The following is a 109523-nucleotide window of genomic DNA, read 5'->3' as shown; positions in this document are numbered from 1 at the left end:
CAACCTCTGCCTCCCCAGCTCAAGTGATTCTCCTGCCTCAGCCTCCTGAGTAGCTGGAATTACAGGCACGTGCCATCACACCTGGCTAATGTTTGTATTTTTAGTAGAGACGGGGTCTCACCATGTTGTTCAGGCTGGTCTCGAACTCCTGACCTCGTGATCCACCTGCCTTGGCATCCCAAAGTGCTGGAATTACAGGTGAGAGCCACCATGAGTTTTTAACATGTTAGAGAAGCCAGGCGGAGAGGATGGTGAGAAAGCAGAGCTCTCCACCCCAGGTCTTCCTTTGGCCACTGTAGTCAGGGCCATGTGCTCTCCGCGAGGCAGAGAGAAGAGGAGGCTTCAATGGAGCTGCACCACCTCTCGACTTGGAGGAAGCTTAGGTCACCAGCTGTGACGGTATGGGTGACGAAGTTCAGGTCACAACAGACCCAGTTCCTTCCTCTCTTGGCAAGATCACTAGGCTGGCAGATGAGACAAATGTCATCCCAGAGAGCTGAGAGAGTGCTGGCCTGCCATCAGTGATGTTCGAGGGGTGGTAGATGAAGGGATAGACTTCTAAAAGCAGTGTGGCCTGCAGAGAAAAACCCAGGAGAGGAAAGCAGCAAAGAAAAGAGGAGTGCAGCGTCTTTTTTACCTCCCAGCCTCCGTCTCCAAGGTACTGGGGGCCAGGGCCTGAGCCGGTTCACTGGGGAAAGTCCCGAGGACATGTTTATCTGGGGAGAAGGTAGGGGTGACTTGCCTCTTGCAGATAGGGGAAGTAATGTTCCAAAAGCAGATGTGACTATCACCCAAGGCACAAGTCACAACACTGATGACCAGCTGGAGAGCAGAATCTTAGAACTGAGGAGCCCAGAGCTGGTGGGCCGTGGCCATAACCTGCAGACCTATGTGGCTTGGCTCTGATGGAGTTTAATCACATGATGTTGAGTTTTTGTTGTAGCCTTTGTTATTGCTTCTCTTTTCTCTCTTTTTTTTTTTTTTTTTTTTTTTTGAGTTGGAGTCTCACTCTGTCACCCAGACTGGAGGCTGGAGTGTAGTGGCATGACCTGGGCTCACTGTAACCTCCGCATCTGGGGTTCAAGCAATTATCACGCCTCAGCCTCCTGAATAGCTGGGACTGCAGGTGCCTGCCACCATGCCGAGCTAATTTTTGTATTTTTAGTAGAAACAAGTTTCGCCATGGTGGCCAGGCTGGTCTCAAACTCCTGACCTCAGGTCATCCACCTACCTCGGCCTCCCAGAGTGCTGGGATTGCAGGAATTAGCCATATTGTTTTTTAATTTGTCAAGCCTGTAATCCCAGCACTTTGGGAGGCCGAGGCGGGTGGATCACGAGGTCAAGAGATCGAGACCATCCTGGTCAACATGGCGAAACCCCGTCTCTACTAAAAATACAAAAAATTAGCTGGGCATGGTGGCGTGTGCCTGTAATCCCAGTGACTCAGGAGGCTGGGGCAGGAGAATTGCCTGAACCCAGGAGGCGGAGGTTGCGGTGAGCCGAGATCGCGCCATTGCCCTCCAGCCTGGGTAACAAGAGCAAAACTCCGTCTCAAAAAAAAAAAAAAAAAAAAAACATTTTTGAAGTTTTAATTATCACCTTAAAAATTCAGAAATATTAGCTGGGCACAGTGGCTCATGCCTGTAATCCCAGCACTTTAGGAGGCCGAGGCAGGCAGATCACCTGAGGTGGGGAGTTCAAGACCAACCTGACCAAGATGGAGAAACCCCCTCTCTACTAAAAACACAAAATTAGCTGGGCATGGTGGCACATGCCTGTAATCCCAGCTCCTTGGGAAGCTGAGGCAGGAGAATTGCTTGAACCTAGAAGGCGGAGGTTGTGGTAAGCCAAGATCCTGCCATTGTACTCCAACCTGGGCAACAAGAGCAAAACTCTGTCTCAAAAAAAAAAAAAAAAAATCAGAAGTATTGGCATGAAGATCCAGACTTTTGTCTGCTCCTGAAATTGCAGAAGGTCTTGCATCTCTGGGGCTGCATGCCCACAGAGAGCCAAGGGGCAGCAGCGCCGTCTGGTGTGGTGGCATGCTGAAGTGTCCCTGCAGATGCCTTGGTTGGAGGCTGGTGAAAACGGGCCTTTTTACCTTTGCCTCTAACGCAGCTACTGTTGAGTGTGGGAAGCACAGAGGCTGCATCGTCAGCAAGCGTTCTTAGAGAGATCACGATGAGGATGTTAGGTGAAGTGGCTTCTCGAGCCTCCTAGTTTCTCCTGATGGCACTCTGCCAGGGCAGGGCGAGAGATGTCAGGTTTTAGGAAGTTCAGATGTACGACTTGACTAACCCGTTAGGTCCCCAGCTCCACCTTCTAAAACCCAGCACAATTACTTTATGTGGTTGAAAAAAACGAAGCAATGAAACCTTGGTCTAACTTTCAGTTTACAGATACAATTTCATAGTAATGCCCTGCCACTATCCTGCTACATTGCCCACAGGTTTTATAGTCACAGGTGGGCATCAAATACACGCAGCCTCATCACGCCTCCATAAGGAGGACTGGGAGGTGGTCCCTGCAGCTGGGGCAAGGTTATCTCCCAGATCCAGCCAAGGTCAGCCTCACACATGCAGAACAATTTGGATTTCTCTTGCACCTGGCCAACCTACTCTCTACCCCTATAGGGTAATCCTGGCCTTGACAATAGGTGGAAATCAAAAAATTGAGCCACCTGGATGAAAGCGTAATAGCCACAGAATGAGGAGAGGCAAAGCAGAGGGAAGGACAGTGACAGTCTCGGGGAATTTTTAGACTGCTGTGCAGGCATTCCTCCACGCAGCTTCTCATGCTGGAGTGGCCGATCCCAGCATCCTGCTCACGCCAGGGTGGTCCGTCCCAGCATGCCTTGGTGTGTAGCAGGTGCACCAGGAATTGCAGGTAACCTGCAGCTGAATTGTCCACACAGCATTCTCATTCCTGCTGGAGGCAGGTGGCTGCCTGTGGAATATCATTTACTTGTGGTGTGGCAGGACAAGGTTGAGAACTGCTGTTTGACTCCATCCCCATGACTACCAGGACAGCCAGGTGACTTTAAAGGAGTAGGACAGAGCAGACACCTTTCCAAGCCTATGGGGCCAGAATGAGTCAGCAGGACATTCCCAGGGCCACAGCTGAGAATGAGACACAGACTGTGGGCTGGCCTGTGGAAGGCCACGGCCCCTAGCGGGGAGGATGACAGTAGAGGATGCATCCTCACATTGTCTTCCCTGTCCCCTCGCACCAAGGAGGAGTGAGGCCATCCACAGACTGGGGTCTGGAATGGGAGGCAACATTTTACCAAAGATAGTTTTTTCTTATTATATCATTTTATTAAGTGTTCATTCTCACTGACCTTTTAGAAAACGGATTGCTGCCATGCCTGCCCCCTGTTGCAGATATCCCCAAGGGTCCTGCCCCTACGTTCCATTGATGCTGCCTGGCAACTCTCTTTTGTGTCCACCCATCTCTCTGTCACCCCCTAACACTGCCCCTGTTTGGGCAGCCAGCATTCCCTGCCTGGGCCACTGTAGTAGCACCTTTTGGTTCACGTTCAGCGCTGCAGCCTTGAAGCCCTACAAGGACCCCCTCCTGGTTCTGGATTCTCCAGAACAAACTCCCAACTTCTTTGTTCCACTTTGCAGGTCCTCCAGGATTAACCCCTTCCGGACCAACTCCCAAGCTCATCTCTTATCTCTTTCTCTCTACGTCTCCTGCTCCCACCCTGCCTCCAGCCACAGTCCGCTTCCAGCTCTTTCTCATCTGGAACGTGGCACATGCTGCTCCTCCAGCCTAGAACTCTCCATGACTCATGAATATTGATCCCTTGGGACTTGACCCAGATGTCACCTCTTCTGAGTGGTCTCCCCTGTTTTCTCAATCTGTTCTTCCATGGCCATCAAGAAGTACCTGAGGTAGAAAAGAGGTGCCAGGTGCCGTGTCTCATGCTTGTGATCCCAACACTTTGGGAGGCAAAGGCAGGTAGATCACGAGGTCAGAAGTTCAAGACCAGCTTGACCAAGATGGTAAAACCCCGTCTCTACTAAAATTACAAAAACTAGCTGGGCGTGGTAGTGGACACCTGTAATCCTAGCTACTCAGGAGGCCAAGGAAGGAGTACTGCTTGAACCCACTGGTGGATGTTGCAGTGAGCCGAGATTGTGCCACTGAACTCTAGCCTGGCCGACAGAGCAATTGGCACCATTGGCACTTTGGAGTAGGCACTTCTTTGCCATGGGGAGCTGTCCTGTGCGCTGTAGGGTGTTTACCAGCGTTCCTGGCCTCTATTCACAGGATGCTCGTTGCACGCCATTCCCCACAGTCTTGACAACCAAAAAATGTCTTACACATTACCAAATGTCCCCTGGGGGCAAAATTATTCCTGGCTGAAAACTGCTGCCGCGAATCAAGGTCTGCTGCATGGTGCCTCCCCCACAAAAGTATATGTCCACATCCTAATCCCTGGAACCTGTGGATATTACTTCATAGGGTGAAATATTTGCTGAAACTAAAGATCTTGAAGAGGGGAGCTTATTCTCAATTATTGGATGGGCCCTAACAGCCTCCAGAAGTACCCTATGAAGTGACACAAGAGCTTTGGGAAAAAATTAAAATAATAAGTGCCCGAACAAGAGAAAGGCAGAGGGAGATTGGATAGACCCTCACAGAAGAGAGGCCACAAGCCAAGGGATGGCAAGGAATGCCCGCTGCCACCAGGAGGTAGAAGAGGCCTGGAACAGATTCTCCCCTAGCAACTCCTGAGGAAGGCAGCCCTGCCAGCACCTTCATTTCAGACTTCCAGCCTCCAGAACTGTTAGAGAATACATTTCTGATGGTTTAAACCACCATGTTTGTAGTAATTTGTTACAGCAGCCTAGAAAACAAATACAGAAGGGATACACCATCAGTACCGGTGGTTTCACCATCAAAAGTTATAATACAAGATTCAAATTCCCATGGGGTGTAGGAGGGCACCAAGGGGAAACTTCCCTTTTGCCCTTTGAAGGTTCACTGAAAAATCACGGGCAAGAGGCAGATAAATAGGAGAAAAGGCATACAGATGTATTTAACGTGTGTACACGGGAGCCCTCAGAGTGAAGACCCAAAGATCTGAGGGAACTCATTCACTTTTACGCTTAGGTTCAACAAAGTATGGAGAGCCATGTAGATATAGAATTGAACAGGCTGAGCTCAGTAGCTCACACTTGTAATCCTAGCACTTTGGGAGGCCAAGGCGGGTGAATCACCTGAGATCAAGAGTTCGAGACCCGCCTGGCCAACATGGCGAAATCCTGTCTCTACTCAAAATATTTTTAAAAATTACCCAGATGTGGTGGCATGCACCTGTAGTCCCAGCTACTCAGGAGGTTGAGGCATGAGAATTGCTTAAGCCCAGGAGGTGGAGGTTGCAGTGAGCCAAGATCGAGTCATTGCACTCCAGCCTGGGTGATAAGAGCGGGACTCTGTCTCAGAAAAAAAAAAAAAAAGAATTGAACAAAAAGGATATGATCTAATGCTAACAGACTGAGAAACCCAGCAAGGCCTATCTGTCTAGATTCTTCTTGGCCTCTCTGTGCTGCATTCCTTCCTTCTGGGGATAGGATGGGCCTCTCTTTGGAATGGGAGTCTTACAACCTATATACAGTCAAAGCCAAACAAAGATAATTTCTTTATGGCCAGTTTTTATACAGAAAGGTGGACGGAAACTTAGAGAAATATAATTAGGTTTTATGGCTGACTTTGGGGGAAAGGGGTTCTGCTTCTATGGCCTGCCTTAGGGAGGAGGGATTCCAGTTTCTATGGCTAATCTTGGAGGGAAACGGTACTGAGAGATAGGAGAAAAACATTTGAGGATGAATGCAGTGTATCACACCTGTAATCCAAGCAGTTTGGGAGGCCTAGGCAGGCAGATCACCTGAGATCAGGAGTTCGAGACCAGCCTGGCCAGCCCCGTCTCTACTAAAAATACACACACAAAAATTACCCGGGCTTGGTGGCAGACGCCTGTTATCCCAGTTACTCAGGAGGCTGAGGCAGGAGAATTGCTTGAACACAGGAGGCAGAGGTTGTAGTGTGCCAAGATTGTGCCATTGCACTCCAACCTGGGCAGAGAGAGAAACTGCATCTCAAAAAAAAAAAAAAAAAAAAAGAAGAAGAAAAGAGGAAAAAGAAAAACGTTTGCTTCTGAGGCTACTGTGGAGGACTTTATTTGGGGTATTGTTTTCTAAGCCCCAACAGGGAATTTAGGAAAGAGCCACTGACATGGATGCCTTCTGTGTGCAGATCACAGGAAGCTGGAAGGGTTAGACCATTCGGCCAATGGATTATGGACCATTGACAGGGCAGCTGTATATGAATGGAGTGGACAGATGTGAATATCAGGTCCCCCTCCTGGGAACCTAAGACCTGACTGGAAAAGGCCAGAATGATGTGACTTAGCAGCATCAAGACAAAAACAATAGCCTTGGGATTTTTTTCAACAACAGTAACTTCAAGATGGGTTGACCTTTGGGCCACCCTAGGCTACAGCATGGCAGTGGTTGTCAAGCTAATGTGATGATAGGTGACTTTTTTCTTTTCCTTATTTTCCAGAGTCCCTCTAATGTAGTTCTGAGACTTTGATTTTTGTATAAAGGTTAAATTTGGGATCAGGGGACATCACTCTGCTAGACCCCAGGCTGATTAGTTCCTTCATGGAGCGTTCAGATCAGTGAACACCACACCTCAGTTGAAACTGATCAGGCACCTTAGAATCCTATACATAAGGGAGAATGGACAGCTGGGCTTGCCCCTTGAAAATGGCTTACGTGTCTCAGGCAATGCTTAGGAGAAGAACTAGCTCAGATATTCAAGATGCTAAGTTTCAGCTCTGAGCACCATGTTTCTTCTCTCCCTTCTTAAAGGGAGGTTCATGGCCCTCTAAGGATTCCTGAGACCCTTTCAATGGTCCACGAGGTCAAAATTATTTGCATATCAACATAAAGATACAATTTGCCTTTTTCATTGACATAATTTGCCTGGAGCAAAAGCAATGTTGAGTAAAACTGCTTGTGCCTTCACATGAATCAAGGCTGTGGCACCAGGCCAGGGGCGGTGGCTCACGCCTGTAATTCCAGCAGTGTGGAAGCTGTGACAGGCAAATCACTTGAAGCCAGGGGTTCAAGATCAGTCTGGCCAACACGGCTAAACCCTATCTCTACTACAAATACAAAAATTATCCAGGCATGGTGGCACATGCCTGTAGTCCCAGCTTCTCGGGAGGCTGAGGCAGGATAATCATTTAAACCTGGGAGGTGAAGGTTTCAGTGAGCCAAGATCGTGCCACTGCACTCCAGACTGGGCTAGAGTGAGACCTTGCCTCAAAAAAAAAAGCAGTGGCGTCAAGCTGCAGTAGGAGCTGTTGGATTTTTCATCCTCATGCATTCAGAAGATGCATTCTGTTACTTAAGAATGTCCTAAGTGAAGCAGTTAAATTGTTAATATTCCTTTTTTTTTTTTTTAAGACAGAGTCTCGCTCTTGTCACCCAGGCTGCAGTGCAATGGCGCCATCTCCACTTACTGCAACCACTGCCCTCTGGGTTCAAGCGATTCTCCTGCCTCATCCTCCCGAGTAGTTGGGATTACAGGCGCTCCCCACCATGCCCAGCTATTTTATTTTTGTTTACTTAGTAGAGACAGGGTTTCACCATGTTGACCAGGCTGGTCTCGAACTCCTGGCCTCAAGTGAGCCGCCCGCCTCGGCCTCCCAAAGTGCTGGGATTATAAGCGTGAGCCACCATGCCCAAACAAATTATTAATATTCTTAAAGCACAATATTTATTCTATGTGACAAATGAGAAGTAAGCACAAAGACTCCTGCCGAATACTACAGTATGAAGGTTGCTCTGGGAAGAACACTTGTGCTATTTTTGGATTGCCAGCTGAACTAGATTTTTCCCCCATGGAACACCATTTTTACTTGAAGCTGTGGTTATTCAGACTTCAAAATTTGGCAGACAGCTCTTTGAAAATGAACAAAACGAGCCTGTCACTTGAAAGAATACGACAGTATTTGTTGCCAATGAGGAAATTAGAGCTAAGTAAAAATTCAAATGTTAGAAAACCCGTGTCATGATCTTGACATCTTCCTGATACTTAAGGTTTTCTGATGGGATCAGAGATGATATCAACGAATGTGATTTTCGATGTTGTGTAACGAAATATGTCAGCATTTGGAAGATCCGTGTAACTTCCGCATCTGTGAACCAGTATGTTCAACAGTGACAGAGCCATGTTTTCACAAAATCATGCCTGGATAAGAGATCCATTCAAAGTACAAGATAGAACAATGGACTTTAAAAATATGTAAAAGGTCATTGATATGATTTCACATTTCATATCGGAACTAACCTTTAGAAACTATCACTTGCCAACTTTTGTCATGGTATCAGAGAAGAATATCTACAATTACTTTTAAAAGCCTCTTAAAATACTCCTCCTTTTATCTACTCCATATTGTGATGCCAGATTTTTTCCCCTATACTTCAACCTAAATAACATATCTCCACAACTTAAATGAAGCAGATATGAGACTCCAGGTGGCTTCTACAAAGCTGGATGTTCAAGACATTTTCAAAAATATAAAATAATATTGCAATAATTTTTTTTTTTGAGATGCAGTGTCACTCTGTCACCCAGGCTGGAGTGCACTGGTGCCATCTCGGCTCACTGCAACCTCTGCTGCCTGGGTTCAAGCAATTCTCCTGCCTCAGCCTCCCGAGTTGCTGGGATTACAAGCACCTGCCACCATACCTGGCTAGTTTTTGTGTTTTTAGTAGAGACAGGGTTTCATCATGTTAGCCAGGCTGGTCTTGAACTCCTGACCTCAGACGATAGGCTTGCCTTGATCTCCCAAAATGTTGGGAATGCAGGTGTGAGCCACTATGCCCGGCCCCCAATAATTTTGTGAGGTTTGGGATATATAGTAATTTTTCACAGAAAATGTTATCTATATTGACGTATAATGAGTTTGTGGTTGGTATTTTAAAATTAATTAAGTAAATATTTAAAATATCTCAGTTTTCTATTTAAACTCTTTTTTTTTTAATTTTTGTGGGTACATAGTAGGTATATATATGTGTGTGTATATGTATGTATATTTCTGGAGTACTTTTTTTTTTTTTTTTTTTGAGACAGTCTGTCACCAGGCTGGAGTACAGTGGTGCTATCTTGGCTCACTGCAACCTCCGCCTCCTAGGTTCAAGTGATTCTTCTGCCTCAACCTCCTGAGTAGCTGGAATTACAGGAACACAACACCACGCCTGGGTAATATTTTTGTATTTTTAGTAGAGGTAGGGTTTCGCCTTGTTGGTCAGGCTAGTCTCAAACTCCTGAGCTCAGGCAATCCACCTGTCTCGGCCTCCCAAAGTGCTGGCATTACAGGCGTGAGCCACCGCACCTGGCTCACCTGAGGTATTTTGATGCAGGTACAATGTGTCATAATCACATAGGGTAAATGGGGTGTCCATCACCTCAAGCGTTTATCTTTTCTTTGTGTGACAGACAATTCAATTACATGCTTTTAGTTATGTTTAAATGTACAATAAATTATTATAGACTGTAGTTACAGTGTTGTGCTATCAAATATTAGTTCTTATTCATTCTATATAGCTCTATTTTTGTACCCATTAACCATCCCCACTCCCCCACCCCCACTACTCTTCCCAACCTCTAATTTTTTTTTTTGAGACAGAGTCTTATTCTGTTGCCCAGTGCAGTGGCACAATCTCAGTTCACTGCAACCTCCACCTCCCAGGTTCAAGGGATTCTCCTGCCTCAGCCTCCCAAGTAGCTGGGACTACAGGTGAGTGCCACCGCGCCTGGCTATTTTTTTTTTTTGTATTTTTAATAGAGATGGGGTTTTATCACGTTAGTGAGGATGGTTTCGATCTCCTAACCTTGCGATCTGCTCACCTCCCAAAGTGCTGGGATTACAGGCATAAGCCATCTCGCCTGACCAGTTTTAATTTTTAATATGATAAATATCAGTAGATAAGACCCACATGAACAAAAGTTCTTTGGGGTTCCTCTATAAGTTTTAAGACTATAAAGGGGTCTTCTGATAAAAAAAAAATGTGAGAACTGCTGCCCTCTGTATGCTAAAAGGGGAGAAATAAGCTCCATAAGGATCTTGGTGGCTGCCATATTGGGAAAGATTTGAAGCGTCCCAAGGTCTGGGGCATGTTGAGACATTATCTGTAGGGTAAAAACAAGCTTTTGTACCTCGCATCCCCCACCACTAAGAACGAGACACAGCACAGGGTAGGTCCTTCTAGGTTTTAAAGCGTCCTGGGGAATTCTGTCGGACCATTTATCACGTGACTTGGGGGGCTGCCAGTGCTGAGTAGGACCCAGCACAAGAGAAAGCTCCGTGGCAGGTCCAGGCAGTGGTGCAAGCTGCTATGCCGCCCTAGTACAATCGTGTCTGGTCACATCTGAGATACCCACATGGATAAGGGCGCCATATGGACTCTCTGGAAGGCTTCAAAAAAGAGGATTTTGCAGCACAAATCTCTAGGGTGCCAAACCAAAGCCATGGCTCCTGCAGCAGAGAAATGCTTGTCATTTTAAAACGACATCCTGGGGTGCTGCTGGGCCCTGATAGAGGCTTGTGCCTGACGATGGGTCACCAACAACTAGGGGACCACAAGACCCCATCACAAGCTGGGTATTGCCATACACACCAGGTTATAAGATCTGAGGAGAAGGGCAGCAGCTGTCCAATTGCTTCAAACACAAGCAGAACCAGAAGGCACAAGCAAGTTACATGAACAGATGGCACCTGCCTCTTTGCATCCATATTTCTCTTTTGACTCACATCTATGGCCTTGAGAGAGCTCCTTTTGATAGAAGAGGGAAACTTCAGACCTGGTTCACAAATGGGGCAGCACAAGAGGTTGTTACTAACCAGAAATGGACAGAAGCTGCACTGCAGCCTCACTCAGAGGTGGCTCTGAAGGACAGTGGTAAAGGGAAATACTGGCAGTGGGCAGAGATGGGAGAGTACCTTTGGCCATTCACTGTATATGGAAGGACAAGTGGGTTGATGTGTGGATATACATGGGCTCCTGGGCAGTGGGTTGGAAGGAACAAGACTGGAAAACCAGAGATAAGGATATCTGGGGTAGAGGCATGTGGATGGATACAATGTGTGTTAATGCCCAGCAAAGAAGCTCTACCACAGGGAGGCCTACGGCTATCAACAGGACATTAGGCTGGGTGTTGTGGCTCATGCCTGTAATCCCAGCACTTTGAGAGGCTGAGGTGAACGGATCGCAAGTTCAGGAGATCGAGACCATCCTGGCTAACAGGATGAAACCCTGTCTCTACTAAATACACACACACACAAAAAAAAAAAAAAAAAAGAAAAGGAAAAGAAACAAACCAGCCAGGCGTGGTGGCACACACCTATAGTCCCAGCTACTTGGGAGGCTGAGGCAGGAGAATAGCTTGAACCCAGGAGGTGGAGGTTGCAGTGAGCCAAGATCGTGTTGCTGTGCCCCAGCCTGGGCAACAGAGCAAGACTCTGTCTCAAAACACAAAAAAGGACATTGGCAGCTTTTCTCCATGGCCACATCAGTGCTGGTGCAATGGGACCACACATGGGGCAGACAGTCACGAGAACCATTTCGGAAGTCTAAGATCGAGTACCAGTTGTACGTAGTGTGACCAACTCAACAATGCATCCTTTTATTGACTTTCCTCCTTTTCCTATTTCTTTCTCTTTGTTCCTCAACCCATTCCCTTGGATCACATTCCCATATCACCTGTCGCAAACAAGCCCTTGTTCCAGGCTCTGTTTGAGGGGGAAGAGGCTAAGCTAAGACACCATGCATGTACAATTGTAACCCCTGTTCAGCACTCCCAGCCTCTCTTACACGGCTCTGCCTTTTTTTTTTTTAATATAATCTATTTATTATGTCTATTATTTATATGTTTCTCTCCCACTAAAATGTAAGCTCTGTAAAAACAGGGATATTTCTCTGTTTTGGCCCGTGTAGTGTCCCAGCACCTAGAACACATGATAAAGTTGTGTTGAATGAATGACTATGTGATTAGCGCTAATGTATATACAATTAGATGTTAAATATTTAGAACATGGTAGAAAATTCCGGGCCTCAGGAAAGACAAGGTTTGACTGTGGCTGATTTGGAGACTGTGGTCAGGATAGAGGAATTTCAGGATTCAAGAGACTAAGGAGTGTGCGTGGCTTGGCCCAGGAGCAGGGCTGGTCCAAAATTCAGAGTCTGATAGAACCAAACCTTTTCCTACCCATGGTGCCATGTTTCAGCCAAAGCCCATATACTTGTACCACAATCTCCCCAGCCCTCCCCATAAAGGCTGAATTCCGTGTGGTTAAAAGCCCAGGGTCTTCATCCAAACAGACCTGAGTTCAAAGCCTAGCCCTACTAGTTCTTAGTTGTGGGATCTTTTTTTTTTGAGATGGACTTCCACTCTTGTCGCCCAAGCTGGAGTGCAATGGTGCCGTCTCAGCTCACTGCAACCTCTGCCTCCCAGGTTCAAGCAATTCTCCTGCTTCAGCCTCCCAAGTAGCTGAAATTACGTTTGCTCACCACCAGGCCTGCCTAATTTTTTTGTATTCTTTAGTAGAGACGGGGTTTCATTATGTTGGCCAGGCTGGTCTCAAACTCCTGACCTCATGATCTGCCCGCCTCAGCCTCCCAAAGTGCTGGGATTACAGGCATGAGCCACCGCACCCGGCCAGTTGTGGGATCTTGAGCAAACTACCTATCTAACTTCAGTGCCCTTGTCTGCAAAGCTGTGCTAAGGACACAGTCTATTTGGTTGAGTTGCAGTCAGAATTGAGGGTTAAGATTCCATGTAAAGTATTTGGCACGATAGGAAGTGCTCACTGAGTATCCGTCAGCATTAAACTCCCCTGTGCCACATGGTGGGGGTGGCGGCCTTTCGGTTCTAGGTCCTCTCTTCCTTCTGGTGGGAGAGTCAGGCTTCCCTCAATAATGTTGTTTATTCCATTTTGCTGGGTCAAGGTCAGGAGGGAGATACAGTCTGGATGAAAAACTCCTGAGTCCTCTACAGGATGCAGAGCCACTGGGTGTCCCTTGCAAACTGAGTTCAGAAGGTCCTGCTCCAAGAGCTTTAAATAAAAATGAGCTCACTGATTTGGACACCCAGCTGGGTACACCTTTCAGCTTCTGTTTTGAAGCTTCATGTCTGTGAAACATGGGCTGCTTGAGTTGTTTCATGTCAATCTAGCTGGAACAAGACTCACATTGTGCTGTCTTGCCTCTACTTACCCTGTGTCCTTCCAGGACCCCCTCCCACCACCCAACACCGGAGCTACCTGCTGAAACCTACCAATCCTTCAGTTTGTCCTGTTCTCCCTATTTCATTTCTTTCTTTTCCTTTCCCGCCTCTTTGGCTTTACAGCAGGCTTCTCTCGCCCAACAGGTTCCATTTTATTGTTCAACTAGTTTAACATGCATGTTTAATTGAACAAGGTCAAACGGTAGTCAATATTTTGCCCTCCCACCAAATAATAGAACTTTCCCACTCTGTCATTCCTCACCAATTTGTTATTGTTTTATGGTTTCTTTAGTTTTATCTCATTTTTTTCTTTTTCTTTTTCTTTTCTTTTTTTTTTTTTGAAACTGAGTCTCACTCTGTTGCCCAGGCTGGAGTGCACTAGTGCAATCTTGGTTCACTACAAGCTCTGCCTCTCAGATTCAAGCAATTCTCCTGCCTCCGCCTCCTGAGTAGCTGAAATTACAGGCACACCTGGCTGATTTTTGTATTTTTAGTAGAGACAAGGTTTAGCCACGTTGGCCAGGCTGGTCTCAAACTCCTGACCTCAAGTGATCCACCCACCTCAGTCTCCCAAAATGCTACGATTACAGGCATGAGCCACCAAGCCCAGCCTATCTCATTTTTTCCTAACCCCATGAATTGGTCATTTTTGTCATTGTTTTATGCTATCAATGCTGATTCAATCCACTTCTGTGTTGACACATTTCTTTGCTCACCATTCTTACTTGAATCTTAGCCTTGTTTTCTGAGATTGCCTTTTTTACTCTTGAAGAACATCCTTTAGAATTCCCTTAGGTGAGAGTCTATTAGTTATAAATGCTCTCAATTTTCATCTGAAAATGTGTCTTTTAAACCTTATACTTGAAAGAAAAGCAAAATTGACAGCTATTTTTCATCAGTACTTCGAGACGTTGTTCCATTGTCTCGGGGCTGTAATAGTTGATGTTGAGATGTTAGCTGCCCATCTTCCTCATCATCACTCCATCTTATGTCTAGTGATCAGCAGTTTTGCTACCGGAAAGTTTGACGTAGATTTGTTTCTATTTATCATGCTTGGGTTGGGGAAGCTTCCAGAATCTGAGGATTGTGTCGTTCATCAATTCTAGAAATTTTTCATTTCCTTCTAGAACTCTTAGTAGACATATTTAAATCCTTGTTCCTTGTCTATGTCTCTTAACCTCGTTCAGATTTTCCATCACTTTGTCCTCCTCTGCTCCATTCTGGGTAAGTTCTTCAGATCTGTTGTTCAGCTCACTAGTTGTCTCTTCAGCCATATTCATCTGCTGTTTATTTTTATTTATTTATTTATTTTTTGAGACAGATTCTCACTCTCTCAGCCAGACTGGAGTGCAGTGGCGCAGTCTTGGCTCACTGTCACCTCCATCTCCTGGGTTCAAGCAATTCTCATGCCTCAGCCTCCCATGTAGCTGAGATTACAGGCATGCGTCACCATAGCTGGCTAAGTTTTGTATTTTTAGTAGAGACAGGGTTTCACTGTGTTGGCCAGGTTGGTCTTGAACTCCTGGCCTCAAGCCATCAGCCTGCCTCAGCCTCCCAAAGTGCCGGGCCTTAATCTACTGTTTAATCTGTACATTGGGCTTCTATTTTCAAAAATTATGTTTTTACATAATTGCTTGCTTCTTTTTCCTAAATCTTTCTGGTCATTTGTAGTAGTCTCTTGTTCCTTATCAATACTTTCAGTTAACAGCTTTTAATTCTTTAAGCATATGAAACATCCTGATTTCACATTCTGTATACCATAATCCAACATCTAAGATGTGTTTGAAGGTCTACATGTTTAGTTTATTACTTTGTGCCACCTCGTGTCCCGTGTTTTATGATTTTTCTTTTTTACAGCCATGTGAACTCATGTTCCATGAAACTTTTTCTGTGGGATTTCTTTGCGTCATGAATATAGGGTGAGTTACTCCAGAGAGGATTTTCTGCCACGTGCTTAGGGAGCTATTGTTTACCTTACTTTAAATGCTTATATTACCTTTTGTTTGGTTGGTTGGTTGTTTTGTGGTTGTTTTTGCCATACAGGTACCGTGAGTTCCACCTCCAGGGCTGTTAGTCAGTAGACTTGTGGTGAGGGGCATTCAGGGTTGACGTTTATTTTTCTCCCACTCAGAGTCCATGCAGAGTTGGGCAAGCTCTGTGTCAGCTCCCTATAAGGAATTTTTCTCTCCAAGTTCTCCGCTGTGGATGTTATATTTTAGTGCTGTTTGTTTAAGGTAGAGATTTCACATTTTGTTTTTCACTTTGATTTTGTGTTTCAGCTTTAACTTTTGTCCATGTTTGTAAGACTGAAGTTCTTGGTCAACTGGATCAACAGATAATTCGCTGGCTGTGATCTCTCTGGATTTTTGTTTTGTTATCTTTAAATATTAATATATACAGGGTCTCATTATGTCCCCCAGGCTGTAGTGCAGTGGCACAATCTTGGCTCACTGCAGCCTCGACCGCCTGGGTTCAAGCAATCCTCCCACATCAGCCTCCCTAGCAGCTGAGACCACAGGTGTACAACACCACGCCTGGCTAATTTTTGCACCTTTTGCAGAGATAGGGTTTCACCATGTTGCCCAGGTTTGTCATTTTTGACCTCGGATAATTTTCTTCATTTCTTGCCGCCTCAGGTACACGTTTGAAAACATGGTTTACAATATTTTTGTGGTGTTTTGTATTAGGGGAGTTTTTCATCATATGCTGTCTTCCATATTGTCAGAAATGGAGTCTAGCCATCCTTCCTGGCCCATTTCAAACGGGTTTCTCTTAGGATCAGGAGACCTCACATGATGTGTGTCCTACCCTGGCCTGTGGTTTGGTCACTTGTGTGTGAAATCCATGCTCCTTGAAGTCAGGAATATAGTTTCCTCTTTTTCCGTTCCACAGAGTCCAGTCCAGAGTTCTGCACACCAAGTCTTTGTAAATGAATGGAATTGCATATGGGAGCTCAGGCACCCATGCAAATCTGTACTGCCACCAGAGGGCAGCAGCAGCAGGTGTCAGCACTGGGACAGGACTGGGTGGGGTCTCAATCTGGTGGGCGGGGGGGTGGGGAGTTGGCTGGCTCCATGTGGCTCCAATACCTGCCACATCAAATGCCTACACCCACCTTTAAGACCAAATCCAATGGAGGAATACTCCTCCCCATTCCACATGTGGGGGAAATGAAGACAGGCAAGGATGCAGGAAGTGGGAGGCCAGGGGAGCTGGACCCGGGATGGGGTCAACTGGGGCAGGGCCAGGATTTGGAACCAAACCCCTTCTGGACTTGACCGATTTCAGGGTCCTGCTTGGACAACCAAATTATCTATTCCTGTGTTCATTCAAGAACATTATTCAGCGCCTACCGTATGCTCCACAGGGAGGACCGTGGTTAATTAAGCACACTTGGTCCCTGCCTTCTTCACATCGCGTCAGTCTGCTGCAATGCAATGGGACAACTCAGGGTTTCTCAGGCAGCCCTGGGCTTCCTTCCTTCAGCCCCTCGCTCCTGCTGTTCCTCCTGGCCCAGAGGCCTCCCATCACTGCTGCTTGTCGAAATCCTGCTCAGCCTTGTAGACCCAGCTCCCATGCCTGACTCCCGTAGAGGCACGCCCATTCTGGTACCTGGAGATGGCAGTGCTGGCCCCACTGTGCCATCTCAGGGGCGGCTCCCACAGGGCCTTGGCTCCCTTCTCTGTAGAAGGACTTGTGGGATGGTCGTCTCTCAGGCCTTTCCCAATTATGTTTCTCAGAGGAGAGACTTAGGGCATCGAGACTACACCTTCCTTTGCAGCCACCATTGCACCTAAGGTTAAGGTAAAACTCGGATTTAATCCATGCGAGCCAAATTCCGTGGACTGGGACAGGCCATGGGTCATTCACTCCGTCTTCCAATATGTATTGATTGATCAGCTACTACGTTATCAGTTCTTCCTTTTGGGCCACCAGAAATGAGGCATGGCCCTCCACTTCCCTTCTTAGAAGACCCTCGGGGAAGTGTGTTTGTGTGGAGGTATGTGCATGCATGTGTCTGGCTCTGTGACTCTTGGGGTGCAGCCTGGATGGGTGGGCTCTCAGCACAGGCAGCTGGGGCTCTCCCCACCAGCCCCTGTGACAGCAGCCCAGCTTCCTGCAGACCAAAACCACAAGCAGAACAGGGAGGCGTGAGAGACACTCACAGGCTGGGTTTGGTCGCATGCGTGTCAGAGCAGAGAGAGTAGAGAGACACAGGAACAGGAACAGCAAAGGGCAGAGCAGACCTGTGCCAGGGACGCACAGAGACCGTGTCCGCCTCCCGGGCCCACGATGGTGCTTCCCACGGGCAGCCACGAGTAGCCGCCAGAGACAGCTCCAGACATGTGGCTCTTCGTCAGGATCACTGGATTGCTGATGGCCGCCCTCTCAGGTAGTCCCCCTTCCCTCGTCTCCTGCCACTCGTGCTGGAGGAGCTGGGTCCTGCCCTCTCGTTCCCCTTTCTGGTTGTTTCCTTGTGGTCTTTTAGGCTAAAAGACCTTTCTGGGGTCTTTTAGCCAAGGCTATACTCAGGTACCAGGGAGCTCCAGTTTCTGGGGCTTGGAGAGGACAGAGGAGCCCTCGAAGGCCCAGGGCTGTGCCCAGACAAGGCTCCCTTTCTGAGACGCCTCCTGGAGTGAGAGAATTCGGGAAGCATGCTTTGTGCCTTACCAGCGGGTCCCCAGGGTGTGAGGTGGGACGTGCCTCTCCCACCCTTAAACTCAGGAACTCCCCCATTTCCTATTTCTTGCCAACTCTTAGGAAGGAACACTTCACCTTCCAGAGAGGCAGGACCATCGATGGTGGTACTTTCAATGCTGAAGCTGAGGCTTGGGGTCCATCAGGCTTTTGCCAATCACGGGAGAGCACCGCCCAAAGCAGGACTCAGGGAAGCCAAGGGGAGTTGTGGACAGCCAGGCGCCAATGGCTTTGGCACAACCAGATAGGGTAGCCTAGGGCATAAGCGAGCAGGAAGGCCACCCCCACGTCTCAAGATTCCCCCACAAATGACAAGGCACCCTGGCCACCTGGGCCAGGGAATCAGATGGCCAGAAGATTTGGGGCACTGGGCTGTGCTCCCCAGATACTTGCTGGCCCCTGTTGAGTGCAAGGTCCAAGCTGGCAGGACCTGGGCAGGGGCCTGGAGATGCAAGAGAGCCTGACCCCATTGAGCTCTCACATTTAGGGGGTTGGGGAGACTGGTATGGAAACAGAATTCTGGGCCAGGGGAGTCTGGGCCCACCCTGCAGCCAGGGAGCCAAGTGCTTTCATTTTGTGGTGGGGGAGACCCAGGAAGACCCTGTCGGGAGGGGCTGTCGAGCTGGCTTGGAGAATGGGTACATGTCAGGAGACTCTGGGCAGGGGGTGCTCTCCTCTTTGCCCTGATCCGCAGGTGTGTGTTCCAAGCCCGTGGCCTCATACTGGTTCGGGGAAAGCCATTTGGCTCTGGGAGCAGGCGCTTGTGTGCCTTCAGCCCTGCGCATGTGGCTTTACCCCACTAACTCTACCAGGAGTTCCCAGAGCAGCCGCTCTGGGAGTCCGGCTGCCATCTGCCCCTGAGCTGAGACAGACTGTCCAAGAGCGGCCCCCTTTCCTCTTCCCCACGAAGCCCAGCCACAGGCTTAGGAGCAAGTGAGATCCAAAAGATCTTCAGACCAGCTCCTTCTCAGCTTTCCAGCAGGAATGAGAGCCAGGGGCTGAGCAAGGCACCGGGTGCCCTTGGCGTCCGAGCCATGGCAGCTGGCTCAGCAGCCAACTGGGAGAACTGGCTTTGCATGGTGCCCACAGGAGAGGCGGGAACCCAGGGGACTGGGCAGAGCTCAGGGAGGTCGAACAAAGTAGCCCTGGAGCCTCCGAGCTCCCTCGCTTCAGTCTGCCCCACCCCCCGCAGCTCCTGCCGGACCTGCTCCTTCTCAGGACTGTCATCCACTTTGTGCTCTTGAAACTGTGTTGATATTTACGTGACTCACTTGTTGTTATCAATGCAAGCTCCGTTTTGAAAGGAAACTTGACATCTCTTTTGTAAGTGGAAAATCAGTATCATTTGCCATAAGTAAAGGGTAAAGGGAAGCATAAAAGTAAATGGTGGTAAAACCCAATTTGTATTATGCTTTAGCAAAAAGTGAAAAGATGGTGAAGACCCAGAGCTCGTCCTCTGAAAGGCGAGACGAGGGAGGGGAGAGGAGATGACCTCTGGCTCCAGTAGCCATTGTCTTCTTGACTTTGCAGAAGGACTGAACACACCGTGGGCAGGGAATAATTTTCTCACTCTGCCATCTCAGAGCATTAAACACGGCTTCCATAAACTTTCCCGAGGGTTGCCAGGGGTGTGTGTCTTATGAAAAATATGGCCTCTCTGGGCAGAAGGAAGACTGCACCTTCAAGCCACCCCCTGCCCCTCTCCAGGGCTGATGCAAGGGACACAGAGCTGCTGCACCCCAAGTCTGGCTGAGCTTTTCTTCCTCTGTGTCCGGCTCAGCAGGTGCAAACCCTACAGAACCTGACCCTCGGAGGGCAAGGTTGACCCACATCTACTTGTGGGGAGCTTGTGTTGGGCCGACCATACTGGGGAAAGGAGACTAGGGCCTCCAGGGAGAAAAAGAAGGGGAAAGAAAAATGACAGCAAAGAGGGAGAAAAGGGAACTGGGAGAATGAAGTGCCTTTGGAAGTTCCAGGCCTTCACCCCAAGAACTATGTCGGGGTGAGGCTGCCTGGCTCTGCCCTGGGACCACAGGCAGGTGGAATCCTGCCCTCCTCTGCCCTGGCAGACCTGGCCAAAGCCTCGCAGTGCTTGGGCAAACCTCCCCTCTCCTTTCCTTTCTAACCCCAGCACGTGGTCTATCTCCTCTGCCCGGGCAGCCTGGGTTCTGGGCCTGGACTTGGTTTGTGTTGTTGGTTTCTGTTGCTTAGAGATTCAAGCCTCTGGTTCTCTGCCTCGGTCTCCTAATCAGCCAACTGAGGATGAATGAACAGAGAGAATGAGTTAGAAGCCCTTGACGGGGAGGGTGGGATGGCATCATGAGACCCCAGGTTCTGCCCTGGTCCCGCCTCTATTCATCGTGTGGCTGTGCGTCTTTTCTTCTCCAGCCCTGTTTTCTCGTCAGTGGAATGGGGGTGCTTTGTTCAGACAATCTATAAGAAAGGTTTTGTCCAGGCTGAGCGCAGTGGCTCACGCCTGTAATCCCAGCACTTTGGGAGGCCAAGGCGGGCGGATCATGAGGTCAGGAGTTCCAGATCAGCCTGGCCAACATAGTGAAACCCCGTCTCTACTAAAAAACAAAAAACAAAAATTAGCCGGGTGTGGTGGCACACGCCTGTAGTCCCAACTACTCAGGAGGCTGAGGTGGGAGAATCGGTTGAACCCAGGAGGCAAAGGTTGCAGTGAGCCGAGACTGCGCCGCTGCACTCCAGGCTGGGTGACAGAGTGAGACTCCATCTCAAAAAAATAATAATAATAATAACATAAAAGAAAGATTTTGTCCAGGCCTGACACTATGATGCAGTAACAAAGACCCAGGCCTTTCCCACCAGGGCAGTGCTGAGTCCCATGGCTGTAACAGGCCTCTCCCGCCAGGGCAGTGCTGAGCTCCGTGGCTCTAATTCCAACCGGGCTGCTTTTGTGTATGAGAAGGCTGTTTGTGATTACTTTTAAAAAAATAGTAATTCTTTAAGTAACAATTTTTTAATTCGTCTTTTCCTTGATTTGTGAGTTCAACATATTAATCATATTTTATTTATAAGTCCTGTAATTTTGATCAATGATTTTTGATGGGCCTTTGATTAATATTTGAGCAAATGACGTTGAACAGAGGAAGCTTCCTTAAATAATAAATACCCTTACAAATGTAGCTAATCAAACTCCTTTAGTTCTGTGCTGTTCAGTAGGTAGTCACTACAATCATGCATTTAAAATGTGATAGTCTGAATTGAGATATGTAAAGTGTAAAATATACGACAGATTTTGAAAATGAGTTTAAAGAAAGAATGTACAATATCTCAATAAATTTTATGTGATTTATGTCGAAATGATAATTTTGATAGGATGAGCTAAATGAATTTTATTATCACAATTAAGTTCATATATTCCTTTTTACTTTTTAAAAATGGGGTTCTTGGTCTGGTGTGGTCGTGTACGCCGGTAACCCCAGCACTTTGGGAGCCCAAAGCAGGAGAATCACTTGAACTCAGGAGTTCAAGACCAACCTGGACAACATGGCGAAACCCGATCCCTCCAAAAAAAATTCAAGAATTAGCCTGGAGTGGTGGTGTGAACCTGTAGTCCCAGCTACCCGGGAGGCCGAGGTGGGAGGATGGTTTGAGCCCAAGGGTCTGAGGCTGCAATGAGCCGTTATTGCGTCACTGCACTCCAGTCTGGGCGGCAGAGGAGACCCTGTCCCAATAAAAAGTAGGGGGAGGGGGGCCCTGGAATATTTAAAATTACATACGTAACTTGCATTATATTTATATTGGATAGCACTGCCTTTGATACACTAAACCACATTTACAAATATAATGAATTCCACATTTTATAGAGTAAGAAACAAAATGTTCCCAAGAATTTCAAAGAATGCTTTCAGAACTAAAAAACTAGCATAAGCGAGGTGAGTATTAAGTTATTTTAAAAATTGTTTACAGATATAGGTGGTAGAAGAGCAGTTTTCTTACGTGGATATATTACGCAGTGGTGAGGTCTGGCTTGTAGCGTACCCAGCACTGAAATACTGACCCTTGTACCCAAGAAGTAATTTTCATTCCTCACTCCCCTCCTGTCTTCCCACCTTTTGGAGTCTCTGATGTCTCCTACTCCATTCTGTAGGTCTGTGTGGACATGCTGTTTGGCCCCTAAGTGAGAATGTGGTGTTTGACTTTCTCTTTCTGAGTTATTTAAAGTAAATATTACGTTCTCTTAAATATTCTAATGTTACAGACATTGTCAAATTCTCTTACATTTTCTACTTCAAAATTGAAGTCAATATCCTGCTCATATTCATGAGGAACTCAATAGCCAAATGTTTTTAAATATCACGAATATAGGACTTTATACACCAACCCACGGAACTTGACCCATCCCCTGGGCTGCTGATGGACGCATGTGTGCCCTTGTTGATAGCCCGTGCCCTCCAGTTGGGCTGGCTCCTTTACCTATGACCTCTGAATCCAAGTTATACGAACCTAATCCCCTACATCTGCTCTTCATCTGGCCTTACTGCTTGATTGGACTGAATTAAACACACGTGTTGGCTTTTCTATTCTGACCTCTTTTCACATTCTTCCTGCCTGGCAAGACTTCATCTCATAGATGCATAAATCATGTATGACAGGCTTCTGCATCCTTCTTCTGGCTTGGCTTGGCTCTCTGGCCGCAGGTCAATGACTGATGAGGACAGTTAGTGTGGTCTTCACTGTTTTTTGGCCATGGAAAGGGGTAGCTCCTAGGGCACTGGAGCTCGAACTTTACAGAGGGATCTAGAAGGAGTGAGAAACACTGCCCACGGCCCTTCTCGTTCAGACCTTATTTATTTATTTATTTATTTATTTTATTTATTTTTGAGACGGAGTTTCGATTTTGTTGCCCAGGCTGGAGTGCAGTGGCGCGACTCACCACAACCTCTGCCTCCTGGGTTCAAGTGATTCTTCAGCCTCCGGAGTTAGCTGGGATTACAGGCGTGCACCACCACACCCGGCTAATTTTTTTGTGTTCTTAATAGAGATGGGGTTTCTCCATGTTGGTCAGGCTGGTCTTGAACTCCTGATCTCAGGTGACCAGCGCCACCTCGGCCTCCCAAAGTACTGGGATTATAGGCGTGAGCCACCGTGTCTGGCCCAGACCACATTTATTAAGGCCTTATTTATTATTTGTATAGAACACTCAAGAATTAAATTCAGCCCCCAGCTGTTAGATTCTGAGCTAAGGAATCAGCCTTCTTCCTGGGGCAAGGAAGAATAAATAGGTGTCCCCAGTTGTCCTTGGGCCTGGAACTTGGAGGGTAGACTTCCCAGGTACGTGGCCACCCTCTCCCTGCCTGGACCACAGGTGGGACACCACGAACGTTAACATCCATGCCATGTGCTCAGGCCTGCCCTGAGCAGACCCTGGTGAGGCTGGGATCCCCAGGTCACATCTACTTCCTCAGCCACTGTGGCCTCCAGGCCCTCCGTCCTCTGCTCAGCACTGGCCCCTCTCCAGACTCAGGGCATGGTAAGTTTTCCAGAGTAGATCTTCCCAGGGAAATTTTATTCCAGTTCACCTTCCTGGTGTTGGCCAAAGTGTCATCCATCTGGCAATTTCCTTAATGTGATTTCCCTCCCTTTCTTCCTTCTTTTCTATTTTTTTTCCTTTTCTTTTTTTGAAACCCGGTTTCACTCTTGTTGCCCAGACTGGAGTGCAGTGGTGCGATCTCTGCTCACTGCAACCTCTGCCTCCCAGGTTCAAGCTATTCTCCTGCCTCAGCCTCCCGAGTAACTGGGATTATAGGCATGTACCACCAAGCCTGGCTAATTTTATATTTTTAATAGAGATGAGATTTCTCCATGTTGGCCAGGCTGGTCTCGAACTCCTGACCTCAAATGATCTGACCACCTTGACCTCCCAAAGTGCTGGGATTACAGGCGTAAGCCACCATGCCCAGCTGTCCTTTTCTTTTCTTTTTATCTTTTCTTTTATTTTCCTTTCCTGTCTCGCCTTGTCTTGTCTCTTTCTTTCTTTTCAACAGTCTCACTCTGTTGCCGAGGGTGGCACACAGTGGCACGACCATAGCTCACTGCAGCCTCAAACTCCTGGGCTCCAGGCATCCCCCCCACCTCAGCCTCCCAAGTAGCTGGGATTACAGGCGCCTTATACCATGCCTGGCTACTCTTTCTTAATTGATGCTTTAAAATGTAAATACATCTATTTTGAGAAGAAACTTTATATCACTCCCTTAAAGGGAAAGCCATTATAAATCACCATCATGATTATAATGGTGAAAATAAGCACAATGGAAATAAAACAATGTCATTACATTCTAGCCAGATGCATTTGCTGCTTTCCGTTTCCTCAAAAGGGAAGGTTGTAGATGTCAGAGCGATATTAAAGGCTAACCCCATGGGAGGGTTTCTCCTCCAAATCTGTAATCAGAAAGCCTGAAAGGGAAATAAAGGGCGAGCATAACTTCCTCACCATGTAATACAGTGGTATATAATGCCAAGTCAATGACCACTTAAATCATTATGCATAGTTTTGGGTATGTGTCCTTTGGAAATACTGATCCAGAGAAAGGACAAAAGGGGTGGGCACTGTGTCCCCCGACAACACGGAGCCTGGGGACACTGACTGCTCAGCTGCCTGGGGTGACATCCTGGACATGAGACCCCTATTTCAGGTGCTCCCAAGCACCCTGGGAAGTCCCTGAATTTTCCCAGTGAGTCTTGAGGTTGGGGGGCACCCAAGCTCATGTCCCCTGATTCAGCTCTCGGAAATGGCCCCTGCAGTCTGGGGAGGAGAAGGAACCCTGAGGAGGGGTGAGGTGGGTGGGGACTTTTACAACTAGCTCTGGTCCTAACTTGCTGGGGGATCTTGGGCAAGTTCCTTCTATCTCTGGCCCTAGTTTCTTTCTTTCCGGGAAAAAATGGGTAAATTGAACACTGAGGACCCAGCCCAAACATACTTGTACTTTGTGTATGTTCCTTGAGGCTTTAAAGGTTATGGAGTAGGGCATCTGGCTGTATAGAGCAGAGATCCGGCCACTAGACATTTAGTGTCATAACCCCAGCCGCCACCCTGCCGTATAGAATCGTGGACCCTGGCATGAGGCAGATGTGGGTTCTGAATTCCATCTCTGCGTGGCCCCAGGGTTGTTTCTCTGCCTGATGCTAGAGATAAAACAGCTCACCAAAGTAGGCAAGTTAATTTAGGTGATGTATCTGAAAACAGCCGAACAAAACGCAGTGCTCAAAGCTGTTAGCTTATAAATCCTATGCAGCGAGACCAAAGATAACCCCTTGTGTATGTGGTGGTTAACGTAGTGCTGTTTGCACAGTGAGCTCCGTTACCCACATAGCAACCTCATTTTATAGATGAGGAAACTGAGGTTTAGCGAGGCTAAGAGGCTTGTCCAACATTTGTAGCTAGTAAGTGTGAGGACTTGAGCTTGGGTCTCCCAGCCAGCAGGCTGGTGCTTTTTCCGTTGAGTAGGAGTTGCCTGGCTTGTTTGTAGCTGGCCGCCCTATGGGCTGTATCCTAGTATAGGGTTTCTCCCCAGACACCATCCCCTAGCCTTGCAGTCTCACCCCTGAGTCTAGGGACAGCCCTGAGGGGCCTCTGAGGTCCTGGGCCCCCGGAAGTCTTCTTAGCAACAGATGGGATCACGTGTGGCTGCCTCCCTCATCATGGCATGCCCTCATGGGGTTTGCCTGGGGGCTGCCATGCACCTTGGAGCCAGGAGGGAAGGCAAAATTAAAGAGGTACCATGAGCTGGGGAGAGCCTGCTGGGCTGGAGGCTCTCACTCTACATCTTTTTTAGATGGAATCTTGTTCTGTTGCCCAGACTATAGTGCAGTGGCACAATCTGGGCTCATTGCAACCTCTACCTCCCAGGTTCAAGTGATTCTGCTGCATCAGGCTCCTAAGTAGCTGAAACCACAGGTGCACACCACCATGCCCAGCAAATTTTTTAAATTTTTAGTAGAGATGGGGTTTCACCATGTTGGCGAATTTGGTCTTGAACTGACCTCAGGTGATCCTCCCGCCCACCTCAGTCTCCCAAAGTTCTGGGATTACAGGCGTGAGCCATGGCCCTGGGCCTAGGCTCCATATTTTCATATTCATTCAGTGCCTACTGTGTGCCAGGCCCTGTGCTGGCACTGCCATGGGGCATGAAGGTTTTCCCTTGAACACTTTATAAAGTGTCATGGTAAGACACACCAGCACCAGTCTGGGATAGGCGTGGCAGCAGGTGCAACCCAGTGACATCTGCAACCACCACCCGCTGCTGGGGGCTTAATATTCTCTGAGCACCAGCTATACGTATGCTGTTTCACCCTGACAACGTGGGGACAATCACCCCTTTTTTATAGGTGGGGAAACTGAGGCTCAGAAAGTTATGTACTTTGTCCCAGGCTGGTAGCTATTGCCAAATTTAAATCTATGTCATGATATGTCACCACTGGGGGAAGCTGGCTGATGGGGACACAGGATTGCTCTGCGCTATTTTGGCAACTTCTTGTGAGTCTATAATTTGAAAATAAGAAGTTAAGGGGAGAAAATGGATTTCGGCCTGTTCTGGTGGCACATGCCTGTAATCTCAGCACGTTGGGAGGCCAGTGTGGGAGGATCGCTTGAGTCCAGGAGTTCCAGACCAGCCTAGGCAACACAGTGAGACCCCATCTTTATAAAAAATTAAAAAGTTAGCCGGATATGAGGTGCATGCCTATAGTTCCAGCTACTCAGGAGGCTGAAGCAGAGAATCACTTGAACCCAGGAAGTTGAGGCTGCAGTGAGCCATGATCTCACCACTGCACTCCAGCCTGAACAGAGCAAGACCTTGTCTCAAAAAAAAAAAAAAATTTCAGAAAGAAGGACCCATTCCAAGGCTGGGCACAGTGGCTCACGCCTATAAACCCGACACCTTGGGAGGTTAAAGCGGGCGGATGACTTGAGGTCAGGAGTCTGAGACCAGCCTGGTCAACACTGATCTCACTTGTAGTGTAAAGAAATACAAAAATTATCCAGGTGTGTGTGGGGGGTTCGCCTGTAACCCCAGCTACACGGGAGGCCGAGGCAAGAGAATCATTTGAACCCCATTGCAGTGAGCTGAGATCGCACCACTGCACTTCAGTCTGGGCAACAGAGTGAGACTCTGTTTCAAATTAAGTAAGTAATTAATTAAATCAAAAGAAAGAAGGACCCATTTGAGCAGAAACCTGGAGGTGGGACAGCCCACGAGGAGCCAGCAGAGGGGAGGTGCTGACCAGCCAGTCCTGCTGCTCCCATTGGTCATGCTGGGTGGGCAAGACTGAAATTCCCACAGGAGCTGAGGTCCAGGCTCTTTTCTGCCTTCTGACCCAGACTGGTGTGCCATGAAGATCGATGAATGCCAAGCACAGGGAGTGGCCCAGGGAAGGTGCGCCACAAAACGTACATTTACAAGTGTTAGGCAGGCAGTCCCAGGATCACGTGCAGCGCTCTGCAAATCCGTGAACCTGCCTTCCCCTCCTCACAGCCCTGGGAGGCATGCGCTACTGCTGATACTTTCATTTTACTGAGTAAGTGACAGGCTCCGAGAGATAAAGTGACTTTTCCTAGATCCCACCACTAATAGATGACAGATATTTGGTTTGACCTCATGACTCCAAATGCGATGCTTTTTCCCAGCCCGGGAATTGGGTAGGGTTTGGGCAGGGGACCCCTCCCCACCTCAAGACTCCTACAGGAAAGGTCCGCCCTTCCTCCAGGGACTTTTCACTTCACCACCATCAGCTGGGCTGTCAGGGAACGACGTGGAGCCTGAGTTCTCCCACTTCGGGCTGAGTGGCTTTGCCCAGCCTTTGTTTCCCCAGGTGTAAAGCAGGGCCCATGAGAGCTCAGGGCTGCGTGGGGCTCCCTAGATGTTGGCTGTGGCATGCTTGGGGAAAGGCCGGGCTCCTTGGGGTATTGGGAGAGACCACTGGCCACAGCTGCTGCTTGGACTGGGGCCGGGCAGGTGCTCCCGGGGACAACAGAGGGAGACAGAGGTTCCACCCTCCATTTTGTGTGCTCCTGCAGCCCGACCGCCTTCTGCCTGAAAATGGCAGCTAAGAGAGGCCAAGAGGCAGGAGGCAGGGCTGACGGGCTGAGGAGGAAGCTTCGGGGCTGGGGCTCTGGTCCCGGGGAGATGCTGGGAGATCGGGAGATGGCCCCCTCATAGGAATGTGGTCCCCTGTTTTCCCTCGCATGGGAGGGTGGGTGCCCCTGGGTCTCCACCATGTGTTAGGGGTGGGAGCACATACAAAGCTTTAGCTAATCAGTGTCCAGTCCACCCCCAATCTCCATCAGGGCCCTGAGCTGGGCTGGGGTCTCCAGGAGGTGCCAGCAGATATGGGGGTAGGAGTCTGTGCATGGGCTGGGGACTAGAGTCACGTGGGGACACAGGCTGTAAGAGTGAGGAGGGGTCTCAGGGCTAGGGGCTTCTTGGGGTATCTTGGGGTTCCATCTGAGCACCCCACTTCTGATTTGGAGTCATCTACTGAGCCCTGTGGCAGGGAGGATGCAGAGATGACACTGTGTCCTCAGAGCCAGATGTAAAACCAAGCCTGGCTCTGTTCATTTTACAGAAGGACAGACTGATGGCCAGAGAGCCTAAGTAATGCCACCAGTGACTGGCAGGGCTGGGAGCAGAGGCACTTCTGGTCACTGGGGTTTGGAGGGAGGATTTTTATCTGCACTTCAGAGCCCCTTTTGCTCGGGTGTTCGCCTCTTTCAAGAGGGGTGCCTGGGAGCAGTGGGGGCAGGGACAGGGCTAAGGAAGCCCCCCAGGCCTGGAGGAGGCCCATCCCCCATGCAGTTTGGTGTGCTCTGATTTTCCCTCCCTCCCTCCTTCCTTCAGCCAAACTAAAGGACCCACAGTCACCAAATGGATTCTGCTCTTGGAGAAATGTGTTGCTTTGCCAGGATGGGATTCTAGAAATATCACGACAGTGTCTGAGCTGGAAGAAACCCCAGCGAGCTGCCAGCCTTCTCCTCCTGTCAGAGGAGGGAAGCGAGGTGCAAAGCGGGGAACGCCGTTCACAGGGTGTTGGAGCCAGCCTGAGGGGCCCGGCCTGCAGGCCCTCTTCCTAGCAGGGCATGGCGGGGCCTGTGGGAACCAGGCACAGGCTTCACCCCCCAACCCCGGGGAGAGATTGCAGGGGACGGCTGTGGCCCAGTGTGGCCTGACGTGGTCTGACATGAACGCAGGCGACCCCAGGCAGTGACGTGCTGGCTTCGTGCAGCTGCTTTGCCCAGCCCCTCCCATGGCTCCTCCAGACCTCAGGCTCTGCCTCCTCTTTGTTTTTATTATTATTATTATTATTATTATTATTTTTAAAACAGAGTCCTGCTCTTGTTGCCCAGGCTGGAGTGCAATGGCGTGATCTCAGCTCACTGCAACCTCTGCATCCCGGGTTCAAATGATTCTCATGCCTCAGTTCCCTGAGTAGCTGGGACTACAGGCTGGTGCCACCACGCCTGGTAGAGTTTCATCATGTTGGTCAGGCTGGTCTTCAACTCCTGACCTCAAGCGATCCTCCCACCTCAGCCTCCAAAAGTGCTGGGATTCAGACGTGAGCCACCAAGCCCGGCTTGGTTTTTCACTTAACTTTCAATTTCAGCCTAATTTCAGACTTACCAAGAAGTTGCAAGAATAATACAAAGAATTTCCACGTGCTCTTCCCCCAGACTCTCCAAATGTGCACAATTTTCCACAATTGCTTTATTATTTTCTCTCAATGTGTCTATTTTTCTATTACTTTCCCCTGGAATTGTGAGAGTGGGTTGTAATGTCCCTTCCTCCTAAATACTCCAATGTGTGTGTGTGTGTCTTTTTTAATAAAGACTTTTTTTTTTTTTTTTTTTTTTTAAGACAGGGTTTCACCATGATGGCCAGGCTGGTCTTGAACTCCTGACCTCAGGCGATCCACCCACCTCGGCCTCCCAAAGTGCTATGATTACAGGTGTGAGCCACTGCACCCGGCTCTTTTTTTAAAATATATATATATTTTATTGCATTTTAGGTTCTGGAATACATGTAAAGAACATGCAGGATTGTTGCATATATGTACATTGCCATATATGTACGTTTGCTGCCTCCATCCCCATCACTTATATCTGGCATTTCTCCCCATGTTATCCCTCCCCAACTCCCTCCCCTAGTCCCCCACCACAGATCTCAGTGTGTGATGCTCCCCTCCCCGTGTCCATGTGTTCTCATTGTTCAACACCTGCCTATGAGTGAGAACGTGCGGTGTTTTATTTTCTGTTCTGTGTCAGTTTGCTGAGAATGATGGTTTCCAGGTTAATTCATGTCCCTGCAAAGGACACAGACTCATCGTTTTTTATGGCTGCATAGTATTCCATGGTCTATATATACCACATTTTCCCTGTCCAGTCTATCATCTTTGGGCATTTGGGTTGGTTCCAAGTCTTTGCTACTGTAAACAGTGCTGCAATGAACCTATGTGTGCATGTGTCCTTATAATACAGCAATTTATAATCCTTTGGATATATACTCAGTAATGGGATTGCTGGGTCAAATGGAATTTCTATTTCTAGGTCCTTGAGGAATTGCCACACTGTCTTCCACAATGGTTGAACTAATTTACACTCCCACCAACAGTGTAAAAGTGTTCCTATTTCTCCACATCCTCTCCAGCATCTGTTGTCTCCAGATTTTTTAATGATCACCATTCTAACTGGTGTGAGATGGTATCTCAATGTAGTTTTGATTTGCATTTCTCTAATGACCAGTGATGATGAGCATTTTTTCATGTTTGTTGGCCTCATATACGTCTTCTTTTGAAAAGTGTCTGTTCATATCCTTTGCCCACTTTTGAATGGGTTTCTTTGTTTTTTTCCTATAAATCTGTTTTAATTCTTTGTAGATTTTGGATGTAAGTCAGATGGGTAGATTGCAAAATTTTTTTCCCGTTCTGTTGGTTGCCAGTTCACTCTAATGATTGTTTCTTTTGCTGTACAGAAGCTCTGGAGTTTAATTAGGTCCCATTTGTCTATTTTGGCTTTTATTGCCAATGCTTTTGGTGTTTTAGTCATGAAGTCCTTGCCGGTGCCTATGTCCTGAATGGTTTTGCCTAGGTTTTCTTCTAAGGTTTTTATGGTGTTTGGTCTTATGTTTAAGTCTTTAATCCATCTGGAGTTAATTTTAGTGTAAGGTTTCAGGAAGGGGTCCAGTTTCTGATTTCTGCACATGGCTAGCCAGTTTTTCCAACACCATTTATTAAACAGGGAATCATTTCCCAAGTACTTGCTTTGTCAGGTTTGTCAAAGACCAGATGGTTGTAGACGTGTGGCGTTGCCTCCAGGGCCTCTGTTCTGTTCCGTTGGTCTATATCTCTATTTTGGCACCAGTACCATGCTGTTTTGATTACTGTAGCCTTATAGTATAGTTTGAAGTCAGACAGCATGATGCCTCCAGCTTTGTTCTTTTTGCTTAGAATTGCCTTGGCTATGCAGGCTCTCTTTTGGTTCCATATGAAGTTTAGGTGTTTTTTTCCAGTTCTGTGAAGAAGGTCATTGGTAGCTTGATGGGGATAGCACTGAATCTATAAATTACTTTGGGCAGTAGGGTCATTTTCACAATATTGATTCTTCCTAACCATGAGCATGGAATGTTTTTCCATCTGTTTGTGTCCTCTCTTATTTTGTTGAGCAGTACTTTGTAATTCTCCTTGAAGAGGTCCTTTACATCCTTTGTTAGTTGTATTCCTGGGTATTTTATTGTCTTTGGAGCAATTGTGAATGGCAGTTCATTCTTGATTTGGCTCTCTTTACGTCTGTTATTGGTGTATAGGAATGCTTGTGATTTTTGCACGTTGATTTTGTATCCTGAGACTTTGCTGAAATTGCTTATCAGTTTAAGGAGATTTTGGGCTGAAGCAATAGGGCCTTCTAAATATACAATCATGTCGTCTGCAAATAGAGACAATTTGACTTCCTCTTTTCCTAATTGAATACCCTTTATTTCTTTTTCTTGCCTGATTGCTCTGGCTAGAACTGCCAATACTATATTGAATAGGAGTGGTGAGAGAGGGCATCCTTGTCTAGTGCCAGATTTCAAAGGGAATGCTTCCAGTTTTTGCCCATTCAGTATAATATTGGCTGTGGGTTTGTCATAAATAGCTTTTATTATTTTGAGATACATTCCATCAATACCTAATTTATCGAGAGTTTTTAGCATAAAGGGCTGTTGATTTTGTTGAAGGCCTTCTCTGCATCTATTGAGATAATCGTGGTTTTTGTCTTTGGTTCTGTTTATGTAGTGGATTACATTTATAGACTTGTGTATGTTGAACCAGCCTTGCATCCCCGGGATGAAGCCCACTTGATTGTGATGGATAAGCTTTTTGATGTTCTGTTGCCATCGGTTTGCCAGTATTTTATTGAAGATTTTTGCATCTATGTTCATCATGAATATTGGCCTGAAGTTTTCTTTTCTTGTTGAGTCTCTCCCGGGTTTTGTTATCAGGATGGTTTGTCTCATAAAATGATTTGGGGAGGATTCCCTCTTTCTGGATTGTTTGGAATAGTTTCAGAAGGAGTGGTACCAGCTCCTCTTTGTATGTAATAAAGACATTTTCTTACATAACCCCAGTTCACTTATTATTAATTGTATCAATTGATATTGATACAATTCTATTGGATAATCAACAGAATTTATTCAGATTTTGCAAATGGTTCCAATAATACCTTCTAAGGCAAAAGACAATTTCATTCAATAGGCTGCATTTAATTCTTGTCTCTTTATTCTCCTTGAATCTGGAATGGTTTCTCAGGTTTTCTTTCTCCTTCCTGACATTGATCTTTTTGAAGCATAGAAGCAGTTATGGTGTAAAATGTCCTTCATCTGGGTCATCTGATGGTTCTTCATGATTCGATTAAGTCATGCCTCTTTGGCAGGAATATCACAGAAGCAACTTTTGGCCTTCCCAGTGAATCACATCAGGAGGCAAATGGGCTCAGCCTGTCCCCTCTCCGGTAGTCTAACTGGCTTGGCTAAGGTGTTGTCTGCTAGATTTCTCTGCTCTAAAGATAATTTCCTCCTTTGTAATTAACATGTATCTTGTGAGAAGATTCTTTGAGAATATGTAAATATCTTGCTCTTCCTCAAACCTTTGCCCACTAGTTGTAACATTGTTGATTCTTACCGGAATCAGTTATTAAAAGGATGATTGCCGGGGGGTGATTATAATTTCATCATTCCTTTTGCATTTATATCTGCTGACTCGGCTCTCCTTGCTGCCTCGGTGAGACGCAGGTGGCTCAGTACATGGCAGGCTGGTACTAACGAGGCCAAGGATTGAGCTCACCTTCCACTGAGCCTCTGGTGGCTGCTGTCTTTCATTCACCCTGCCTCAAATACTGGGGGTCAGCAGCTCTCCACACCAGGGCCAGTTCTGCCTCCATCTTTACCATTTTGCCGTTCATTTGTTGAGCTACTGTTATGTGTTGGGCACTTTTTTCAGCCACTGAGGATATGGGACAAAGTCCCAGTCTTCAAGGCGCTTCTATTGTAATGGAGAAAATAGACCAAAAAAGTAAACCCATTTTTAAAATAATATTTCAGGGCTGGGCGCAGTGGCTTACGCCTGTAATCCCAGCATGTTGGGGAGCCGAGGCGGGTGGATCACGAGGCCAGGAGATCGAGACCAGCCTGGCCAACAGGGTGAAACCCTCGTCTCTACTAAAAGCACAAAAAATATCCAGGCGTGGTGGTGTATGCCTGTAATCCCAGCTACTCGGGAGGCAGAGGCAGGAGAATCACTTCAACCCGAGAGGCAGATGTTGCAGTGAGTGGAGATCTCGCCACTGCACTCCACCCTGGGCAGCAGAGCGAGACTCCATCTCAAAAAAAATATATGTATAGTATCATTTCAGAGAGCGATATATGCACCAAGGAAAATCAGGCCAAGTAAGGGGACTGACAGCAGTTGCAACAAAGACCCAGGCAGAGCCTCCAAGGGGATTTGAGCAGAGCCCTGAGTGATGAGATGAGCTGGGAGTGCTGAGATCACGGAGGGGACATTCCAGGCAGAGGGAGGAGCAAGGACCGAGTCCCTGAGGCAGGAATGAGATTGATTTCAGACGGTTGGGGGAGTGAAGGAGATGGAGTTGGAGAGGGTGGCAGGGCTTGAGGGCATAGATGATAGGTTTGGAATTAATCCAAGGAAAATGGGGGCTCATCAGAGAGTTTTAGGTATAGAAGGATGTGATTTAATTTGCCCCTTATGTATAAACAATTACTTAACAATTTTTTACATCAACTCCTCTTTTAATTCTTTTTTGAAACAAAAGTAATGGAATGCTTCATGAATTCACGTGTCACGCTTGTACAGAGGTCGTGCTAATCTTCTCAGAATCATTCCAGTTTTTGTATATGTGCTGCTGAAGCTTGCATCCAATCCATTTTTTTCTTTTTTTTTTTTTTTTGAGACTGAGTTTCACTCTTGTCGCCCAGGCTGGAGTGCAATGGCATCATCTTGGCTCACGGCAACCTCAGCCACCCAGGTTCAAGTGATTCTCCTGCCTTAGCCTCCAGAGTAGCTGGGATTACAGGCATGTACCTCCACGCCCGGCTAATTTTTGTGTTTTTAGTAGAGACAGGGTTTCGCCATGTTACTCAGGCTGGTCTCAAACTCCTGACCTCAGGTGATCCACACCCCCTCGGCCTCCCAAAGTGCTGGGATTACAGGCATGAACCACTGCACCCAGCCACCCACTCCTTTTTTAAACCGAAGTTTATTTGAACTTAGAAATCTTCTATCACTACCACGTATCTCAAAGCAATACTACTTTAGTAAATAGAATACATCCATATAAACAAATAAAACAGCAAAAACAAAAATGTCATTACATAGCCTGCTGTCCAAGCCTGAACTGGCTCTCTCTTCATTAGAAAGCGTTAGGTGGCCAGGCACGGTGGCTGATGCCTGTCATGCCAGCACTTTGGGAGGCCAGGGCAGGCAAGTTGCTTGAGTCCAGGAGTTCAAGAGCAGCACTGCAAGTCCCCATCTCTGCAAAAATGAAATGTTTTATGAAGTGTTAGGTGTTAAAGACTGGGTGGCACCACAATGAGACTTTCTCCTTAATGCAGTCAAGAGTGAAACATTGGAAAAGGAATAATTTGTTTACTGCGTTATTCAATTCCATTTAATTTCATATCTTAAATTGTCTTTGTCTCAGACCTGATTTGAGAAGCATTTTGCTAACTGGTGGAAAGATTCGATGGGCCCAGCCCACCCATTTAACCATGGAGAAACTGAGGCCTTGGAACAGGATAAGGACTTACCCAAGGTCATGACAATTTCCTCCTTTGTAATTGATCTCCATTCTACTCACTCTGTGTCCCTCCCACCCAATGCTAGCTGAAAATTCAGATGTGATGTAAACATTAGTCATCCCTATTATAAAAAACGTTCCAACAACCACATTAGAAGGAATGCAGAGAGAGAAAAGAAGTCTCAGCCAGCGCCTTCACACAACACGGCTGTTGGTTCTTGAAGGAGGAAGTTTTTGAGTCTGCGGCACATCTCGGGCCTTCAGTCTCACCCGCAGGAAGGTGGGTGTGCTGATGGGCGCCGGGCTGGCGTTGACCCACGCTTGTCAGGTGGCTCTGAGACCAGCCTCGACTCCAGGCTCCGCCATGCCCGCCGTGACCCTGGACGGGTTCCCAGACCTCTCTGAGGTAAAATGGGTGCGGCCACATGTCACTTTTCAGCTTTTGCACTCTAGGTAGATGCTAAAGGCTTCCCTGAAGATCGCTGTGGAACTTTTAGTCATCTGCGTCTGGGGGGGCTGCCTCAGCCCTAGCCATGTCAACATAACCTTGAAATTCAGTTCCAAGAAGCAATTGTGGGCTTGTAGACTCCGTGGCATCTCGAAGTGAAAGAGGAACCCATCTCTGCCTCTTGTGGGCTCCTTACCCCCTAATCCAGAATGCCCTAGAAGCTCTTCTCAATTTCCGCACCTGTGGTTTAGTTTACTAGAATTGCTGCAACACACTCAGTGGCATGGACAACAGAAAAGTATGGCCTCCACTGGGCGCAGTGGCTCACGCCTGTCATCCCAGCACTTTGGGAGGCCGAGGTGGGCGGATCACGTGAGGTCAGGAGTTTGAGACCAGCCTGGCCAAGATGGTGAAACCCCGTCTCTACTAAAAATACAGAAATTAGCCACGTGTGGTGGTGGGTGCCTGAAATCTCAGCTACTTGGGAGGGTGAGGCAAGAGAATCGCTTGAACCCGGGCGGAGGAGGTTGCCGTGAGCCGAGATGACACCACTGCACACCAACCTTCTCGACAGAGCAAGATGCCATCTCAAAAAAAAACAAATGTATTGTCTTAAAGCTCTGGAGGCTCAAAGTCCAAGGTCCAGGAGTGAGTGGCGCCTGCTCCCTCTGAGGGCTGGGTGGGGGAAGTGCTCTCTCCTGAGCTTCTGGTGGCAATCTTGAGCATTTCTTGACTTGTAGAAACATTGTCCCAGGCTCCGCCTTATCTTAAAATGGCGTTCTCTTTATGTAGATGTGCCTGTGTTCAAATTTCCCCCTTCTGTGAAGACAACAGTCATATTGAATTGGGGCCTGCCCTAATGACCTCATGTTAACTTGATTGCCTTGAGAGAGACCCTATTTCCAAATAAGGTCACATTCTGGGGTACTGGAAATGAGGACTGTTTTAAGAGGAGGGGAACAATTCAACAACTCATAGCAGTGTGTGTGGTGTGTGTATGGTGTCTGTGTGTGTGTGTACAGGTATGTATGTGTGTGGTGTGTGTACCTATATGCATGTGTGTGGTGTGTGTGTGTGTGTGTGTGTGTGTGTACAGGTAGGTATGTGTGTGGTGTGTGTACCTATATGCATGTGTGGTGTGTGTGTGTGTGTGTGTGTACAGGTATGTATGTGTGTGTACCTATATGCATGTGTGTGTGGTGTGTGTATGGTGTGGGTGTGTGTGTACAGGTATGTATGTGTGTGGTGTATGTGTGTACCTGTATGCATGTGTGTGTGTGGTGTGTGTGTGTGTGTGTGTACAGGTATGTATGTGTGTGGTGTATGTGCGTACCTGTATGCATGTGTGTGTGGTGTGTGTATGGTGGGGAGGAGTGGTGGGGAGGGATGGAGAAAGAGGTGGGTCACTGCCTTACTTAACCTCTTCTTCCAGCCCACTCATCCTCTGGAGAGGTGCCAGTGTGATCTCTCAGGTCGTTTGGCAAAGACCTGGAAAGAGGTATCTTTCCATTGATTTCTTACTCCTGAGAACTCCTACTCATCCTCTAAAACCCTTCCCAGTTGTCCCCTGTTCTTTGGAGTCAGTTATTCCCTCCTAACTCTGTTTTTTCCAGAGTACTTTGTTCCAAGCCTGAGGACAGCACTGATATCTGAGCATAATCAACTACGAATTGTTGCCGCAAACTCAGTGGCTCAGGCCTCTGTATCCTCCACCAGGGAATGCGACCTGGCCCAGAGCTTAGCTGAGAGAATGGAATGAAAGAGTAGCATCTCCCTGACTAGGGGTGAAGATAGATGGGAGTTCGAAAGGACGTTGAGACTCAGAAGCATCATATGTGTGACTTGTGGAGTGGAGTAGGGGACAGTCGTACGGGCTGATAGCTGAGAGTATAGGTCAGACATAGAGAGGCTGGAAGCCTGGCTCCACCTCTCAGTAACTGTGGCTTTGGGCAAGTCATTTCATGCTGCGGAGCCTCCGTTTTCTCATCTGGAAAACAGAGCTTTCACAGGCTCCTCTCGGAGATGAAGAAGACAGCATGTGCTGTGTACATAAAGCTGGCAAAGGCAGCGGGCGTTCAGATGTTACCTCCCTTCCAGGGAACCCACATTTATTTCCTGAATTTGAATTCCTGAATCCAGTGGGACTCTGAGCCACATGGGTCCCTGTGGCCACTGCCAGCCCCCAGCCGTTAAGGACACAAGGTAGCCACAAAGCATCAGTCTGAACTTCCCCGGTGGCTCCCCCAGCTTCTCTTTCAACCTGGATTTATTTAAAGAGAGGAGATGAGGGGTAGATGACGAGGGGCCGTTGTTAGGATGGGCACAGGACATGTGTCTGGTGAGCCTGGCTGCCAGGGCCGGTCCCTGATGCCCCAAGGAGATTTTCTGGTCCCAGCCCAGCCTACACTCCCACCTGCTCGGGGGAGGGTGTGTTTCCTTCCAAGGATGGATGCTGATGGTGTCTGATGGCTTCTGGATATGTGATCTCAAGGGGTCCTTATCTTAGGGGGCTTTAGGCCATCCCGGAAAGATCTCAGCGTCAGCCCCTAGAGCGGGGAGGATTTTCACCCCTTGCCCACACACAACCTTTATTCACCCTAAAACTGGTGCTGCTGCAGCTCTGGAGACCTAGAACCAGGGCCCCTCCTGAGAGCCAGTGGGTGGGGACAGGCCCCCTGGAAAATCACTCACAGCTCAGCAGTTTCAGCCTTCACTCCTCCTCCTCCCAGCCTGCAGAAACCTAGCCCTGCTTTTGCACAGAGGGCCATGCTCTGGGGGATTCTGTTCTTGAATTTCCTATCTTGAACGTGTAGCCTGGCCCACCAGTTTCTGGCGCACCTCCAGGTGCACCCTGGATTGCCTTCTTACCTCTTTCCATTTGTTGAGGGTGCCTGAAGAGTAGAAAGAGTGAATCTGGGGAACAAATTCAAATCTGGATTTGAATTCTGGCTCTGTCAATGCCAGGCTATGTGACCCTGGGCTAGGAACTTAATTTCTCCGAGCCTCTTTGTCTGTAAAATGAGTTTCATAATGGCACCTCTTCACAAGGCAGTCATGAGGCAATGTCTGCAAAGCACTTGGCACAGGGAAAGTCCTCCAGAATGTGGATCTGTCCCCCTTGCCCCAGCAAAATGCTCCTTGACCTTCGAGTCCTGGCCCAAAGGGCGCCTCCGCTGCAATATACCTTCCAGGACGCACTCACCAGCCCCCCGCTCCACTTACAGAGCAGCCCTCTCCCTCCTCCAGGTTCCTCAAGCAAGTTTCATGCCTCTGCACCTACCTCAGAGAGATGATTAGAGTCAGCTCTTTTTTTCTTTTTTCTTTTTTTTTTGAAATGGAGCTTTTTGCTCTTGTTGCCCAGGCTGGAGTGCAGTGGTGCGATCTCAGCTCACCACAACCTCCGCCTCCGGGTTCAAGAGATTCTCCTGCTTCAGCCTGTGGAGTAGCTGGAATTACAGGCGCCCACCACCATGCCCAGCTAACTTTTATATTTTTAGTAGAGACGGGGTTTCACCATGTTGGCCAGGGTGGTCTTGAACTCCTGACCGTGTGATTCACCCGCCTCGACATCCCTAAATGCTGGGATTACAGGTGTGAGCCATGGCACCCGGCGTCGAGCCAGCTCTTAACGCCTGGTCTCCAGGCTGGGCCATGAACTCTATCTACTACCTTTACTTTCCATGGCAGAGTCCAGCGTGGGCCTGGCCCTGGGCATGGCACAAAGAATGCTGGGGGAGGTAAAGTGAGCTATAGGGACTTCCATTGATAATAAAAATAACTAGAATTTGTTGAGCATTTGCTGCACACCCTCGGGAGTTTATCAGAGCCCAGGACACCCTCTTTCTGGGTTCAGAGCCCTGCCCTGTTTCTTAGGGGCTCTATAGTCCCAGAAAGTTCCCTGTTCCCCCACCTGCACAGTGGTGATGATAACAGTGCCTACTTCTGAGCATTGTTAAGGAGATTCAAGGATTTAAAACTATAAAAACCTATGTCTTTCTCACCCAGAGAAGAGCACAAGAATCATTGGCAGGGTGCATTGATCTGACTCGGACAATTTACAGAGGTTTTTCATATATGCTTTTTTTTTTTTTTTTTATGCTTTTTTAAAAAAAATTATTTTGTTTTTATTTTGTTTTGTTTTATTTTATTTTACTAAAATTGTATTTAGTAAAAATAGCACAGAATTTAGAAAATACAAAAAGAAGAAAATTTCTAAAATTTACCCATAGCTACCTTCAAAAGTAACTGTTGTTACTAGCCTCTTGTAGAATATTCTAGACAGTTTATTAGAGAGAACTATTGCAAACACACAGAAATGCTCTGAGAATGGGATTTGTTTGTTTGTTTTTGAGATGGAGTCTTGTTCTGTCATCCAGGCTGGAGTACAGTGGTGCGATCTTTTTTTTTTTTTTTTTTTTTTTTTAGCAGAATTTTCTTTTTTTTTCCAGGTTGGAGTGCAGTGGCATGATGTCGGCTCACGGCAACCTCCATCTCCCAGGTTCAAGTGATTCTCCTGCCTCAGCCTCCCAAAGTGCTGGGATTACAGATGTGGGCCACCGCACCTGGCTAGTGGTGCAATCTCAGCTCACTGCAACCTCCATCTCCTGTCAAGTGGCCTCAGCCTCCTGGGTAGCTGGGATTACAGGCGCCCGCCACCACACCCGGCTAATTCTTGTATTTTCAGTAGAGATGGGATTTCACCATGTTGGCCAGGCCGGTCCTGAACTCCTGACCTCAAGTGATCAGCCCACCTCGACCTCCCAAAGTGTTGAGATTACAGGCGTGAGCCACTGCTCCTGGCCTGAGAACATTTTAATGAACCCAATGCGTCCTCACCACCCAGACTTAGAAAATGTTTATACTTTTGCCATAATTGCTCAGACCTATATTAATAAGAAAGAAAACTGGCCGAAAGAAAGAAGACGCATTCCCGTGTGGTGTGTGTACCCTTTTCTTCCACGTTTTTATGCTTTTATTACACAAAAAATGCCACCATACACAATGGATGGTGTTGAGACATGTACTATAGTTTATATAAATTGTACCCTACTGGACATATTGTTCTACAACTTATTATACTTTTCTCATTGTTTTCAAAATCTAACCAGTGGATAGATATGCATCTAGTTCATTCCTTCAACTGACCAATCCAGTCGCTGAGACAATACAGTCTGTTTATTTCCAGATGATGAACTGTTAGATTGCTTCTAATTTTCTTCTGTTACAAACAGTTCTGCAGTCAATATCCCTGCATATGTCTGCATGTGAACATTTTTTTCCATAATCTGTACATAAGGATATAGCTTTCAGATCAAGGTGTGAGCCTCTTGAAATCCGTGTCATATCATCGGCCATTTTTCTATGCTCTATATTATAAGGCTATGATCATCCTGAAAGTGTTGTTTGTACTCTGTTTTCTCCATCTACGATACATATATGCACACATATTCATCTTTCACATATTTGCCTGTGTAGTCATCGATTCTACAAGGTCTTTGGTATTTGCTGTGGGTCAGGCATTGGGGTTTTTTGTGTGTGTGATCTTAGCTTAGCCCTGTGAGGTTTTTGTTTCGTTTTGTTTTGGTTTTGGAGATAGAATCTCACCCTGCTGCCCAGACTGGAGCGGAGTGAAGATCATAGCTCACTGCAACCTCAAACTCCTGGGCTCAAGTGATCCTCTGGGCTCAGCCTCCCCAGTAGCTAGGACTATAAGCATGTACCATGATGCCTGGCTAATTTATTTATTTATTTATTTATTGCTATTTATTTATTCAAACACACACACACACACACACACACACACACACACATATATAGCAAGCGAGAGAGAGAGAGAGAGAGAGAGACAGGATCTCACTCTGTTGCCCAGGCTGGAGTGCAGTGGCATAATCTTGGCTCACGGCAGCCTCAACCTCCTTGGCCCAAGTGATCCTCCAACCTCAGCCTCTCGAGTATCTGGGACCACAGGTGCGCACCACCATGCCCAGCTAATTTTTTGCAGTTTTGGTAGAGACGGGATTTTGCCATGTTGCCCAAGGTGGTCCCAAACTCCTGTGCTCAAGCAATCCACCCACGTTGGCCTCCCAAAGTGCTGGGATTACAGGCATGAGGCACTGCACCCAACCTCATTTTTTAATTTTTAAATTTATTTTGTAGAGACAAGGTCTCACTATGTTGCCTAGGCTGGTCTCAAACTCCTGGCCTCAAGCGATCCTCCTGTCCCAGCCATTGAAAGTGCTGGGATTACAGGCGTGAACCACTGTGCCCAGCTTGTGAGCCTTTTTTGATAACTGAGGTAAGGGAGGCAAATTGGGAATAGGAAGAGAGTCATCAAGGTGACACTATAGTAAGGAGGAAGCCAGGTTTCTAACACAGGCAGGTTTAATTTCAATCCAGTGCCCTTTCTGGTGCCTCTGATGTGGTAGATATTTTTTTTCCAACCAAGACCTACTGAACAGGAATTCTAAAAGAGGGACTGGAGGGTGGGGCGCCGTGGCTCACACCTGTAATCTCAGCACTTTGGGAGGCCAAGTTAGGCAGATCACCTGAGGTCAGGAGTTCAAGACCAGCCTGGCCGACATGGCAAAATCCCATGTCCGCTAAAAATACAAGAATTAGCTGGGCATGGTGGCATGGGTGCCTGTAATCCCAGCTACTAGGGAGGCTGAGGCAAGAGAATCACTTGAATCTGAGAGACAGAGGTTGCAGTGAGCCGAGATCTTGCCTCTGCACTCCAGCCTGGACAACAGAGTGAGACTCCATCTCAAAAACAAACAAATTAAATTAAAATAAATAAATAAATAAAAGAGGGTCTGAACATTCTCTCCTCCTCTCAGTGGTCTACAGTCTGGCGGGGGAGCAAGAAGCTGGGGCTGGTGAAATGCCAGTGTTTCTGGCCTGCTGTGCTCTCCTGGAGCCAAATCCCTACTCTTATCCTGTGGGATTTCACGGAGCTGCCCGCAACCCTCCATGAGACCTTCTCATCTTACCGTCTGGTAGCTGGAAAGAAGGCACCCTCTGGCATGGGAGCCTGAGCAAGCCTTGGAGCCAGGACCCCAGGAGCCTTTTCTGTTAGAGGAACTCCTGTTACCACAGCAACCGCAGCCCACATCGCCTCTCTAGAAACACTGGATGTTTTGCAGAGCCAGGGAAGGAAGCAGCCAAGTTGTGAGTCTGCAGCAGCTCTGATAAGGTTCACAAGAAAGGCGAGGAGTGAGGAGAGAGTGCAGCCTTCAGAGAGCCAGAATCACCCCTTGCAGAAAAGAAGGCTAAGAAGCTGTCAGAGTCACCTTTCAGCCTGGGATGCAATGTAGAATCAATAGCCAGCTGCCGTCCCAGAGCCACCAACGACTAAACAAGAGAAAGGGGATGAAAGCCTCAGGTTGGGGGATAACAGCAGCTGCCGTAGACCTCGTCCCGAGCGTTTTACGTAGCTCACCCATCCGTGCACTCTTGGGGTCTGGCTCATTTATCATGCCCAGTGCCGGGTTAAAGACGAAACCTAGCTGGGCTCAGTGACTTTCCCTGAGTCACACAGCCAGTGATCCACAGAGATGGGTTTAGATCACTGTTCTGTCTGTCCCCAGAGTCGCTGTCTAAATCATGAAGGATGAGTTTCCCAAGAATGGAGGCTGTTATGTGGAGGAGTTGGTGCCTGGGATCGCCTGCTCCCTCCATCACCCCGCTCACACTCACCGCCCCCGTATCACACCTGCTGCTGCTCCAGAGTGCGCAGCCAGGTCAGCACATGTTAATGGAATTGAACGCAGGCCGGCAAGAGACTCATTTCTCAGCTTTCAGGAGAATGTGGTTCACACGCTCTCGCTTTCTTGGGAGAGAAAGAAGGGGAGTCTCAGCAACTGAACATACCCCAAAGCCTATTAAGCTGTGCTGACCTTATCTTTAAGCTTCCTGACAGAGGAGAGTATGAAATGTTGTCCTTTACCTCCCCTTGGATTTGGAGACAGAGAGGAGGGGAAATGAAATCTGGGCATGCGTGGAAGGACCCACGCAGGTGAACATCCTCTATTTTGTGACATGGGGGGACAAAAGAAAGGTAAAAAGGCTGAATTTCTTTGACCTGAGTGACTGCAGTCCTCTGGGGCTGGGACTCTCTGAGCCTTTACTGCTACCTCTCTCTGTCAGCTGGGCAAATTGCTTTCTTTGTGTCCCCAAGACCTGCTTAGGTATAACCGGGGAGTGTGAAAACCAACCAAAATCCTGTAACATAATACCAAATAATACCCTCTTTCTCTCTCCCCCAAGGAAGTGACAGGCATGAGCCACGTTCTCCTGAAAGCTGAGAAATGAATTTATTACCGGTCTATGTTCCGTTTCATTAACATTTGCTGAACTGGTTCCACGTGCTAGGAACTGGGACAGGTATTCCGGAGCTAAGTGTACGTGTAAAATAAAAGCAAAGCACCAAACTGCCGACTTTCCTCTGGGCACCAGGGGAGAGAAGTCGCCCTAGCCTTCCTGGCCTTGGAGAGCCAAGTGGGTATAAGTTGGTCGAGTCACTGCAGTCAGTCACCTGAGGAGGCTAGGATGGCACTGTGTGACTGACCCCGTGGTAGCTTCAGTTTCTTGACAAAGGAAACTCAGCCCAGCTGGGTGCCACAACCTCTCCAAGTCTTCTCAAAGGTCAAACATAATTATGCCCTCCCAATTGAATTATGTTACTTGTATGAGCCAGCGCACCCGTCTTTTTTTTTTTTTTTTTTTTCGTGATGGAGTCTTGCTCTGTCACCCAGGCTGGAGTGGCAGTGGTGCAATCTCAGCTCACTGCAACCTCCGCCTCCCAGATTCAAGCGATTCTCCTGTCTCAGCCTCCCAAGTGGCTGGGATTACAGGCCACCATGCTCAGCTCAGTTTTGTATTTTTAGTAGAGACTGGATTTCACTACGTTGGCCAGGCTGGTCTCGAACTCCTGACCTCAGGTAGTCTAACCACCTCAGCCTCCCAAAGTGCTGGGATTACAAGTGTGAGCCACCCTGCCTGGCAGGCCTCTTTCTAATTTTAATGGAATTACAGGCATCCTTCTTTCTAGTTGTTTTATTGATTGCTCACCATTAACAATATCGAGAGCATTTTTAAAAAGAAAATAGTCCGACAGTTCCGGCACCCTCCCCCTCAGAGCTTCCTCCCCTGAATTTATCAGCCTTCCTCTTCCAATTGGCTGGTGTGTCCTCAGGCCCTAGAGGGTGCTGGAGCAAGTCCCATATTTGAGAGCAAATGAGGAAGGGGTGGGGACAGTGCGAGGCGAGACTACCAAGTCTCATCTTGTCCCTGCTGTGAGGGCTGTGGGATGATAGATGCCACCAGGACCCTGTGCCCTGGAGAAGGAAGGTCTGCTCATTGCTGCTTGTCTTTGGGGAAAGGAGTCTCTGGGTCTTGCCTTCTGCTTTGTGTCACCATTGCAAGGGAAGTGTGGGTTATCATTTCTAAACTCAGGGCTTTTGCAGAGGAGAAAGGAGTTTGGAAAGCCTCCAGGGTTGTCAGAACTTCCTGCCTCTTGCCCTTGGCATGGTCACCAAAGTAGAAATCAGGATGTTGGATTCCAACCCTGGGCAGTGGCGTGGTTAAGGATGTGGTCTCTGCAAGCAGACAGCCTGGGTTCAAATCCCAGCTTGGCCATTTGCTAGCTGTGTAATCTTAGGCAAATTACTAAACCTCTCTGTGCCTCTGTTTCCGCATCTCGTGGTCTTGCTGCGAGAATTAAATCATACTGAATAAATGTCAGCCATTACTGCTGAGCTGTGCCAGATTTGTGATGGGTGCTCGCCAAGCCTTGGGGCCTCCCCTTTCCCTGTCAGAGCAGTGGAAAGCATCACAGCATTCTTCCCTTATCTCCCTGCACGCTGGACCCCAGTTGCCCGAGATGGGTAACTGCTCCCGTCAGTGTCAGTTGGGAGTAGAAAACGAGGAGTCCATCTGGCTGCTTCTCAGATATCCCCCTGCAAACCAGGAACACCAGTCCAGCTGCCCGGCCACTGGGCCAGGGGCAGGTGAGTGTTTCTGGATAGCTCTCAGAACCGGTCCTGCTCCACTTGAATACCTGGAATCTGAGCCAGGGCCTCGGGAGATATGTGTACGTGTAAAATAATCCAGCCAGGGTTCACGTAGCATTTGCTGTCACTGCTCACGACACAGAAGGCCAGTCTTCACACACAAGGTGCATGGTGGTCTGCAGGTCAGCAGGACACGTGCCTCTCCCAAGGTTCAGGGTCACTAGTCACAGGGGCCTGGTGCCAGTCTTGCAGGGGGACACCCCGTGCCCTGTCCTGGCAGTGCTCCAGAGCAGTAGCGGGGCTAAACGGAGATCACTGCACTGCACTGGGAGTCTGAACTCCCCACCCATGGGCCTTGGTGATACACTTCCCTTGGGCCTCAGATTTTGCAATAATTCAGCCAAATCATTGGCCTGGGCAGTGGTAATAACCACATATGCATAATCCCAACAGCTGGCAAAATACTTGCAGACAAAAACCCTTCTGAGAGAAGCATTTTTAACTCAAGTTTATGATGACAGTCTAAGGCTCAGACTGGCAAAGTGACTGGCCCAAGGTCACTTCGTTAATAAGGAACAGAGCTGGACGCCAGCCCAAGCCTTCAGATGCAAAGCCCATGTTCTTCCCCCGTCAGCGCGGTCTGATGTCAATATGTGAGCCACATTTATCATTTTAAATTTTTGGCTGGGCGAGGTGGCTCACGCCTATAATCTCAGCACTTTGAGAGGCCAAGGCAGGTGGATCACCTGAGGTCAGGAGCTCAAGACTAGCCTGGCCAACATGGTGAAACCCCATCTCTACTAAAAATATTTTAAAAACTAACCAGGCATGGTGATACATGCTTGTAATCCCAGCTGCTCAGGGGGCTGGGTCAGGAGAATCACTTGAACCCAAGAGGCAGAGGTTGCAGTGAGCCCAAGACGGCACCACTGCCCTCCAGCCTGGGCGGTACAGTGAGGCTGTGTCTAAAAATAAATAAATAAAATAAAAGATAAATAAATTTTTTAGCAGCTGCATTTTTTCAAAAAAGTAAAGAGAAACAGATGGATTTACTTAAATAATATATGTATTTAACCGAATATATCCAAAATATCATTTCTACACGACGTCAATAAAAAAAATATATTACCAGGCAAGGTGGCTCACGCTTGTCATCCCAGCACTTTGGGAGGCCGAGGTAGGCGGATCATGAGATCAGGAGGTCAAGACCATCTGACCAACATGGTGAAATTCTGTCTCTACTGAAATACAAAAACAGCCAGGTGTGGTGGCATGTGCCTATAGTCCCAGCTACTCGGGAGGCTGAGGCAGGGGAATCACTTGAACCTGGGCGGCAGAGGATACAGTGAGCCAAGATCATGCCACTGTGCTACAGCCTGGGCAACAGAGCAAGACTCCGTCTCAAAAAAAAAAAAATTATTAATCAGATGCTTTACATTCTTTCTTCTTACTAAGTCGTCCAAACACAACCTGTGATCCACACTTAAAGCACGTCTCAATTTGAACACTCAAGTTCCATCAGAAATATTCAATCTGTATTTAGATTTCATACTAGTTACGATTGAAAAAGGAGAATCTAACTTGCTCCAACCATCTAAAAAGTTTTTCCCATGATTGAATTAAGACTGCCTTTAAAATTAAATGGAAAACATTTTGTAAATCAAATAGAAATGAATTGAATTAAATGAAATGAAATTTTGAGTTTCTCATTGGCACGAACCCTATTTCAAGTGCCCGGCAGCTACACGTGGCTGGTGGCTCTTGCATTGGAAGGCACAGCAGCATGTGATTCTCTGAGTTGCACTGAGTGATCTCTAAGCCCTTCAAATGTACGCTCCTCCCCTGCGTTTATACATGTGAGTGCTTTGTGTGCCGTGGACCCACTTCTGTGATGATAAATGGAGTAGGTAGGACAGATTCCCGTCTATACTGACAGCATAAAAACAGCACACTGTGGTACTTAAAAGGGTGATGTCTAGAGCCAGACTGTCCAGGTTCAAATCTTGCTTTGATTACTGACCAGCTGAGTGACCTTGGGTGATTCACCTAAGCTCTCTGTGTCCCAGCTTTCTCAGCGATGACACCGGGATGATGATGTTCATAATATGTACCTCACAGGTAGTCGTAAGGATTTGATACTACATGTAAAGTACAGATAATAGCTATCATCTATGGGGCATACAGAATGTGCTCAATAGATGTTGTCTTTCATTACACATTTTATCTAATTATAATCAAAGAATGTAAGGACTGGCCGAGATCAAAATCTCATCAATCTGTCCTTATCCAAGTGAGAAAACAGGGCCAGGAAAGGAAAGAACTCTCTAAAGTCACGTAGCAAGTTAATGATAGAAATCAACCCTCATCTCCTGATGCCCAGCCCAGTGACCCCTCCCCCTCCACTGTGCCCCCAACAATGCTGACATTTTTCCAGAAGAAACACCCCAACCTGCCAGACACATGAGCTCTTTATTTCTTCCCAGGGAATGAGTATGGCTTTAGCTGACGTGGCCACGCTGTCTGCCCCGGGGCTCTCTGCAGGCTCCGTGGAGCGGGGGGATGGGTAGTCAGTATGAAAGCTCACTGTGTTAGTACTTCAAGCTAGCCCCCATGTTCCCCCAGGAAAAAAACCCTGTGTATTCATTTGGGGACCTTTGCTTTTTGTTTGATATAGAACATTTGAAAAAATTAGAACAAAACAAAGCAGAAGAAAACAGGAAAATAGGCTGGGCGTGGTGGCTCACGCCTATAATCCCAGCACTTTGGGAGGCCTAGGTGGGTAGATCACTTGAGGTCAGGAGTTTGAGAGCAGCCTGGCCAACATGGTGAAACCCCATCTCTATTAAATATATATATAAAATAAATTTATATTAGATATATATAAATTAGGCAGGCATGGTGGTGCATGCCTATTGTCCCAGCGACTCGGGAGGCTGAGGCAGAAGAATTGCTTGAAACTGGGAGGCAGAGGTTGCAGTGAGCCAAGATTGTGCCACTGCACTCCAGGCTGGGAGAAAGGGCCAGACAGAAAGAAAGGAAAGAAAGAAAGAGAGAGGAAAAAAAAGAAAGAAAGGAAACGAAGGAAGGGAGGGAGGGAGGGATAAAAACCTATTAATACCATGTGGGCATGTATATTTTTTACCTATGATCTTTTTTTCTGTAGTAGAGGTTAAATTTTATTGATTGATATTCTTTTAGCATCTCTTCTGGGCAAGGCGCTGAGCAAGATACCAGATATATGGGGGTGAAAATAGATTCAGTTCCTGCCCATGAGATGCTTAGAATCTAGTGGGCCAATGGTCTTCAAACAGTTCATGACCAGAACTGCTATGTAATTAAATGTGGCTGGGCCCACAAGAAGATAAATCTCAGGACGCAGTGAGAGGACAGAATGGGGCCTTGAACTCGGGCTCCCTCTGGGTCCTGGAAGACCTCCAGAAGCTTAAAACCTGGCTGGGGATGAGGACAGGGGCTGGGTGGGAGAGCACAACCATTTTTCTAGCATAAGTCGGTATTCTGCTTCTGCCACTTAACATTGCGGCATAAACTTACCCCCACATCATTAAATACTCCCTATAAATTTCTTTTGGCAAATATTTCTAATGTGCTATATTTTTCTAACGAACCCTCCAATCACCTGTAGACAACCCAGTTGTCTCCAGTTTGAATTTTGGGTGTGTGTGGGTTTTTATTTGTTTGTTTTTATTATACTATCAGAAACAGCGCAGGGTTGGGCACAGTGGCTTACACTTGCAATCCCAACACTTTGGGAGGCTGCAGTGGGCGGATCACCCGAAGCCAGGAGTTCGAGATCAGCCTGGCCAATGTGGTGAAACCCCATCTCTACTAAAAATACAAAGAAAAAAAATAGCCAGGCTTGGTGATGGGTGCCTGTAACCCCAGCTACTCGGGAGCTGAGGCACGAGAATCACTTGAACCTGGAAGTGAGCAGACACTGCACCACTACATTCCAGCCTGGACAAAAGAGCCAGAGTGAGACTCTATCTCAAAAAAAAAAAAAAAAAAAAAAGAAAAAGAAAAAGACACAGCATTCTGGGGCTCAAAGGGGTGGAAAAAGGAACCTAGAACCATCTGGTTCCAAAGCATGACTTTAATCTCCATGGAGTCTGGTACTTGAGATAGTTTTCTTTAGGATAGCTTCCCAGATATGGAATTACTGGATTGAAAGGGCTTGGTTTGTTGTCGTTGTTCAGGCTGTTGACATCTGTGTTTGCAGACACTTTCTGCTGTTTTTTTTAAACTGTACTTCTAGCAGGTGACACACGCGCCGAGCCACACTGTTTGTAGATTCCGCCTCCACGTTTCCATCGTCCCTTTCCACCCTGCCCCCGGCTCTGTACGGCATCTCTCCATCCATATCCCACTGAGCTAGCGTTCAGGATGCAACCACGTTTCCTCAGCACATCTGACAGAGCCGGAGGGCAGAGAGAACCCTCAGCTGTCACTGGTGTTCCCCTGACACTGGTCACTGGACACAGCCAGGGCAGTATTTGGGAAGTTCCTTGTTGTTCCTGGAAGTTTCCCCATCAGGCTTGCTCTGACACTGGGCCAGCCAGTGGGAGGCTCAGCTCTCCTTCCATGTCTATGCCTCCTTTCTCCTCAAGTCCCTCACCTCTCAGATACCCGTGGGACACCCCAAGGGCCTGGGTGACACAAAGGAGTATCAGTGTCACTGTCCCATTTTCTCAGATTCCAGGCAAGGAGGCTCTTTGGTGCCTTCATTCTTCCTGGGCTTACAGGGTCCTTCGCAGCCCGTCCCGCTGGAGTCTTGTTCGGATTACCTGAGCCGAGGCCCTGTCCCTCTCCTGGGCTTCTGCTTGGGACTGGCCTGAAAAAGCTGCCTCCTTCCTGGACTGGGATCTGTGCCCCCAACCTCTGTCTTCTCCTATTCTGAAACCAACCACTCCCCTCCATCCCTTCCTGGTCTTGTTCCATCACTTTCCAGAATTTGAGGCACAACTAGAGATGATTTTCAGGGGCACACAGTGTAACTTCAGGTGGCGAATGAACTTAGCATTAAATCACACCAAATCGCATGGCAATACAAGTTGAAATAACTGTTATTTTTCAATGTTCTGTCATTCCTTCTGATTCTATCAGATAGTCTGATGATGATGTGTCTTTTAGCATCTTTGATGTGGCTTTATTTTTAGTATGCTTATTTTTACAATTACCTTCTATTTTAGGCAAGCCATATAAATTGTCCCTTTAGGTTTTAATGTCTTCTAATTTTTTTCATGTCAACATACATACCTAATTTTACATATGTAGAATCATATCATACATGGTTTTTTTTTTTTTTGAGACAGAGTCTCACTCTGTCACCCAGAGCGGAGTGCAGTGATGCGATCTCGGTTCACTGCAACCTCCGCCTCCAGGGTTCAGGCAACTTTCCTGCCTCAGCCTCCTGAGTAGCTGGGACTACAGGTGCGCCCCACCATGCCCGGCTAATTTTTTTGTATTTTTAGTAAAGACAGGGTTTCACCATGTTGGTCAGTCTGGTCTCCCGACCTCAGGTGATCCGCCCTCCTCGGCCTCCCAAAGTGCTGGGATTACAGACGTGAGCCACCGTGCTCGGCCACATGATTTAAGCATAGCCTTTTACTTTCTTTGCTTGCCTTTCCTCCCCCACATCTTCCATGGCTGTGACTGTGTCCCACGACCAGCTGCGTAATTTTCGGGGACCGGTGCAAAATGAAGATGCAGGGTCTTTGGTTCAACAAATTATGAGGAATTTCAAGACGGCAACAGCAGAGCATTTGAGCAAGCGCGGGTCCTTCTAAGCATAGGGCCCCGCACGCAGTCCACTGCCCATGGAGCTGGCCCTGCTCGACCCCTTCCCCGAAGCCCACCCATTTAATTTTTCCATTGTGATCATCTGCTGTGTGTTCATTCACACTTATCTTCACATTCCTGTAATCATACCAGTTCACAGAGGGGTCTTTTGTCTTTGTTTTACAAAAATTGTATCATATTACATTTTCTTCTCTGCATCTTGCTTTTCCTACTCAACACAGCTTGGAAATCCTGCCAACCCATCTGGGCCTATTTCATTCTTTATAAAGGCTGCATAAGATGCCACGCTGTAAGTGGAACACAATTGATTCAGCAGTTTCCCCTGTGAATGGGCATTCACCCTGTTTCTGAGTTTTTGCCATTCAAAAATCTGTAATCAGCCAGGCTTGGTGGCTCACGCCTGTAATCCCAGCACTTTGGGAGGCTGAAGTGGGCAGATTGCTTGAGCTCAGGAATTTGAGACCAGCCTGGGCAACATGGTAAAACCCCGTCTTTACAAAAAATATACAAAAATTAGCTGGCACTGTGGCGAGCGCCTGTAGTCTTAGCTGCTTGGGAGACGGAGGTTTAAGAATCGCTTGAACCCAGGAGGTGGAGGCTGCAGTGAGCTGAGATGACGCCACTGCACTCCACTGCACTCCAGCCTGGGCGACAGAGCGAGACTGTCTCAAAAAAAAAAAAAAAAAGTGATTATGATATCTGAGAAACACTGATCGTGCATTCAGCCCTTTGTGAAACGAGGCCTGGATGGAAAGACAATTCGAGGTAATTTCTGCTCTCGTTGCTGCAGCACAGAAGTCAGAGAACACAGAAGCCAGGTTCCCTTCTAGGGATAGGGGATGGGTGAATGCTTGACACAAAAATAAAGCCCTCGAGTATATCTGCTTTTGACAAACTGCCTTGGAGCTGGCAGCTGTTGCTCACTCTTTCATTCAGTCAGTCAATAAACACTCCCTTGGACACTGTGGGGGACACAGGGCTGACCCAGCCTTGGGCCCTGCCTTCTAGGGTTTTCTGATCTAGGAGAACACATTTGTGTCTTTATGCATGAGAAAGTGATTTTCCAGTCCCAGAGAGAGAGATAAACTGAGCTAAAGCCCCCCTCCAACACACACACACACACACACACCACACACACACGGTCATAATCATACATGCACACAGTCACTCACACATACATGCACACACCTCACAATTATACACACTGCAGCCATCCTTCAATCCCCCCTCCCCCACCCCACGTAGCAACATTGAAAACTATGCTGGAGCACTGGGGCTGTTGCTGTGGGAACCGGGATTCTGAAATCCTAACCTGTGGGCATCAAAGCTGCAGAGTCTGTGCTCTGAATCTGGAGGCATTTCCCCTTCAGGGGGTCAGGCTGGGCAGACAGCCAGGGAGTTAGCAAGGATGGCAATTAGAGGGCTGATGACTTTCTGCCTGATGGTGGAGAGACGCTCACTGTTTCCTGGAGAGGGCTGTGTCTGCCAGGGTGTGCACACACACACACACGTGCTCAGGTGCAGGAGGTGAGTCCGTGGAATCTGCTCTGGTGAAGCTCCAGGAATGTGTAGCGGTCACATCCGAGTCTTCAGCCTCTGCATCGATCAGGCCAGGCTAGGCAAGGCTGTAGCAACAAGGACACCCCAAAATCTTCATGGTTTAACATGATAAAGGCTTACTTCTTACTCACATAAAATCCAAGCTGGGTCAACAGCCCCTTTCCTCTTGCAGTTCCTCCACAACCCGGAGCTTCTAATATCCTTCAACAGGGAAGATGTAAATGGAAAAGGCTCACTGCCTCTTACCTGCCTTGTCTCAAAAGTGAGCACAGGCCGGGCGCAGTTGCTCACGCCTGTAATCCCAGCACTTTGGGAGGCCGAGGCAGGCAGATCACAAAGTTAGGAGATTGAGACCATTCTGACCAACATGGTGCAACCCCGCCTCTACTAAAATATAAAAAAATTGGCTGGGCATGGTGGTGGGCACCTGTAGTGCCCGCTACTTGGGAGTCTGAGGCAGGAGAATCGCTTGAACCCGGGAGGCGGAGATTGTCATGAGCCGAGATCACTGCATTCCAGCCTGGTGACAGAACAAGACTCTGTCAAAAAAAAAAAAAAAAAAAAAATGAGCACACGTCTTCTGCCCAGACTTCAACCTGCCCAACCTCAGTGCAAGAGAAACCAGGAAATGCAGAGGAGTTCATAAGCAAGCGCAACAGACCCTGCCCCAGAGCCTCCCTCTGTGCTTTGTAAGCTCAGCATCCCAGCCCAGATGGGAGCCAAGTCCTTGGAGACAGTTTAAATCCTGTCTCGGCAGCTTGCTCACTGGGTGGCCTCAGGCCTCAGGTGGCATCAGTCAGGGTCCCACCAGGAAACAGATGGCACACCTAGAATATGAATTTCAAGGGGATGCATTTACAGAAGAACTATTTACAAAAGGCAACGCAGTAAGTAGAATCTAGGAGCATCTTTTGGCTGAAGGAGACACAACTAGGGAGTGATCGGTGGGTCCCAGTAGGAGACAGTCAGTGAGAGGTCACCTTGAATAAACAATGTCCTTCACAGGAGGGACACAGCCTGCCCGAGGGGCCTCACAGGGAGGGGCCAGAGGAATCAGCATCACGTCTTCGCTTGCTGCTTCCTATGTCTGCTAGGGCTCCCCATTGGCTAAATCCGACAGAAACCATAACACCCAGGAAGACACTGGTTAATCTAAACAGGTCAGCCTCCCAGGGCAGAATGTGGAACAAATGGACACTATTTGGCAGGGACAAGTGACTTTTGTTACGGGAGCCTCCTTTTCCTAATCTGTAAAATAAGAATGCTAATACCTGCCTCATTGCATCTTTGAAAGTAAACAGAATAATATATGAAATACCTGGCATAGAATAGCCCTTAGTGAATGCTAGTTTCTCAGTGTCTGAAAGCACTTTGCAGTCCAGTGGCTCCCAGCCCAGGATGTACCAACTATTCTAAAGTCTGGTATGAAATTCTCAACAAATTCTGCAAAGAAATTATTTTTTTCTAAATCACTCCCACTTTTGAGCTTTCTCTGTATGTCAAGTATTTCATACCTTGTCTTATTTCAGCCTCATGATATTTTCCTAAGTGTCATGGCTAACAGATTGGAACCGGCACAGAAAGATTAAGTCACCCATTCATGGTCACGAAGCCAGTTTGCGGGTCTGGCCCCAATGCCCACTGCTAGTCCTTCCTGTTCTACTCTGATTTCTGAAGATGTGTGTGCGATGAGTAAAGCAGAGGATCCTGAAACGGCAGTGTTTGAGAACTTTCCCTACCAGGAAGGGAGGCAAATGCAAATGCACCCAAAGCTGAGGACCACGTCTTTCCAAAGGCCTCATATAGTCACCACAGGCTCCAGGAAGTGCCCCCTACTCATCAGGGTGCCTCTGTGGCCTCCACACCTGAACTCACCCACTGTGCTGCTGCTGGTTAATTTCAGGTCATCCATCTCCAGCTCCATCTGACCGGCTCAACACCAGCAGCGCAGAGCGTGAGCTCTGGGAGCCAGGTAAGCAAACATTCTCTCTGGGGGTCCACGGTCAGCTTTCTGTAGGTGGTCCCTCAGGATAATAAAGAAGGGCAATGGACATTTAGGGTATGAGGGAAGCTCCCTGACTCCAGACAACACTTCTTCCTGACTCATCACCTGAGGTTCGACTATTAATTCACTTTGAGATCTTAAAACTACCATTTTTGAGAGCCTACTGATAAGTCACATACAGATGGTCAGGTATGGCTGGAGCATTTTTTTAAAATTCAGCCCCCGTAGCGACTGCCAAAAATTGCCACTGCTGACTATATGTCAAGTCGTCATGGTGGAGTATTGGGGAAAGTGTTCAATTAGCAATAATCACACCTCAGGTAAACCTCATTGGCTATGATACTGCCACTGCGCAAAGCTGGGCTGGAGCATTTTAAGGGGATTTGTTGAGAACAAGCTAAAGAGCTCCTGGTGTGGGTGGCAGGGATCCACCAGACGGGTCCTGGATTTACTCAACAGACATTTGTTAAGGACCTACTCTGTGCAAAGCTGTATGCTAGCACTGGGGGTGCAATCCTGGGCCAAAAGGGGCCGGTGGTTCCCAAAGAAAGGGGTCTGGGGAAGTGAGAACCACCATCAGCTGAAGCAACCCATCATGAACCCCACAGCCAGCCGCTTGCCAATCCTCCAGGGTTCCCTGGTCACTGTGACAGCTGCGGCGACAGTACCCTCAGAGGAAGAGAGGGAGAAGGAGGAGGAGGGGGAGGGGAGGGGAGGGAGAGGAAGGAGGAGGGAGAGGGGAGTGGGGGGGGGAGTGGGGGGGGAGGGGAGGGGAGGGGCAGGGGTGGGGGGAGGGGGAGGGGAGGGGGGTGTGAGGGGGGGGGGGAAGGGGGAGAAGGAGAGGGAGAGGGAAGCATGCACCCACAGGACCAGGGCCCCTGAACCCAGAACTCTCCCTTTCTTTCACAAAAAGGTGCCTCTGGAGACAGGAGCAAGTGAGAAGAATTTGTGGGGACTGGACCCCTGGTTGTCTGTCACCCATCTTAACCTCTAGAGTCACTCCTGAGCCCCACCTGCTCCTGACTCTAAGGAGAACCACAGGGTCGGTCCCAGGTGTGGGGCTAGGGACCAAGTGTAGGGGTGGAGTCTAGAGGCCAGATCCAGACCAAGGCGGGCTCAGGATGAGCCACCCCAGCTCCATTTTGCAGATTGGAAAGCTGAGACCCAGAGCCAGGCAGGGCCTTGTCAAAGATCACGCGCAGAGTCAGTGCCAGAGCCTGGGCAACCGCGCGCCCGGGCCCCACCGCTCTCAGTTCTCTCGTCTGACACTTCCAGGGGAGAGGATCCGGGTCCGTCTGACGAACGGGAGCAGCGGCTGCAGCGGGACGGTGGAGGTCCGGCTCGAGGCGTCCTGGGAGCCCGCGTGCGGGGCTCTGTGGGACCGCCGCGCCGCCGAGGCCGTGTGCCGCGCGCTGGGCTGCGGCGGGGCGGAGGCCGCCTCCCTGCTCGCCCCGCCGACCCCCGAGCCGCCGCCCCCGCCCGCAGCCGGGAACACCAGCGCCGACGCGAACGCCACCCTGGCTGGGGCGCCAGCCCTCCTGTGCAGCGGCGCCGAGTGGCAGCTCTGCGAGGTGGTGGAGCACGCGTGCCGCAGCGACGGGAGGCCGGCCCGGGTCACCTGTGAAGGTGCGAGCGCACCCCCTACCCGGGCCCCCACCTGCCCCACTGCCCAGGCCTTCAGCCCCTGCCCCTGGCTCCAGCCCCTGGACCCAAGCCTCGCCCTCCTGACCTCCAGCCCCACCGCCTACCAGCGCAAACGCACCGGGCTCCCATACCCGACGACGGTCTCCAGTCATTTCCAGACCTGAGCGTTTCCTCGGGTCTGGCCTCCAGACTCCACCCCTACACTTGGTCCCCAGCCCCACCCCTGGGTTCCCAATGCTAACCCGATCTCTAACCCCACTTACTGGGCCCGCTGCTTCCCTCCCCACTCCCGTTCCGGGCCTCTATCTCCTCCCCTTTCCCCCTATACATAAACTTGCCAGGTTCACAAGTCCCTTAGTGGCTCCCAGGTCCCCAGACCTGCCCTCGAGGCCCCGCCCACCAGGTCTCTGGCCCCTCCCACCAGCCTGCATCTCTGCGTACCCCATCTGTAGCCCTGGGGGGATTCCCAGTCTCGCCCACCAGGCTACAGCCCTCTCACTGGGCCCACAACCCGCTCAAAATTCTCCTGCCAGTCCAGCCATCACCCCAACCCTCCATCCCTCGCCGGGTGCCCCATCGTCCACCACCCCCTCCCACCCCTAGAGAACCGTGCGCTGCGCTTGGTGGACGGTGGCAGCCCCTGCGCCGGCCGCGTGGAGATGCTGGAGCGTGGCGAGTGGGGATCGGTATGCGATGACACTTGGGACCTGGAGGACGCCCATGTGGTGTGCAGGCAACTGGGCTGCGGCTGGGCGATCCAGGCCCTGCCGGGCTTGCACTTCTCGCCCGGCCGCGGGCCCATCCACCGGGACCAGGTGAACTGCTCCGGGACGGAAGTCTACCTGTGGGACTGCCCGGGGCTGCCGGGACAGCGCTACTGCGGCCACAAAGAGGACGCGGGCGTGGTGTGCTCAGGTCAGTGGGCGGAGTCGCTGAACCGTGGTCACCACCGACACTCACCACAGGTCTACCGGCGCCAAGCCTGGAGTTAGTGCGGCAGAGATGTTTCCTGCCCTTGATCTGGAGTTCAGGAAGGGAGATGAGACTGAGACAAACATAACTCAGGAGAGAAAGTGGTAAATGTCCCCAAGAAAGGCCAGGTGGAGTCTAGAGGCAGCAGGCAGTGCCGAGCTGGAAGCTAAGGTGGGCCACCTCCTGGAAGAGGTGACATTAAAAGTGGGACTCACTTTGGGAGGCCAAGGTGGCTGGATCATAAGGTCAGGAGATCGAGATCATCCCAGCTAACATGGTGAAATCCTGTCTCTACTAAAAAAAACTACAGGCCGGGCGCGGTGGCTCAAGCCTGTAATCCCAGAACTTTGGGAGGCCGAGGCGGGTGGATCACAAGGTCAAGAGATCGAGACCATCGTGGTCAACATGGTGAAACCCCGTCTCTACTAAAAATACAAAAAATTAGCTGGGCATGGTGGTGTGTGCCTGTAATCTCAGCTACTCAGGAGGCTGAGGCAGGAGAATTGCCTAAATCCAGGAGGCGGAGGTTGCAGTGAGCCGAGATCGCACCATTGCACGCCAGCCTGGGTAGCATGAGTGAAACTCCGTCTCAAAAAAAAAAAAAAACCTACAAAAAATTAGCTGTGCGTGGTGGCACGCACCTGTAGTCCCATCTACTTGGGAGGCTGAGGCAGGAGAATCACTTGAACCTGGGAGGTGGAGGTTGCAATGAGCTGAGATCGCACCACTGCACTCCAGCCTGGGCGACAGAGGGAGAAAAAAAAAAGTGGGACTCTTACCGAGTGGGAGTTGGCCACCTGCATTCAAGCAGCAAGGGGAGACGAGGCAGGGAGGCCTTTAAGGAGGCTGTTGGTCTGTCCAGGTGAGGCCAGAACGTTCTGGACCAGCCAGTGCCTCTATTTGATATGCAGGAGATGGGGGAGGTGGGTGTGTTAAAATATAGTTCTGATTTAGTAGGTCTGGCACAGGGCTGGAGAGTCTGCGTTTCTAACGAGATCCCAGGCAATGCTGCTGCTGCTGCACAGACCACACTTAGAGTAGCAAGGGTCTAGAGATCCCATCAGGGCTGGCTAGAGCAGATGGGGCAGGTGTGGGGGACACAGACACAGGAGGGAGAACACACAAGATCTGGAGACCAAATGGCTGCACTGGTGCCTGCACTGCTGGGTCTGGGCTGGCAGGAATTTCAGCCCAAAGGATCCTGACCTGACTCTGCCTCCTGCCCCTTCCTTCCAGAGCACCAGTCCTGGCGCCTGACTGGGGGTGCTGACGCCTGCGAGGGGCAGGTGGAGGTCCACTTCCGAGGGGTCTGGAACACAGTGTGTGACAGTGAGTGGTACACGTCGGAGGCCAAGGTCCTCTGCCAGACCCTGGGCTGTGGCACTGTGGTGGAGAGACCCAAGGGGCTGCCCCACTCCTTGGCCGGCAGGATGTACTACTCCTGTAATGGGGAGGAGCCCACTCTCTCCAACTGCTCCTGGCGGTTCAACAACTCCAACCTCTGTAGCCAGTCGCTGGCAGCCAGGGTCCTCTGCTCAGGTAATCCATCCCACTTCACTCTCCCCAGCTTTGAGCCAGAATTCTACCTGAATCCATGTCCTAAAAACTTACGGTCCAAGGACCACAATAGGCACGAGATCAGCAATAGCACATGAGGCGTAAGAATGACCATTGTCCTTACTGTGCCCAGGGGGACAGTGCTAATCAATCAAGGCATTTTCAGGTGCTCCACTCAGCCCCAGAATGATGAATCATATATGAAGACATTAGGTGCTAAGCAATGGTTCCTATGGACTGGGATTGACTCAAGAGTTGAAACGAATTTGCCATCCCAGGCCTGGTGATCACAGTAAAAATAATATTGCAGGCCCTACTAATAATACTGGCGACAGCTTCTGGAACCCTGATTATGTGCTGGGCATTGCTGAGCACTCAGTAGCTCTTATCTCAGCTAAGCCTCTTACCCACTCTAAGCTGGGTTCCACCATACTTCACCAAATCTAAGATGGCGTTGTTAATAAGTCGCACCATTATTATTTTATGTACCATAAAGAACAAACACTGCCAAAATAAACCGCCCAGCATAATGATCAAGGCCACGATCCCAATTTCAGACGTGTTAAAGTTGGAAAAAATGAGTGTTCTACCTGAAGAAGCACGATATTTGCATTCTTACGGCATTCAGACACCTGGTTACAAATTCGGGCTCTGCCATTCACAAGCAAGGAGGCTTCTGACAGTGTGGATGCTGAGACAGCTGGGAAACCCGATTCTATCTGCCGAGGGACTTTTAAGCTCCTTTCTTTGTGAGCATACCTACCCAACGGGAATGCCGATTACAATAATGAAGATCATGTCAGCTCTTCATCTTCCTAGGCTGCTTAAGAACAAACTGAAGCTGATGGAAAGGGGATTTGTGGTCTGCAGTAGCTTACACAGAAAGAAGGGATAATTCTATTAGCCCTTTATTCTAACCAAAGAGCCTTCCCAGCATTTAATCCCTGAGTTCCTCCTTACTGTCGGGGGAGGGAGGTAGGGAGGTAAGCTTCCCTAGCCACATGCCCCTGATGGGAGCACAAGCCTAGTTCTGAGTCACTTGTCTGTCCCGTTCAGTTTCTAACCCAAGGCCTGGCACACAGTAGGTGCTCAGTAGCAGGCACTGAGTGACTGGGTGGTGCTTTCTCACAGCCTCCCGGAGTTTGCGCAATCTGTCTATTCCCGAAGTCCCTGCAAGTGTTCAGCCAGTCACCATAGGTAAGTGTTGCTGGGCACTATGCAGTTCCCCAGAAGCTTAAGTGTGTGTGTGTGTGTGTGTGTGTGTGTGTGTGTGTGTGTGCGCGCGCATCTGTGCGGGGGTGAGGAATGGTTTGGTCCCCATCCCCCACCTCCAGCCAATGGACTTGCCTCCCCGGTCTCTCTGGGCACTTTCTGCTCCTTCTATATCCCCTCTTTGCCAAGTCAGCCCACAGCGCACTGAGTCCTGATACTTACTGGACAGAAGGCCATTCCTCCACTTTCCTGTGAGCTCCTGGAGAAGGAAAGAGCTGAAGAAAGTTGATACCACCTCGAGCAGGGGGTCGGAGGTCAGGGGGCGGCGGGGGGAGGGTGAATTTGGCCCTTCCCGGTATTGGGAATGCTGGCACACGACCCTGTGTTTATAACGGCCCAGACACGGGGCCTAGTGCCTTATTACCAATATTTTCCAACCCTTTAATCCCTCTGCAGCCAAATGGGAGAGGTCTCATTATAATCCTTACATCAAGAAAGGGGCTGCGGCTCCGAGGCTGAAGTCACAGCTGGTGACTGCTGGCCAGAATTGACAAGCAAGGCTCTGAATTTCAGATCGGTTCTTGCTCGACTCCCTAGCTGTGTGTAGCTTGGCCAGCATCGGGGCAGACTCCCAGGATTCCAGTCCCAGCCGTGCCGCTTGCTAGCTGTGTGCCGTTGGGAAACTCTGAACCTCCCTGAGCCTCAGACTCCTCAATTATAAAATGGAGGTGACTAGCCTACAGTACCTTCCTCCTAGCATTGCTGTGAGGCTCCAGTGAATTAATTTTTGTAAAACACTTAGAACAGAGCCTCGAAGACAGTAAGAACTGTCTGAAGGTCTGCTGTTGTGAGTATTTAGTTCAGGCCTAGAGCCCTTTGCAGTCCTGGGATACCCACAGGGCCGGCCCAGACTCCCTTGCTCTGCCTCCTGGCTCTGCCATCTTCTCTCAGACACCCCAGAGGCAGTGAACAGGGGCTCAGGGAGGGAGCACAGAGGCCCTAGCAATAGAGGACAGCACAGAGATGAAATGAAATGCTCCAACTGCACACACCGCCGAGCAAGCTCCTGCCAGACCCGCAGGCAACCTGCACACGATCTCTCTAACTGAGGTCAGGATGGGGATCCACCTGAGCCCCGAAGGGCAAAGAGTGAAGCCGAAGAGAGATCTGGGGACCACGCCCCAGCCTGGGGCCCAGCAGCAGCCACAGCCCTCTGGACCCAGGTTCACGGGCCTCGCATGGCCAGCTTCACGGGTCTCCCAAGGCCAGGTTCACAAGCCTCGCACGGCCGCAGCACCCAGCCTCACTCCCACATCTGCTTCCTGCTGCTAGATTCAGCTCCCATCCTGGCCCTAACTTCCCCATTTGCAGACAGAAAGGGGAGAGAGGAGAAAATGAAGGCAAGGAGAGGGTTCTCTCCCAGGGGAAGCAGACACCGCCCCCGGCAAGGCAGTCTGGATATCCCCCTCCCCATTGCTGTCACCACTTGCCATCTAGCCATATGGTCTGCTCACTCCGGGCATCCTCCTCACTGCCCCCTGTACCCATCTTTCTGCTTTGCATTCTTTTAAGCAGAGGGGAGGCTGAGGCAGGGGGAAGGCAAGAAGTCACCCCAGGGCGGGCTGCAGGGGTGGAAGACCCTGAATCCCAGACCCCACTCCAGTCCTCATGGAGGGAATGTCTAGTGGGAAGAAGGGCGGTCCCAGGCACAGCTGATGGTCTGTTCACTGCCAGAGGTGGCTCAGAGTCACTGTCTCTGAGAAGTCAGCCTAGGTCTTCCCCGCAGAGAATGAGGTGCCTTTTGTAGGGCCTCACGCCCCCACTGTCGATGCTCAAACCTCCATCACAGCAGGTGCCTCACCATATTGGATTGGGTTACTTATTGACCTCTCCACTAGACAGAGCCCCTAAGGCCTGTGATACTGTTGTCATGTGTGTAGCCCCGGGGCCGAGTGCCAGGCGCACAGCGGTACTCAATAATTGTCTATTGAGCAAAGACTAAATACTGAAGAGCTAGCAGACAGATAGATCTCTGCAGCCTGGTGGCCAGGGTTGTTTTTCAGGCAGTAATTCATTTAATCAATTACTCATGCATTCAATATGCATTTATTGAGCACCTACTATATACCACACACTTAAAAGCAGATGGGAAAAACTGGGAAAGGAAGCGAGGAGGAAGATAGGATGAAAAGGTAAGTAGATCAGCTATACAGAGAATGAAAAGGCAAGAAGGGTGAGTGCCCATTCCTCTTTCTTCCTGAATTGGAATTCTTGTTTCCAGAATCTTCTGTGACAGTGAAAATAGAGAACACGGACTCTCGGGAGCTAATGCTCCTCATCCCTTGCATTGTTCTGGGAATTCTCCTCCTTGGCTCCCTCATCTCCATAGCCTTCATCCTCTTGAGAATTAAAGGAAAATATGGTAAGTGCAAGGTTCTGGGAGCCACAGCCATCCCAGGGGGATGTGGAGCCTTGGCAGAACCCCAGCAGCAGTGGTGTGGTCCAGCAATGGCCACCCATCCCTAGCCCTGGGGAGTTCCCCATCATGGGAAGGATTTTCCCAGCAAGCCCAGCAGACATGGAACCACCATCTTGGAGGACCAGACTCTGTGCGTGCGTGCGTGCGTGCGTGCGTGCGTGCGTGTGTGTGTGTGTGTGTGTGTGCATGTACACTCCTGCTAGTGTTGGGGAATGAGGAGGGTGGTATCTTGATAAGAACAGATCAGAACCAGGTAGACTGGGAGAGGGCAAAAAAATGACTTGTAGAATTTCTGCCTCCCCTTCCCTCAGCCCTCCCCGTAATGGTGAACCACCAGCACCTACCCACCACCATCCCAGCAGGGAGCAATAGCTATCAAGCGGTCCCCATCACCATCCCCAAAGAAGAAGGTAGGATGTCCCCCATCCTTGGTGCGGGAGGGCTGGGGAGGACAGGAAGGGTGTACTTTCTGGAAGGTCAGCACTGCTTAGGTCAAAGCAGTACACAGCTAGAGATGAGATCGGGGCCAGCCCACTCACAGCCCTGCAACCCTGAGCAGGCTCAAGTCGTTCCTGGATGTTGATGGGCAATGACCTTCCAGTTCAGTCACGCTAGAACTCCAGAGTTTTCAGTTCTGGACAAATACAGACTAAGGACATTATAGATCTTGGTTCTCAGAGGAAAGCTCTGTTCTGCTTTGCTCTGATAGTTGGCTGGTAGGCTTGTGATATCATCATCCCTTTCAGTGTCCTGCCCAATCAGCCTTGCGAAGCCTCATCAAGATTCTTCTAGAATATGGTTTTATTTCATATTTTCTGAGCAAAAAAAAAAAAAAAATTGGGGCCATTGGCAGTGGCTCACACCTATAGTCCCAATACTTTGGGAGTCTGAAGCAGGCGGATCACTTGAGGTCAGGAGTTCGAGACCAGCCTGGCCAACATGGCAAAACCCTGTCTCTACTAAAAATGCAAAAATTAGCCAGATGTGGTGGCACACACCTATAATCCTAGCTACTGGGGAGGCTAAAGCTGGAGAATCACTTGAACCCAGGAAGCGGAGGTTGCAGTGAGCAAAGATCATGCCACTGTACTCCAGCCTGGGTGACAGAGCAAGTCTCTGTCTCAAAAAAAAAAAAAAAAAAAAAAAACAAACCTGGGTCAGTCACTCGTCCTTTATGATATATGGATTTATACCTCTTGAAAGTCTTGCAGAGGAATTTGAGTTGAATCAACTTGCATTATGAATATATTCAATCACCTTTATCGGAAGGAGTTCAATGACATAAAAACCAATACCAAACTCAGCCAAATGTTATAAATATCCTTTGCACAGAGTGTCCATATATTTGAGAAGAGACTGTGAATACAGCATCTAGCACAAGGCTTAGCACAGAGCAGGTGCTCACTGAATAGTACAGTCTAGAGCCGGCTCTGGGCAAGGTAAGAACCTGTCTGCACCTCAGCTCCCTCCAAGGTAAAATGGGGATAACGGTGTACCTACTTCACAGAGTTCTCATGAGATAATATTTATAAATGTTAGTATAGTGCCTCGCATATAATAAGTACTGTGTTAAGTGTTTGCTAAATAAATGTTTAATTCTCCATATTGGAAGTGGATGAAGCGAGCCTCGAAAATCCAGACTGGGTGGTTTGTACAAGATGGGGTACCCAGGCCAGGCATGGTGGTGCACGCCTGTAGTCCCCACACTTTGGGAGGCCAAGGCAGATGGATTGCTTGAGCCCAGGAGTTTGAGACCAGCCTGGGCAACGTGGTGAAAACCTGTCTCTGCAAAAAAATTCAAAAATTATCTGGGTTGGTGGCGCACGCCTGTGGTCCCAGCTACTTGGGAGGCTGAGGTGGGAGGATGATCTGAGCCCAGGAGATCAAGGCTGCAGTGAGCTGTGATGGCACCACTGCACTCCAGCCTGGACAACAGAGTGAGATCCTGCCCCTCCCCCCGCCACCAAAAAAAAGGCTGCTTGGTGCTCCCCTGCCACTCTGCCTCTCATCTCTGACATGAGACACACTTTCTACCGTCTCTCCCTATGCCTTCCCACCTGCCACTTTGCCATGCCCCGACTCTGTTCTCTCCCCCAGTTTCCACGCTGCCCATCCAGGTCCAGGCCCCGCGCCCTGAGGACTCAGACTCCGGCTCAGACTCAGACTACGAGCACTATGACTTCAGCGCCCAGCCTCCTGTGGCCCTGACCACCTTCTACAGTGAGTGCCTAGCCGGGCTCCCAAGGGCCCACCTGCCTGAATCAGGGAGGGGACCCAGCTGGCCAGGGGACCATCAGTAGTCCTGCCTCGTAACCCCTGTATGACGTGGGCAGAATCCCCCAGTGACCCACTGGATTGACAGTAAATGGCCCTACATCGACGTTTTCAAAGTACTCTGTGACCTTGGAGTCGCTTGATGTCTCAGGTCATCTCCACTCTGACCTCTGTCTCTCCCATGTTTGTCTCTGGCCATGTAGGGTCTTAAGACGAGGCCTTTGACATTCACCTAAAGGTGGTTCTCTGTGCGAGAGACGGAGGCTCAGTTGGCAGGGGTTCTTACACGCCCTGTACCCCTCCGTGCTCCATCCTGCCCTGTCTGACCCCGTCAGCCCCGCCCATTCCCCACCTCCACTGTCACGCCAGCTTGTGCCTCATAGCCAGCTGGTCCAGCTTTTGTCTTTGCCTTCTGGGGATAGGAAGAGGAAAGATAAGGCTGAAGGTAGGGCCCAAGAATGCTGGGAGGTTGGAATAGACCACAGCGTCCCACACCCTATTGTGGGTCATTTGGGAGCTTGTCAAAAACTCCCGAGCCTCCCCCCCCACACCTAACGTATCAGTCAGGATGAGAGCTCTGCTGTGTGGGACAGAAGGCTCCAAATGACAGTGTCCTAAGAAATTGTCAAGGGCCCAGTCCCCTTCTTTCTTGCTGCTGTGCAGTCCCTAAGGTGTCGCCCTCATTTACGTGGTCCAGAATGGCTCACCTCCATGTCCACATTCCAGGGAAGGGTAAGGGAAAGACGGGATGCTGGAGATGGCCCTGGCATTCCCACTCACAACCCAGCACCCAGAACGGAAACCCCCTAGCTGCAAGAGAGGTGGGGAAACAAAGCCTCTGTCCTGGGCAGCTGTGTCCCGATAAAAGCCTGAGTGGACACTGGAGAACAGACAGCTGTCCCTGCCCCGCCTGCTAACCCAGGGCTTCTGGGGGTGGGACACGGATGATTCCACTTCTCCTGGCCCATGGACCGGTGTTTGGGAGCCACAGGGATGAAATATCTGTCAAACGTGAGATTCTGAGTCCAGGCGTGTAAGATGCAAGACTGAGAGTCCACGGTACTGTAACGTAGAGACTCAAAGTCAGCCGCACCAGGTTCAAAAGAGCTGACTCCAGATCCCAGACACTCCTGCTCTCAAGGCCCTATAAATCTCTATCTGATTCTGAAACTTGAAGGTGCCACAGAGCCTGTGATACAGTGATTCCAGACCATCTGGGTTTCACTCTGGGAAGGCTTCTTGAAGGGGCAAATACATGTCTTTCTCCTGCCCAGAGCTACCAGGTCGCAAGGACAGAACTCAGACTCTTGTTATCCCTCTAAGTAGCAGGAGGGACAGCTGGGGCTGGGGGCTGAGGGGTTCTGGCCCCAGGCTAGTTAAACACGTTGGCCCTCGATTGAGACGCGGGGTCTGCTGGATGAGGATTTGAACCTGGGATGTGAAGGGAAACACTAAGCCCTCTCGGCGTCTGGAGTTTTCCTCCCACCCCGTTCAGCATCCCCAGCCCCAAGGAAATCCAGCCCCTTCTCCAGGCTCCTAAAGTGATGAGGTTGAGCCTTCACCCCTCCCCGCTGCCACCTCTGCTTGCAGATTCCCAGCGGCATCGGGTGACAGATGAGGAGGTCCAGCAGAGCAGGTTCCAGATGCCACCCTTGGAGGAAGGTGAGTCAGGCTGCGGAGGGGTGTGAATGGCAGCCCTGCCTCCAGACAGTAGCTCAGCTCGCCTTGAAACTTTCCAGCAGGAACCTCCCACAAGGAGTCTTTCCTGACTTTATCAAATCCCACAGGCAGTAAGTGCTTTCTGAAGTCTGACTTAAAGCCCTCTTGCTGCATTGCTTCTTTCGTCACCATTCTCCCTTTCCTGGCTTAGGGCTTGAAGAGTTGCATGCCTCCCATGTCCTAGCTGCCAACCCTGGACACTGCATTACACACCCGCCACCCCTGGGCCCTCAGCATCACCCGAGGGGCAACAGCGAGTCGAGCACCTCTTCCGGGGAGGATTACTGCAATAGTCCCACAAGCAAGCCGCCCCCATGGAACCCCCAGGCATTTTCTCCAGAGAGGCATTCCTTCCCAGAGCAGCCCCCAAACTTGGAGCTTGCTGGCACCCAGACAGCCTTTTCAGGTAAGCTGCACCTCCCCCATCCCCCATCCCATAGCCAGCCTAGCTGGAGGGGGCATAAAGCTGGGAGCCCTGAGCCAGGCTGAGGTTGGACTCTCCCCAGTTCCGCAGCCACTCGCTGTGTGCCCTTGAACAAGCCTCCTCCCATCTCTGGGCCTTCCCTTTGTCATTTGTCAAGCTGAGGACTTGGCTCTCAGGAGTGGCTTGGGCCCCCCCAGCTCTGGCACTTGCAAAGTGACTGTGTGCTGCCAGAGGGTGACCGGCCCTGGGGGTTTCCAGCAGGGCCCTCGGCTGATGACACCTCCAGCACCTCGTCGGGGGAGTGGTACCAGAACTTCCAGCCGCCACCCCAGCCCCCTTCGGAGGAGCAGTTTGGCTGTCCAGGTGTCAAAATCCGGGGAAGGGATTTGGGAGTGGGACAGAGAGGGACTGGGGAGTGGATGAGTGGGGAACTGTTGGATGTATTAGCTCAAGGGGAAAAGGAGAAAGGAAGGGGAGAAAAGAAGGAGAGCAACTTTTTTTTTGAGATGGAGTCTCGCTCTGTTGCGAGGCTGGAGTGCAGTGGTGCCATCTCTACTCCCTGCAACCTCCGACTCCCGGGTTCAAGCGATTCTCTTGTCTCGGCCTCCCGAGTAGCTGGGACTACAGGCGTGCGCCACCATGCCCAGCTAATTTTCGTATTTTCAGTAGAGACGGGGTTTCACCATGTTGGCCAGGATGGTCTTGATCTCCTGACCACCTCGGCCTCCTAAAGTGCTGGGATTACAGGCGTGAACCACCATGCCCAGCTGGAAAAGTAACTTTTTAAAAAACAAAGCAAGGCAGGCGTGGTAGCTCAAGCCTGTAATCCCAGCACAAGGCAGGAGGATTGCTTGAGGCCGGGAGTTTAAGACTAGCCCCGGGAACACAGCAAGACCCAGTCTCTACGAAACTAAAACCTAGCCGAGCGTGGTAGCACGTGCCATAGTCCCAGCTACTCAGGAGGCTGGGTGGGGAGAATCATGTGAGCGCAGGAGATCCCGGCTGCAGTGAGCTGTGATGGTGTCACTGCAGATCGTGCCACTGCAGGGTCAGAGCGAGACCCTCCCTCTATAGGAAAATGAAAACAAGCACAATAAGAATATGAAGAGGTGGGGAAACGGATAAACGGATGTGGACGGGGTGGAGAAATATTCAAACAGGCTGCTTTGATAAGAACTGAGCTCCCTGTTAGTGGAGGCATTCAAGCAGAAGCAGCTGGTTGGCCCCTTGGGGGAGACTGTGGTAGCAGATGGGCTCCCAGCATTCAGACGTCTACCACACCGTGCAGTGTGTGCCATCGTGGAGACCACAGCCCTGAACCAGACAGATGAGGCTCTGCCCTCAGTGCTGATGCTTTAGCCAGGGACGTGGCCGGAAGCAATAGGACAAGACGGCTTCATGCCGCATCACGTGGGGAGAGTGATGTGGAGCCAGCCCACTCAGCTCCGTCCCGTGGGGCAGCAGGGGCAGGAACTGAGCCTCCCATTAACCTGGGCCTCTGTGCCCACAGGGTCCCCCAGCCCTCAGCCTGACTCCACCGACAACGATGACTATGATGACATCGGCGCAGCCTAGACCGAGGCCAGCTAAGGCTCCTGGGGCAGCTGCCACCCTCTGGCCTCCTGCTCTACCTACCCCCTTTCCCTTCCCCCACCCTCCCACATCACCTCCCCATGGAGCTGAGAGGCCTCCCTTGGAGAGATGGAAGGAAAGTTACACCTTGTACCCCTCAGTCTCCATCCGTCAAGCCGAACCTGCTGGCAAAGCCCTCCCCAGGCCCCAGACAGCGGCCCCAAACAGCAGCCTCAGGAGGATGCTGCCTCCAAGAGGTGTGAGCCCTCTGTCTTGGGGATGAACAAGCAGAGTCCGGCCTCCCTCTGGGCAGCTGGTGGGAGGGTTGGGGAGCTGGACTGGCTGACGCTGGAGGCCTCTTCCAAACCTCAGGTGTGCAGCGCTTTGATTCCCTGCGTCTCTGACACTTCAGGGCCCAGAGGTCCTGGGAGGGGCAGAACTGGGCCTCCATGCCAGCGCTGCTGCAGGAGGGCTCACGTGCTAGGGGCTGCTGGGCTGTTGTCACTGATAGGTGGCTGCTGGGGATGGGGCAGCACACCAGGCATCCCAGGCTCTGCTCCGGGTGGTAACTGCACCTGGGCAAGGAATATAGCCTTCCTGGGCACAATGAGCTGACAATGACAGGTTGACTGTGTACCCCCAACCAAGGAGCTGGGGCCCAAGGCCTGTCCTGCCCCAGAGACACTCCACATCCACCAGGGGCACAGACAGTTCTGCAGTGACCGTCCCTGGACAGTCATATTCTGAGCTTCCTATGGTTTACAAAGAGGGTTGCAGCCCAGTCCCACCACTGACCCCAGAGATAGGGGCCCAGTCCCCATGGGGGCAGGAGCATAGAGATGTCTTCCAGGAAGGGGCTCAGAAGCTGCACTAAGCCCTGAGTCCCCATGTGTCTCCTTGAAGTGATGAGGATGCTCCCGGGATGAATGTGTGAATATTCAGTGTTGCGCCCAGAGCTGCAAACGTCTCCATGCAGCCCCCAGAGAAAGGCCCACGGACTCAGGCCAGGCTTGGGTGTACTGTTCTGAGTGTCCTGAGATTAAACTGAATTGCTGAATGAACCCAGGGTGTGGAATGACAATTTCTTAAACCTCATAGAACCCAGGCTGCATGTGTGTGTGCATGTGTGTGTGGCATGTGCGTACGTGTGCATGTGTGCATGAGTGGCATGTGTGTATGTGTGTGGCATATGTGTGCACGTGTGTGTGGCATGTGCATACATGTGTACGTGTGGCATGTGTATATGTGTGTGCGTATGTGTGTGGCAAGTGTGCACATGTGTGCGTGTGTGTGCGTGTGTGGCATGTGCACACATATATGCTTGTGGGGGCATGTGCATACATGTGTGTGGCATGTGTGTACATGTATGCGTGCATGTGTGTATGTGTGGCACGTGCATACATGTGTGCTTGTGTGTGACATGTACATGCCTGCGTGCATGTGTGTGGCATGTGTGTATATGTACGTGTGTGTGGCATGTGCATACATGTGTGCGTGTGTGGGGGCATATGTTGGATACAAATGAGACAAAGAGTTGAGCTCAAATCCTTTATTTGAGAAGTGATCCCAGGGAGCAGCGGTAAGAAAATGAGAAAGGAGGAAGAAAGGAAGACAATGTTCATGAACAGGTTGCTGTTGTGGGCAGCAGGGCTCAGTGGAGCTGGGGTCCTCGGACCTCTGAGAGATACACCTCAGAACTGTCCCACCAAGGGGGCAGGGGGCTGGGATATTGACCCACCATCCCTGCCTGTCATCAGTTGAGGAGCATTAACCCCCAGCCCCAGCACTACCGAACTGTCTGTGAGTGAGCTGAGCACACTCCTGTGTCCAGAGAAAGCCACAGGCAGAGGCTCAGAGGCACATGCTATAAGGAGCCATCTTCCATAGGAATGGTCCAAGAGGAGCAGCAACAGCAAGGGCTACATGTGCAGAGTATGTGTGTGTGCGCATGCGTGTGTGTGTGTGCGCATGTGTGTGTGCATGCATGCGTGTGCATGTGTGTGTGAGGCCAGGTTGGGGCAATGGTGGGGGCAATTCTATCTGTTTAGGTGGAAATGCCAGGGAAACTGGAAAACCCCCTGTGGCTCAGCACTGTGAAAAACTCTGGGGAGGCCGGGCACAGTGGCTCACGCCTGTAATTCCAGCACTTTGGGAGGCCAAGGCAGGAGGATCACTTTAGCCCAGGAGTTCAAGACGAGCCTGGGCAACGTAGTGAGACCCTGTCTCTACCAAAAAAAAAAAAAAAAAGAAAAAGAAAAAGCTAAAATTCATCCAGGTGTGGTGGTGAACACCTGTAGTCCCAGCTACTAGGGAGGCTGAAGCAGGGAGGTGGCTTGAGCCCAGGAATCTGAGGCTGCAGAGAGCCACGATCACATCACTGCACTCCAGCCTGGTTGACAGAGTAAGACTCTATCTCGAAAACATTTTTTTAATATTGGGGATAGTATTTTTTTAAACAACTGGTCTGCTCCGCACCAGCCCTGGGCTCAGCGGCAGGGGTTACGGCGCGGAATGCGTTCCCACCTGAGATCCCCAAAGCTTCAAAGGTAGGATAATTCCAGGGAGTTTTATGCTTAGAGTTGCCTGGCAAAGGATTGCACCACCCCAGAAGGCGCTGCGGATGAGGCTGGTGGAGCTGGAGGAGACTGGAGCGGCCCCGAACAAAGGAATCGGCTTTTCCTCCAGTCCTCTGCCCACTCTAGGCTGTGACTCTAGCCCTGCAGCCATGGTCAGTGCCCAGCTCTGCCTGCGAGGTGAGGGTTGGGGCTCAGGTTTTCGCCCCGCCCTCCCCGAGCGGCGGGTGATGAAGGAGGCGGGGCTGTGGGGCTGGGTGGGCCCTGCTTTCCATTCACCTGTCCCAGAGGTGGAGAGAAAGCCGCGCTCCCCGGGACAACCGTCACAGGATGTGGTTGGCAGTGATGGGCCCCCTCCTCGGGCCCTCTGAACCCTCCCCAGGGTGGCGGGGGATTCCTAGGGGCGGAGCCACTGCTGGGGTGGGTGGGGCAGACTGAGCGGCAGGGGGCTTGTGAAAGCCTGGGTTCAACTCCCCACTCCCCCCCTCCTGGCTGTGTGGCCTCAGGCAAACCACTTAACATCTCTGAGCCTTTGTTTGCTGTACATTGGTCCCTAGTAGGTATGGGCAGAAGTGGGTAACTCACAGGTGGTGGTGAGGGTTAGAGGCTCGGCAACAAATCCTCCCTGTCATTGGTAGGTTAATGCCTGCAGGTGGGAGCGCTGCTTTAAAGGAGAAAGGGGGTGGGGGGGCGCGGAGACACTCAGCAGTTCCTGGGGTCTTCAGTGCGTTGGTGCTGGGGGCGGGGCGGGGCAAGAGTTGGGGGAACGTGGCGAATGTCTCATCCCACTCTCATTTCACAGGTGAGGACACTGAGACCTGGAGGGATGGGGGAAAGGACCTGTCTAAGGTCATTGAGAGTTAGTAGTAACACAATTACATCCTTCCCCACTCCGTGCCCACCCCAGCTCAGACAGGGAAATGGCAATGCCTTCTGAGTCCCCCCTATTTCTCCAACCTCCCCAGAGCTGCCTCTCTCACCCCAACACTCCCACCCAGGGCCCCCCACAGTCTCAGAGAAATTGGGAAGGTCTGCCCTAGCCCTGGCCAGCCTGGAGACACGAGTCACACACAGCAGAAGGGCTGATCCCAGATGGCCTCCATCTCTGCGCCTCCCGGGGACTCGGACCTGGGAGCTGCTCCTTATTGAGCCGACATGTGCCAGGCCTGTGCTGGGACTGGGAAAGCCGAGATGAATGACAGCCAGGCTCTGACCTGAGGGAGCGCCAGCCTGGCAGGGAAGTCACAAACATAAGCAGGTGGCTTCCCCTCCACTCCTAGGAGACCTCAGGTTATCATACCCCTGAAGGATCTAGGAGAGGAAACACAAAGAGGCTGGATGGACTTGGCAGCTGAACCCAGCGGTTCCAGAAACATTGGCTTGGGGGGGAAGGGCTGTGTCCCGGCATGGAAGCACCGCCCAAATTTGACTGACAGCTTTGCAAGCAGGGAGAGAGTGACGCACAGGGACCACCTGGGAAGCTGGAGCCTGATCAGGGTTGCAGAGAATGAACAGGGGTGAACCACAGACATGGAGAGGAAAGGGCATTCCAGGCCGAGGGAATGACACAAGCGAAAACAGAGCATGCAGCTGAACGGCTTGTGAGGTCAAGGGGGGGTCCAGCTTGAGAAGAGATGAGGCTGGGGACAGTCAAGTCTCACACCAACCCCATTTCATTCATGGGTGTGAAAATTGAGGCCCAGAGAGGTTGAGTAAAATGCCATGGTCACACAGCTATACAGTGACAGTGCTGGGACTTAAATACAGCCTGGCTTCAGAGTCTGAGCGTTAACCATGGCTCTTCCATGTCCCAGTGCCACCACAGCCAGTCGGCTGGGCATTACCAGAGCCCCAGCCTAGCATCTGGAGACACCAGCCTGTCCGCCCACCAACACCATAGGCACCAGCTGCATCCCAGGATACCGGGTGCGGGAATGGAAAATCATCACTACCGGGGCACCATTATAGAGCTGGCTCTGTGCTGAGCTCTGGGAGGCACAGGAAGGAATGAAGCCTGGCCCTTGCCCTTGGGGAGTTTACAGTATCTGGGGCAGACAGGGAACAATAACGTCTGTCCATCACCATGGTGATGATGAGGGTGGGTAGCATTTACCATGTGCCAGCCATGTGTCCTTCCTTACAATCCTCCTAAGGGCTTCTGCCCTAATTTGTAAACAGGGCAACTGAAGCCCAGAGAGTTTAGGCGACTAGCAAGAAACCACACAGCTTGGCAGGTAGCACAACTTTTCCACCTAACCCCAAATCCCCAGTGTGGAAACACCAGGCTGTGAGGGCTCATCATGAGCACGTTTAACCCACATGAACTCACGTGTAGGCTCAGAAGCAAAGAGAAAGGCAATGGGCAACCCAGCCCCTACTTCCCGTGGTGAACAAACGCCCAGGAGCGACAGACAGGAGCTGGGGACCCTCTGTTCCCTCAGATCCTGAAAACTGTTCACCCTGTGGTTGCCTTGCCACACTGGATTAGATTTTAGCTCTTGTGGATTCATTTTTCATACATGGTGGGCCTGAAACAAAGCCCACCACTTCAACAGGCTGCCCCAATGCTGTGTGGGAAACATTGGGGTTGGGGCCAGAGCAGAGCAGACTCACATACAGGCATCTTCCCAAGGAGTGTTCTTTCCCTTCCTATAGTCCCTCTCTCCTTCTCCGCCTTCCCCTCCCTCCCTCCTCTCCCCCTCCCTCCCCCACCTCATTCCCTCCCTCCCTTTCTTCCTTCCTTTCTCCCTCCTTCCCTCCCTCCCTTCTTCCCTCCCTCCCTCCCTTCCTCCCTCCCTCCCTTCATTCCTTCCTCCCTCCTTCCTCCCTCCCTTCCTTCCTTTTCTCTCTCTTTTCTTTCTTTTTTCTTTTTTGAGATGGGGTCTTGCTCTGTCACCCAGGCTGGAGTGCAATGGTACGATCTCGGCTCACTGCAACCTCCACCTCCCAGGTTCAAGCAATTCTCCTGCCTCAGCCTCCCAAGTAGCTGGGACTACAGGCACATGTCACCATCCCCAACTCATTTTTGTATTGTTAGTGGAAATAGGGTTTCATCATGTCGGCCAGGCTGGTCTTGAACTCCTGACCTTAAGTGATCCACCCAACTCCGCCTCCCAAAGTGTTGAGATTACAGGCGTGAGCCACCGCGTCCGGCCCTTTCTTTTTTTAAATGGGAAATACCTTAACATCATTAAAACTCCAACGACATGAATTCCTACATTCAAATCTTCTCCCCCATCCACCTGCTCCTTCCTCCCCACTCGGCCCACCCCAGGTAAACACAATTGTTTCTCTGATGTAGAAACAAGCAGATGTGAACCCCCCTTGGTGTCTTATCCTTTCTTATACTGAAACGATGTCCAGGCACCCTCTTGGGTTCCTTGCTTTCTTTTTACTTGGCCAGTATCCCAGAGAACTTTCCTAAGGGAAGAGTGATGTTACCTGTATTTGAGTTTTCTCCCATAAGCTGTCCAAGCAGATAACCTCTGCCTCGTGTGAGACTCCACCACACTGCTACAGAGGCAATGTGGACAGAGAGGAAGAAACCACCAACTCTGCCAAGGTATATTGGGAAAAGCATGACAAAAGAGGGAACAATCAAGCCGGCCATTGAAGGATGTGTAGGAGTTTGCTGGATGGAAGAGTGAAGGATGTTCTCAGTAGCAACATGTGCAAATATGGTGCATGCTGCCTGAAGCCTGGGGGAAAGGGGTGCACCGGTGGTAAAGACCCTGGGGAGTGTCTTCAAAGGTCTTGTGTAACTTGACCCCCAGCAGGGCGTTGGTCATTGTCTTAGCAGTGCGGGAGTCGTAGGGGGCAGTTTCTAAGGCAGGGAAGTGATCGATGAGAGGGATGCTCTAGAAAGGTAACTGCTATGAAGTGGAGGGAGGTTTCATGGGGCTGGGACCTGGAGGGAGGGAGGCCAGTGGGGAGGTGGCCGGCACTGGGAGGTGGAGAAGAGGGAACGAGCTGGAGAAGGATTCAGGACTTGGAGAGTGATCACAGAGCTGGAAGATGATTTTCCGACACAGCGGCCTCCAGCCATGACGAAAATATGACAGTGGCATTAATGAGAGCGTCAACTCCTGAGTGCACACTCAGCCCGTGCGTTGGGCACTGTTCTGAGCATACTACAGGCACGGACTCATTTGTGCTCTCCACAGCGCCAGGAGGAACCAGCATCGCCCCCATCTTATAACTGAGGAAGCTGGGGCCTGAGAAGGTTCAGAGTTTTTCCCAGGGCTGTCAGCCGCTCACGGTGTGGCCAGTCCCTGGCTGCCCCTGCACAACCTCCTCCTTTCCACATGAAGGGATCATCCACGCCAAAGGCTCACTTCTGTGTCTCCCAATGCCCCACTGGAGCAATACACAGTTCTTCAGGCCCCACAATTAATTGGCATCCTCCAGACATCTGAGAGTGGCCGAGGGGACCAGGCCAGGAGCAGGCTCTGGCAGGATTATCCCACCAGGGCCTGCGTGGACGTGGCTTGGAGGCTCCAAGGCTGCTCCCAGCAAGCACAGGTGCAGGCTTTCATTCCTCGGCAGGGCATCGCCTGCTGGCCCCTAACCTTCTCTCCTGGAAGCCTCACCTCCGAGGTGCACCTGTCCGCCCCCACCCCTCCCTATCGCCCCCTCTGCGGTTTCTACTTCCGCCCCTCTCAAAGACCCTCTGGACGTGCTGGTGAACAGACGGAGTGGCTGGAGCCCATGTGGCCGCCTGGCGTGGACCTCTCTTGGTCGCCGCCCCAGGACCCTGTCCTCACTTCATGAGGATGGGATGGAGTCTCTGGAGCAGGAGGAGCAGGGGAGCCCCAGGGAAGGGCCGGGTTGAAAGAAGCCTCAATGGAAAGTTCATCTCCCACCACATCCTTCAGCTGTTTACCAGTTTGACGGAGTTCAGGCATCCTGACATGAAAAGAGGCTCACCTCTCACCAGCATCATCGAGGAAGGACCGAAATAGCAACAAAGGAAGACAAAGGAGCAGGGTGGGGTGGGGGCGGGGAGGAGAGAGAGTCGTGAGATGGAGAGGAAAGGAGGAAGACAGAGGGAGGAGCGGTGTGTCTGAGCAGACAGTGGAAGGCAGGCACAGCCAGACAAAGCCTGCGTCTTCCCTGGCCCTGAACCCGCACAGCCGCACCTTGCACCTTACGTTGTGACCTCAGTTAATTCTCAAAACCTCCCAGAGCCTGAAGCTCTCCTAATGTCTGTTCCCTTCCCTGTGAGGAAAGTGAAGCCCAGAGACGTCTTGGAACTAGTTCAAGGTCACCCAGCTAGGAGGAGGGGAGCCAGATTCCCAGCCAGCCAGTGCAGCTACCGCAGGGCGAGCAGGAGGGAGGAGAGGAGAGAAGATGGAAAGGTGATAGGCTGGGGGTGGCGGAGAGAGTGGGGGTGGGGCGGGAGGCCACGACACATTCTTTCCTGAGGAAGGATCCCCCACCCCCTCTGCAGAGGACCCCAGCCAGCCCTATCCTGGCCGAGGCAGGTGCCCCCTCCCTGGCCCCCTTCCCCCAGCCCCTCCCACCTGCCCAGCCACCCACCAAGTGCAGGAGGAGGGGGAGGGAAGGGAGTGGTTCCCAGGCCCATGAGCTCTGCCTGAGATTCATTTTCCTTCAAGCCCCCTCCTCACAAACAGCCCCTCAGTCTGCAGGGTCTCCTGCCCTTCTCCCGCCCCTGGCTGAGCCTGGCCAGGCACACACTCACTGCCTCCCCTCTGTCGTTCCACATGGCAGGGAGAGAAAATGATCCTGGTCCAGACACTCATAAGCACATTCCCCTCCTGGGGCCTCCAGGCCACACACACGGCTCTCCCCAGAAATGCCAGCATTGGGCCCATGGGGCTCCGCTTCCCTCCCATGGCCTCCCCTCTGGGGTGACCATCCCTCCCTCCAGGCCTCCCTCTCTGCCCTCGTTTCAAGGCAGGTGAAGGCTGTTCTTCTCTGAGGATGAGATGCTGAAATAACTGGGGTCAGTAGCCCCCCAGCTTTCCTGGATAGCCAGGACGCAGCAGTACCCTTTACCGCACGCTCTGAGAGTCACCCTCACCTCCTGTGGCCAGTGCCCTGACTTCCCGCAGTCTGCTCTGCATTTGTGCCCTCGCCTGTACCCCCCCACCTTCTCGGCACCCTGAAGAGTAGGTGGGTGCATCCTGCATGCAGTAGGAAAGATGGGCACACGCTAGGGAAGCACAGCAGCCCCAGACACACTCCTGTCCCTGCAGGACCCTCTCAGCTCATGCCACGCTCACCCTCTGGCAAGAACAACCCCCCTGCAAGAGAGCTCTTCTGTGGTCCAGGGCCAGACAAGGCCACCCACTGCGGCCTTCTGTCCCCAGGCCACCTCCCCTGGGGACAGTTAGTGCAGGGCTGGAAGCAGCCAAGTCCTCCTGCTAACGTCAAAGCCCCTCTGGCTGTGGCATTAACCCTGGAGCTATGCCCAGTAAAAACCCCAAGACCTCCTCCCTTACTTCCTGTTCCAGGCTCTTCTGTCCCCCTCTTCTGCCCAGGCTCAAGTCTTCCTACTGCTCTGTCAAGGTTTCTTCTTCACTCCTAAATTTATGGCTTGTTTTTTCTTTCTTTTCTTACTCATTTGTTTTTAGAGACAGGGTCTTGCTCTGTTGCCCAGGATGGAGGGCAGTGCTACAATCATAGCTCACTACAGACTTGACCTCCCAAGCTCAATCAACCCTCCTACCCCAAGCTCCCAAGTAGCCGGGACTATAGGCACGCACCACCACTCCTGGCTAATTCTTTCTTTCTTTTCTTTTCTTTCTTTCTTTCTTTCTTTCTTTTTTCTTTCTCTTTCTTTCTTGCCTTCCTTCTCCTTCCTTCCCTCCTTCCTTCCTTCCCTCCCTCCCTCCTTCCTTCCTTCCTCCCTTCTTCCCTCCCTCCTTCCTTCCTCCCTCCCTCCCTCCCTTCCTTCCTCCCTCCCTCTCTTGCTTTCTCTCTCTTTCTTTCTTTTGACATGAGGCCTCACCATGTTGTCCAGGCTAGTCCCAAACTCCTGGGCACAAGTGATCCTCCCACCTCAGCCTCCCATAGTGCTGAGATTACAGGCATGAGCCACCGCGCGCGGCCTGCCTGTTCTTTCACTGAGCCACATTTGGGAGTTGCACGCACCTTGCACCCACCCAAAAGCATGCCTTCCTCCCAGCACCTCACTAGTGTCTGGTAGAGAGCCCAGAACCCTGCCTCTGCCTCCGAGAGCGAGCTCCCTGCTCACAGTCTGGGACAGCCTTGTGTCACCACTTTACTGACTGTTCTTGACCTAGTGACCCAAGACCTGACCATCCCAGTGGGATGAAGCCCCAGGGGCAGAATGAATTTGATTTAAGGCAGCATTTCTCAAAACTGTAATCCACGTACATCTTCAGAATGTTTGCTTTATCTGTAGACCATTTGTTCTTTGGGTCACTAGATAGTTTTTCTTTAAGTGGACTCACCTCTTTAAAACTTAAATTTATTTAAAAAGGAATCGTTAGACATCTTACAAAATATCTGGCAGATACTTTTCAAAAATGCCAATGTCGCACAATACAAGACTCAAGAACTGTTTCAGACGAAAAGTGTCAAAGAGACATCCCGACCGCATGCAAGACATGGGTGTTTGTTGTTGGTGGTGTTGTTTGCCATGAAGGACATTACCAGGACAGGCAGTGAAACAGGAAGGAGACCTATCGATTACAGAGTGACATCAGGGTTACTTTCCTGATTCCAAAAAGGGTACTATGCTTATGTAACAAAGTAGTCTTGTTTTAGGAAATACACAGTGGAGTACTGACACATTTAGAGGTAAGAGAGGCCGGGCGCGGTGGCTCAGGCCTGTAATCTCAGCACTTTAGGAGGCCAAGATGGGCGGATCACCTGAGGTCAGGAGTTCAAGACCAGCCTGGCCAATATGGTGAAACCACGTCTCTACTAAAAATACAAAAATTAGCCAGGCGTGGTGGGAGGTGCCTGTAATCCCAGCACTTTGGCAGACTGAGGTAGGAGAATCGCTTGAACCTGGAAGGTGGAGGTTGCAGTGAGCCGAGACCATGCCATTGCACTCCAGCCTGGGTGACAAGAATGAAACTCCATTGCAAAAAAGAGATGAAAGAACAGCATACTTTTAAATAGTTCAGAAAAAAAAAAAATTGTGTGTGTGTGTATGTGTGTGTGTGTGTGTGTGTGTGTAGATAGGTAGTTTGGTGGGGAAGGTAGGGGGAGAGGCAGAGAGAGAGGGACAGGATATTAACACTAAGTGAACTGGGTGCCAGGTATCCAGGAACTCTATTATCCTTGCAATTTTATTGTATGTCTGAAAGTGAATTAAAATTTAAAACAAACTTCAGAAAAATAATGTTGCTATTACAAGTGGAAAACCAGTATCACTTGGTATAAATTGGAGATAATTCTAAAATAAAGCAATGCCGGCACTTTTGCTAGACACATTCGTCCGCTAGAGTCTGAGTCTAGGACCTGCGTGTTCTTGGTACTGTGTGGAGGTGGGTGAGGGTGAGAGAGGTGGGTGTTAGAGACATCCTTGAGCCAGCCCGACACATTCTCCTTGCTGTCACGAGAAGGACCGGTGCAGAGCTGAAAATGGCTTTGTTTTCTCACGATGTGATTTGGTGATCTTCAGAGTCCTGTCCTATGGCTTCAAGGTCAGGAATGTTCGTTTCGTGGAAGCTTAACAGACGCTCTCTGGGCCAGTTCCAACATGGAGCCCTGGCTCTGGGAGAGAGAACAGGGTCCCTGCCCTCAGGAAGCTCACAGCTTGGGCAGTCATGGGTCCTGGGATAAAAGAGCTTGCTTCTCTGGATCCCAAAGTTCCTGGAGTCCCAGGGATGCAGAGGAGTGATTCAAGGCCAGCGGGTACCCCAGGAGCAGACACACAGCATTTGCAGCTTGGAGCTGACGAAGATGAAAGAACATCATCAGTGTGGGAGAATGAGGTGTCAGGACCCGGCCCCCAGCCTTTCCCTGGGCAGCCGGATGCCCTCGTCCATTACGTGTTTGCTCTGTTTCCTCCGGCTACCTGCTTCCCCTTCTGCTTCCTTCCAACCGCCAATGAGCTTTCCTACCCATCTTTTCTCAGGGTGTATTTCATTTTTTTAATTAACATTTTATTTCAGAACCGCTTTAGACTTACAGAAAAATTGCCTAGTAATTTCCTCCACCCCATACTCAGTTTTCATACTGTTGACATCTTACATTAGCACGGTACATTGATCACAATTAATGGACCCATATTCGTTCACGATTATTCACTGAAGTCCACATGTTCTTTGGATTGCAGATTGCTTCAGGGTTTTTTTGCTTTGTTTCTTTGTTGGTTGGTTGTTTTTTTGTTTTGTTTTGTTTCAGAGACAGAGTCTCACTCTGATCCCCAGGCTGGAGTACAGTGGCACAATCACAGCTCCCTGCAGCCCCGACTTCCCAGGTTCAAGAGACCCTCCCACCTCCTCCCAGGCAGAGGGAATGCAGGCATGCACCACTACACCCAGCTCATTTCTTATGTTTTGCAGAGATGGGGTCTTTTTATGCTGCCCACGGTGGTCTTGAACTCCTGGGCTCAAGCAATCCTCTCACCTCGGCCTCCCAAAATGTTGGCATTACAGGCATGAGCCACTGTGCCCCCCCAGATTGCTTTCGTTTTTATCTAATATGCTTTTGTTTCCAGGATCCCACCCAAGATACCAGATCCCACTGAATCATCGTGTCGCCTTAAGCTCCCCTTGGCCGTGACAGTTTCTCAGACTCTGTTTTTCATAACAGCGACAGTTTTGAGAAGTGTCTGCTCAGGTGTTCTGTAAAATGATCCCCAACTGCAATTTGCCCGATGTTTTTCTCATGCTTAGATTTGGGTTGCAGGTTTGGGGGAGAAAGGCTGCAGAGGTCAAGTGCTGTTCTCATTGCGTCGCTTCAAGGGTCCCTGCCATCAACATGACTTGTCACTGTGGACATCAGCCTGATGGCCGGGCTTTCTCCGCTGCACAGCTACTCTCTTCCACACTGTCCCCTCTGCAAGGAGGTCACTATGCACAGCTAACACGTAAGGAATGGGGGCTAGGAGGAGGGAGAAAGCAAAAAAGCAAAAAAAGAAAGAAAAAAGGATTATGCCCAACCTCTTTCGGGGCAGAGCACCTACATGAATTATTTACAAATTTTCTTCATTTATTTATTTATTTATTTTTGAGACGGAGTCTTACTCTGTCACCCAGGCTAGAGTGCAGTGGCACCATCTCAGCTCACTGCAGCCTCCGCCTCCTGAGTTCAAGCGAGTCTCCTACCTCAGCCTCCCTAGTAGATGGGACTACAGGCCTACATCACCATGCCCGGCTAATTTTTGTATTTTTAGTACAGACAGTGTTTTGCCACGTTGGCCAGGCTGGTCTCGAGCTTTGGACCTCAAGTGATCCACCTACCTCGGCCTCCCAGAGTGCTGGGATTACAGGCGTGAGCCACTGCACCTGGCCTACTTTCTTTTACTTATTCTGTCTTCCATTTATATCAGTATGGGCTCACGGATATTTACTTGGATTAGAGTCCAGCACCATTTTGTGACTCAAGCTATTCCAGGTTTGACCACTGGTAACTCGTTCCACGGGCTCCTGGGACAGTTTCACAGACCCCCAGTGTTGTGGGTTCCATTGATCATGTAGATTTTCTGGCACTTACAAGACGCTCCAGGCTTTTAAAAGGGAGGAAATTCTTTTTAAAAGGAAGAAAATGCTACAATGTAGATGAACTTTGAAGACATCATGCGAGGTGAAATAAAGACAAATACTATATGACTTTACTTACAGGAGGTATTTAGGATAATTAAAATCATAGAGACAGAAAGTAGAATGGTGGTTGCCGGGGCTGGAGAGCGAGGCTTGGGGTATTCGTGTTTAAGGAATACACAGTTTCAGTTTTGCCAGATGCAAAGAGTTCTGGAGACAGAGGATGGTGATGATTGCACATTATGCATGCATTTAATACCATTGAATAGCACACTTCAAAATGGTTACGATGGGCTGGGCTCCGTGGCTCGCGCCTGTAATCTCAACACTTTGGAAGGCCGAGGCGGGTGGATCACTTGAGGTCAGGGGTTCGAGAACACCCTGACCAACATGGTTGAAATCCCATCCCTACCAAAAATACAAAAATTATCTGGGAGTGGTGGCACACACCTGTAACCCCACCTACTCGGTAGGCTGAGGCAGGAGAATTGCTTGAACCCGGGAGGCGGAGGTTGCAGTGAGCTGAGATCATGCCACTGCACTCCAGCACCTGGGCGGCAGAGTGAGACTCTGTCTGAAAGAAAAAAAAATGGTTATGATGGGCCAGGCATGGTGGCTCATACCTGGAACCCCAGAACTTTGGTAGGCCAAGATAGGAGGATCACTTGAGCCCAGGAGTTTGAGGCTACAGTGAGCTGTGATCACACTACTGCATTCTAGCCTGGGCAACAGAGCAAGATCCTGTCTCAAAAAAAAAAAAAAAAGGAAAAGAAAAGGTAAACATGAGCTCACACTAATGCCACCAAATCTAAACCATTACACATGGATTATTCTAGATTTTTCTTATTGATCCATAACCTCCTACTCCAACAGTAAGAAACTGGCTCCCGCCACCTGCCAATCATTTCCTTAATTGTTTGATTCCATACATCATGTTTCTATCTCATACGTTTCCTACTTTCTCCCCAAGATTATAAGTTCCTCAAAGGCAAGGCCTGGGCTTGGTTTTGTTCTTTCTGCCCTCTCTCCTCCAACCCAACACCCAGCAGAATGTCTTTAAAACAGTAGACCTAATACTTTATAAGTATCTACCTGGATAGACGCTCTGCTCATCTCTGGGGATGCAAAGACAGGCAAGACATGGCACTAGCTGTCTGGTGGATCCCAGTGCCGACAAATATTTGTTGAACACTAAATGCAGTGGAATGACAAGTCATGCCCATCCCCCACAGAGAACCCCCAGGAAGGAGAGGCAGACTGAAACGCCAGCTCTGTGCAGGCAGGGATTTGTGCTGGCTGTGGTCACTACTGTAATCCCAGCACCCTGAAAAGGGTCTGGCACATAATACATGCTTAATAAACGTTTGAGGAAGGCAAGGGCAGCTCTCCATTTACATGAGTGACTTTCAGATTCCTTGCACTTACGTTCCCCAGACATAAACTCCCCTAAATGTCCCCTTCTATGCAGAATCTGAACCACTCACATCTGCAGGTGAATGAACACTGGGGCTATCACTGCCTGCACCCACCCTCCTAGACGCCTTTGCCTGTGCAGTTATTTTGACACCTGGTAAAGTATTACTCTACAAAGGTGGATGGAACATGGAAGCAAAGGGCCAATTCCAGTAAGAGATTAGACCTCACTAATCTAATACTGTTAGGGCACGGTAGAGACATCTGGTCCACTGCTCTGGGAAACTCTCAGGAAACTGTCTGCCTTGCCACCCTGTAGCATGATTCTTCCCTGCTGCAGGGAAGAATGACATGAAGAGGCCCTGACTGGCTTCATCTCAGGTTCACCAGGCATAGGCACCCTTCAAAAAATTGATTCCACAGCTTTTATGCAGTATAGGAGGCTCTTCAGTTAATTGTCTCTCTTTGTTTAAGAAGTAGGTGGCTGGGCACTGTCTTACACCTGTAATCTCAGCACTTTGGGAGGCTGAGGCGAGCAGATCACCCGAGGTCCAGAGTTCAAGACCAGCCTGACCAACATGGAGAAACCCCATCTTTACTAAAAATACAAAATTAGCGGCCAGGCGCAGTGGCTCACGCCTGTAATCCCAGCACTTTGGGAGGAAGAGGTGAGCAGATCACAAGGTCAAGAGATTGAGACCATCCTGGCCAACATGGTGAAACCGTGTCTCTACTAAAAATACAAAAATTAGCCAGGCTTGGTGGCACATGCCTGTGGTCCCAGCTACTCAGGAGGCTGAGGCGAAGAATCGCTTGAACCCGGGAGGCAGAGGTTGCAGTGAGCCAAGATTGCACCACTGCACTCCAGCCTGGCAACAGAGCAAGACTCCGTCTTAAAATAAATAAATAAATTAGCGAGACGTGGTGGCGCATGCCTACAATCCCAGCTACTCAGGAGGCTGAGGCAGGAGAATCGCTTGAACCTGGAAGCGGAGGTTGCGGTGAGCCAAGATCATGCCATTGCACTCCAGCCTGGGTAGCAAGAGCAAAACTCCACCCCACCCCAAAAAAAAAAAAGTAGGCTTGCTGTTCCTTTGACGGATGTTTCTATAAATAGGCTATGCTGCAACCAGCACATCTGTGTCCTACAAGGTTTTTAAAGAATTGTAAAAGGGCTGGGCGTGGTGGCTCACGCTGGTAATCCCAGCACTTCGGAAGCCTAAGGCAGGAAGCTCGCTTGAGCCCAGGAGTTTGAGACCAGCCTGCCAACAAAGCAAGAAACCCAATCGCTACAACAAATTTCTAAAACCAAGCCAGGCATGGCGGCACATGGCAGTAATCCCATCTGCTCGGGAGGCTGAGGTGGGAGGATTACTTGAGCCTGGGAGGTGGAGGATGCAGTGAGCCGTCTTCATCATTCCAGCCTGGGTGACTCAGCCAGACCCTGTCTTAATAACAACAACAACGAAGTTATAAGTGAATGTCACTGTCATCCCTCATTTCTGCCCCAATCTGAAACACCGAAAGAGCTCGGCCTTGTGGCTCTCAGGACTCCTGCCCCCAGCATCAGCTCCCTCTACCCCACCCCACCCAGGCATCACACCCTGAATCAGACCCAGGTTTTCTGAAGGTCCCAGACACGACGCTGGGTTGTCCTTCTCCAGGCTGCAGGAGCCCAGGCTGTACCTGTGCGGGCGAGAGACCCCACTCTCCTGCGTACAGCCCTGCCTGAGCTGTGAGCGACAGCTCTGAATACGGAACTCCCTCAGCACATCGCTTTTTAATTAAGCAAGATGAAAAGATGAGACATAATTAGAAAGCAAGCCTTTGGGGCACGGTGGTAGGAGTCATAATATGATATTCCAAAGGCAGAAAAAAAAAAATGTTTCTGTATGATCTGCTGAGAACGAATGTTACTCCTTCTCTCATTCCTGTTTTCATTCAATTTGCAAACATTTATTCCATTCCTACTCCAACGGCGCCTCTTCCTCCCCTTCCACATGCTTGCTTTGCACCAGGCATTTTCCATACATCGTTGCGCTGAATCCTAACAACCGTCTGTGGTCGTTACTGTTATTATCCCTGTAGCTTAGGCAACAAACGGCTAGCAGCAGAAGCAGAGCTCACGCCCGGATCCGAGGAGTCAGAGGTCTGGGCTCCGCCAGTACACACTGTGGTCCCCCGGGCCTCAGCTGGGTTGGACGCCAGACGCTGAGCAGGCTTTTCTCCGGGGATGTTCTCACACTGGCCTTGGCCCCTAGAGGAGGGAGGAGACAACGGACCCCTCCCATACATCAATTCAAGGACAACCGATTTTTCTCTAAGAGGAAGACACCCACACGAAAACCGGAAGGCAGAGTGCCATACGATAAGTTTATCAGCACCATCTCACCAGCCGCCCCCTCCCCAGGGTCTTGATCAATGGGACACAGAGCGCCTCCAGTCTGAGAGGCTTCCTTGGGTGGGTGGTGGGACTGCAAAGTGGGCCTTTGGCAGTGCCTACAAGGGCAACATGAGGTTGCCCGTTGGCCCATTACCCAGGTAATCTGGCCCTCCCTTCCAGAGCAACTGAGAAATGCATGGGTGGGCAGAGCCTCAAGTCCACCAGATAATAGGCCATAACGTGATCTCTCTTGTCACCAGAAATCACTGCCAAGTTTCCAAGCCAGGAAAAGAGCAACATTCATCAGGCCTGTTCCACGCACCCGCCTACGATCCTCTCGCTGGAGGCAGAGCTGAGTCTCACCATGTGCCTGCAAAGTCCAGGACCATTCCCCCACTTTGGAGAGGAGGAAATTGACACTCAGAGGGCTTCAGCCATAAGCCCACAAGCCACACAGCCAGTGCCAGAGCTGAGACCTGAGTCCTGCCTCTTGAGCTCAAAGGTTAAGGTCTCAGACTGGTACCCTGGGGAACAAATTTGACCTATGGATGTGCTTTTTGAAGCCAGTGTTTTAGAATTTCCTTTGGAATGGCTTGCCAACATTTGAAAATCAGGAGATTTCATATAGAATTCCAGATTCTTGGTTTCTTTTGAAAAATTGGAAATTCTGGCCACCCTGGGCCTAAAATCTTCACAGGAAGCTGTAATCAGCTGGCCTGGAGCCAGGTAGAGGCTGCCCTCCCAGGTGGGTTTGGGATCCTGTTGGTACTGGGTTTGTCACCCCTGCCCTCCTGCTCATGGCCTCTCCCCGCCAACAAAAGCCAGCTCAAGGAGACACAGAGTATGCCTGGTATCCTAGCCGACTATGCTGGGGGAGACCCTGAATGCCCAGCTTTCCCCCTGGCAAAGACCACACTGCACAGCCCATTGGAGTGGGTTGGGGGGTTGCACAGCGTCCTCCCAGGCATCTGGAGCACCAGAGCGTACAGGTGTGGCCGGTCCCCGGTCGGCCTGTAACTCGCCTGGCACTTCCCAGGGCATCCTGCAAGGCCTGCACAAGAGATGAGCTTTTCAAAGACAAGGACGGGGAGCATGAAAGCCCAACGCGCTTCCCGGATCCTGCCCAAGCCTGGCACCGGGGGAGGCTGGATAAGCTTCTAGCCCCTCTGTGCCTGGCCTTCCCTGGGGCTTCCGTGGGGTCTGGGAAGTTTGTGGGCTTGGAATGGGCCAGGATTGGCCTCCGGGGATGTTGGTCGATATCTGTAAATGGACAGATGGATCAGTACAAACCTTTGTCTGTTCATCACAAACACTGACATCAACGGATGCTGGGAAAAGCCCCTTTGAAATCACTGCCAACCCATGCAGGTGCAGGAAATTCTGCTGTAAGCACCTCGCTCCTTTGCATTAAAAGAGTTGCCTCTTCAAGGCTCATTTTTAAAAGCAGGCACTCCTGGGAAGTATCAGCCATTAATACCTGAGTATGAATTGCTTTCCCAGACTTAAGTTTTTAGAAAACTCAGAGACCGCTTACCCCAAACAGTGCTTTTTTTTTTTTTTTTTTTTTTTTTTTTTTCCTGATTTGTCCACAGTAAGGAGCAGAGCAGGAGCCACAAGGAGGCTTTCCTGAGTCTGTGGTCTGGGGCAGTGGGTGGCAAGCTCTTCCCATAAATGGTCAGATCATAAATATGTCAGGATTCGCTGGCCACACAGTCTCTGTTGCAACTTCTCAACTCTGTTTTCAACTCTGTTTTAACTCTGCTAAAAGCAGCCCCACGAGAAGAAATGAATGCGGCTGGGCTCCCATCAAACTATCCATGGATGCCAAGATTTGAATTTCATATAATTTGTATGTGTCACGAAATATTACTCTCTTTCCTTTTTCCCAACCATTTAAAAATGTCAAAGCCACACTTGCCTTGTGGGCAGTACAGACCAGGCACAGGGCCACGCGGTGCTTCCCTCTGGGCCAGCGGAATGGCTTCAAGAAAGCCGCACTGCAGGCACTCGAACATTGTAAAGCTGTTTTCTAAAATGGTTTGCCATAACTTGGACGCAGCAGGATGTGATTCATATATCACATCCAATGTCATACTTCAATACTGACATTTTAAAACTTATGTCATCCTTTAAATAAACCTAGTGGAATACAACATTGCTGCCTACCATCATCCATTTTAAAAATATATGAGTATGTCTTTCTTGAGCAGCTAGTAAGTGCCGTTACACCATTCCTTTTTTCTCCTTGGGCTCTGATTCCACCCCTTCCACATAATCTTATCCTAATATGTTATCATGCTTTGAAGTCCTATAGTAATCATCCTTTGATTCTTTTTTTTTTTTTTTTTTTTGAGAGAGTCTTGTTCTGTCAACCAGGCTGGAGTGCAGTGGCACCATCTCGGCTCACCGAAACCTCTGCCTCCCAGGTTCAAGCGATTCTCCTCCCTCAGCCTCCAGAGCAGCTGGGATTATAGGCGCACACCACCACACCCAGCTGATTTTTTTGTATTTTCAGGAGAGATGGAGTTTCACCATGTTGGTCAGGCTGGTCTGAAACTCCTGACCTCAGGTGATCCACCTGCCTTGGCCTCCCAAAGTACTGAGATTACAGGCATGAGCCGCCATGCCCAGTGCCCTTTGATTCTTTGAAACAAAATGTACATAAATTAAAATACTAAAACTTTATTATTTCCTGTGATCATAAGGCTCTGATGAAATTATTTTTCCTCTAGATTGTATTGTCATCATGATTATTAGTCACACACAAAACAAAATAGCATGGGTACTACAAATTTTGATGCTATTTATTATATCAATATCAATGATGATTAGCCACAGAAAGCTAAATGTTACTGGAAAGCTTTCTGAATGGGGTGTTTAGGCTTTTCCCTCTCAGTTAACATACCCGGAGATGGATATTATTTGTTGCTAGGATAAGACATCCTGTTTTCGTTTTTACAGATGTGACCCCCGAATCCATGGAGCCAGGAGGAATTTGTGATAGTGAATTTTTCCAACTCCGTCCAAGTTGGAGGCCAAAAATGTCACGATGCAATCTAGAGTCAAATTATTTTTTAATTTTTAAAATGCTGTTGAAGGCCAGGCGAGGTGGCTCACACGTGTAATCCCAGCACTTCGGGAGGCCGAGGCAGGTGGATTACCTGAAGTCAGGAGCTCAAGACCAGCCTGGCCAACATGGTGAAACCCTGTCTCTACTAAAAACAAAAAAATTAGCTGAGTGTGGTGGTGGGCACCTGTAATTCCAGCTACTTGGGAGGCTGAGGCGGGAGAATTGCTTGAACCCGGGAGGCAGAGGTTGTAGTGAGCTGAGATTTTATCACTGCACTCCAGCCTGGGCAACACATCAAGAGTCTATCTCAAAATAAGTAAATAAATAATAAAATGATGTTGAAGATAAATATTAAAAGCCATCTGACCTGCAAAATGATTTATTGCCTATCTTAGTTCCAATGCCGACACCTCAAACTGTCCCTCGACTGCCCCAGAAGTTTTTTCACCCGCTAGGATCCAGGATGGGTTAGGCCTGCATCTTTTTAGCGAAGTAGAAGAGCAGTTGAGAAAGGCAGCCGGGGAAGACAAACGGATGGATGCACTGGTGAGGAGGAAGGAAGTCCAGAAGAAAGCTGACTTGGAAGTCCACTCCCCTCCAGACTACCCACACCCCTTTCCATCTGAAGATCACCAGCCTAGAGCAAAGCTGGAGAAAGACAGACACTCTGTGATGAAAACGGCAAAAGCATTCTGCAAGAACAACGCCATCCAAACCCCACACTAAGACACTCAACCAAGCTCTAGCAAAGCTTCTCGCAGCCTCAGGCCACCCGCCTAGGACAACCCAGCCCTGCTTTGCACTCCGGTGTGGAAAAGCTCCGGGATGCCGAAAGAAAGAATCGTTTCCTCCAGCCAACACGTGAGGATGGACATTTCTTTAAAAACTTACAGTTGTAAATCCTCTCTCTCTCCCTGTGAGTCGTATGTGCCTCCTACAGCCCAGACATGTCTTTCTCAAGACTTGAGACCATTTCTTTGAAATGGCATCATCAGCAAGGACAGGGCCTGTCCCAGCCCCTGAGGGAGGGCAGGAACCTGACTCTGATAGAGGTCAGTTGGTCTACACAGCTGGCCTCATCACGCTGACATGTAGTTTTTCACTTCTCTGACGCTGAGCGAGCCCTGCCTCACTCCTCCCTACTCCCTCATTCTCCCTTAAAAACACAGGGCACAGAGGGAACCCAGTCAGAGGGCGCCCAAGACGGGTGTTATGGCTCACACCTACAATCTCAGCCAACGCAGGAGTATCCCTTGAGCTCAGGAGTTTGAGACCAGCCTGGCAACATAGGGAGACTTCTGTCTCTACACTTTTTTTTTTTAATTAGCTAGGTGTGGTGGTGTGCACCTATGGTCCCAGCTACTTGGGAGGCTGAGGCAGGAGGATTACCTGACCCTAGGAGGTTGAGGCTGCAGTGAGCTATGATCGCACCACCGCACTCCATCCTGGGCAAGAGAGGAAGACTCTGTCTCAAAAAACAAACGCCCAGTTACCTCTGTACAAATTGATGTTGAGCTTGGTTTACAGTAGGGCCTCTTCCCTACTATCGAAGCTATCGCTGAATAAAATCTGTCTTTACCACTTTTAACCAGGGCCAATTTTGTTTATCTTTGATCATGTAATATCCCCTCTCCCTGGCACACGGATGATCAATTACAGCAGGACTCTCAATCCAGATAGGGTGGGAGGATCCTTTCTCCAGGGTGCTCACGGCGATTTCTTCACTGAACACAGAGGCCACCAGACCACAAGGACATAGAGCTGCCCTCCTGGACAAGATAAAACAGAAGCTGCCCCTGCTCCCAGAGAAGCCCCTTCCCTCGGGAGTGTCTCCCCTTCCTTGGTGTGCTCTTCACAGAGGATATATTTCCCGGTGCTGTGGGGAGCCCAGGTCAGATGCCTAGGCAGGACAGACTAAATTCCTTCAAAACTGAGGGAAGTGCCTCCTGTTGTGGAAAAGAAGAAACCAGACCTTGGCAGGGCCCAGTGGCTAATGCCTGTAATCCCAGCACTTTGGGAGGCTCAGGCGGGAGGATCACTTGAGGCCAGAAGTTTGAGAACAGCATGGTCAACATGGCAAAACTCCGTCTCTACCAAAAATACAAAAATTAGCCCAGCATGGTGGTGGGCGCCTGTAATCCCAGCTACTCAAGAGGCTGAGGCAGGAGAATCGCTTGAACCTGGGAGGCGGAGGTGGCAATGAGCCAAGATCGTGCCGCTGGACTCCAGCCTGGGTGACAGAATGAGACTCTGTCTCAAAAATAAAATAAAATTTAATTTAAAGAAAAAGAAAACCTTAACATTTTGGAGCGTTAAGTTTTCTCCATAAGGCCCACCTAAGGTGCAGATCATACTACATAGCAAAAGTGGGAGGGGCCGGGTTAGCAGACTTCCCCAAGGCCACTGAAGCCAGTCAGAGGCCACTTGTCCTCTCCCACTTCAAACAGCCCTGTTGGTTATAAACACTGCGTGGCCTGACAGATGGCCAGCAGAAGGTGACCCCAAGTCCCTTGGCAGTACCAATCGGTTCACCTGGGTAGACACTAAAAGCCAGCAGCCCAAAGGTAGTTCTGGGCATGGGAAGTCAATATGAAGCTGTATATGGTGGGAATGCAGGCTGAGGCTCTTTCGAAACCGAGAAGTGCCCCTCACCCCTGGAGATAGAAAGCTGTCTTGTGGTGGACTGTGGAAATCCCAAGGCTCAGAGCCCTTCCCAGGGCATGGCAGGGAAAATGCAGGGAGTGTTTGATGACAATGCTGGGGACATGGACTCCTGGCTCCTAAGGAGCCCCATGCAGCTCCTTCGAGGCCTCTGGAGTGACAAGGGCGTAATTCAGGTGCCAGGGCTCAGGCCTCCGGGACCCTCCAGGCTAAGAAAGTTGATCATTCTAGACCCCTCACCATTCTATTTAAAGCTCAAGACAAAGAGAAGGCAGGAAGGGACGTGCTCAAGGCAAACCACCTCCCAGCAGCACCGGGAGACCGCGCCTGGGGAGGGGGGGCCCAGAGGCCTCAGAAACGTCTGCGAGAGAGGGGGGGCCCAGAGGCCTCAGAAACGTCTGCGAGAGAGCCCCGCACTGCATGGGGCCGAGTGGTGCTGAGTATGGGAAATGGAGGACATCCTCAAAGGCTATCAACCAGAGATGGTGTCGTTGCTTAGACACACCCACAGCCACAGCGGTGTGCTCTGCGGACAATGAAGCAGAGCTCAATTTGTTGGCTTGGAGAGGTGATCCCAGCACATTATTATTGAGTTAAAAAAAAATTTACAACAGCACTGATAGTAAGATCCCATTTATGTAAAGTTCTCTCTCTCTCTCTCTTTCTCTCTCTCTCTCTCTCTCACAGACACACACACACACACACACACACACACACACACACCCTGGTATAGGAAAAGTCAGGAAACAGCATCAGGGCCAGCTTCACATGCAGGGCCCCAAGATTGGTTTAACACTCTGCTGCCACCATCTTAATTTGTAATTCTATAGCTGGCCCTGCACGGAATAAGCTCGCTTAAAAAAATCAACATTGATGAGAGATAATTTACATACAATAAAATACACCCATTTTAAGTGGACAACTGGATGAGTTTTGACAAATATCCATGCAACCACCTAAATTCAGGTCTAGAGCCTCTCCTCGCCCCAGCAAGTGCCTCCTGCCTCCCGCCCCAACCCCACGAAACCACCATCACTGACACTGTCACTACAGCTTACTGTTGTCATTTCCAGAATATGACAAAAATGAAATTGAACACTGTGCACTCTTGTTTCTGCCTTCTTCCCCCACTGTCGTGTTCTGGAAGTCCGTGTGGTGTGATCAGTGTTTGTTTCCTTTTGCACTGTAGGGAAATGTGGATATACATGTAGATGTTCATACACCACCATTCGCCCCTTTCTCCATTAGTGGACATCCGGGTAGTTTCCAGTTTGAGGCTGTGAACGAGCAGTGCTGATGTGAGTTTTTGTGTACACGCTGTCTAGCGACACATGCTTTCGCTTCTCTTGGGCAAACACCTAGGAGTGGGATTGCTGTGTTGTATGGTAGGTGTGTGTTTAATTGCCTAAGAAACTGCCAAATTTTTTCCAAAATGTTTGCACCATGTTTAGATAAACAGCACATTACATTTTGAATACTATGTGCAGTATGTTTTTCTGCAACTTCCAGTGTAACAGACACAGTTCAGAGTATCCCTAAATTCTGGAAACAAGGGTCAAAGAGTGATTATTTATTGTATTTTGCTCAGATTAACAATTGGACCCATTGCTTCAAATGTAGAAGTACTACACCTGAAAAAGTGTCTAGCAGTTAAAGAAAATCACATTGAGCACAGGGTTTGGAGGTTTAACAAATGAATGTTTTAAAACAAGTTTATCCTACGTTTCCTGAATTTGGGGCCAACCCAAGCCTGGAAAAATGAACAGGAAGATCGTCTCAATGTGTTACACATTTTATAATGGCAGTCATGGTTAACTTCTCAGCTTGAAAAGCTACATTTATTTGTTGCAGAAAATTTAGAAAATACACATAAGAATAAAAATATAGATCCTACTCATCAGTTATTTTCTCCTGTGTGTTTTGCTAGGTACTTGTGTGTGTTTGATATTACTCATATTTTTAATCTCACATTAACTTCCTAAAATATCTCCTTATTTACAAAAGCATTACTCTCTCATAGCAAAATTTTAAAAAGAAAATATTAATGATTTAAAATTAAAAATTGAACTAAGAGCCTCCTCCCCAAAGTTAACAACCTGCTTTTCATCCTTCCAGACGGTTTTTTACATGGGTTCAGTCCTTGATATATGTATATGTGTATGAACATTGTGTGTTTTTGAACCCATATACTTTTAAATTTATATCATTTTATATCATATTTTTACCTAGTAATATGCATTAAATATTCTTAGAAAAAAGTTTTGAATATCTACATAACACTCCACTGTATAAGTGCACCTTAATTTATTAAACCCTTACTCAAATGTTAAAGCTCTTGGTTGAGTCTTTTGTGTGTGCCTATGTGTGTGCCCGTGTGTGTGTGTGTGTGTGCGTGTGTGTGTATGTGTGTATGTGCAGCAATGTTGTGATAAGCATTTTTGTCGGTAAAATTTGGCCACATCTCTAATTCAATGCTTAGGATAAAGTCTTAGAGCTAGAATTTCTAGATCAAATTATACATCATATTAATAATCTTAAAAAACTATTATCAAATTGTTTCCAAAACATGTTAACCAATTTACCCCTCAACTGGTCAAAATTCAGTTTAACCGTTTTAAATGCTTTAACTTTTAGAGTGAAAAGTTATGTCTCACTGTTGATCTCATTGACATGCTGGTGATTGCGAGGGAGCTCAGCGGGTTGTTTTTTATATGCTTACTAGCCTTTTAAAAATTGCTTTCCTTTTGTGAATTGCTTACATTTTAACCTATTTTTTCATTGGGTTTAATCTTTTTCTTATGGAAATATAAAAGTATTGAATATATTTTTGAATTTCCAGCATTTATAACAGCGCATCAACCATTATGAGCACTTAGTGTTAAATGAAGGAATATATGCAAGAGCTAGTAATCACTTTTTATATTACAAACATGTGCTGTTAGTTTGCAAATAAATAGCTTAAAATTTTGCTCATTTTTTTAAATTTAAAATAGAATTTTAAAAGCTATTTCTATTTTTCTTCTGTAGCTTCCTTCATATTCTATGTCTGGTAAATTTTTCCTTCATACTTAAATCAGATAAACTTTGGCCTATATTATCTTCTCATTCTATTTTGATAAAATACTTAAATCTTAATATCTAGAAGGGCAAACTTCGTTTCATCACACCTATTTTTCAAAAAGCTCTTGGTAATTCTCTCCAGCTGATCTTTTAGGTAACTTCAAAATTACTTGAATCACCCCACCACACACATACAAATACCATTTGGATTTAGGGAGAACTGCCTTCAACCTATAAGTGACGATACTTGGTCTCTCTGTCCCTCATGTCCCTGGGATCTTTGTTGGAGTACGCTGGAAGGGATGCCAAGGTCACGAAGTCAATATTAAACGATACACACAGCACCCAGAACTCTGCACCAGACTCCAGCTTGCCAGCCGTGCTCATAGATGATTCATTAATTACTAAGTATTTTTAAAACACAGTCACCAAGTCCATGAGATTGGGGTCAAAATAGGCATTGTCTTGTGCTTCAGGTTGGAATATAAATTGAGAGACAGCTTTTAAAAGCAACTGGAAAATGAGTACCGAGGGCTTTAACAATGCCTGCGCTTTTGACCAGGAGACCCACATTTAGGAACGGCCAAGAAAGCAGCGTGAACAAACATATATGCACAAAGATATCCTCTACTATATAAGGAAAAACTAGAATGAGGTGTCTAACATCAAGGAAACCCATTTGGCACATTCCCATATATAGATCTAAGAGAATTTCGTGCAGTTTTCAGAAGTGATTCTTCTAAATCCCAGCAAGATGTACAGCAAACAAACCTAGCGGCTGCCCACGATACTCTGGATGGTAGATTTGGATGAGAGTCTTCTTTTCTTTTTAGTTTTTAAAATAGTTTTCCAAGTTTTGTGCCATAAACAGGTATTTCCTTGATAATTTATTGAAACCTGTTTTAAATGAGCAATTTACATGTTTAAAAATTAATATAACTTTTTGTTATAACAAATCCACACTCATAGAAAGGAAAAAAGGAACAAGGCTAAACACTGCATGAAGTCTGTAAAGAAGAAAGTAAAAATAATCCGAAATCCTGCCTCCTGGAGGTAACCAGCTCTGTACATACACATACCTACATATAGACAAACACACAGAGACACACACATGTTGTTCTGTAAATTACTTTTCCTCATCAGTATGTCATGGACATCCTTCCACAGCAATAAAAGACCATCGACCTCATTCTTTTTTAATGGTCCATGTTAAAATATTTCCACCCATACATCTTGTCACACTGATGTACCATTATTTATTTAACCAATGTTCTATTGATGCACCTGAGGTCGTTTGCAACATTTCACTTAGTCATTAACATACCAATCAATGATCTGGACTGCGGGGGTCAGCCTCTGCTGTAGAGTTAATTCTACTATGAATTCACTATTCAGGTCAGGGCGTCAGTTTCGTCCTTTGTAAGAGGACATGGCGATTCCTGAGATGCCTCCAGCTGTAGCACTCTCTCATTTCTTGCAGTAGCAGCTGGTTTCTTAAGAATATGAAGTGCTCAGTGTAATTGAGAGCAATCTGCACAGCTAAGAATAGTGATCCTCTCTGAAATGATACTGTGGGAGCCCCCAAATCACCACCAGACTTCAACAGTACATATTTCCTGATCTGCAGGGTGACTGGAAGATGGCTTCTGATGACAACTTGGGCTACAACCATGCCGGAATGCAGCTCTGTCTTCAGCCAGGCCAGGAGCATTCAAAGCAGCATAACTGTGCAGCCATCTGCCTTTCTCCCAGTGGTCGAGTGCTCTTTTTTTACACACTGCTCTTAGAGTTCTGCCCACTTTCTTCACCTGCATTTTCCCTAAAACCTCAAACATACATATTAGGAGGCCTTGAGCTCTGTGTTTGCTCTGCAGCAAATCTCTGAATAATCCACCTGCTATCAGCATCACAGCCCTGATAAATGCTCCTAATGGACCTCTTCCCAGCAAAGAGCTTTTGATGTTGTATAGCAAGCACGAGAGTGAGATTCAACCAGGCAGACTGGCTTTATCTAACCACAGCAGCAACAAACCTAAACTGGGCACCGACTACGTGCCAGGGCACACTTTTGTGCATCACTTCATTTCTGAAGACTGGCCAGTTTCTGAAGGCAGTTAGGGAAAACCCTTGTTGAGAATTCCAGCTTTAAAAAGTGCCTCTGACTCCAGATATAAATCCCCACCGTGACAGTAATCACACCTAGCAGCTTATATCTTTCCCAAGTATTCACTTGCTTCGGCCTTGAAGAACTGCTTTCACTGACTTGTGCTTTGGGGCAGACCTTCAGGCATTGAGGGATTTTGCAGGAAACAACATCATGAAACTTGCTGTTTGTTGTTCAAAGAGATGATAAGAATATATTTTGAGACAGTAGAGAGGGCCCTGAAGCTTCTGGGTTGGCCTCTTTGCTTTGGCCACCAGGAAGCTCAGAATCAAACCAGTGTCCCACCACCTATAATATGTACACACCTTTTGATATAATGCATCACATGGATAACTTTTCACCCATGTTTTCCTATCACCCAGATTTTTCTGGGTTATTTTTCATCCTGTTCCGTTTTGTATACCATTGCCTCATACCCATGGTGAATGGGAAGGGAAATAAAGAGATGTTACAAGTCAGAGACAGGACAAAAGACTGGCCCTCTAACTCCCAGCCCTTTCCCCAGCTTTGATGATTGGGCCGCCTGAGGAGGGGGAGTCACTTTGATGGGCTGATCCAAGTCACCCCCAGTCATTGCAACTTCACAACAAAGCGCACCGTGGGCCCTTCCCACATCTTCTTCAACCACCCCACATTGTGTTCTTACCCATCAAAACAGCTGATCTTTTCCCTGCCCACCAGGTGAAGGTGACAAAGTCAGTAAAATCAAAATCACCCTTGAAGGGCCACCTCCTATGGTTCCTAACTTAGATCCTAATTTAGAACTCTAAAGGAGTGGCCTCCCAGGTTCTAAGGTGACTGAGAGAAAGCCTGAATTTAAAAGCAAAACCCAAAACGCCCTCTACCCACTAAGTCCCCATACTGCTGCAGGGCACAGGCAAGAAGTCTGCATCGAGTACACGTCTGCACCAAACTGCACAAGCATCACCTTCTTTCTGGTCATTAAGCTTTGGTGCTTGTCACCTCGCTGCCCGGCCCGCCCTCCCTTCTGATCTATCCACCCCGGTGCGGCTGTGAACCCTGCCTCCTCCAGGAAGCATTCCCTGACCCATTCATTCAGGTCTTCGCTCTGTTTCTACCTATTGCTAGCTCAGCACAATTCATCAGGTAACTGCTTCCAATCCTGCCCCGTCCCCCCACCCTCCTTCCTAGCTGCTACCTTAGCTAAAGCCACGAGGATGCCTGTTCTTGAAGCACCAGTCCAGTTTCCAGTGAGATCACAGAAAGCTACCTGCTTGGCTACACGCCGCGTTTCCTTCTTAACTAAAGTTCAGCCAAAGCTGTCATTAAGACCTGGCCTTAGCCAAGAAGCGATGGTGAATTCCCCATGCTGCAGCATCTTGTAAATGGTTCAGATGAGGATAAACCCCAACACCCAACCCAGCATCACAAAACAACAGTTCGAAAGAAACACCCAAAACAATGTGTATCGATATTTACTGCACTTGTACCCGTGACCTTGAGTTAGCTACCTTGTCTCCCGAGAATTTCTTTTCTGGTGGAAGGTAGGTCGTCACGGTGCCCAGCTCACACTACTAAGTAGCTGCTTACTTCCCTGCTCTGTTTCACTTTCCTCATCCCACTGCGTTGTTGTGAGTCTACGTGAGCTAAGGCATGAAAAGTGCTTAGAATGGAGCCAGCACGCTTCAAAGGCCGGCGACTATTAGTGATACAATTATTGAATCATTGTGACAATGTTGGCACAGTGCCTGGCATTCAGTAGGCACTTGATAAACCCTGGCTGCTGAGGCTGCGTGCTTCTGACTAACTTCTAAGATTTCAAAGCCGTTTACATGTATTTTTCACACACGGTCAACTGAATTCTGTGGTCTTCGTTCAGCTACACAGTCTCACCACTGTGGGAAGAGGACTCTTTTTTTTTATTTTGTAATGAAGCCATGCTTTGGGTGGCAAATCATAAGTTTAGTTTGCTTTTCTTCGTTTTCCTTCTTAAAATTTAATTTAATTTAATGTTGAAACAGGATGTCAGTCTGTCACCCAGGCTGGAGTCTAGTGGCATGACCCTGGCTCCCAACAGCCTCTGCCTCCCGGGCTCGGGTGATTCTCCCACCTCAGCTGCCCGTGGAGCTGGAAATACAGGCACGGGCCATCGTGCCTGGGTAATTTTTGTATTTTTTGTAGAAATGGGGTTTTGTCATGTTGCCAGGCTGATCTTGAACTTGTGGGCTCAAGCAATCTGCCTGCCTCCGCCTCCCAAAGTGCTGAGATGACAGGTGTGAGCCACTGCGCCGGGCCTTTTTTCCTTTTTAAATTAAACTATTTGACTGATTATTTTCCCCTTGGCTCTTCCTTGTTTTAAAATGGCATGAATGAAACAACGTCCCCACAGAAGTCCATACCCTACGGCGCCACTCTTTGTCTGCCACAAACCACTGGGTCCTGGCCCTGGTCCCCTCTGGTCTGGCGCCAAGTGACTCTGTTTCCCCTCCCCCGTTTCCTTCCCCTTCCAGTTTCCCCTGCGGCCTCACAGTGTTGTGTCTCTAGCCAGCTCACTGGTCTTTTCTGGGCTGCTCCATCAACCCCTGCTCCCAAAACCTGTCATTTTTTAATGGCTATTTAAGCCGACTGGTTTTTCAGTCCTTTCTTTAGTTATGATTTCAGTGGCACATTGGTTTTCTAAGTTCACGGTGAATATTTTAAATGCACAACCCTTTCCCCTTTAAACTGTGTCCTGAAAGTTAGGGCATTTAAAACAAGACATGTAATCACACTTTTCCTGGTTTAAATGTAATATACACTTGAAGGAGATTGGAGCATGCCGTCCCCAAATATGCCACTTTGCCTTAAAGACTAATGTGTGCTGAAATCAATCAGCTCTCTGTCCTCCCCCTTTTTGAAAGCAGGGATCAGTGACTCATGCCTGTAACCCCAGCATTTTGGGAGGCTGAGGCAAAAGGATCACTGCAGCCTAGTTCAAGACTAGCCTGGGCAACACAGGGAGACCCCATCTATACAAAAAGTGAAAAAAATTAGCCGAGCCTGATGCTGCACACTTGTGGTCCCAGCTACCCAAGAGTTTGAGGTGGGAGGACTTTGTAAATGTAACGTAAAATTCCATTTGCAAAGGTATCTCCTTCTCATACCAAGAAGAGGAGGACAACCCTTAATCACAGGTGATGGAGACCACTTTTACTACGAAGCACAAGGATGCATCAGATATTACTAAATAACCCTCACTAAATAACCCTTACCTTCCATTAGTCCCCCCCATATATTTGCCTTCTGACAATTGACTGCCCTTAGTTGCCTCTCCAAGATTTACTACCTTTTGTTAAAATGGTATACAACCCTTCTTTGGGTTTTCCCATCTTGCCTGTGAAACCCTCACTTGCATGTGAAATATTTTCTCCTGTACAACTGTCTTTTATCATTTTGGTTCTTAGGCCCAAGTCACTGAACCTAAGAGGGTAAAGGAAAGTTGTTGTTGTTTTATCTCCCCACATAATCATGTTGACATTTTAGAAAATGCACAAATGCCTAAAGAAAAATTTTAATCACTCATAAATAACCTATCTACCCCAAGACAATGAAGCTCCCATTGAGGCGCCTTTTCTTCTAGCCTCCCACCCCCTTCTGCACAGACACAGAGGAAATGTGAGTTGACAGAACAGCACAGAGAGCATGGGGCTGGAGGTGCAGAGAACCTGACTGCTTCACCTCCGAGCCACGTGACCTTAGGCAATCATTTAACCTTCCTCAGCCTTGTTTCCTCATCTGTGAAATGGGGGGAAGATGAGGATCTGCTTCACAAGGTTGTGAGGACTCTAAGACACAGCAAGGGCTGTTTACACACCTGGCACACTGCCAGTGCCCACCAGGTGGTAGTTACTTAAATATAAACTTTCATTCTACTACAGAAATATCAGCAATTGATATTTTACAAAATAGAATTATAATACATTTAAACATGACATATTCAACATTTTATACATTAAAAATAGGCCGGGCGCGGTGGCTCAAGCCTGTAATCCCAGCACTGTGGGAGGCCGAGGCGGGTGGATCACGAGGTCAAGAGATCGAGACCATCCTGGTCAACATGGTGAAACCCCGTCTCTACTAAAAATACAAAAAATTAGCTGGGCATGGTGGTGCATGCCTGTAATCCCAGCTACTCAGGAGGCTGAGGCAGGAGAATTGCCTGAACCCAGGAGGCGGAGGTTGCGGTGAGCCGAGATCGCGCCATTGCACTCCAGCCTGGGTAACAAGAGTGAAACTCTGTCTCAAAAAAAAAAGTTATAATTTACAAATTAAAATATATAGGCCGAGGCGGGAGGATCCCTTGAAGCTAGGAGTTTGAGACCAGCCTGGGCAAAAAAAAAAAAAAAAAAGGAAAAAGAAAGGAAGAAGGGAAAAAAAACTATAAAATGGACGATGTATCAGTGATTACACTGTAAATCTACATGGGCAGCTTGCTCGCTGAACTTTATACACTATCAATAGCGTTTCCCCTCACTACAAGCTGCTCTCTCGTTTTTAATGCTGCCCAGAACTCATTTCACACTGTCTTTGATTTTTAACAGGACAAACTGCTAATTTCAGTGCCATAACAGCACAGCGAGGATAGGATCATAATTGCGATTCCCTGCTCCAAAAAAGCCATCTCCAACTGACGCTCCCTTTGGCTTCATTAACACCTCGGTAGAAGTGGCTTCCTGTGAGCTTGGCCTTTGATGTATAATCGCCAGCTAACGCCGACAAACCAGCTCTGGAGGGATCAAACAGTGAGTGTTTCAACTCCAAGTCTTAGACAGAACTGTTGTATTCTCTCCCAGGCCCTGCAGGCACCTGCAGTTCCCATTTCCTGAGGCCTGGGAAGGAATTTGGAAAAGTGAGAGGCTTTTATACTCTGATCAGGTCACACTGAAACCGCTGGGTCCCTGGAGCCTGGGCTCGAATCCCAGGGAGCTTTCCCTTCTCCTTCAGATGCTTGAAACATACTCAGCAGGTACGAGGGTGGGTGTCTTACCCCATTCCACAGGTTTGGACGCCCGAGTTCAGAAAGCTGAAGTGCCTGGGCCAGTGTTACATGGGACAGCGACAAGGCCAGGATCCCTCCAGGTCTGGCTGAGTCCCTGTCCAGTGCCCTCCCCCACCCATGCTGCTCCCCAGGAAAGATGAGTGTCCTCCTGAGACAGGAGCTCAGAGCAGCCGATGGCTGAAGGTCTAGGGTACAGGACTCCAGCCAATGGCTGGAAGTCAAGGGTACACACTTCCCTTCCTGACCAGGGACCCGCCCTGAGGCTAGGGAGCCCAACACCAGCACAGGCCAACCTGAACCCCACGCGCTGGGCCATTCATCGTCTTGGGGTAGCTCCGGGAAGGTCCTTGTCTGCAGTTCCCACCCAGCCCTGCCTCTCTGGAGCGGGCCTTCCAAACCAGGGGGACAAGGCAAGCTCTGTCCTCGCCATCCCTCCACAACCGCAGTGAATGTGGACCTGCAGATGGGGGCCCCTGCCTTGCCCCCATCTCTCCACCATGGCCTGAACTCTGTACCCTGGAGGAATCCCGCCCTGGGGGCTGGAGGCGTGGGGCAGCAAATGGAGGAGGTGGAGGTCCGACCACCACTGTCTCCCCAACACTGTGGAAGAGGGAACGGAGAACAGAAGATGCAGTCTGTGTGCCTGGGAGCAGCTTGTTTCTGGGTCTAGTCTCTCAGCACCTGGGAGCTTTCGTTGATTAACACCAAGGAGCGGCGTTCAGTGTGTTCCTCCCTCTCCTACCTGGGAAATCGGGCCAAGCCCAAACCACACATCACAGCCCTCCTTCCCGCTGCAGGAATTGAGCCCATCTCTTGAGAGAGAGTAAGCCACTATTCCATTTAAATTGATTTCTTGGCCTCAGCAGCCTCAGGAAGTTCTTTGTGGCCGGTGGCTCCCCCTCTGTGGGAAAGCTGGAGTGGCAAAAGGATAGGGATTCTCAAAAGCAAATGGGGCCGGGTGGGGTGGCGCATGCCTGTAATCCCAGCCCTTTGGGAGGCTAAGGCAGTTGGATTGTTTGAGCCCAGGAGTTTGAGACCAGCCTGGGCAACATGGTGAAACCCCATCTCTACTAAAAATATATATATATATACAAAAATTAACCAGGCGTGGTGGTGCATACCTGTAGTCCCAGCTACGTGGGAGGCTGAGGTCAGAGGATCCCTTGAACCTGGGAGGCCGAGGTTGCAGTGAGCCAAGATTGCGCCACTGTACTCCAGCCTGGGTGACAGAGCAACAAGACCTTCTCTCAAAAAAAAAAGAAAAAAAAAGCAAATGGGAAAAAAACAGGTGCTCAGACTTGTAGCTGAAGCCAAGGGTTATCAGGGACCACGGGATGGGTTTGGGTTGACAGGGTTCAACTCTGGCTCTGAAACTTTGTAGCAGGTTAATCAGCAAGGAATTTCAGCTTTAGACTGGGGACAGTAATCATCCTCAAAACTCAGTTTCCCCAGCTGCAAAACAGCACAATAACAGGAAGAGAACCTGGTGGCAAAACTAAAAACAACTCGAATATCCAGCTACTTGTGAATGAATAAACAAAACCAGTCTAACCGTGCAGTGAAATCACACCCAACAGTGAAAAAGAGCACATATGCATACCTGCTACCGCGTGGACGGGCCTCAAAGACGATATGCGAAGGAAAAAAGCCCAGCAGAAAAGACCACCTATTGCATGATTCCATTTACCTGAAGGCAACACTACAAAGGCAGAGAGTAGATTGGCGGTCGCCTTAGTCTGGGGTGGAAGTGAAGAGTGGCTGCAGATGGGTACCAAGGAATTTTTTTAGGGTGATAGAAACATTATAAAATTGGGCTGGGTGAGATAGCTCACACGTGTAATCCCAGCACTTTGGGAGGCTGAGGTGGGTGGATCACCTGAGGTCAGGAGTTTGAGACCAGCCTGGCCAACATGGTGAAACCCTGTCTCTACTAAAAATATAAAAATGAGCCAGGCTTGGTGGCACACGCCTGTAATCTCAGCTAGTCGGGAGGCTGAGGCACGAGAGTCATTTGAACTCAGGAGACAGAGGTTGCAGTGAGCCAACATCACTCCACTGCACTCCAGCCTGGGCAACAGGGCCAGATTCTGTCTGAAAAAAAGAAAGAAGGAAAGAAAGATTGTAAAATTGGACTGTGCTTGCACGGCTTTATCAGGTTACAAAACATAATTAAACTTTTAGTTTCAACTAAAACAAGTGAAGTTACCTATAGTCCCAGCTACTTGGGAGGCTAAGGCGAGACGATCACGTGAGACCAGAAGTCCGGGTCCAGCCTGGACAAGAGTGAGGCCAGGTTTCTTTTTAAAAGCAAATTTTGCAGTATGTAAATAATACTTCAACAAAGCTGTTTTTAAAAAGTACCTGGCACATAGTGTATTACAAGGATCAGTTCAGTCACTGTATGGGAAAGTGTTTTTGAAAACTGTCATGTGCTGTGAGAGGCCAACCTTAATGACTCACATGACTATAGCAGAGAGTGGGTGTGACCGCACTGCCAGGCCTGGTTCAACACAGAACTCCAGAGCTTACTAGCTGGGACCGTGGGCAAGTTCCCTCGCGACTCTGGGCCTCTGCCTCTTCATCTCTGCCGTGGAGACGGTCAGTTTCAGCCTCACCGGGCCAACTGAAGATTCAATGAGTTAAGTGAGCAAGCCGCTTAGCACGGCCTTGTACACCGGCCTGCACTCAAACCGCAGCTCTTGCTCTCAGCCTCATCCTCGCTCTTCCTATCCCAGCAGCTCAGAGGCGGCCCCCAGGACCAAGAGCTGCTCATCACAGCATCCCTTCTACGGTTCATGCCATTTGTCACAGTCCCTTGGGCTCAGATTAGATGTGGTCATCCGTCCTGAACCTCCTCATGGCCCCACAGGCCGAGAGCTGGGCTCTGCCCATCATGGGGCTGCTTCCTGTTCCCCAAACACCGGCCGCGATGTGAGGTCAGCCCGAAGGCCTAGGTGAGGAAGAGTGGGGTCCCCGGGAGGTGAAGATGGGGCGACAGGAGGGGGCAAGCTTCAAGGTCAGGGAGAAGCCACAGGCAGGGCATCCCAGAGCCCCACCGCCTGGCACAAAGCAGCATAAGAAGGTTGGCTGACTCTCATCGAGTCCTATATCGTCCCCTCCATTACAGCCAAGAAAACTGAGGCTCCCAGATACGGAACACAGTTTCCTGGGTCAGAAGCAGCAGCCAAACCTGATCTGCTGAGGTCAGGAGTTCAAGATCAGACTGGCCAACATGGTGAAACCCTGTCTCTACTAAAAACACAAAAATTAGGCAGGCGTGGTGACACGTGCCTGTGGTCCCAGCTACTCGGGAGGCTGAGATACAAGGATCACTTGAACCCAGGAGACGAGGTTGCAGTGAGCCGAGATTGCATCACTGCACTCCAGCCTGGGCAATAGAGCCAGACTCTGTCTCAAAAAAAAAAGAAAGAAAGAAAGCTTGTAAAATTGGACTAGCGTTGCACAGCTTTATTTGGTCTATTTATGCCAAAGGCAAGTGCAGGTGCCCAGTGGAGACATGTCAAGGTGGGCAGGAGGCTGGGGATAAATGAGGGAGGGAAGGAATGGGGGCTCAGCTCTCCCCCCAGCACACACACACTGAGCTCACCGCTCCCCCCGCCAACCCCAACACACACATAAATAACACTTCCTCCAAGGGCATTTGTGAAAATGCAGATTCCTGGGCCACACTCCAAATTAACCGAACAGAACCTCTGGCATGGAAATAGGAACCCTACGTTTTTTAAAACTGTCCCCCTGTAATTCTTAAGCAATTTTAGGCCAGGTGAGGTGGCTCATACCTGTAATCCCAGCACTCTGAGAGGCCGAGGCCGGTGGGGAGCTTGAGCCCAAGAGTTCAGGACCACCCCCGCCAACATAGTGAGACCTCCATCTCTATTTAAAAAAAAAAAAAAGAAAGAAATTTGAGAACAACTGTCCCCAAATAATGTAGGAAAATAGCCGAGCAAATAGAAAATCATCAGAAGAGACCATCGGTTTGCCTTGTCAAAGAATCACAAAAAATGAGATGGCTCCAGCCTGCACTAAGGCTTCTGCCGTTTACCATTGTGAACAAATGGGGATTTTTTATTTTGAGACCTCAAAGTGTGGTGATGAGCAGAAGCCTCACGCTGAATTCTCACAGCAACGCCGTGGCCCCCAACCATGTCCCCATGTACAGAGGAAGAAACTGAGGCCTGGAGAGGGGAAGGCCCAGAGCCGCCCACATGAAGCTGCTTCACTGCTTCACTGCTTCACTGCTGCAAGTTCAGGCCAGTGCAGGCCTCAGAGCGGCGTCCTGAAGCCCCCAAAGGTGCTTTTCTTCATCTGGTCAATGCTCCACTGCACCTAGCCATGGCCAAAGAGCAAATCCCAAACCGGGGGCCATCTGGTGACACTCATTTGTCAGCAAATACTGCCCCGAGTGACCAGCTGGATGAATTTATGGCAGTGGCCTTATGCCCGGATGGCCCCTAACGGTTCACAAAGTGCTTTTCCAGCATTGCCCTATTTGCTCACAATGATAATTGGTTGTCACAGTAACAAATGGGTCTGCAAATGACGATCGAACCCAGAATCAGGGCTGAGCTCTGACGCGTTGCCTGGAACCCTGGTGCCCAACCCCAGTGGAGCGGCAGAAACTGCTGAAGTCTGCGCCTACCCCAGAATCCTGACTTAGTCTGGAGCGCGGCCTACACAAAAGAATCTATTTGAAGCCCCCCAGGGGATGCTAAAGAGTCCCAAAGGTACCCGGGCTAGATTTCAGGTTCCTCTGCCATGGAGCGCAGCTTGGCCGGGGTCTGGGTGCTTCTCCCTGGATTACCTGGAAAACATCCAGCCTGTGACCCTGGCAGCTTCACCAGCTCAGCCTTCCTTGCCCCCAGCCCCCTGGCTGTACCTTACCAGCCCCTGCAGTTCCCGGGAAAACAGGTCTTACCCGGATCGGAGAGTGCGCCTCAGCCCACCCGTCACCTTCCCACTCCAGAAACTCAACTCCAAAACCACCTCCTCCATGAAACAAGCGGGGAGTCACAAACACCCCCAGCACCACCCCTCCGAGTTCCACAGGCCTGGCCCCTGGCACCAGCATCCCAAGCACGTGGGCCGAGGCCCGGCTTCCTGCCCTGGGAGCTGGTCAGGCCATCGCTCATCCTCAGGGAGGCGTCAGTGATGGTATCGATTGCCTCAAATGTTTCAGAATGTGACATTTCCTCCAGGGGCCCAAGGTTAACCGATTCCAAGCACTCATCAGCGCTAAGTGGAACCATGCATTCTCTCAGCGAATCCTCAAACCAAGGCTATGAAGCAGCTGTTGTTACCACCTCCATCTCATGGAAATGGAGAATGAGGCTCAGAGAGGTTAAGTAACTCAGGCGGGTAAGTGGCAAGGCCAGGATTCGAACCCAAGTCAGATGGACACCGGTGTCCACGCTGCTCCTTACAGTCACACTGCTCCACCCACCTTGCCATCCTTCTCACAAGAAGACACAGGAGGAAAGAGTCCCAGATCAGGAGTCAGAACTGCACGGCTGTGCACTACACATGCCGCCTCAGGAGGCCAGGAAAACGGCTGAGTCCCAAGTCTATGGCTTGGGCTGAGGCCCATCGTGTAGCCTGTGGTTTATCCGCCAAGAGTAAAAGAGGCTACTACGCTATTAACAATGATGATAGGACAGCCAGTGTTGATCAGGGCTGTGCCAGGCAAGCAGGATGTGGGGTCACCCAACGCGGGGCTGGAGTTGGCCAAACTCTCTGAACCTCGATCTTATATTTAAAGTGAGGATATCATGAGCACCCACTAAAATAATTTGTGTGACAACACTAAACTATAAAACCTTACATCCAAAGGTAAGTGCTGTGTTTTGTTTTTTAATTTACAACAATAAACAAGACTGGTCGAACTTGACCTTGGGCAAGTTACTTTCATGCTCAGGACCTCGGTGAAGTAACTGGTGGTGTAATGAAGGGGTCTGCCCACCTGCGAGTCGTAAACTGACAGCAGGTGGGCCACATTCTCCCTCTAAGACAAGTTTTGTTTGGTCAGTAGAGAGTGCTGAAGTTCTTGACTGTGAGTGGCACGGCCCTGCCACACCCTGTCGGCTGGTACCTGGCCTGAAGCACAGGGTATAGAATCTTCCTGATCCCCGTAGGTTCCTGGGTTTGCAACCCTTGGAATAGACACACTGGAAAGCACCTTCTCATTCTGACGTCCTAGGAGGCTTCCTAGCACTGATAAATATCCCACCTGAAGGTGTATAGGTACCTTAGTTGCAACAAATGTTCAACATTAACCTCTTAGATGAATAACATTCAACATTAATCAAAACACAAGAAAATCTCCCCCTGCACAATACCAAACCCTGAATTCAACAGTCAATCAGGAAAAATAAGAGTCGCAGAAAAAAAGGGTCGTCACGGCCGGGTACAGTGGCTCATGCTTGCAATCCTAGCACTTTGGAAGGCTGAGGCAGGAGGATTGCTTAAGCCAAGCACTTCGAGGCCAGCCTGGGAAACATAGTGAAACCCTTTCTTCTAAAAAAAAAAAAAACCGGGGGGGCACTCAGTTGGGTGTTTTGGTTTCCCACACGTTGAACCATTGCCAGCCTCATCAGATTAACCTTGAACCCTGACAACCAAGGGAAGAGAGTGGAGGAAGCAAGCAGCCCCTCTACCGCCTGTGTGAACCTCAGGTTCCTCCTCCATCCACCCGAGAGACTGATGTGTACCTGGCTGCACTGAGAAGGCTTTGTGAACCCAGATGCAGAAGATGCTCAGTAAACAGAGCCCTGCCATCCACTCTGCTCTCATCCGTCACAGCAGGCACACTTAACATGGGGTCGCTCTCCATAAAGAACAAATTCTTGGAGAAGCAGTGTGGTATCCACAAAAGGAGCACTACATTTGGAGTTTTGATGACTCGAATTTGAATCCTGGCTGTGCCTTTCACGGCAGTCCAACCTCCGATGACCTCCTTGACCTTTCTGGGGCTGTTTGTGCATCTCTAAAAGGGGATCATGATGACCCCTGCCCTGCCCACCTCACAGATCTTCATCCTATCCACTGATAACCCCACCTGTGAGATCCTGTAGTCGCTGATGTACATGTCAACTGTCATTATCAGTTGAGAAACTTCTCAACTAGGACCAAGTCCTTCATATCTACTCCTGTTTCTGCCACTGAAGCAAATTTTTAAAAAATTATATATATATATATGTATGTATATGTCACCTTGACTCTTTTATTTTCTATCAAGGACTATCCATAGTTATTATCTACACAGGATAGCTGGTCCTAGGGGTGTGATTCTCATTTGGGGTAATAAGTAAATGCTCTTCCCAGCAGCTGCATATGAGATAAATACAGCAGGCCAACAGCTGGACCCTATCGACAGGGGAAGCCAGGATTCTAGCACTTACTCACTAGAGCCAGTTCTTCATTATTCAAGATATAAGGTCAGGGCTGGGTCCAGGTTCTGTTGAGCCTGAAAC

The 109523-nt window shown here is 49.3% G+C and overlaps 1 protein-coding gene, 2 long non-coding RNA genes and 2 other non-coding genes across 8 annotated transcripts; 2 read left to right on the top strand and 3 right to left on the bottom strand.

Moving 5' to 3' along the window:
- The first annotated feature begins 9880 nt into the window (after positions 1-9880).
- On the top strand, positions 9881-15724 carry LOC116554951. Its single transcript, XR_004270329.1, has 2 exons — positions 9881-10969; positions 15591-15724. It is a non-coding gene; the product is annotated as an uncharacterized LOC116554951 (long non-coding RNA).
- A 663-nt stretch (positions 15725-16387) lies between these two features.
- Positions 16388-70068, top strand: CD6 (CD6 molecule). Of its 4 annotated transcripts, none has more exons than XM_032283262.1 (13): positions 16390-17704; positions 55053-55121; positions 56430-56780; positions 57402-57713; positions 59007-59309; positions 60459-60524; positions 62821-62961; positions 63330-63428; positions 65116-65238; positions 66883-66954; positions 67163-67417; positions 67697-67798; positions 68946-70068. In XM_032283262.1, exons 1-13 carry the CDS (start codon positions 17656-17658, stop codon positions 69008-69010), a joined length of 2007 nt encoding a protein of 668 aa, XP_032139153.1. In that variant the 5' UTR covers positions 16390-17655; the 3' UTR covers positions 69011-70068. The 4 variants fall into 4 exon arrangements, with proteins under 4 accessions (XP_032139155.1, XP_032139154.1, XP_032139153.1 ...); XM_032283261.1 differs by having other exon boundaries at positions 67694-67798; XM_032283264.1 differs by lacking the exon at positions 63330-63428 and having other exon boundaries at positions 16388-17704.
- LOC116555257 lies at positions 34327-34429 on the bottom strand. Its single transcript, XR_004270454.1, has one exon. It is a non-coding gene; the product is annotated as a U6 spliceosomal RNA (small nuclear RNA).
- On the bottom strand, positions 55374-55514 carry LOC116555242. The gene has a single exon (XR_004270442.1). It is a non-coding gene; the product is annotated as a U4 spliceosomal RNA (small nuclear RNA).
- Positions 70069-79847: 9779 nt separating the features above from the next.
- On the bottom strand, positions 79848-99027 carry LOC116554945. Its single transcript, XR_004270328.1, has 2 exons — positions 98510-99027; positions 79848-80472 (listed from the first exon to the last, which is right to left on the bottom strand). It is a non-coding gene; the product is annotated as an uncharacterized LOC116554945 (long non-coding RNA).
- Between the last annotated feature and the right edge of the window lie 10496 nt (positions 99028-109523).

Source organism: Sapajus apella, unplaced genomic scaffold (genome assembly GCF_009761245.1).
Source record: "Sapajus apella isolate SASKATOON/1434 unplaced genomic scaffold, GSC_monkey_1.0 scaffold14, whole genome shotgun sequence".
Lineage (NCBI taxonomy): Eukaryota > Metazoa > Chordata > Mammalia > Primates > Cebidae > Sapajus > Sapajus apella.
Note: the sequence above shows the minus strand (reverse complement) of the source record. Positions and strands in the feature narration are given on the sequence as shown.

What these genes read in the sequence shown, in the direction of transcription:
- CD6 (XM_032283261.1), top strand. Translation starts at nt 17,656, where the DNA reads ATGTGGCTCTTCGTCAGGATCACTGGATTGCTGATGGCCGCCCTCTCA. An exon ending in GATGCCACCCTTGGAGGAAG is followed by an intron (nt 66,955 to 67,162) that starts GTGAGTCAGGCT and finishes TTCCTGGCTTAG; the next exon opens with GGCTTGAAGAGTTGCATGCC. An exon ending in CACCCAGACAGCCTTTTCAG is followed by an intron (nt 67,418 to 67,693) that starts GTAAGCTGCACC and finishes GGGGGTTTCCAG; the next exon opens with CAGGGCCCTCGGCTGATGAC.